The 144,179-nt window shown below is 44.7% G+C and overlaps 3 protein-coding genes across 7 annotated transcripts in view; 2 read left to right on the forward strand and 1 right to left on the reverse strand.

Moving 5' to 3' along the window:
- Positions 1-55,838: 55,838 nt before the first annotated feature.
- On the reverse strand, positions 55,839-68,153 carry LOC142013578 (iron-sulfur cluster assembly 1 homolog, mitochondrial-like). 2 transcript variants are annotated; one of them, XM_074995150.1, is made up of 4 exons: positions 67,987-68,153; positions 63,492-63,545; positions 57,736-57,841; positions 55,839-56,140 (listed from the first exon to the last, which is right to left on the reverse strand). In XM_074995150.1, exons 1-4 carry the CDS (start codon positions 68,065-68,067, stop codon positions 55,992-55,994), a joined length of 390 nt encoding a protein of 129 aa, XP_074851251.1. In that variant the 5' UTR covers positions 68,068-68,153; the 3' UTR covers positions 55,839-55,991. The 2 variants fall into 2 exon arrangements, with proteins under 2 accessions (XP_074851251.1, XP_074851252.1); XM_074995151.1 differs by lacking the exon at positions 63,492-63,545.
- Positions 68,154-68,195: 42 nt separating this feature from the next.
- On the forward strand, positions 68,196-118,224 carry TUT7 (terminal uridylyl transferase 7). 4 transcript variants are annotated; one of them, XM_074995146.1, is made up of 29 exons: positions 68,196-68,308; positions 70,945-71,462; positions 74,313-74,491; positions 74,879-74,995; positions 77,552-77,729; positions 80,200-80,288; positions 83,713-83,764; positions 86,724-86,793; positions 87,702-87,828; positions 88,829-88,948; positions 90,322-90,456; positions 94,300-94,480; positions 95,130-96,274; positions 96,395-96,545; positions 97,214-97,300; positions 99,281-99,381; positions 100,141-100,198; positions 100,960-101,063; positions 102,717-102,806; positions 102,884-102,997; positions 103,830-103,907; positions 106,032-106,209; positions 107,560-107,607; positions 107,699-107,790; positions 108,798-108,913; positions 111,742-112,064; positions 115,081-115,157; positions 115,354-115,417; positions 117,598-118,224. In XM_074995146.1, exons 2-29 carry the CDS (start codon positions 70,976-70,978, stop codon positions 117,663-117,665), a joined length of 4,629 nt encoding a protein of 1,542 aa, XP_074851247.1. In that variant the 5' UTR covers positions 68,196-68,308; positions 70,945-70,975; the 3' UTR covers positions 117,666-118,224. The 4 variants fall into 4 exon arrangements, with proteins under 4 accessions (XP_074851247.1, XP_074851246.1, XP_074851248.1 ...); XM_074995145.1 differs by lacking the exon at positions 115,354-115,417; XM_074995147.1 differs by lacking the exons at positions 74,879-74,995; positions 115,354-115,417.
- Positions 118,225-134,241: 16,017 nt separating this feature from the next.
- The window catches only part of ISCA1 (iron-sulfur cluster assembly 1), a 22,796-nt gene continuing 12,858 nt past the window's right edge, over positions 134,242-144,179 (forward strand). The window contains exons 1-2 of the mRNA XM_074995156.1: positions 134,242-134,411; positions 139,221-139,274. Of these exons, the coding sequence (XP_074851257.1) occupies positions 134,331-134,411; positions 139,221-139,274 (135 nt within the window). The 5' untranslated portion in view covers positions 134,242-134,330. The remainder of the gene's footprint in view (positions 134,412-139,220; positions 139,275-144,179) is intronic.

Raw genomic sequence — 144,179 nt, forward strand, 5'->3', positions numbered from 1 at the left:
AAGTAACTTATGAGGTGATGAGCTTTCGTGGGACAGACCCACTTTTCAATCACAGCCATACCAGAACAGACTCAATATATAAAGCACAGAAGTCCAAAAATGGTTATCAAGGTTGACAAATCAGAAAAATTGTTATCAAGGTTGGCAAATCAGATAGAAGAGCAGAGAGAGGCGGGTGTGGGGTGGGGAAGTTAATTGTTAGATCAAACATCAAAGTATGTGAAAGAGACCTTACAATGGTCCTTATTATAGTGTGAGAGCCTGCTGTGGAAATCTAAAATGAATTTAGCATTGATTATTTTTTGATCAAGTGAGCAACTACAGACGTGATAAAGTTTAATAAATTAAAGGAAAATACTAAAATTGAAATTGCCTCATAAATCTCATTAAATGGGAGTAGTTGTGTAGCATATAGCTTTGCTGCAGTAATTTTTCCATCCATCATCTGCTCCATATGTAAAATGTTGACTCTATGTGGAATCTGAGTTTTAATGTAGTTTTAATGGGAAGTATCTTCAAGGTCAGTTATCCTGCCATGTGGTTCTGATGTCCAGAGATGTGGTTATTCAGTGGATTCATTAAGCAACTTCAGGAAATGCCCGTGGAGCTCCAGGCAGGGATCAGAGATGACCTCTCTCAAATAGTAATGCCATTCCTGTTCCCACTCTCTGGGGTGAATCTCACCGTGTTATTCAGTGGCCTGGCTGTTTTGGGCCTATCCCAATGTCATGGCCTCTGTCCAGTGATGTGAGAGATACACAAAACATGAAAATGGCTAGACTAGGTCAGATCAGTGGTCCATACAGCACAGCATCCTGTGTTTTGACAGTGGCCAGTGCCAGCTGCTTCCCAAGGAATGAATAGAATAGTGTGATTAAGTGATCAATCCCATGTTCTCCAGTCGCAGTTTCTAGTGGTCAGAGGTTTAGGGACACTCTGAGGAGGGGATTCATCATCGTCATCAACAACCATGGGCTCAGCACCTGTTGGTGTCTGATGCCTCCCTCATTATTTCCTTCCATCTTTCCCCGTCCAGTGAGGAGTGGCTTAGCTTCTGTAGACTACCTCCGCACCAGTCTACTAGATCATCTGTTCATTCTCTGTGGAGCCGCCTCTCCTATTTGAACCATCCACTATGCCGAATACCAACGTCTTGATTTTTCATTCATTGTTCATTCTGCAGATATGCCCTCATAGCTGGAACTTCCGTTGTACAACCTTCTGCAGTAAATTCTCTTTCAGCTGTATCTTCCTATATAATTCCTCGTTGGTGACCTTTTGCATCCATTGTATTCTCAGGATCTTTCTATAACAACTCCTCTCGAATGCCAATATTCTTCTCTTCAAATTTTTTGTTATTACCCTTTTCTCACATCCGTACAACATGCTGCTGAATACACACATTTTCAAGATGCTCAGCTTCGTTCCTAAGCTAATTGCTTTGCTTTTCCAGATCTCATCCATCACCTTCAAACTCACTCTTGCTTTTGCTATTCTAGTCGCAATTTGCTTCTTACAGTCTAGGTCATATGTTATATTACTCCCCAGATACGTGAACTTTATGTTCTCTAGTTCGATCCCATCTACACTGATCTTCCTTCCTATTTCCTTATCTCCAAATACCACTGTTTTTGTTTTATCAATGTTCATTATCAGTCCGTACTGCTTCCTTTCCTCGTTTAGCACCTGCACCATTTTTGATAGCTTCTCCTCATCTTCTTTCATGATGCTATATCATCCATGTATCTCAAGTTGTTACTTCTTTTCCCGTGAATATCCTTTCTACCTCTTCCTTGATCTTATCCATCGCTGTCTCTAGATGTGCGATGAAGATACTTGGCAATATTGGATCTCCTTGTCTCGTACCTCTACTTGTTTTAAACCAACTTCCCAACTCCCCATACGTTCTCACCACTGCCTCCACATTGTCATTGATATCCTCCAACAACCGTATCAGTCTGCTATCCACTCCATACAACTCCAACACTGCCCAAGTCACTTTCATATATATACTGTCAAATGCCCTCTGAAAATCAACAAAGCAAGTGTATATGTTCTTGTTCTTTCATCAAGCTTTCTCCACTATCCATCTTAGTGCCAATACTTGCTGTATGGTGCTTCTATCTCTCCTGAACCCCGCTTACTCATCTGCTATATTCTTCTATCTACAATCTTAGTCTCTCCGCAGTATCATCATCAGCACCTTGCCTAGGTGACTGATTAGGGCAATCGTTCTGTAGTTCTTGCACTCCAATGTACTTCCTTTCTTGTGCATTGTCACTAGCACAGATCTAGTCCATTCCTTATGTGGGTCTGTCTCATGAAAGCTCACCTAATAAATTATTTTGTTAGTCTTTAAAGTGCTACTTTACTGCTTTTTTGTTTTGATAGTATATAGACTAGCACAGCTTTCTCTCTGTTACTATATTACATAGTCGGTGTATTTCCTGAATCATACTTTCTCCACTGTATTTGACCATCTCTCCCGTGATCTTATCACTTCCAGGGCTCTTGTTGTTCTTTAGTCATTTCACTGCTTCTTCTACTTCCTCCTTTGAAATATCAGTCTCGCTCTCAATACTCGGCAGAGATTTCTCTTTCAGTTCTTTTATCAGTCTCTCTGATACACTTGGGTCCAACTGTGCTTTGTACAGATTGATGCAATATCTCTTCCATCACTGGACAATCTTCTCCTTGTTCATGAGTACCTTTTCATTCTCATCTTTGATCTCTATCTGCTTCGGTTGTCACTTCCTATTAACATTCCTAGTAATTTCATACACCTCCCTGGTCTTACATTCACCGTAATAGCTCTCTATATCTTCACACTGCTCCTCTAGCCATTTCACTTTATCCTTTCTGACCACTTTCCTTACCTGATTGCATTTCACCCTATATTGTTGTTCTGCCCTCTCGGAAATACTCCTTCTGATCTTCAGCACTCTCTTTTCCTGGACCAATTTCAGTGTCTTCTGCGTAATCCACTTCTTATTGATCTTCTCTTCTTCCATAACAGTCTGCTCAATTGCCTCTTCTATCATCATGGCTATCCCTTTGATTCTTACCTAAGTCTTTCTCTGTGGTCAAATTCCCAATCTTCTCTTCAAGCACGGCTCTGTACACATTCCCTATTTCTTCCTCACCTAGCTTCACCATGTCTCTTCTCTTCTTAAACTGTGTCTTACACTTTCTCTTGAGTTTTATCTTGAAGTTGGCAATCACTAAACTGTAGTCCGAGTCTATACCTGCTCCTTGGAAAGTTCAGCACCGCTTTACTGATATTACCCATCTACTTCTTATCAAAATCACATCTATCATGTCCTTGGACTTCCCATTATTCGATTGCCATGTCCACTTCCTACAGTCCTTTTGTTGGACTCTTGTGTTGCAGATCACCATCTCGTGCTCCTTAGCAAACAATAGTAGTTTCTCACCTCATTCGTTTCTTTCTCTGTATCCAAACCTTTCCATGACTCTCTCCCAACCTTCATTTTCTGTTCCAAGCTTTGCATTCCAATCTCCTCTGATGATCAACACACCTCTCTTCAGTATCTCATCCAGCATCTTTGTCAACTCTTTATAGAATAGCTCAATCTCTTCCTCCATACTGTCCGAGGCAGGTGCATACACCCAAATGACTGAGATGTTGAACGGTTTTGCTTCGAATCTCACTACCATCATTCTTGCACTCACTGGTTTGTATCCTAATAATCCTCCTCTATCTCTCTTGCTAAGAAGGAATCAGACTCCTGCCTCGTGTTTTGTTTCATTCCCTTACCAAATGACTTTGCAAACGCACATCTCTCCCGATGCCATCCAATGCATCTCTGCAAGTCCAAGTACATTGCACTGGTACCTCTCCATCTCCTTCTGAAGCAGCTCTGATTTTCCAGTTGCCCACAGTGTTCAGCCATTCCATGTTCCAAGTGATAGCATGTGTGCTAGTTGTAATTTTTTTTCAGTAGCCAACTTACCAACCCAACCCTGATTGCTTGATTGATGTCATGGTCCTTGTTTATCCAGGCAATGTCCAAGCCAGCATCTTTTATCATTTAGTCATACTGGCATTTTAGCACATCATCACTCATCTGACCAACCCTCCTCCTTTTTCCAGGCTTGGGACTGGCATGGAACCCCTAGAGGCTTCATGGTGGAGTTTGAGGAGGAAATTGTGTGCCTGAAATCTTGGGTAATAGCTGTTGATGGACCTATCCTCCATCAACATATCTAATTCTCTTTAATCCATTTACATACTTTTGGCCTCCATAACCTATCCTGGCAATGAGTTCCTCAGGTTGACTGTGTTGTGCAAAAAAGTTCCTTGTGTTTGTTTTAAACTTGCTACCTCTTAATTTAATCAGACAACCTCTAGTCTTGTGTTACATGAAGGGGTAAACGAGACTTCCTTGTTCACTTTCTCTGTAACTTCCATGGTTTTATAAACCCGTATGATACCTCTCCTTAGCTGTCTCTTTTCTAAGCTGAATAGTCCCATTCTCATATTGAAGCTGTTGCATACCTCCTAATTATTTTTGCTGCCTTTCTCGTCACCTTTTCCAATACTATACAGTTATTTTGAGACTGGGCAACAAGAACTTAATGTAGCTTTCCGGGTGCGGGAATACCATGGATTTATATAGTGGCATTATATTTTGTCTGTATTTGCTCTAATTATGTAATTCCTATTGAGAAAGTGGGGGAAATCTGAAGTGGTATGTTTCTGTTAATGAAATACAAATTCCCATTCTGGCGAAAATTAATTACTTGGCCAAACATGGGATTCAACATGTTGCATTTGGTATTGCACTTTCTGCCTGAGGATCCAAAAAGAGACACTAAAGGAATCATCCTTTTTGCAGTCCCATGTAATGGGAAATGTTATCCACATCCTAGTTTTCACTGTGGCAGAGTGATTAAATGACTTTCCAGAATGAGTTAGTGGCAGTGCTGGGAGTAGGAACCAAAGTTTTTGAATACTCATTCAAAGTCTTGACTTTGGCACACCACCAACTCCTCGTAGAGTTCCCCCGCTTTCGGTTTGCTGCTTTTTTGTTTCATGATTTTCCCATCGCCACGGAATCACAGGTGCTACAAAATTTGAGTCCGCACTTTGCAGAACATGTCCTTATTGCAAGACACCATCACTGGGTTTTCAGTATTCCTGCACATGGCTTGGCTATGATTGTAAGCAGTATATGACTCTGGCCAACAGCAGGAGGCAGTAATATGTATGTGAATGTCTGCACATCTATGATGTACACAGGAAATATACAGTACAGAGCACAGCGAGTGACAGACTGAAGTTAAAGAAGTTTCCTTTCCTTTTTCTGACAATATGCAACAAGAGCACACCTTCCATTAGTGATATTTTGAAACCTAGGGCACCAAGAGTGCCTCAAACCGCAGCCCTATAATGTAATGAAGAATACACAGAGCTGCAGTAACAACCACGTAATTATTTAATTAGCTTTTGACAGCTTCAAACTGCACAGGCAAAGGAATGTATGAACCACATGTGGAAACCTGCCAACAGGTTTTACATGTACACAGATGGTTTTAGGTTTTCTAACTGCAAAGCTTTTGGTGAGGCTAATGGTAAACCATGCTGCAGATTTCTATCAAAAGGTGGGAAACTGCCTATGTAATTATTTGCCTCTTTTTAATATACTAGCATTGCTTTGCTGAGATCCAAGAGAAAAATTAATATCGGGTTAAGAAATCTGCATGGAATGCCTACTTTGGGATTTTAAAACTCCCAGCAAACAACTATAATACCACTAATTAGCACTTATATACCCCTTTATTTCAAATCTCTTTACAGACTTAAACTGATTAATACTGCTTTGAGGTAGGTATTATCTTCATTTGCAGAAGGAAAACTGAGGCACAGAACAATTAGATAAAATTGCCCAAGGCCACAGACTCAGTCAGTGGAAAATCTGGTGTAAAGCTAGGGATTTCCCAAGTTCCTGTGCTCTAGCCACAAATTCTGAGTACAGAACAGTGGGAAGAGGAAAAAGCAGCTTCTGAAGCTAAAAGAGAGGTGCTGAAGATGGAACTGACATTAACCATGATGCACTTCCGGAATACAGATTATTCCAAAAAGAGAATAATTAAGTGAAGCATGATGTGTTGTAAATACCCACTCTTATGCTGCTGCAAAAGCTGATACCCATCTCATAAGTCATAATAAAGCCGCAGTGTCCAATACGCTTGCCACTCGCCACATGGGGTGAACTGGACACTGCGGTGTGGTGAATTGTAGCTCCTCAGACCTGCGTATGTGGAGCGCCCTCTGCCGACTCCATGCACACACCACACCACTTGCTGGGACAAGCACATGGCAGCGGTGGCAGTGGCAGCTGTAGTAATAAGAGGGCCTGCTGTGAATCCTAAAACCACAAGGCCTGAGCAATAGTCAATGCTTTGTTAACACACAGCAACACTGAGAACAACAAAAAGTCTTGTGGCACCTTATAGACTAAGAGATATTTTGGAGCATAAGCTTTCATGGACAAAGACCCACTTCATCAGATGCATCTGTTAGTCTATAAGGTGCCACAAGATTTTTTGTTGTTCTCAAAGCTACAGACTAACATGGCTACCTCTCTGATACAGCAACACTAACAGGCCAAAGCTGAAGCTAAAGCCTGAACAACACAGGGTTAACAAGGCTAATAGAAAAAGGTTGAAGTGTGAGAGAAAGCCAAGTCTTGCTGAGAGGAATTTGGCAGAGACAGGGCTGATCAGCACATTAGCAAGCACTCAGTGATACACAGCAACACATTTCAGTAAGATAACAGGACAGGTTGTATGGTACCAGGACCCTCCCCACAGATAACAGCTTAGTATCAGGTACATTCTGACTCAGGTTCAGTACAGGGTCATTGGCTTCACCATCAAGACACCCACAGCTTGAATCTGAGCCACATGCTATCAGACCTCACCTTATGACCACAAAGTTTAGACTGACACAGGGACAATGCCTTGTATTTGTTAGTGCATATGCACCCACTTTGACTGCTGCAGATCATGACAGGGAGGCTTTTCACGCTAACCTGAATTCAGTGATTTCTTCAGTGCCTTTTAAATCCAAACTATCTATACTCAGTGATAGTAATACTTGAGCTGGTCAGGACTACACCACATGGCCAAAAGTGCTTGGACATCTTGGCACTGGCAGTGAGAGCTCAAATGGCATTCTTCTTCTTCAAGCTTGTGTGAAGCGCAAGTTTGCTATTACAAGCACATTCTTCCAAAAGGCGAACAAATACGAAGCAACTTGGATGCACCCTCAGTGTAAGCATTGGCATATGATTGACTACTTCATCACAAAATAAAGAGATCTTTCTGATGTCAAGTTGACTCATGCAGTGCGTGACACGGGCTCCTGGTCTGACCACTACATGGTACGCAGTGTTGTCTCCTTGAGCCTTTGCCCACCAAATTGTCATCATTCTGCTGTATGCTGAAAAAAAGCTGTGTATCGGTAAACTTGAAATACCTGAGACACACACACTGTTTCAATGCAGACTTGACGCTTCCTTAGTCAACGGCAATGAAGGTCCAGAATGGTCACCCACTATTGAGGATGATTGGATTAATGTCAAAGAAACAACCCACAGAACTGCTCTCAAGATCCTTAGTTTCCAAAAATGTAGGCAGAAGCACTGGTTTGACGACAAAGACAGAGGTGGCCAAGCTCTTCTTGATAAGATGCATGTGACACACCTGTCTTACTGGTATCAGAGAGAAAGCCATGTTAGTCTGTATCTTCGAGAACAACAAGAAGTCCTGTGGCACCTTATAGACTAACAGATATTTTGGAGCATAAGCTTTTGTGGGCAAAGACCTGCTTCATCAGATGCATGAGTGGGGAGCGGGTTCCAGACGGGTATTTAAAGAGTGCGGTCCCAATAAAAGGGAGGGCCAGAGGTGACAAGGTCCATTCAGCAAGGTGGAAATGGCACATTATCAGAAGTATATATCAAAAGAGGAAAATACAAGTCAGATCAGACGGGGATGTGGGACAATTGTCAGAGTCTAATGGGGAGATAGTAACACCCAGGGCAGAGAAGCTGCTTTTGTGAGGGGCGAGCCACTCCCAGTCTCTGTTTAATCCTTGGTTGATGGAGTCAAATTTGCAAATAAATTGCAGTTCAGAGATTTCTCTCTCCATTTGATTTTTGAAATTTCTTTGTTTTAGGACTGCCACTTTGAAATCTGTTACTGAGTGTTCAGGGAGATTGAAGTGCTCTCCCACAGGCTTCTGTAGATTACCATTCCTGATGTCTGATTTACGTCCATTTATTCTTTTATGTAAAGACTGTCCAGTTTGGCCAATGTAAATTGTAGTGGGGCATTGCTGGCACATGATGGCATATATTATATTAGTAGATGTGCAGGTAAAGGAGCCCCGATGGTATGGTTGACGTTAGGTCCTGTGATGATATCACTGGTGTAGATATGTGAGCAGGGTTGGCAGCGAGGTTTGTTGCAGGGATTGGTTACAGGTTTAGAGTTAGTGTGTTGTGAGCTATAGTTGCTGGTGAGAATTTGTCTAAGGTTGGCAGGTTGTCTATAGGTGAGGACAGGCCTGCCTCCCAAGGTCTGTGAGAGTGAAGGATCATTGTCCAGGATGGGTTGCAGATCACTGATGGAGAGGCCTTAGGTAGGGGCTGTAGGTGATGGCCAGTGGTGGTCTCTTGTTTTCCTTGCGAGGCCTGTCTTGTAGCAGGTGGCTTCTGGGTACCCGTCTGGCTCACTTCTTTAGGTGGGTATTGTAGTTAGAGGAAAGCTTGGTAAAGGTCTTGTAGATGTTTGTCTCCATCTGATGGACCAGAGCAAATACAGTTGTACCTTAGTGTCTGGCTGTATACAATGGATCGTGTAGGGTGCCCTGGGTGGAAGCTGGAGGCATGTAGATAAGCATAGCGGCCTGTGGGTTTTCAGTATAGGGTGGTATTTATGTGACCATCGCTTATCTGCACAGTAGTGTCCAGGAAGTGGATCTCTTGTGTAGACTGATCCGGGCTAAGGTTGATGGTGGGGTGGAAACTCTTGAAATCACAGTGGAACTCTTCAAGAGCTTTCTTCCCCTGGGTCTAGATGATGAAGATGTCATCAGTGTAGTGCAGGTGGAGGAGGGGCACTAGGGGACAAGAACTGAGAAAGCGTTGTTCCAGGTCAGCCATAAAAATATTGGCATATTATGGGGCCATATGGGTGACCATAGAAGTGCCACTGATTTGAAGGTATAATTTGTCCCCAGATCTGAAATAGTTGTGGGTGAGGACAAAGTCACAAAGCTCCGCCACCATTTGTGCCTTGATCTCATCAGGGATAAAGTTCCTAATAGCTTGGGGCCCATCTTCATGTGGGATATTCGTGGAAAGGGCCTCTACATCCGTGGTGGCCAGGATGGTGTTTTCAGGAAGGTCACCAATGGATTGTAGTTTCCTGAGGAAGTCGGTGGTATCACGAAGAAAGCTTGAAGTGCTGGTAGCACAGGGGCTGACTAGAGAGTCCACATATGTTGTCCTGTCTTACTGTCAACAGAACGTGCTTTGCAATCTGGCAGCTCCCCAGGTTTTGTTGACAAATGTCCATGTTGTTGACAAAAATCTAGACATAAGAAAGATGCTGTTGGCTATATTTTATTATTTGGTGAGCCAATGATTCATATAGCTCTAAAAACTATTATGGTGACACTACTGGAAGCTGAAGGGCCAAATCCACATATCAGCCACCACCTTGACTAGCTGGACGGGGAGGGAAGTGTTCCCTGAAAGACGAGTGGCTGCTCAGCCACTCAAGAGAGATTCAAATTATGAAGAGTGCTCACAGTGCCTAAAGCCAGCAGCATGTGTCTGTAGTGGTGGTGCACATCTTCGCACGCTTTGGTGCATATAACAAAATTTATATTGCACAGGGATGGAAGAAAACATAAGAGAGGCCATCAGAGGGGAAGATTCTTCCCTATGAGTTATAGAGAGGCAGCAGAGCTGCTTACACCAGAATATCTTCTGACCCAGACGCTTGCATTCTGAACCGTGTTTGGTTGTGCCTCTCTGCCACTCACGAAGCAGCTCCATCAGATGAGGATCTGGCCTATTGTATCCAGGGTTTTTTTACTGGTGGCACTCCGCAGAACAGCTTTCCACCCCTTTTTTGTCTGGCACTAGTGCCGTCATTTTTTAACTGCTCTTTAAGCAGCTGTTACATGGCTCAGGGCTCCTGCTGATGATGCTGTCGCTCTTGCTTCTGGCTCACAGCACACTGGTGTACTTAAGCAAGGGAATTAAACCAGTCAAGTTGAGTCCTCCTTGCTTCAGCATGCCAGGGTGCTGTGAACAGCCCCTGCCATTTTCAACGGGCAAGCCGGCTCAGCTACTATAAAAAGCAGGCGGCTGGCAAAGAACCACATTGAGCTCCTTCCTGTAAATGTGAATCAGTACTGAGGAAGGGCGGTTTGGGTTTGGGGCAGGAGGAGGATGGGGTTAGAGTGAAGGCTGGTAGTGCTTGGCTTTGGGGAAGGGCACAGAAGGGGGCTGGGGTTAGAACAGGGGCCTGGGGGTTGGGGTTAGAGCCACAGTCTCCAATAACTGGACAGCGCAGTGTGGCAAAGTGGCCCAGGGCTCAAGCAGTGGAGCTGACACATGGCTCTGGTGCAGCTTGGGCAGCTTGGGTGGCTGGCGCGGCTGGCATGGCCTTCTGTTGACAAGACCAGGGAGAGTCTACATTGCAAATGCATTCTATTGAAAATCTGTTGACAGAATGCAGCACTTTTCTTGGCACACTTCTGTTGTGACCTTCAAGGCACAGAGCCTCTGTTGACAGATTCTGTTGGCAAAAAAAATAGCGAAGATGCTCCGGTGGGCCCTCTGTCGACAGAGAGGGCTTCTGGTTCACCGGGCTGCCTTGTTTGCAAAGCTTCTGGTTGGCTATTCTGTCAACAGAGGGCTGGGACAACTGGCCACTCTCTGGTGACAGAGGGCATCAACAGGGGAACCTCTAGTAGGTGTGGATGCATTCTGTCGACAGAGGTTCTGTCAGGAAATATCTGTCGACAGTGACTTCTGGCAACAGAATGCTATAGTGTAGACACAGCCCTAGTGTACAAACACTGGGGGTAAAAAGTAAATATAGCTTTTCATTTGGTGAGCTGGAACTATACTAGCAAAAGCATTCTAAGCTGTCTTCACTCTGGGCAAGGGAAAGGTTTGCTGTGATAGCTCTAGCAGTTTAGTGTTGTCAAGGTCTGGAATGGAGGTTGCGGGGGGTGATGCTCCATTGCTTTGCACCTTATATGGTCATTTGCATCTGAGCAAAATGAGTAGCAAGTGGGAGTAAAAACCTGCAGCTCAGAATGGTAGCATTTCACACTCACTTTGCACAAATAGAAATGTGTAACAGAAGGTGCAAGAAAGTATAGAATCAGGTCCCTGGTGTTCTCATGCCTGAGTGGAGGACTTAGAGCCATGGTTTTCAACCAATGTGCACACTGGTGTGCTGTGAGAGCTGTCCAAGTATACCATGAAATTTTGTCTGTTTCCCATCACAGTGGATTCCCTCCATTGCAGTGGCTTTTGCAGAGCCACCGTGATGGGAAATGCCAACCCCACAGGACCCTGTTCATGCCAGGAGGCAGCTGAAATGCTGCTTCCTGGGCTGCACGAGCTGGCAGGGAGCCCACCTTCACTCCCTGCTGTGCCTAATGGGAGGGAGGGAGCCTTTTGGAGCTAGGATGCAGTTTAACTGCCACAGCCTCGCTCCAGCAGGCTGGTGGGCAGGAGAGCCTGCTTTCTGGAGCCTATTCCTCCATCCCCGAGTAATTGAGTAGCTGCTGAAATTTTCAGTGGTTTCTCATTTACTCAAAATCCCTAGTCTGGTGTTGAGAAGATTTTGAAAATAAGTCTGTGCTCAAAGACTTCTTGTTGTTGTCTAAACTGGTGTTTCCTGTGGTTGATTTGAAACATTAATGCATTTGAACCTTGTTTAGCTTGTTGTATTGCACTACTACATTGCAAACCTCTCTCGTAAGACCATAACCCTAGTAAATGTAAGTAAATGTGATGTTTATCAGCAATTGATTCAGCTGGAAACAGTGGGTGTGCCATGGAATTGTTTGTCTCATTGAAGTGTGCCATGTTACTGAAAAGGTTGGGAACCACTGAATTAGAGGGTCGGTTTTCTCCTCTCATTTCAGTTTCACAGCAGTTGTCTGGAACAAGATCCTGCTTCCAGACTGGCTCTGCCTCCGGCCCGGCTCTGCCTCCGGCCCTGCAGCAGAGCCAGTCTCTATGCTATCTAACAAGACTGACTGGCCATATTGCCTGATTGGTTAGCACCAGGGCTTTTTTTGTGACGGTATCTCTGCTGCCCCAGCCATGGAATCCCCAGCCGGGTGGGGACCCGGCCAGGGCCAAGGAAACCCCAGTAGCTCCAGGGCTAGGAGCCAGCAGGGGCACAAAATTCCACTGGTAGCTCCAGCCCTAGGGGCCCGGTTGGGCCTGGGAAGTCCCACCAACTCTGGGGCTGGGAGCTGGCCAAGTGAAGAGCCCCACTGGCAGCTCCAGCCACAGGACCCAGTGGGGCTGGGGAACCCCAGCAGCTCTGGGGCTGGGATCTGGCAGGATGGCAGAGCCCACCAGCAGCTCCAGCCCCAGGGACCCCAGTGGGGCAGGGAGCTGGCTGCATACCAGCTCTTTTCTTACAAAAAAAAAGCACAGGTTAGAACATCATTAAGCAGATCTGCTCTTAAGACCAGTAGCAAGCCAGGACATGTTCCAGTCCCACCCATGTTCTTGTCACAGACAAATGTAACGTCTGACTTTATAGGAATTATCCTTGATTTACACTGATGTAAGTTTTTATCAGCCCATATAACATTTTTTGTCATATTTATGTGTGAAAAATATTCTACCTGCTTCTGAATACAGCTACTCTTGGAGAAAAGAACACGTAAATTTTAGATGTTAACAAGTAAAGATACCTCAAAGCAATTTTGGGACCTGATTCTTATCTCACTTAAATCTGTGTTACACCAGAGTAATTCCAGATTTGGGGGAGTTTGTCCTCATTTACATCTCTGTGAGGTAGAATTATTGTGGGACCACTTATTTCCAAAATGATTTAACTTACGGTTGTGTTGTTCAGGTTGCACCTCCCTCATCTGGCACCACAGGTGGGAAAAGTACCCAAAAAGTTACTTGAGTAAAAGCTCAACTGCTTTTGGTGGGTGGGGAGGTGATATATTTAAGTACACATGTCACTTCTGTATTATACACAAGTATCCAGAAGTGAAAGCACCTGCACTTTTAATCCCTGACAGAGGTGGAAAAAGTACCCCAAAAATTACTTGATTAAAGACCAGTTTTGGGAGATTTACCCAGAATTTCAGGGTCCAACAGTTTCTCATCCTCAGGAAAAGAAAAACCAATGAAGCTTTAGGGTTCTTTAAGGAGTGAAGGTAATCAGCTAATGTACTGGTAATTTCTCTGTCAAGAATATACATAATGGCTTCTGTGACAGCTGTACGAAGAGGAAAAATAGACACTTTGCAAGATATAAGAACTTTTATAAAGAGAAATTCTTATACATTTCTCTCATTGGCCAGTTCTATGGGCATTTTTTTCCAAACGTATCATTTTGAATCTGCTGCCATCTAGTGAAAATGTAATTTCTCAAATTCAGTTATAAATATGAATCAAGATACAGTTCACAAGCGGCAAGGCTTCTACAATGTTTTTGTGAGCCTCTATGAAAAGTCAGAATTGCTGGGTTCTCTCCAGTTATAAGTGGCCTTATTGCTGGTGGGTTAAGTATGGACAACTTTCGTACTTGGTAGACTGCTGGATGTATAGCTAATATCAGCCTAAGACCACCACTCAAAAACAGTTGCATCTTTCTAGTTATCCACAGAAATGCCAATTGCTATTAAATGATTAGGCATTTGTTTCTAACATTTAGATATGTTTAGTTAATTTGGGTTTATGGATAATGATCTACAGGCAGAAACCAAAAGTATTTATGATGAAAACAAGATGGTAGATGTCATTCATCAACTGAAGTTACTCCAGTCAAAGACAATCTTTGTACTCACAGTTTTTCTTGATCTTGGAAAGGTACTCCCAGAGTCACAGTTACATTCAGACTGGAACAAATTGTTTAGCATGAGGAATAAACATGCTGTAAAAAAACATTTGAGGTGAAGTGGGCAGTCAACTGCTCTGCAGCAATAGAACAAAGGAAGGAAAGCAGGTTACAGATTGCTATACTCAATACCAAGTACTTAGGCTTGCAGTTGTAGAGTTCACACTCTAAAGTCAGTCTTTTCTAATACCTGTAAGTCATGTGTGTTAGGTACATCTCATTTGATCTAGGGCTTCAGTATTCATGGATCTTCCATTGGCTCATGCTTTCCTTTATTCTAGATCAAGCCAGTTGAATAATATTATTTTTATTTCCTAATTCCTTTCAAAATATTTGTGATCAGCTGAACAAATTCACAGTTTTTCACAAAATGCTAAGAGAATTTCTTTCCAAGATATTGAACCTCCATTCCATGCATCCACCCATAACAAATCAAAGTTCTTGTTTGCTATATATAACTTGTCAGTTTGACAATTTAATTCTTCTGGTATAAGTCCTCTGAAGCATTTACTTGTCTGACGATCTTAGAAATATTAGTGTTTAAATGGGTAAATAGGCTGCTCTACCACACATTGGTAAATGAATTTATGAAGTTTTGTGAATCAAGGAAATTTATCATAGAAAACTAGGGTTGGAAGAGACTCTGGGAGGTCATCTAGTCCAGCACCCCACTCAAAGCAGGACCAACCCCAACTAAATCATTCCGGACAGGGCTTGTCAAGCCTGGCCTTAAAAACTTTTAAGGATGGAGATTCCACCATCTCCCTTGGTAACCCATTCCAATACATCACCAGCCTCCTGGTGAAGTAGTTTTTCCCTAATATCCAACCTAGACCTCCCTCACCACAACTTCAGACCATTGATTTGTGTTGTCATCTAGCAGTGCTAAGACTAGCCTTGTTCCTTCTTCTTTGGAACGCCTCTTCAGGTAGTTGAAGGCTGATATCAAATTCCCCCTCATTCTTCTCCCCTTCAGACTAAATAAGGCCAGTACCTTAGCCTCTGCTCACAAGTCATGTGCCCCAGGCCCTAACCATTTTCACTGCACTCCACTTTACTCTCTTCAGTTTGTCTACCTCCTTTCTGAAGTGGGGATGCGGGAATAAAATTGGACTCAATACTGTGGATGTCACCTCATCAGTGCTGACCAAAGGGGAATAACCACTTCCATCGATCTGCTGACAATGCTTCTACTCAGTGCTTTTTTTCCGCTGGTACTTACTGGTACCTCAGCAGCCCCAGCCACAAGACTGGCTAGCGGAGCAGTGACAAGGAGCAAGCTGAGTACAGTCTCGTCTTTCTTTTTTTTACAAAAAAATGCACTGCTCCTGCTAATGTAGCCCAATATGCCATTAGCCTGCTTTGCAGCAAGGGTACAGTTGACTCAGATTCAGCCTCTTGTCTACTGGAATGCCCAGGCCCTTTCTGGAGTAGTGCCGCTTAGCCAGCTGGTTCCCAGCCTGCAGGGATGCATAGGATTCTCCCGTCCTAACTGCTAGATTCCGCACTTCTCCTTGTTGAACCTTGGATTTCTTTTGGTCCAATCCACCAACTTGTCTAGGTCATTCTGGACCTTATCCCTACCTTTTTCCCTCTCCCATGAGCTTAGTGTCATCTGCAAACTTGCTGAGGGTGCAAACCAACCCCAGATTATTAATGAAGCTAGTGAACAAAAATCAGCCTCAGGACCAACCCCTTGCTTGATATCAGCTGCCAATTAGCCATTGAGCTTTTGACCACTTTCCATTGATCCAGACAATCTAGCAAGCTTTCAATCTATCATATAATCCATTCATACTGCATTAACTTGCTTGCAAGAATACTGTGGGATGCAGTGTCAAAAGCTTTGCTGAAGGCTAGGGTGACCATATTTCCCTATTCCAAATTCAGGACACCTGATAAAACTGCTCGTATTTAAGCAAGTTCATCAGTAGGCAATCAGAATTATGCAGAACATACGTTCAAAATAACATTGTTGACTGACCACCCATTAAAAAAAGACCTATTGCATCATTATAATAGGCAAAAAATTAAAAATATATGCTTATAATTAAGTGATTACTGCTCTTTAGAAGTTCCTGCCTTGTCCTCACCTTGCTGTCCTTCAGACCATGATGCTTCTTGTAGACTGCATTTGTCACATGAAACATTTTTGGAAGGATACAGTTGTTATTCCAGCAATTTCTCATAAAATGCAGTAGTACAGTCTAGGTCAAAATTCACTCAGACAGATAAAATACCTTTCATGGTAGAAGCACTGAGATGTGATTTTTCCAGTGCCCAAACTGCATTTATTACTGTAAAGACACATTCAACGGGGGCTGTGGCTGCTGGCAAACACAAAACAAACCAACTGCCTTTGCCAAATCTGAGTCTTCTATTGCCTTGCTGCCCATCTCTTGAAAAACATTCCCCACTTTTCAGAAATGGGTGTTTTCTGAGAGTTCCAGTCAGACGTGTGACATGATATTACTGGTTTGGTATTTGTCCATTCCTCAAAAAGGGGATTCTCATCTATCAGGGCAGGAATTCTTGTGTGGCAAATGGCAAGACTACTCTGTATATCATCCCATTCCAGCATGCTTCTCAATAGGGCCCATTCAAGCTATTCTGTGGCCTCAAAGGCAAGTTTTCAGTGCTCCCAGTGCATTAAAGATGTTGAATAAAATTCTCAATGGCATTGTAAAATTCCTGTTCATTAATTTTCCCTTCCTCTACAAAAGATTGTATAAGGATCTTTGTGTGTGATGTGACATATCCTTCTTTGAGTCTGTTAAACTATTTTGAAGGGCACAAATATACAGTGCAACTTCTGTCACCGATGAGTTATTTTTTCCTCAGCTGCCTCTGCTGTCTTCTGAAAGATGACTGCTTCCTCACTAGCAAACGCAAGCCAGAGTTGGGTGTAAGGGACACTCCAGACTTCCTTGGACAATGGTGGGCATTTGTCTAGCGAGAGAAAATATACTTGAGTCCATCGACAAAATTCTGTCTAGCGCTGGTCCAAGAGACAGGAATTGTGTGTTACCATGCTCTAGCAATTTCAAATACTCAGAGTCAACAAATCAACAGAAGTCTTTCAATTCTTTCACATGAATAGTGTAAATGTGGAACTATTTATAAACTTTCACAGGAAAGGACTCCAGATCAACTGGGAGACAGTCAGCTGCTGTCCGCAGACAGTTATGAACAATGTGGGCACCACAGCAAATACCAAAGATCTTTCCCTTATGTGATTTGCAGTTTTTGCCATATGTTGTTTTTCCCAGCACATTTAACACCACAATAATCTGTATAGGCATTGTCTGCACAAAGCACAACAAGCTTTTCATTAGAGTGTTTCTCAATTAATTGATATAGAAATTCATCCTGCACATCAGGAGTTTCACATGTTAGAGAAGAAAACCCTTTTTGTGTGTATCTCACATAAGCAAATAGTGCACAAGAACAGAGAATAGCTTTTGGTCCTTTTTGTTTGATGCATTCACACTAAGGCTGTGTCTACACTTGGCCTCTTCAAAGAAGGCGGCATGGTAATCGGGATTAAAGGCGCTTCGAAGTGCCCGTGGCTATACTTTGAAGTTGCTGTGGGGGAGAATTAGCCTAATGAAGTGCTGCTCATTCATTGCAGCACTTCATTAGTAATCTCCCATCATCCTGATTACCATACCCTCTTTGAGAATGGGGCAAGTGTAGACATAGCCTAAGTGTGATAAATAAGCACTTCTCTACATTACACTGTAATTCTTCTGTTGATAACAGAGCTATAACACTGCAGTGCAGACAAAAATTTGGGTTGGTAAAGTTTTTTTAATCAATTTCAAGGTAAAATCACTTTGTCTCAAACTATGTCCATGGCACATAGAATGGTAAGCAAACAGTTGCTCACTTACGTGCATTCGATCAGCATCTGTGTTTTGCTGAACCAAAAGTTCCAAAATTCATTCAGTGGCCGTGTATTTTTTGCTTGAAGATGTCAAGAAATGTCGTTACAGTCACCATGAACAACTGAAAAAATGTGGTCCACATTTGACATATAACCCGACTGTCCTCCCTTACTGAAGAGTCCTTTTCTAGGAGTGTAAACTGTGACATTTCTAGAATAAAGGTCAAACTTCACGTGTCTGTAGCCTTGCAATGCTTCATACCCAACATTGACTCATGTTCCTCAGAGCAATTGCTGCCACCACTGCCTATCAGAAATCTGACCACAAAAGGTTATTGTGAGCGCAGTAAAATTTGGTTGTGTACTTATGTTACAAAACTTCTACCCACCCCATATTTAGCCTTAGGTCCTTTTTTGTTTGTTTGTTTTTTTGTTTTCCCGGAACAGTAGCCCGTTGGTGAAATCCAAGGCCAAATTAACTTTTGTGGGCCTGGCACCAAATATATTTGCGAGTGCCCAGAAGCAGGGGTTTTTTCTGCCCGAATGTTGCAGAATGGTGTTACAGCACCATTTTCCCAGTGCTGCCATTTTGGAAGGTGGTTGGGCTATGCTCCCCATTAAGGACAGTGGGGGGGTGGCGAAATGTAGTGCAGTACAGCCACCCACATGGAGCGCTCCTCCCCCTGCTCCACGCATGCCCGCACGCTTCCTCCAGTCCCAACGCGGCTCCTGGGAGCTATGCAGCTCCTGCTGCCCAGTGTGGTCCTGGAGGCCGCTGGGGATGCTGGGCAGTTGGGCAGCTGCCCGGAGCAGATCCGAGTGGCCCCCCAGGTGGAGGAGGAGGAGGATGGTGGAGTCCCAGGCCTGGTTGCGCTGTGTGGGGGCAACTGCAGCAAAGACAACTGCAGCCAATAGGGGAAGTCAAGGTATGGTGCTTGGGATATGTGTGGTGCCCAGCCTAGCCATGCTCTGCTCGGGAGCCTGGACAGCAGGGCAGCTAGTGTGTGCCTAGGGAGCCCTGCCTCCTGCCGGCTGCCTGTGGCCCAGGGGCTGCTGCAGGGTGTTGGATGTGGGCCGGGGTACCTGATCCTGCCCCCGCAGGTGAGTGCACAGCAGGCTGGCTGGTGGGCTGCAGCAGGGGCGCTGCAAGTGGGTGGCTGGTGCCTGATGCAACAAGGGCTCAGCCAGAGCCGCTGGTCCAACAGGAAACTTGGTGTAACTCAGCCTGGACATTCCACCAGCAGCGGGGGCCTCTGCCTCTTGAGACACACACGGCTGGAGACATGCCTGGCGTGGCGCTGGTGGGAGGCTGTCCTGGGGGGCTGAGGTGAGGGAGGGAGCCCTGGCTGATCTGGCACTTTGGCAGGGTGGAGGGTGGGTTCACTGGTGCTGGAGACCCCAGACTGAGAGGAGCTGTGGACCATGGCTGGAGGCAGCTATGAGCTCTCTGGTGCAGGGGTTGGGGTCTCCTCTCTGCCTGCTAAAGCCCTCGGGTCTGTTCATGCCAACCTGCAAGATTCCTCTGCAAAGTCATTGTGGAGTGTCTTTAAAGGTGCTCTGAGGCCAGATGGGCTAAATTCTGGATCAAAGAAAGACAGAGCTAGAAGGGGCCTGGAGAGGTCAGTCCAGCCTCCTGCACAGACAGGATCTGCTGAATGTGGCCATCGCAGCCAAACGCTTGTCCAGCCTGTTCTTACAAACCTCCAGTAGTGGGGATTTCTCAGCCTCCCTGGGACCTTAGCTACCCTTACTGAATCATAGAAATGCAGCCCCTCCCCTCCCACCAGCAGCCCCACAAGGAGACAAGATTTGTGCTGTGAGGCACATCAATGACTGAAGTAAGGAATGTGGGAGGAAATCATGAACAAAATAGGAAACTATGGATCCAAATTATCCTTTGCCAGTGCATTGCAGTGCATTAAGAGAGAGGGCAAATACGTTGCCTGGCTGGGGAGGCTAATGGACCTAAGCGGGTGAAACATCCCCGGCCATGACAGCTGTTCCCCATAATTTTTTTTCCATACATGGGCAGAATAAATTTTATGTGGACCAAGACACGTGATGCACACCACCGATAGAAACACATGTTGCTGGCTATGGGCACTCTGCTAAACAGCTGGGCAGCATCTGACATTCTCCTGGGCAGCTGCCCAAGAACTCAGCTTACAGGGAAGACTGGCCGCGACTCTCCAAATTGTCCACTATTCACACAGCAAACTTTTCATGTAAAGCATTGGTTCAGTATTTCCTTCTGAGCTGGGGGCTTTTCTAATCGCACTGGGTGGGCTGTGTTTATGTGGCACAGCTCACCCAAAGTTGGGAGGAGAAGGAGGCATTAACCCCCACCCAGTCCTTAATGCTGCCTCAAGACGCTAGCGCTACATGATGTGCTGCTGTGATTGGAACGTATTTCCAACACTATTTATTAGCGCAATTGGTTTTTCAGTTTCCTTCTGGAGTGTGATGCACTGGCCCCTCACAGCAAGGACTTACCCTAGGAAAAAATACATCAAAGCCCTCAAGACAGCTCAGTCCAATGGCTTTACTGCAGATTAAGGCCATAGGAATGAGCTGTGGCATTCCAGCTAGGGGGAGTGCGGAATGCTCTTAGCAATACTCTCCTGAAAATTAGAAAGGCTTCCGTCTGCCGCTAGCTACTTGTTCTGACACTAAATCCTGTAATCAGGCAGCTGTAGGTAGATATATGGCTTGCAGGCACAGTAATATTCTTATAATGTGTACACCCCAGTGGCAGTAATGACACTTTGAGGATTGCTGATAACATAAAGAGTGCACTCTGCATTTTCGCATACTATTGCGACAATCAATCAAGCTACTTGTATGGCGTGTGCAGATTTTATTACAGATGGAGGCAAAGTTTATGGGGTTAACTGGCCAGTTAGCAAATTCTTAAACATGACTGTCTTGGGATTGTGTGGTGCTTAACAATGTGTTAATTAAATCTTGCACATTTTTATAAGACCTTTTCAAAACACATTCTTGCTTCAGTTAAGGATGTAAGTTTTTTACTGATCAGTACATCCGAGATGTGCAAAAATTTATCCTGGTATAAAAGTGCTTTGTAGCAGTATAAATTATCCTTCCTCCCTAACTGGAATAAGACATACCAGTAAAACCAGGGCTTTTTTTCTGCTGGAAAGCCACGGAACAGTGTTCTGGCACCTTTATTCACGGCGCTGCCATTTTGGAAGGCAGCTGGGCTATGCTCCCCATTCGGGACTGGGGAGATGGTGAAATGTGGCTCAGGAGGAGGGGTCTGGCTGTGAAACCAATTAAACTGAGTCCTGTTCTTTCAGCGTGGCAGGGCACTGGGTGCTGGCTCTGTCGCACTGTATGCGGAGAAGACAGAGGGCTGGGGTCGGGGGGGCGTGCAGCCACGGTGAAGACCAGATGGCAGCATGGAGAAGGAGCAGCAGAGAGTGGCACACAGAGCTCCTGGGTAAGGTAAGTGAATCCTGGGTTTGGTGGTGAGGTTAAGCCTGGTGAGTGTGGTTTGGGACTGTGAGAGGTTAAGCCACCTGGAGGGAGGTGTGGTTTGGGGCCTTGGGTTCTGGCATCTTTTTTTCTAGAAAAAAAGCCCTGCCCAGGAGGAATGAGTGAAAAAAACAGTCACAGAGAGGTAGCTCTGTTTGCCTGTATCGTCACAGAACAGAAGAGCAGTCCTGTAGCACTTTAAAGACTAACAAAACAATGTATTGGGTGATGAGCTTTCATGGGACAGACCCACTTCTTCAGATCTAGAAAATCCTAATAAAACTGCATCTGTCTCCCCAGAGCTGAACTGCCTGAGAGTGGTGCCGAATCCTAGCCGGTCTCAGGCTATGTCTTCATTACCAAATAAATTCAATTTTATAACGCTGGGTTTTATAAATTCAATTTTGAGTATCCTCACTTCTCACAAAGTCCACACAAAGTCACGTTGGAGCTGCCACACTAGAGTGGCCCAACATCGACTGTTGCAGCAGTGCATTGTGGGAACCTATCCCACAGTTCCCTCAGCCCCGCATCCCGGGCCCTGCTGTACCCACCCCTGGCAGCGCTCAACCTGCTGCTTGGGTCCTGGGGCCCCACAGCTTGAGGGAGCCAGAAAACTGACTAGTGCTGCTGCGCTTGGCTGGAAGGAGCTGGGAGCCAGGTGCAGAAGGGAGCCAGGGGCTGCGTTGGTCAGTTTTCTGGCTCTTGTGAGTGGCAGGGAGCAAGGTGCAACAGTGCCAGGCAGCCTCTGGAGGCTAATGAATTTGATTCACAGACATGGCGCCTCCACACTCGCCTTCATTCAAAGTGTTAAATTCAAACTTGACGCTACTCCCACCTGGTTCTGATGATATTATGATTTCGACATTAGTGCTCCCTAAATGGAGCTAATGGTATTTACAATGAAGACAGTCACAGGGTACAATCGAGCCAATGGCCTTAAATTTGAATTTATCTCCTAGTGTAGACGTAGTCTTAGTCAGGTGTGTGTGGGGCGAACAGTTATGTGGGGGCTTAGCTGGATCCCTCTCGGCAAGCATGCCTTGAGGAAGCCTGGCAGAGGTACGCCCTGGCTTGGCTGACGGCTCCACTCCCAAGGAACTGGAGTGATTCCCCACTCCCATACCAGAGCTGGCTGTGCACCTGGCTCAGACTGGCAGACATAGTCACTTCCCAGTAAGGCCAGTGAGTGCAGCCAGGAGGCAGGGTGTAGGGGAGTGGGTGTCCGGGAGGGTCAGGGATGTGTGTATGTCAGGAAAGGAGTGTGTGTTGGGAGACTAGGGAGCAAGGGTTCTTGGCAGGTGTGGTGGGACTCTGGATCTGGGTGGTGTGCAGGGTGCTGTGCTTCTGGCAGGGCCGTGGGCGGTGGGCTCTGGCCGTAGGGAGACAGGGGAGGTATTGAGTGGGGTGGGAGCTGTGGGGCATGGCACGGCCCTGCCCATCAAGAGAAAGGGGCATGCTAGCAGTAAAGGTCCAGGAGGCCCACAGCGTGTCTGAAACTGCTAGTTTGCCAATAATGTCCTTGCACTGGCCTAGGCAAAGCAGGGCTGCCCCTGCCATGCCATGCTCCTTTGCCTCTAGTTAGCACCTTGCGCTGAGGACTGGATTCCCTGTGTCATGCTCCTTTGTCCCCTTGGAGGCCCACTGAAATGCTTCCTCCAGGCCCACAGAAGGTTAATCCAGCCCTGACTCTGCCCCAAAGGCTTTGGAGGTTCTCCTCCACAGGGAGCACACTGGACATGCAGGACTAAGCCCTGCCATTCCCAGCTGCTGCCCCATGGTAGGGCACCAGAAATGGGGGCTGCTGCAGCCTTCTGACCCAGCAGCAGCCGCCAGGGATGGAGGCTGCCACCCCATCTCAGTGCTCACTGACAATGGGGGCTAGCGCCCCACAACACAGGGTGCCAAGGAAAATGGCCACAATGCTAAAGGAAGGGACTTTAGCCCTATGATCACAGCTGGCCCATCCACAGGAAGGGATGGGGCAGCTGCACCAGGCCCTGCGCTTTTGGGGGTCCTGTGGCCATCCAACCTTGTCCTGTGGGGCAGGACTGCCTGGGGCAGAAGCTGTAGCAGATCACCTCCTCCACAACTTCCTTCTCCCTTCCCCACTCACCAAGCGATGCTCAGCCGTGGCCTCCCCACTCATTGAGCCCACCACTCTGCTGCCAGGAGGCCCCCACTCCTTGCCTCCCACTGTGAAGTGGGGCTCATCTGGACAGGAGGCCACAGCTGAGCACTGAATGCTGAGTGCAGTGGGGGTGAGGAGTAGGGAGGAAGTGAGATGCTGTGTTTTCTGCCCCACTGCCTACTCCAGGCAATGCCCATGGGAAGGCCAGGGTGGGGGTGAGACAGGTCTGTGGTGTGATGGAGGGTGCCCACGGCCCTGTGCCTGAGGTCACTGGTGGGGGGTTGCCCTGTCCCTGCCTTGGAATGTCCCCGCCTGTGACTAAGGGTACTGGCGATTGGGGCTTCAACCTCACATCTAGGAGACCTCCCCTCTCCCTCTCGACAAATCCTGAATGTGGGTGCACATTGGGCAGACACACACTACCAGCCTTACCCCTCTGTATTAAGACAGGGCTACCTCTACTGTTGCTGCATGCTTGGACCCTGCTTCAAAAACCTGTTCTGGCTGCCAGCCACAAACATACTGCTGCTGCAGCTGCACTGACCAGCCGTGTGAGGGCAACATGTGGGGCAATCTGTCCATTTGGTGAAAGTCAGGATGCTTGCGAAGGGGCTTAAAACCTAGACTCTCCTGGTAAAAATGGAATGGCTGGTCACCCTCCTAAGGTCAAGGTATTTCACCATGCCTTTCCCCATATCCACAGAGCCACTTACCTCATCTGAAAAGGCAATTAGGTTTGTCAGGCATTACTTGCCCGTGGAACAATGAATTGCTGGGCAACTGTAACTTAAAGGTAGAGGAAAATAGGTCCTTGTGCAGAACAATGCAATAGCTTAGGTTGGGGATGCAACCAGCTGCTCTGGGATGGAGGCCATGGAAGATATGACTTTGGGTCCCCCTCTCCTCTCACTGCTCACCTCTGGAGCATTACTGCTTATCTAACATTAATTGTTTTATCCATCTTCTCCGTGTATGAAAGTGCTATTAAATAATTTTGCACAGTTCTAACTGTGTTTAGTATTTCAACCACCCAAATGACAATCCAGAGTACCCTGGCTTCCAGCGCAGGTTCTCAGGATTGCAATTTGGGTGGTTGAAATATTAGACAGGACACTAGTGGGGCTGGTTTCCAGTGCACCTGAGCGGTATCCCAGGTACAGTAGGAGGACTTGGTCTGAAGTGCAATTCAGTAAGTATCAGCGGCATTAATACAAGCCTGAAGCTAAATATATTGTTCATCTTTACTAATTGCAGATTCTCTCTGTTCCATCACATCTCACTTCAGACAAGAGAGACTATCTCTCATACTATAACCCTGCTCCTGTTTTCTAATGACACAAACATGCATACATACAGAGCTAATGTTAGAAATCAAACCTGTAAGCTAGGTCAGGTATTTCTCATGTCAGTGGAATTCCACAAACTTTACTCTCACTTTACATGGTAGATGACATCTACTTCTCACTGTTCGTTCACTGCTAGCTGCATTCATGAGTTGTATGATACTCTAACAGTCATTTATTTTGTTCTCTATGGTGCTTTGACATCTGGAACTGTAATTTCTATAGGGACTCTTATCATGGATTGTGATAGATTATTCAACTCGTGCAAAACCAGACAATCACCTCCATTGAAACTTACCTTGCCTGCTTATTTTTGTATGCTGGCCAATAATTCCCAATAGTGGGCCTGATTCAGGGCAATCAACCCTCCAACTCCCACAGATTCCAGGAGTTAGAATCCCCTACTGAATCAACAGCTCCACTATATTCCTACTATATATGTGTGCTTCTTATGGATTCAGTAGAATGACCTAGATGCAATGGGTACATGGAAAACTATTCTGAAGTAAGGAGACTGTCACTTTAGCATAGGACTAAGAGGCAGGGTGCTGTTTTCTTGTCTCTGCAGTGCCACTGATGTGCAGTGGAATTCTGGGCAAGTCCCTTCACCTCTTTGCACCGTAGTTTCTCCATTACTGAAAACAGGGAAAACCATTCTCATCTGCTCCTGTAAACTTTTATAGCAATTCATTATTTTTGTATTCAAAACCTGCATCTTTAGTGATACTGTAGTGCCTAGAGTCTCCAACTAAGAGCAGAGGTCAGTGGTGCTAGGTGCTGTATGGACACAGAGAGACAGGTCTGGCTCCAAACAGCCAGCACTGCAAAGAAGGTAAAATGGGCAGAGGCAAGCCACCCTGTGGAAGTCAAGGAATATTGGGAATTTAATGGATTAGGAATAAAGGCACAGTGAGATTAAGTGATATTCCCATAGCCAGGCAGGAAGTCTGTGGCAAAGCCAGGAAGCCAACCAGATCTGATTTACAGTCCTGTGCCTTAGCCACAAAATCATCTCTCTTTTTCATAAAAATGAAATACTGGTAGGACGTCTAAAGCTCCTCTGTGATTTAGGACCACAAACCCTCTTATGGACAGTCAAGAAGACTTGAATGCCAGAGTCATTTAGGTGCCTTTGAAAATCCCACTTGACAATGTTCCAGTGCTTTGTGTGTTAATCATGTTACCCTACACTCAGGTGTGAAACTAACTTAATTTTTTACACTGGAGTAGGGAACCTTTCTTGGGTTAAGGGCCACTGACACATGAAATCAACCAGTGCAGGGCCACATCAGTGAGATGCAAAAAACAAAACAAATAGAACCACACCTCACTGATGTGGGCCCTGACTGAAAAACGAAAAAGGAACTCCCCTCACACACCAGCCCCAGAACCTGAGGATGGGGGGTTGGCAGGGCTAGTAGATTTGTGGGCTCTCTGGGCTCCGGGGTGTAGCCAAAACTGAGGGGTTCATGTGGGAGGGGGCTGCCAGGTGTGGCATCTTGGTGAGAAGGAAGGTGCCCCACCCCCATCTTGCTGGTGCTGTTGTGTCGCACTGCCCTGCGGGGGGGCATTCAGACCAGTGGAGTGCATGGGGTGTGATATACCACAGTAGCTGTAAGAAGTGTAGGAGTGGGGTGGAGTGTGGGTGGATCAGGGAAGGTGGGAAGGGGGGTTCAGGCATAATGGCAAGGGATGGGGACTCCGGGCAGGGAGGTTTGGTGTGCAGGAATAAGGGCCGGGGATAGGGGCTCAGGGCAAGGGTGGGAGTGTAGGGGAGAGTGCAGGGGGTGAAAACAGCGGTGGGAGGCTGGCGGGCGCTGCTGCCACACATAGCTGGTTACTGGTGCTTTGGAACGTCCAGGGAGCGAGGTGAAGTTCACGGCTTCAAGTTTCTGCTGTCCCTCTCTGGGCAGTGGGAGCGAGATGCTGGAGCAGAGGCTGTGCACTTTGCACTCACTCCCTGAGAGCCCGAGCGTTCCAGGGACTTCTGGCTGCAACCCCCAGCCCCAAAGGCACGGGGAGGGAGTCCGACTGTTGGGACAGCCCGGGGGTAGAGGGGGCAACACACCTCCAGAAACCTCCTTTCTCCTGCTTGACTGCCTGTTTCTTAGCAAGGCAGTCTGCAGGGGAGCTCTGGGAGCAGCTGCAGCCCCGCTGTGGATTAGGCTCACATGCAGGGCATGTCCTGCGAGCCCCCTAATTGCACCCCAGACTAAGGCTTTCCTTGAGCAGATACTGGAGGGATATCCAGATTTCTATACTATCTCTTACATTTCAAACTCTGGCAAACTTACAGAAAAATATACATGCAAAAATATAAACAATATTGCATAATATGGTAGCCATCATCACCATCATCCCATAACATAATTAAAATTTAAATACATGGAATGTTCCATAAGCCAGTTTTAAAAACCATGGACTTGAGAAGATGAAGTTCATGAGTGATGAGTTCATGCATCTGATGAAGTGGGTCTTTGCCTATGAAAGCTGATGCTCCGAAATATCTATTAGTCTATAAGATGCCACAGGACTTCTTGTTGTTCTCAAAGCTACACACTAACACCACTACCTCTCTGATACATGTTTTGAAAGATAGGATCTGGGAATTTGCTGCCACCCTGTGGCAAGTGCCTGTACATTTTGATTATTAGAAAGAACTAGAACTTTGAACCAGTGAAGAGGTGAACACAGTAAACCCTCAATTTAATAGGCCTTGATAAAACATAATTTGGAAATAATGGACGCTGTCTGCCAGCCCCTCTGCCCTCACCCAAATAAATGCTGGAGATTCACCAAAGCCGTTGTTGGGGCTGGAGGAGCTGCTGTAGCTTCTGGGACTGCCAGGGCTGGAGAGCCACTGCTGTGGCTGGGGGCTGCAGCAGGGGTGCAGGAGCTCTCCTCCGCCAGCCCCACGTGCATGGATCATGTCGGCGCCCAGCCGCCACTGCCTGCAATGGTAATGAGTAGCAGGAATGGTGTTAGAGGCTGCTGCCCACTGATGGGCTGGGGGTGGCCACATTCTACCTTTGCGTGGGCAGCTCGGAGCCGGGGAATAGAGGGGCCGCACCATTGAGAGCTGCAGGAGGTGGAAGGAGCCAGGCTGCCATTAAGCTCCTCTCCTGGTAATTGGGAGAGGGAGATGGAGGTGTGAGGGGAAGAATGGGGCAGGAGGGGGAAGGGAAATGGGGGACAGGAGTGAGTGATGAGCTGGGAAGGTCATGTGCATAATACTACAGTATAACTATTCGGGTATAACAGACTTTCAGCATTAATGGACACCCCTCCCTCCCATAAGTTCGTTAAACCAAAGGTTTACTGTAGTTCTGTGAGGTAAAGGAAACAGCTTCACAAGTAGTATGATGATACAAGACTTTGTATGCTTGGGACCTAGATTTCAAACACAGGCACTTAAGAGGAAGTCTAAATCTCAAACTATACATTTCAAAGGAGGAATCTGGCAGCCTTATAGATTGCTATATGAACTGGGCACATTTGGCTGGTTAACTATTAACACTCTTCTCGGCTGTCACTCGATAACGAGTAGGATGTCTCCATGTTTCCCTCCTATTTGTGAGTCTGTTGAGGACTGACCCACCCAACTGTGGAGCCTCAGGTCTTATAACAGAAGGAGCAGGTGTTGCTACTTGCTGGAGGGGTGCAGGGCAATCTTTTCTCCTTTTCTGCATCACCTAGTCTGAGGTGTGGTGGTAGCTTTTAATTAGGATGGGGGGTTGTTATTTCAGTGTTACTCCCCAATGGAACATTTTTCATTCCTTTTTTTGTGTAGGGAATGTGGCAGAAGGAATGCAGTGCTGCTGAAGGCTGGGAGGAATGAGTCTCCCAGAGGTCATCTGCATAAGAATGCAAAAGGTGTGCATGTGTGATACCTTTTCAGGCAAAGCCTAATGGGTAGCAAGTAAGCCATGAGATTTGGTCTATTGTAAACATGTAGTTGTAAAATCACAATTTAAGCTGACACTTAATGGGGGAGTTGTGAGATCTCACCAATGCTCTGGGTTGTTGTGGGGGACAGGGCAGTCGCCTTAGCTGTGTAAGAGATTGATTACACAGGGCTCCCTGGTTTAAAGCATTGTGAGAGAGAAAAGGAGAGATACTGGTTGAGTTGGCTTGCTGAGTGCCTTGGTCCTGCCTATGCCTTGGCCATATAGCTCTAAGCCTGGCTTAACTAACCCTCCCCACCTGTTAAAAGATAGAGCTGGATACTAGGGGGTTTGTGAAACCCCACACTAGGGATACCAAGAGCTGAAATCACAGAGTGGTAGCTGAGGCCACACAGAGTTGAAATCAGTGGGTTCTGCCTTAGGGCAGTCCCAAGCAGTGGGGTTAGGACCGGCAGACAACAGCAGGACCAGTGGGTGGCTGGTCGGAGCGGTGGTGGACAATGACGACTGGCAGACGGCTGGTGACAGCAAGGGGAGGCTACAGACAAGTGGACAGCTAGTATTGCCCTGGTGATGTATCTGTGGGCTTTGAGTTTGGGACTGCACCGCAGAGGGTACACCCTGTAACTGCGTGTGTGTGTGTGTGTGGAAAAGGGCCAAGAGCCCCAGCAAGAGACTGGGTTCTACTGCATATGGGGATGGTATCTGGGTAAAAGGGGTTTTGTCTCTTCTGTGCTGAGATATACTGCATCTGTCGCTGTAACCTTGGGGTAGGTTACGGTCATTAAACAAGCCATTTCTATCTCAGACTCTGTGCTTGCGAGCGGGGGGGAGAACCACCTTACAGGCACCCAGCACGGGGGTAAAATTGTCCCAGGCCACTGGGTGGGGGCTCGAGCCGGTTGGTTGTATCCTTGATAGGAAAACCCCACAAAAGTTAAACCTGGCCCTTCTGGCAGGCATCTGGTGTTAACAGAAGGGTTACGTAAGTGGGAGCTCGTCCGGGATCTCTTTTGCTGGGTAGTACCCCTCGCAAGCACACACGTATATATATATAACATTGTAAGAAGCAGTTGTTGTTGCGGGATAAGTTAGAGTTTGTACCATGGCTGGCCATATGCTAGAAGAGTGGTGTGAGGAGTTGGGTATTGACCCTAGAAATTGTCTATTAGTTTTAGGGATATCTAAGGGTATGGAAGATGGCCCAATTAAGGCCCTTCTAACAAAAGCCATTGATTCTCTAACGAGGTGTCGCATACGGGGGCGTAGACCTCAAGTAGACGACAAAGCATTTGTGGTGCTATGTGAATTGCCAGTAGCTGTGGACTCTTTGCAGATCCCAAGTGAGATAAAGATTCCCACTGGCACTTTGAAAGTTGTGATCGCCAAGGCCTTTGCAACAGGCCCCGCTTCACACGCTGTATTTGAGGAGAAGATGACAGCCTTTTTGGCACAGGAAGGAAAGACTATGGCTGACGTGTCACGTCTACTGAGTGCTGAACCATCGGCCCCTGGCCCTTCTATGGATGTATGGGCCAAAGCTTTGGGACAAGCATTGGAGAAGGTCCTGCAACCTCATCATGAATCTAGTTCATACCATAAGTTACGCTTATTTTCGGGTGGTGCGGTCCCAATACCCGGGGAAGAAGCGTTTGAGCCCTGGTTAGAACATACCACTGAAATGCTCCAAGAGTGGGCAGTACCTGAAGCTGAGAAGAGAAGGCGACTAATAGAGAGTCTCCGGCGTCCCGCGCTGGATGTCATTCGTACGTTGAAGCTGGGTAATCCGGAGGCTAGTGCACATGACTGCTTAGAAGTTCTCAATCATGCCTTTGGGAGGACTAAAGATTCGGAGGAAGTTTATTGCAAATTCTTGAGCACCAGACAACAGAGAGGTGAAAAGTTATCAACCTATGTTCAGAGGTTGGAAAAACTACTGCAGAGAGTTGTCTTGCATGGAGCCATCACAGCGGAGCAAACGGATCGAACTCGAGTGTCCCAAATTGTGAGGGGAGCGCAATACCAGCACCCCATCCTATTCCACCTTCGGTTAAGGGAACGACTGGCGGCCCCACCCAGCTATTCGCGATTGATTAAAGAGATCCGAGAAGAGGAAGAAAGGCAGGCCACCAGTGAGAGCGGGGGCACTCAACCATCCAAACATGGCAGCACGGCCCCCTCGCAACTCCCCAAAACATTGATGGTGAACGGTGGAGAGAAGCTTGCCCAAAGAGTGCAAGACCTGATGGTGCAGGTGGACAAACTGAGGGGTGCTGTAGGTTGAGCGCGGGCACCAGGGAGTGGTGAACAGCTAGCAGCAGCGGTCCATAAGACTGGGCTCAGGACAGCTACTTCTGCAGGCCGGCCAAGTATAGGATCCTTCTTCTGCTACAAATGTGGTCAGGAAGGACACACTGCAGCAAGATGTCGAAATAAGAAAAATCCAACACTGGTGTACCAAAAGCTAAGGGCCACCTGGGAAAAGTCGGGAAACGGCTACAGGGTCTGGGAAAGGAGCCGCCCACACCCTCGGGAAGCGAGGGCTCCCCTAGAAGAGACAGACCCACGGCTTTCCCACAAGGACTAATAGGACCTAGAGCAGAAGTCAATGTGAAAATAGAAGGGGTGGAATGTACAGCCGTCCTTGATACAGGGTCTCAAGTGACGATCATATTCCAGTCATTCTATCAACAAAGGCTTGGGCACCTGCCTATCCAGCCATTGACAGGTCTCGGCCTGTGTGGACTCAGCCTGAATGAATACCCCTATGCGGGGTATATCATCGTGCACCTAGAGTTCCCAGAAGATGTGGCGGGGGTAAGAGAGGAGGTGGACACAGTTGCCTTAATATGCCCTGACCCCAAGGGGATCTCTGACGTGTCGGTGCTCATAGGGACCAACTCCAGTCTTTTTAAAGTACTGGCAAAATATTGCAGATGACGGGCCGGGGACCAATACCTGAGCACCCTGATGATTCATGCACTTTGTGCTGAAGCCTACAAAAAATTTGAGGATTCTAAACAGGGGTTGCCTGAACTACCAATGGGTACCCTGAGGTATGTGGGCACAACTCCCATAGTAGTGCCTGCAAGAACAGAGCAAGAGGTGCTCACTAGGAGTACCTGGCTAAAGAGCAGCAGAGGGACTCTCGCTATGGTAGAGCAACCAGCTGATGGAGGCCTTTCTGAAGGAGTGCTGGTTCCCAGTGGAGTTATAGCCCTACCCACTGAAGCCCAGGAAGAAGTAACTATACTAATTGCTAATGAGACGAGTCGTGATATTGTTGTAAAGCGAGGGCAAAAAATAGCAGACCTTTTTGAGCCCGATGCAGTGGTGAAGCCCCAGTGTGGTACTCCAGCCCCAACGATATATCCAGAAAAATTCGACTTTGGAAATTCACCACTGTCTGAGGAATGGAAGACGCGGTTAAGGGAAAAGCTTTGCAAGAGAACAAAGGTATTCTCACTGCATGAGTGGGATGTGGGATGTGCAAAAGGGGTTGAACATAACATCAGGCTGCATGATTCTCGACCCTTCCGGGAGAGATCTAGAAAGATCGCCCTTTCTGAGATGGAAGATGTGCGACAGCATCTTCAAGAGCTGGCAGAGAATGGCATCATTACAGAGTCCCGCAGCCCATATGCTTCACCCATTGTTGTGGTCTGTAAAAAGAATGGAAAAATCCAGATGTGTATTAATTACCGCACCCTAAACAGGCGTACGGTGACTGACCAGTACACTATGCCTCGGATCCAAGATGCCTTAGACTGCCTGCTAGGAAGACAGTGGTTCTCAGTTTTAGACCTTCAAAGTGGATACTATCAGATTCCTTTGGGGGCAGAAGATAAAGAAAAGACAGCCTTCATCTGCCCATTAGGGTTCTACCAGTTCGAATGCATACCGCAAGGGATTTCCGGGGCACCAGCCACATTCCAGCGTCTTATGGAGAAAGTTGTAGGAGACATGAACCTACTGCAAGTCTTGGTTTACTTGGATGACCTGATCGTATTCGGAAGAACATTGGAGGAGCATGAAGAAAGACTTCTTAAGGTCCTCGACCGGTTGGAGGCCTATGGGTTGAAACTTTCTATTGACAAATGCCAGTTTTGTAGAACATCGGTGAAGTATGTGGGTCACATTGTGTCCCAGGAAGGTGTGAGTACTGATCCAGACAAAATAGAGGCACTGGTCACATGGCCACGTCCCAACAATTACTGAGAGCTTAAAACCTTTCTTGAATTTAGTGGATATTACCGTAGATTTGTGGAACATTATGCATCTATTATCAAGCCTTTAAATGATCTCACTCGTGAATACCCGCTCAACAAGAGCAAGGCTAAGACCAAGGGTGAGGGGGGGGCCCTCAAGACTGCCAGGGCAGAAGTCCCGTGGCCCTCTAGAGCCTTTTGGATCACAATGGGATGAAAGGTGTGAGAAAGCTTTCCAAAAGATCATTAACTGCCTAACTCATGCTCCAGTCCTTGTGTTTGCTGACCCAAACAAACCCTTTATCTTGCATACGGATGCCAGTTTGGAAGGGTTAGGGGCGGTGTTATACCAAGACATGGACGGCAAACATAGGCCTGTGGCCTTCGCTAGCCGAGGATTGTCTGACAGTGAGACCCGTTACCCGATCCACAAGCTGGAGTTCTTGGCCTTGAAGTGGGCCATCACTGAGAAGTTTCGTGACTACCTATATGGTGCTAAGTTCCAAGTATGGACAGACAACAATCCATTGACATATGTATTGACAAGTGCTAAGCTGGACGCCACTGGGCAGAGATGGGTGGCTGCCTTGGCCAGCTACGAGTTCAGCCTACAGTACCGATCGGGCAGAAGCAACATTGACGCCGATGCATTGTCACGACGCCCACAGCCACCAGAGATTGCTGAAATTCCTCTAGATGGAGTAAGAGCCATTTGCAATGGAAGTTATCACAAGTCCCAGGCCCCTGAGAGCTGCATTGCTGAAACTCTAGGTTTACCACCCAAGAGTGTGCCGTCGGCCTCTGTGAACTATATTGCGTTGGATCAATCGCCATTGCCTAGGCTCAATGCAGCGGACTGGCAAAAAGCCCAGTTGCAAGATGCCGACATCCGTGACACCCTACTCGCAAAAAGAGAGGGGCAAGACCCTCGAACCATTGTTCCCTCCACTCTGGGAAGTAAAATACTACTAAGGGAGTGGAACAAACTGAGACTGATACAAGGCATGCTGCACGGGGTCACCGTAGATCCATTGCAAAATCGACGAACACAACTGGTACTACCGACCGAGTACAGGGTTCTGGCCATGAGGGCTCTGCATGATGATTTCGGACATTTGGGTATGGAAAGAACACTTAAGCTTCTCCGTAATAGGTTCTATTGGCCCCGGATGGCTGACGATGTACGCAGGAAATGTGAGACGTGTGCTCGATGTGTTCAACGCAAAACTCTGCCCACTAGAGCAGCCTATCTGCAGAGCATCACGACCAGCAAACCCTTGGAACTGGTATGCATTGACTTCTTGTCTCTGGAACTGGATAGGACGAATATTGAAAACATCTTAGTGGTAACTGATCACTTTACCCAATACGCTCTGGCCTACCCCACATGGGACCAGAGAGCCACCACTGTGGCACGGGTATTGTGGGAAAAGTACTTCTCAGTGTTTGGACTCCCAACTCGGATACACCCCACACTAGAGATACCAAGAGCTGAAATCACAGAGTGGCAGCTGAGGCCACGCAGAGCTGAAATCACTGGGTTCTGCCTTAGGGCAGTCCCAAGCAGTGGGGTTAGGACCGGCGGACAACAGCAGGACCAGCGGGTGGCTGGTAGGAGCGGCAGCAGCAGACAGTGACTGGCGGGCGGCTGGTAGGAGAGACGACAGCGACTGGCGGGCGGCCAGTAGGAGCGATGACGGTGACTGGCAGACGGCTGGTGACAGCAAGGGGAGGCTACAGACAAGTGGACAGCTAGTATTGCCCTGGTGATGCATCTGTGGGCTTTGAGTTTGGGACTGCACCGCAGAGGGTACACCCTGTAACTGTGTGTGTGTGGAAAAGGGCCAAGAGCCCCAGCAAGAGACTGGGTTCTACTGCATATGGGGATGGTATCTGGGTAAAAGGGGTTTTGTCTCTTCTGTGCTGAGATATACTGCATCTGTCGCTGTAACCTTGGGGTAGGTTACGGTCATTAAACAAGCCATTTCTATCTCAGACTCTGTGCTTGCGAGGGAGGGCGGAGAACCGCCTTACAGGCACCCAGCACGGGGGTAAAATTGTCCCAGGCCACTGGGTGGGGGCTCGAAACGGTTGGTTGTATCCTTGATAGGAAAACCCCACAAAAGTTAAACCCGGCCCTTCTGGCAGGCATCTGGCCTTAACAGAAGGGTTACATTTGTTTTATCTGAGATAAAACAAAGGGTGAAATTGATCCTGGTGTAGAAGGCAGGCTCAAGAACCTCAAACTCTTAACCTTATGGTACAATTGTGCTGGGGTGTTTGCATAATAGACTATTCTACACAGTGCTCTAGTAGAATGTGGCTTCGTGTCAGCTCACTCAGTCTAGTGAATCTTCTCAAATGCTGTTTGCTTGGCGCTCTTAAGTTCCTAGAATTTGGAGAAATTCCTGTGTTTATAATTTTTATTAGGGAAATTAACCCGAAACAAAAGTACTTTCTAAACAGACTATGTTTGGCACTTGATTTTGGACATTACAAAAAGTAAATTGAAAATATTGCATTCTTAAATAAGGGAGTTTATGTATTTTTGTTTTAGCAAGCTCTCAATACCTCTATACATAAGAGTTTAGTTTGGGTACATTCCATTGCCAGTCCCAAGCCTGGATGAAGGAGGAGGGTTAGTCAGATGTGTGTCGATGCGCTGACTGTCAAACAACAATACGAATGAACTCTGATGCCAGTACAACCAAATGTTAAAATGTTAAAAGATGCGTCGATAAGTTGACCACCGAAAGAAATTACACCGAACACATATGCTATCCATTGGAACATGGAACTTCCAAACACTGTGGGCAACTGGAAAATTAGAGCTGCTTCAAAAGGGAATGGAGAGATATCGATGTGATATACTTGGACTGGCAGAGATGCGTTGGACAGGATCAGGAGAGCTATGCGATTGCGAAGTCATTTGGTCAGGAAACGAAACGAAGCATGAAGCAGGAGTTGGATTCCTTCTTAGCAAAAGAGCTAGAAGAGCATTATTAGGACACAAACTGGAGAGTGCAAGAATGATGGTCGTGCGATTCGAAGCAAAACCGTTCAACATCTCAGTCATTCAGGTGTATGCACCCACGTTGGACAGTATGGAGGAAAAGATTGAGCTATTTTATAAAGACTTGACAAAGACGGTGGAGGAGATACCGAAGAAAGATGTGTTGATCATCAGAGGAGATTGGAATGTGAAGGTTGGAACATAATGAAAGTTGGGAGAGAATCATGGGAAGGTTTGGATATCGAGAAAGAAATGAACGAGGTGAGAAACTGTTAGAGTTTGCTACAGAGCATGAAATGATGATTTGCAACACAAGATTCCAACAAAAGGATGTAGGAAGTGGACATGGCGATCGAATGATGGGAAGTCCAAGAACATGATAGATATGATTTTGATAACAAGAAGATGGATAACATCAGTACAGCAGTGCCGAACTTTCCAAGGAGTGGATATAGACAGACCACAGTCTAGTGATTGCAAACATCAAGCTAAAACTCAAAAGAAAACGTAAGACACAGTTTAAGAAAAGAAGAGATGTGGTGAGGCTATGTGAGGAAGGAACAGGGAATGCATACAGAACAGCGCTCAAAAAGATTAAGATTATCGCCACACAGAAGGACCTAGATAAGAGAGTCGCAGGGATAGCCATCGCTATAGAAGAGGCAATTGAGCAGACTGTTCCAGAAGAAAAGATCAATAAGAAGTGGATTACCCAGAAGACACTGAAGTTGGTTCAAGAGAAAAGAGCACTGAAGATCAGAAGAGATGTTTCTGAGATGGCCGAACAGCAATATAGGATTAAATGCAATGAGGTAAGGAAAGCAGCCAGAAAGGATAAGAAGAAATGGTTAGAGGAGCAATGTGAAGATATTGAGAGGTATTACAGTGAATATAAGACCGGGGGGTGTATAAGACAATTAGGAATATTAAGAGTGTGGAAAACCCGGTGGTAGACCCTTACCTGGAAGCTTCCGGAGCCTTCTAGAAGGACAGTATACTGGGTCTATTTGGAGACCACGGAGTGGGCGGGCACAACCCGCCCACGACTAAAAGGCCCCTCTTAATAGAAGAGGGATCCCATTAAAAAAAACCCTGGCCCCAACAGAGTGCGGGGGACAACTGAAGAAAAAACAGGGACGGGAGTGGAGGTCAAAGGTTTAAAATGAGGGAACCAGAAGGGGACACCAAGCAGAGAACCCCGGACAGCGCCCACTGCCCCTCAAAGGTGTCAAGAGAGCCAGTGGACGCCGCCCAAAGGAACTCTGCCCGGATTCGTGAGTGGAGCGGAAATAGGCCCCACAGTCGCAGGCTTCCCACCCCCGCCAGCCTCCTCTCCCGAGGGTTATAAATGGCTACCTTGGCCATAGCCAGGAGGAGGCTGACAAGGAGGTCCTGTGACTTAGTGGGGCCACAGATGGGGTGTGCTAGAATGAGGAGGTGCGGGGAGAAGTGCAGCCAGAACCTCAGCAGGAGGTTCTGGAGGAGCCGGAAGAGGGGCTGCAACCTGACGCACTCGATGTAAATGTGCGTCAGGGTCTCCCTCGTGGCACAAAAGAAACAGGTATCCAGGAGGGGGGTGAACCACACCAGGTACATGCCCGTGCTCACCGCCCCATGCAGGATTCTCCAGCTGATGTCCCCGGCGGGCCGCGGGACCAGAGAAGAATAAAGGCTGGCCCACCGGGGCTCCCCACCCTCCGAAGATGGTAGAAGGTCCCACCACTTGTGGTCTGGGCGGGACATGAGGATGGGATAGTGGAGCGTGTACAGATGATATCTGGGCGCGGTTCGAAAGGGACCGGCTGCAAGACGTGCAGCTGGCTGGGATGATGCAGGGGAGGGCTGGCAGGAAGGCTCACAGAGCCAGGGGCCCACGGAGAGATCCGGAGGGCCAGGAGTGAGAGGGGTGCGGGGTGCACCCTCTTGCAAGACCCGGCGCAGGTCGACGTGAGCAGTGGGTGGCAAGGTGGCCTTCACCTCCTTGAGTATGTGCTGGGGAGAATGTAGGGTGGAGAGCCCCATGCGCTGGGCAAGCGCCGGGGCCTCCATCCAGTCTCCCCAGCTGTAGTCCAGGAGGTCTCTGACCCTGGTGATTCCACCGAGGACTAGCCTCCAGCACACCACGGAGGACTCTGCCGCCTGCACATGGAGGTACGGGTTGTGTAGCAGGGGCTCCATGAGGAGGTCTTCCCCCGCAGCAGCCCCTAAAGACCTGGAGACTGAGAGCAGCCACCAGGTGCAGAGGAGGTCCTGGTGGAAGGCCGGCAGCTCCGAGATGTCTTGCGGATGGCCTCTCAAAGGCACATAAAGGAGCTGCCAGTCATATCAGAGCCCTCGGAAGCGATGAAGGAAAGCGTGCGCCAGCATGCTCCACGCCGGACTATCTGCACTATTGCTGTTAAGGAGTCCCTGCAGGGCCCGGAGGCGGACGACATGGACCTGAGCACATAGGCAGGTCAGGCCCTGCCCTCCCTCCTCCGGGGGGAGATGAAGAACTCCTGCAGGGACCCAGTGCAGTCCTGGCCAAAAGAACTCCAGAACTACCTTCTGGAGGGCGGCCAGGAAACCCGGGGGTGGGACAAGGGTGTTGAGACGGTGCCACAGCATGGACAGGACTAGCTGGTTAAGCACCAGTGCCCTCCCCCGTAGGGAGAGGCACTGGAGCAGCCCCGACCACATCCGCAACCGCTCAGCCGCCCTGCCGTCTAAACCCTGCCAGTTTTCCGGAGGAGAGGGATGCGTGGCAGATAGAAAGACGCCCAGATAAGATAGCGGACCCACGCTCCACTGAATGGCCTGAAGTGCGGGTGGGAGGTGGCCCACCAACCACCCAGCCCCAACCACCAGGCCAGAGCTCTTGACCCAGTTGACCCGGGCAGAGGAGGCTGCCAAGGAAACAGCTTGGCAGGCCTCCAACCGCACCGGGTCCTGGACCATGAGGAGTACGTCGTTGGCATACGCTGACAGAACCAGCCGCAGCTCTGGCTCATGGAGCACCAACCCCGTCAACCTTCATTGAAGGAGACGGAGGAAGGGCTAGACGGCCAGAGCGTAGAGCTGGCCTGAGAGCGGGCAGCCTTGACGCACCCCTCGCCCGAAGCTGACTGGAGCGGTCAGGATCCAGTTGAGCTTGACCAAACACTCTGAGGCATCGTACAGCACCCGGAGAAACCCGATGAAATGGGGTCCGAAGCCGAAGGCCCGCAGAGTGCCCAGGAGATACCCGTGGTCCACCCTGTCGAACGCCTTTTCCTGATCGATGGATAGGAGGGTGAACGACAGACCATCCCTACACCCAAGCTCCAAGAGATCCCGGACCGGATAGAGGTTGTCGAAGATGGTGCAGCCCGGGACGGTGTAGGTCTGGTCGGGATGGACCACGTCCTGCAGCACAAACCCCAAGTGATGGGAGATGGCTTTAGCAATAATCTTGTAGTCCGTGCTGAGGAGCGAGATGGGACGCCAGTTCCGAAGGTCGCGGGGGTCCCACTTTTTGGGCAGCAGGGTGAGGACGGCCCGCCTGCACGACAGGGGGAGGACCCCACTTTGCAAGGACTCGGCCCAGACGCTGAGCAGGTCTGGACCGAGGACGTCCCAAAACAAGTGGTAGAACTTCACAATCAGACCGTCCATGCCCGGGGACTTGTTGGTTGGCATGAGACAGAGGGCTTCTGAGAGCTCAGCCAGAGTGAGAGGAAGCTCTAGCAGGTCCCGGTCGCCCGTGCTGACCGAAGGGAGTTGGTCCCAAAGCACTCTGCAGGTGTCGGCGTCGGTCGGATCTGGGGAGAAAAGGGTGGCGTAGAAGGTGCAAGGCCTCTCGCGCATTTCCGCCGGATCCATAAGAGGGGTGCCATCCTCCGCAAGGAGGTAGAGGATATGTTTCTTGGCACCCCTCTTTTTCTCCAAGGCATAGAAGAAGCGGGAGCCGCGGTCCATCTCCTGAAGGAGCTGGATCCGTGACCTCACTAAGGTCCCCTGTGCCCGAAGGGCGTCGAGGGCCCTGAGCTCGTCCTGCTTCTCCCGGTACGTGCCGCAGAGGGATGGATCTCCGGGGCTGGTGGCCAGGTGCCTCTCCAGCTCAAGAACCTCCCGCTCCAGCTGTCCTATCAACGCATCCGGCCGCCGGCTGGCCCCCCGGGTATAGTCACGGCAGAAGAGCTGCGCGCGCACCTTTCCCAGATCTCACCACCGCTGCGCCAAGAGAAGGGCACACTGTTGCCCGCACCAGGCCAGCCAGAACTCCTGGAAGGACGCCAGGAAGCCCACATCCTCCAGCAGCTTGTTATTAAAATGACAGTAGGCCGACCCCCACTTCCCCGGCAGGAGGGAAGCCTTCACAGCTACTAAGTGGTGGTCTGAGAAGGGGGCCGGCTGCACGCTGGAGGAGTGGGCCCGCGAGAGATGGTGGCGAGAGATGTAGATGCGGTCCAACCAGGAGTGCATGGATTTGTGGCCCACCACCTGGACGTAAGTAAAGACGGTGTCCTCATCCGGGTGGTGGCTGTGCCAGACGTCCACCAGGGAGCGATGATTAATAAGCTCTCTGAGGATGTCCGCAGTGGCCAGGCACTGCTCCATCCCTGTAGGGTCCTGTTCCTCGAGGGTGCAGTTGAAATCCCTGCTGAGGACCAGGCGCTCGTGAGGATCGATGGAGTCAAGGAAGGCCGCCGCCTGCCGGAAGAAGGATGTTCTCTCCGGGCCGGATGTTGGGGCGTAAACGTTGACGAGGTGGAGGGGCAGCCCCTCCACCTGTACCCGGAGATATAGCAAGCAGCCTTGCATGACCTTGACACTCCCCAGCACCTCGGGCTGCAGGTGTGGGGAGAACAGGGCCGCCACCCCGGCCTGATGGGCTGAGAGGTGACTAAGGTGGACCCCGTCTCCCCACTCCAGCCACCAGCTGGCTTCTGCGGCCGGAGTAGTGTGGGTCTCCTGGAGGAAGGTGACCGAGTACCCTCCCCTCGGAGGAAGGAGAGCACCTGGCACCTGCGGAAACCCCACCTGCAGCCCCTGGTGTTCAAGGTGGCAAAGATGATCGGCAGCATTTAGAGGGCTGGGGAGGATCCTCACCGGAGGGAACGCCAGCGGTCCCCGTGGGGCTGCGCAGCAAGCCGTGGCTGACGCCATAGATGATTAGGGCATCACGGAAGCCGCAGGCCCGTTGGTAGGCCGTGGCGTCCCTCCTCCTGGTCCCCTTGCCCTCCTTCAGAAGGGCCCTCACGGACTCAAAGATGAGATGGAAGTCACCCCAGCACTGGAGGGCAAGAGCTACTTTGTTCTTGGAGCTGCGAACGTTCTCCAAGGACTCGCGCATCTCGTCCGCCAGCACGTGGGGTCCCGAGGCCTTGGGGTCCTGAGTGCCCCTCGGCCTCGTATCCTTTTGGGCTCCGCGGCTGGCAGGGAAGGTCATGCAGTGGCTGGGGCTTGGTTTTGAGAGAACTAGGGGTGGTGGAGGGAGAGCAGCCCCAGAGGTGCTGGGAGAGGGTGAGACAAAGAGGGCCTCCCGAGGGATTGCGGCCTCCGGAGCAGTTATGAGCAGACAAGGATTGAGGGGAGGTGCAGGAAGAATGGGGATGGGGGCAAAGGTGATGAATGTATTGGGGGAAGGGTGAGTGTCGTGGAGAGAAGGGGAAGGCGGAGGGAGAGGGGGTCAGGGAGAGAAAGGAGGAGGAGGAGGGTCTGGAGTGGTTTGGGGCACAGCTTCTGGGACGGGACTTTGACTGGAAGAGGGGGTGGAAGTGGGGGTAAGAGTAAGAGGGGTGTGGGGAGGGGGGCTTTTCCAGGTGGCAAGAGGGGAGGGGGGGATAAGGGTGAGGTGCCATTGCATCTAACAGCAGGCACCCGTGAGGTGGAGGGGTCAGCGCTGGGGTTTTCAATACCGGGGGGGGAGGCAGGGTACAAGGGGAACACAAATCCCTCCAAGATATCCGGAGGCAGGACAGCTAAAGCCGGGAGGTGATCCTCAGCTAGGGGAGCGGTTGCACCCTCGATGTCCCAGAACAAGGGAGGATAATGGTTGGGGGATCGCTGGCAGGTGGGGAGAGAGAAGGTGAGGGGGGTGGCTGGGTGTGGGTGGCTGGCCCACAGGCCTCTAGCAGCAGACCCTCTACGTCCAGAGCAGCCGGCGTAAGGTCTAGGGCCTCGACCTCCTGTGAGAGGAGGGCGAGGCCGAGGCTCATCTCCTCCCGGCACCCCGCGACAGTGGTCTGGCAGCGGCCGGAGGGGTGTCAGAGGAGGGCACGGGCTCAGGACAAGCCCCCTCTGCCCCTTTGGGCTCAGGCTCCGGGACAGGAGGGGCGATATTCTCCATTGCCGCCGCCGTGGCCTCAGTCACCCCCGGCAGATGGTCAGTAGCCAGGTGTTCAGCAGATGGATCAGGGCTGGTAGCTTTCTTTAATGCTTTGCGTGGTACATCCACCCCATCCTCCAACGGGGTGGAGTGCCGGGTGCATGCGCTTCTTTTCTTGTGCTTCCTCCTTACCAATACCCAGTCCTCCAGAGAGTTGGGCTCAGTGGTGGAGGAGGAAGGACCAGGAGATGGAGGCAACGAGGAGGCAGGGAAGGAGAAGGAGGACGGGACAGCGAGGGAAAGGGACGGCCCACCCTGGGGTGGGCCCTGTACAGGTCCTGCCGCCGGCCCTGCCTCCCTCTCCTCCACAGACCTGGCTTGAATGCCCGCTTGGGTGCTGGCACCTGCTTCTTCTTGCCCCTCGCCATGTGCCTGGGCATCCTCCGACACCCTAGCGGCGATGGTTCTGTCCGGGGCAGGAAGAGGAGGGGCAGTCCCAGGGCCTGTCGCGGTCGGGGTGTCGCCGGTTGTGTGGCTGGCACCCCCCAGGTTGCAGGAGGTCCCAGGCTCTTCTCTTTCATGCTGGGCCGGGGGCAATCCCTCCGGACATGCCCCGCCACCCGACACACAAAGCACCAGGCCTCCCCCAAGGAATAAAAGACCCGGTACTGGGCCCCTTGATGAGGCACCAGTATAGTCCCCTGCTGGGCCACCCCGCCCTGTACTGCCGCCGGCAGCAGTTGGATTTGCGCCTGCCGGTGGAAGGAGACCACATGCCATCGGGCGGGGTCTTTGCAGCCAAGAGGGAGGGGACTCAGGACTGACAAGGCTCGGCCCAGGGAGGTGAGGAAAGGCAGAAGGGCGGAATTGGGAAGGAAGGGAGGGACAGAGGAGAAAACCACCCGCATGCCCAGGTCCTCAAGCGGCTCCAGGGGCACATAGATGCCTCCGACCACCAAGCCCTTCTCCACCGCCTCCTGCGCAGCGGCCTCCAACGCCAGGAAGAAGACGATCTTCCCGAACATTCGAGAGGCCGCCACCATGGCCGCGGGCGCCACCACCCATGTCAATGCCCGCATGTAGGTCTCCACGTGGCGCGAGGCTGACACCATGAGGCAGCGGACTCCATGCCTCCTGGTGAGGGTGGGGAAGGGGCCATGACCATCGGGGATGGTATTCCGATTGGAGGCGGAAGGAGCAGGGTGTAAGGCGGCTGCCGCCACCTGGGCATACGACCTGGGGACCGAGGGATCCGAGCCCTCAGGATCAGTGGTGGGAGCGGGGGGGGTGGGGGAAGAGGGGCTGCAGCAGGTGCATCAGCAGCTGGGGTGGAGGGCCCAGCCACGGGAGGTTTGGCCTTCTGGGCAGGGCTCTTGCCCTTTCTGGTCCCCTGGCCCTTCCTGCCCTTTTGGGGGGGATGGATGAGGGGCAGGGTCATCGGAGGAGGATGCCACGGCAGGGGCAGCAGGAGCCCCAGAGCCCATGCCCGCGCCCTCAACCGTCACAGAGTTCCCGGCAGCCCTGGATGAGTCAGCCGCTGCTGCAGAGGTGGAAGGAGTGACAGTGGAGGGGGAGGGGAGCATCTATGGACAACCCCCCAGTGGGTGGTGGGGGCCATTTTATAAGGTATAAGGATTCGTGAAAAAATGGGAGTGGGTCCTTTAACTAGCGGGGGAGGGGAGAGGGGAAAAAGAAAGAGAAATGAAAATGGCTGCCCCTCCCCTACCAGCCAGGCTGAGGACCTGGACAGGCAGGGGTGGGGCAGGAGGGTTAAAAAAAACCAAAGGAAAGGGAACACAAAAAGGCCCCAACTCCCAGCACAAGATGATAAGATGGCTCCTGCTTCTGCACTGGGATGTGGGGGGAATTCAAGATGTGCGTGTGGGAAGGTGAGTGCAAGGAAGGGGAAGGGGCACCTCACAAAAGAAGGGGGGGGGATTCGCGGGCCCAAAGGGGAGGGAGAAGAGGGGGAAGAAAGGCGGTGGCAGAGCCAACCAGAAAGGGGGGGGCAGGGGGTATAAAGGGAGGGATGTGCCCACGGGTACCTGAGGGGTGGGCCCACAGCAGCTGCTGTACAGCCTCACAGAAACAGAGGAAGGGGCAGATGGTTAGGGTGGGGCCCGGATGGAGAGGGCCCCAGCGGCAGCTGGGTGTGGGGGGGTGGCAAAGGAGGCAGTGGCTGCAGGGGTGGGGCAGGGACCACACCCTAACACCCCACCCCCAACTATGCAGCCACCCCTGTGGAGCCCTGGTGGAGAGGGACCCCACCTAAACTCACCCCCCCGCCAGCCACTCCACAGCAAGCTGCAGAGGGAGAGCCCGGCCACCGCCCAAGAAAGCCCCTTACCTCCTCCGAAGCAGCGAGGATGCAGCAGCCAGTAGATGGACAGAGTGGGCCCAAATGGAGGGCCAGAAAATTCCCTCCCAGAAGATGGAAAAAAAGGGGGGAAGGGTATCCCCTTCCCTGCCAAGAGGCAGGGCAGCAACAGTCCCCCCACACTCCACCCACCCAGCAGCTCCAGAGGGAAACTAGCCAGGAAGGGTGGAGTGGGGGGGAGGAAAGGAGCAACCTGCCTAAGGCAGGGAAAGGGGAGCTGGCCCAAGAAAGGGGCCAAAAGACAGTCCCAGAGGGGGTTGAAGCAGCCAAAGGCTGCCTGTCCCCAAGAACTCACCTCCCAACTGTGGGGCTCCCCAGGGCTGTGTCTACATGTGCCCCAAACTTCGAAATGGCCATGCAAATGGCCATTTCGAAGTTTACTAATGAAGCGCTGAAATGCATATTCAGTGTTTCATTAGCATGCGGGCGGCAGCCGCGCTTCGAAATTGACGCTCCTTGCCGCCGCGCAGCGCGTCCAGATGGGGCTCCTTTTCGAAAGGACGCCGCCTACTTCGAAGTCCCCTTATTCCCATGAGCTCATGGGAATAAGGGGACTTTGAAGTAGGCAGCATCCTTTCGAAAAGGAGTCCCGTCTGGACGCGCCGCGCGGCGGCAAGGAGCGTCAATTTCGAAGCGCGGCTGCCGCCCGCATGCTAATGAAGCGCTGAATATGCATTTCAGCGCTTCATTAGTAAACTTCGAAATGGCCATTTGCATGGCCATTTCGAAGTTTGGGGCACATGTAGACACAGCCCAGGTGGGATCCCCGCAGCCTGGAGGACCGAGCATTTCTGTTCCCTGTCAAGGCCCAGACCTTCATTGGTCAGATAGGCCCTGGGCTCCCTATAAAAGGCTCCCCATCTGGTAGCAGGGGGGAAGGTTTTAGGAGGAGCAGGAGCAGGAGCACAGCGAAAAGGTACCACGGGGAAGTGGTGGGCGAAGTGGCCCAGGATGAGGCTACTACTTTGGGGCAGGGTAAAGGTCTTGCTGGTTGCCTCTTGTTCTCATAGGGACCCTGGGCTGGAGTCCAGGGTAGAGGGTGGGTCTGGACTCCCCCCACCCTTCCGCTGAGGGATCACTTTACTGGAGCAGGCGCGGGCCTGCAAGGGGACTGGTATTATTCTCCCTATACTGGTCCTGCCTATGATGAGGATGGCTCGCTAAGCGGAGACCCCTGCCTTTGGAAGGGCCTGGGCAAAAGGGGGGCCTCCGTGAGTCTCTGAGGCAGCACAGATCCACCAGGAAGCGCAGGGACCCACAGAGGCTGACAAGGGACTTTGTCACAATAGGAAATTGCAACCTAAGCAGATGGCGATCAAAGATGAGAACGAAGAAGTGCTCATGAACAGGGAGAAGATTGTGCAGCGATGGACAAGATATTGCACTGATCTATACAAAGCGCAGTTGGACCCGAGTGTCTCAGAGAGACTGACTGAAGAACTGAAAGAGAGATCTCCCCCCAAGCATCAAGAGCAAAACCGATATTTCAAAGGAGGAAGTAGAAAAAGCAGTGAAATGATTGAAGACCAACAAGAGCCCTGGAAATAAGATCACAGGAGAGATGATCAAATATGGTGGAGAAAGCATGATTCAGGAAATACACCGACTATGTAATACAGCATGGAAAGAAGGGAAGGCACCTCAGGAATGGACAAGATCTGTGCTAGTGTCAATACCCAAGAAAGGAAGTAGATTTGAGTGCAAGAACTACAGAACGATTGCCCTAATGAGTCATCTAGGTAAGGTGCTGATGATGATACTGACTGAGAGATTAAGATCGCAGATAGAAGAACATATAGCAGACAAGCAAGCAGGGTTCAGAAATGATAGAACTACCATACAGCAGATATTGGCACTAAGACTGATAGAGGAGAAAGCTCGACGAAAGTACAAAAACGTATACACTCGCTTTGTCAATTTTTCAAAAGACATTTGACAGTATAAATCAGAAAGTGACTTGGGAGGTGTTTGGAGTCATACGGAGTGGATGGCAGAGTAATACGGTTGTTGAAAGATATCAATGATAATGCAGAGGTAGCGGTGAAAACATTTGGGGAGTTGGGAAGTTGGTTTAAAACAAGTAGAGGTACGAGACAAGGAGATCCAATATCGCCAAGTATCTTCATCGCACATCTGGAGAGAGTGATGGACAAGATCAAGGAAGAGATATCAGTGCACAGGAAAAGAACTAACAACTTGCGGTTCACGGATGATATAGCTATCATTGAGGAAGATGAGGAGAAGCTAGCGAAAACGGTGCAGGTGTTAAATGAAGAAGGAAAGCAGTATGGACTGATTATGAACATCGATAAAACAAAAACAATGGTATTTGGAGATAAGGAAATAGGAAGGAAGATCAGTGTGGAAGGTATTGAACTATAAAATGTAGAGAAGTTCACATCTGGGGAACAACATAACATATGATCTAGACTGTAAGAAGGAAACAGTGACTAGAATAGCGAAAGCAAGAGAGAATTTGAAGGTGATGGATAAGATCTGGAAAAGCAAAGCAATTAGCTTAAGAACGAAGCTGGGTGTCTTGAAAAACGTGTATTCAGCAGCATGTTGTACAGCTGTGAGACATGGGTGATAACGAAAGATTTGAAAAGAAGAATATTGGTGTTCAAAAGGAGTTGTTATAGAAAGATTCTGAGAATAGGATGGATGCAGAAGGTCATTGGGAGATCCACTCTAGGGGCCATACTTTGCAGTTAAGGCACCATTGGGCCACAGGCCCTGCACAGGGGGAAGGAAGAAGAGGGGAGGGAAGGGGAGAAAAGAGAGAGGGGGAGGCAGGGATGGGGCTGTGGAGCTCTCCAGAGCCCAGGGATGCTATTTCCCTCAAGTCTCTCTCAGGGGCACATTTGGTCTCCCACCTGCGCAGGTGGTGAAGACCATCAACAAAATCCTAGTCCAGAGGCTTGTCTGCATCAGGTACGTGGATGCCCTCATGGCCCGCTTTGATGCCCTCAGCTTCCCCAATTGTTTTGGGGCACTGGACAGGACCCACATCCCCAACTGGGCCCCTGAACCCAGTGCCACATGCTATATCAACAGGAAGAACTACCACTCCACAGTCATGCACACCCTGGTGGACCACCAAGGACAATTCCTGGACATCCATGTTGAGTGGTTGGGACAGACCTGTGTTGCCAGAGTCGTCCAGAACTTCAGTCTGTGCTGGAAGATGGAGGTGGGCACCTGTGTCCCCTGCCAGTAACTGGCCATTAGGGACAAGCAGATGCCTTTGTGCATGGTGGGGGATGCAGCCTACCCACTCCTGCCATGGCTGAAGCCCTACATTTGGCACCTGGACCCCAAACAGAACCTATTCAATACCCGCCTCACGTGGGTAAGGAACCCAGTGGAGTGTGCCTTCAGGTGCTTGAAGGGGAGGTTCCACTGCCTCCTAACCTGGCTGGATGTGTGGCAGCAGAATGTCCCCTACATGGTGGCCACCTGTTGTGCCCTCCTCAATCTGCTGGAGCAGAAGGGGTAGGACTTCCTCCGGGGTGGGCTGCAGAGGGTGGAGGCTCCTATGAACAGCTGGGTGTGGCCCCCAGCCAACAAGTGCACAGGGACAGGGCATGCATCTGGGAGACCCTGCGGGAGAGCTCTGCCCATGGTCTGCCCGCATCCCCTTCCCACCACCACCCGTCTCCTCAACCTCCCGCAACCAACAGGGAGGGACGCAGAAGTGGTGCATAAAAATAAACCTTTACTTAAAATTAGAACTGTAAAAAAATAAACATTACTGTGACAACTATGCACAAGGGGCAATGTGACTGCTATATAAAGTGGGGGAGGTGGTTGGGACATGGGGCCTCTCAACTGGGAATGGGGGGCATCATTCTACTGCAGGGGTGGAGGATCGTGAGTTGAACCAGCCCCGATATCCACTGCTGCCCTGGGGTTGGGGTGCAACTTGGGGCTAGGTTGGGGCCGGGATCACAGTGAGGTAGGGAGATGGGGGAGCTGCTGCAGGGTCTGGTGTGTCACGGAGAACAGTGGGGGCAAGGAATGCAGGAGGGTCCTGGGAGGGCATGGACCCCAGCCATATCCATGGCCCACTGCAGGATTCAGAGGACATGGGGTCAAGGGGACCAGCAATGGGAGGGACAGGAGGGAGAGCAGTGGCAGGAACGGGAGTGAAGGGGCCTCCACAAGGTCCAGCAGCTGGTTGACCTGGGCCAGCCACTGACTGGAGGTCTGTGCCCACTGCCAGGCCTCTTCCTACTGCAGCCACTGCATAGTGATCTCATTCTGCCGCCAGATGATGGCCATGTAAGCCCAGATGGTGTCATTCTCTGAGTGATGATGTCCCCTCTGACAGTGAGCACACACTGCCAGTGGTGGGCTGCCATCTCACAGGAGCACCACCCTGTGTTTCCCCCCAGCTCCAGCTCCTCCCTTGGGCTGCCTGGCTGCAGTAGTGGGGCTGGTCCCACCCTCAGGTGGTGCAGCTGTAAGCGGAGAAAGAAAGGTGAGTCCTTCAAGCAGCACACCCCGAGGTCCAGCCCCCTCCCCAGGCTGTGAGATGAGGCTGTTCAGGGTGCATACATGCGTGCCCCCTGCATGGCAGGCCCTGCCATACAGGGAGCCTGTGGTGTCACAGGAGCAGCCTGACTGCAGCCCCCACCCCTGAGTTTGACAGGCTAGCAGCTGGAGGGGGCATGCCACAAAGGGGTTCCGGCTTGGGTGGTGGGCAAGCCGGGTGCTGCTGTGCCTTTCCCAGACTACCCACCCCATGCATGCAGCTCACAGTGCTGTCCCCTTGGGTGGGTGCTGCCTCTTGCCCGCAGTTGTGCCTGCAAGCCGAGAGCCACAGTTCCCTCTGGTGTGCCTAGGGTCAGGCTGTCACCCATGCAGCTGTCCCACTCCCAGCCATGGCAGAGGCAGACTGCCCCCCTCCAGGGTCCTGGAGCACATACAATGGGCTGACAGCCATGCCTGGGGGATGCCAGCTGGGTGCAGATGGGACACAATGCTATGAACATGAGCACATCATGGGCCCATGGCATGGGTTTGTGCCCGAGCTGCCCCAGCAAGGCCCATAGCACACCCCTCTTACCACCTCCCCCGGGGTTTGGAACCTATGGGGTACCCACTGGGCAGTCCTGTGTAGAGGTCCAGTGATGCCTGTGTAAAGGTGGCAACGCTGGAGGGACCCAAGTCCAGGACTATGATTAGGATCCACTGGCAGATCCTAGGCAGGCTACAGTGGTGTTCCTGGGTCACTGGCTGCAGCAGGGGTGGGCCTCCCCCACCCCAGTGTCGATGGTCTCCAGGCTGGGTACACCATCATTGCCCCCAAGGTGGTGGTCCAATTCCTCATAATCGGGGCAGGTGGCCATCCCTGCCTGACCTCTACCATGTGCCCCAGGCGCACACAAAGCACTGACAGAGCTCCTTCAGGTGTGGGAGGGGTGGCTGTGCTTGGTCCCAGGGTCAAGCAGGACTGGGTCATCGGCCCACAGTGCCAGCAAGGACCAGACTAGGAAGAGGCCTGCTTCCTGATATCCTGGGGTGACTCCTGAGACCCCTCTCCAGTGTCCTGTGAGGGGTCACAGAGGGTCTTGGGCAGCCTGCAACAAGTTTCTAAAATGCAGGGAGGAGCTGCTGAGGTGTGGTGCTGGACGCATGTTGAAAGCCCGCAGCCACTCCTCCAGCTTCCTGCACAGGGTTTCTGGGACTTCCTGTGCTTTTAAAAGCAGCCAGAGGCACCAACCATAGAGCCATGATTGCGGTGGGAAGGCACCTCCCTGCTCCAGCTGGCTGGCACCATGGAGGACCCCTCTGATGAGAAAATGGACCCCAGAGCATGTACATGGCTGTTTTCTCAACAGAATACTGCTGAGAGAGGCGTTATACCTGAATGGGGAGAGGTATAACACTGCCAGCGGATACGCTGGGTTTTGTCGACAAAAGCACGTTTTGCATGTAGCCACTCCATGGTTTTTCCCAACGAAAGCCCAGTTTTGCCGCAAAAAGCCTCTTGTGTAGACATAGCCCAACAGCATAATAGTTGAAGCATATTAACTATTATGTAACAAATTGAATCAATAAAAGCAAAATAAAATTATTTCAACCTTACTGAACTATATCATTTTGATATTTCTAGAAAGAAACTGTTCTGTGATATTTCAACATTTTGGATTTTCTTCTGATGCAGAATAAAAAAAAATATTTTTGAATGCAACAGGAATTCTCTGAAAAAAGTCTAATTTTAATAGAGAATAGATAAACTAGGAGATAACTCAGAGCACAGAGGAAGGGTTTAGTGTTGATGTTCAGTGTACACAATGAGAAAAGGAACTGCTATTTTATATCCATAGTTCCTAATTTTATTCAACAGTTTATCCTTCCCTATCCCCATATAAATGATGTGTATTCCTCCCTCATGTTCATGCCAGGTGTCCCCTTCCTTCTCTGGATTAGAGCTTGCACCATTCCCTTTCCAGTTCCTAACTGACTAATCCCAACAAGAATGCAAAGCTTTTGGAATAATTTATATAATGGCAGCATGGAAAGCTACTGAACAAAATTTCAAACCCTCTCCATGATGGAAACCACTTCAAGCCAGGGGATGCTGCTGCTGCTGCAGCCCAGTACTCCTAATTTCAGAACCACTGCAAATGCATCTACTCTCACAGAACTTCTATCCTCACCGACCCCACAGCTATCAGTCACCACCTTGCAAAATCAAGATCAGCTGTTGGGTATTAGGATGCCAGAAAGACTTTATGTAGGCTGCATTGCTAACCAAGGAAGTTGGAGAAGGTCTCTAGCAGCTGAAGCAGGTTGAGATTGTGCAAAAAGAGGTGATTCCAGACTGCCATTGGAAGGCTTCCTTGACCCTCTGCACCAGTAGTGCAATCTTTCTGGCATGTGTAGACACAGCCCCCTCCTTTCGGAGCGGGCACGTTAATGAGGCAGTTCAGAAGATGCTAACGAGGCACTGACATGAATATGCAGCATAATAGCGGCCATGCGCGATTCGGAAGTGCCGCTTTCGAACTGAGCACCGCCGATGTAGACGGAGGCTTTTCAAAAAGGACACCCCTGACTTTGAAAGCCCCTTACCCCTAAAACCAAATAGTAAGAAGGAGATTTCAAAGTAAGCAGGGGGACATCCTTTCGAAAAGCTCCCATCTACATGGGTGGTATGCGTTCCAAAAGTAGCACTTTTGAAACGTGCATGGCTGCCATTATGCTAATGAGGTGCTGCATATTCATGTCAGCATCTCATTAGCATCTTCTGAACTGCCTCATTAATGTGCCCCCTAGTCTGCCTCCTTTAAAACCATTATCTTTATTTGATTCTCCCTCCTACAACTCCTTAAAAAAATCACAAAGTCTGTTATTTTATGATCACTCCCACCAAAGCTGCCTTCCACTTCCAAATTCTCAACCAGTTCCTCCCTATTTGTCAAAATCAAATCTAAAACAGCTTCTTCCTGAGCAGCTTGCTCCACCTTCTGAAAAAATAAATTGTTTTCAACACATTTCAAGAACTTATTGGGTAATATGTGCCCTGCTGTGCTATTTTCCCAGCAGATGTCTGGGTAGTAGAAGTACCCTATAACTACCAAGAGCATAATATTGGTCTTATTTGCTGACTTGTCTTAATTTGCTAAAAACTGCTCTCTGGTGTAGGTAATTCTTTCAGAGAGTAGTGTCTTGCACTGTCGAGTTTTTGGCAAAGTAGTACCTATCACTGCTAGAGGGAGCACATTCTAACAGTTCCACACACCCAATTGTAACAAAGAGGAATTGTGTAAGACACTGCTGTCTCAAGGCATATCTTATCTGTAGCAAAGAGAGACAGTGAATTGTTACCATTAGCAAAACAAAAGCAGTCAAGTAGCACTTTGAAGACTAGCAAAATAGTTTTGCTTTTTGTTTTGATAGTGTATAGACTAGCACCGCTTCCTCTCTGTTACTAGTACTATTAGCAGTTACTGATTTCTTCCACTTCTGAGTCACCCCACCACTGCAAATTTATGCCAAGAAAACCTTTGTATGAAACACAAACTATTCTACACAAAATCTTTTTCTCCCTTCAGAGGAATCTGGTAAGTAAATTTGACAGACACTTTTAAAATGAGCACGTGATTGCTTGAATTTCAGCCTTAAGAGGGAAAGCCAAACCGTTAAAAAAAAAAAACCCCACCCACGATTACCCTTTATCACTCTTCTTTTCCAGTTAATGTATAAAAAAGACTAATGAATGCATATTCTGAGACAAACAAAATATTTTCATTCTTATACTTAAAAATGACAGTAACTACAGTATTTTCCCAGTGTTACTTACACATAGAAAACAGTAAGACTGCATCTACACTAGCAAGTTCTTTCGGAAAATGTGACTCTTTTTCAAAAAAAAAAACAAAAAAAAACATGGCGTGCCTACATACAAAATGTGCTCTTTTAAGCCGAAATCAAAAGAACATGGCTCTTCTTCTGAAAGCCCTCTTCTGCTCCAGGATCAGGAAGAGCCTTCTTTTAAAAGCTTCTTTCAAATAAATACATGTGTTCGTGCTCCATGGGTCCTTTTTTCAAAAGGGCAGGGGCTGTGTGGGAGCTCTCTATTGAAAGAGCAGATTGATTTTCAGATCCACTTTTTTGTGTGTGGACATGCACTTCTGAAAGAAGTTTTAGACCCAGCCTAAGTGAATATTCCTTAGTGAACATCAGTTTATGAGCCCCTACAGCAATTATGCTATATTTATGTGACTTTGAAGTGCTAGTTTGTTTCAGCTGTGCAGAACAGGAGTATTTTTATTTACCAACAGGCAGATATTTATTACAACTGAGAATTCAACACACAGTATTATACAAATTATAAATGGGCTGATTAACAAAACTATATTCATAAGTTACTAGCATTCACATAAATGTACTGTAATAGATTGTGCGTTAGGTGCTTTAGTAAACATGACAACTCTTCAGAGATTTTCACAAAACACGCAATGATGAAATTTCACTCAGATCATAATCACGAACCCATGCAGTCTATAAAAATAGAGTGAATACAGGGATAGCACTTTTACCAACAACTTGTTATATTCTTTATCTTCCAGTAAGGAATAGGCTTACAAATGTGGGACACTGCCCATCACAGGGATTCTTGATATTAGCTCTGTAATACCACATAGACTTGATAGGGAGGAATGGGGTAGGAATGAGACTGTGGCATTAGGAATTCAAATCTGCTTAGTTGGTTGTTAGGTATTCCCCATGTTCTTTGTTATGAGTCTATAACCACTACATACAATAAGCAACCATTTGTACATGACAGTTGATACAGAAGAATTCCAGTTTTTGTATCAAAAGTGCATACATTACAAAATAATTAAAATTCAAACATGAATTTCACCCAATACACGTAAAAGCTTTGGCCTGCTGTTGCTGTGCTGAATGTTGGTAGGATGATGTCCTAGTTTTCTTTTCCCCTCAGAACTAGCTGCATTTCTATTCCCTCAGCAGGCAACATTACACAGTTCTCCCTCTCAAGTATCAACAAACAGCTCTCCAGAATGCATTCACCTCTGGATGGTCACTCTCTGTGCTTTACGCCTTAATCAACCTCATCTCTGCCCCCTCCACCGGCCCCCATTTCAACTCCCCCCTCCTTTAAAACCAACTTCCAGGTATTTATTGTGAGCTCCATTCCACCTCACTCCCCTCTTCCTTTATTACAGGCAAACTTTCAGCTCAAATACTCTACCAACAATCACCTCCTGCCCTCTCTAGCCTTCCTGCAAGCTGCACAAGTTAGTGGCTTGGTGCATTAGTGGCCACTTGAATTACCCAGCCTTTCCGAAAAGACTGGAGAGATGTTTACTGATGCCTGAGTGAGGAGGTGCAGAAGAACGATACAAGCTGGGAAGATTGGTATGTAGCCAGACGGATCTTGAGTGAGGAGAGGATCCAACCACTTTCTTGCTATGAAAGAAAATGGCTTTTCCCAAGCAACAGGGTGTCTTTTTAAATGTATGCCAATGCTGGTTTCATAAAAATCTAATTTTGCTTTTTATACAAACCATAAAGAATCTGAAGTGCTTTTCAAACTACACTGAAATGTTCCTTTTTACAAAGTTGCCTTTACCCCAAACAACTGTTGAACAAACTGCAGAGTCAACCTTACACAGGAAAACCTAACACCTACTCAAGTTACCAATAAGTTTTGAACTGTGAAGGAAAGGCCGTCATGGGTATGACCAAAAGAAAGTGACAAAAGTCCCTCCCTCGTTATAACCTCATTTTCTCATTGGGTGACCAGAGAGCATGGGGGAGGGGTGGGGAAAAATGTGCATGACAAACAGGCAGGACCTGTCTTGGTCAAGAAAGGGTGGGGGGCAAAGACAGACAAATGGGATGTGTGAAAAGGAGTCCTGTGTGTATTCTGTCTTAACATTCAAATGGCTGACAATGTGGCATTATTGTTGAACTCCATGCTATTCGTCTTCCTGGCTGTAGCAAGGAGATTGTGCTTGTTACAAGGAAAGGAAAACATTTATATAGGGAATAAGCTAATTCTGAGCTTACTTTGGAGACTTGGATTTGCTCATTCCAAGAAGTAGTCATTGTTGGAGATATAACAAGAAAATTTTAGCACTAGAATGGAGGATTTCCTCCCTCTTAGAGCTTACTAATTTTTCTTTGAGACTAGATCACCAGTAAAGCCATATACAAAGTATGATGTGGTGAAAACATCACAAACCTCTGTCAGAGACCTATTTTTCTGGTGTGTTTTCTTTTTAAATTAGTATAAGTAAATTCTGAAGTCAAGTCATACATGTTTAGTCCTACAGTTTTCTTTCTAGTTAAAGCACAGTATATAAGCAGTGTGCTCTTATACTTTTTGGGGGCCTAGAGGAAGTGAAAGAGGGAAGTGACAAGAAAAGGTAAAATATTTCCATCTAAGTCGGAAAACACAGAAGTGCAACTGCACCTTGCTGTTCTTACTGTCTAGAGCCCAGTTCAACCAAATTACTGCATAATACACCATGCTGAAATTTAACACACAGGTCACATTTTCAAAAGGCATTCACTTTATTTTCCTTGAAAGGCAGCCACATTTGAAACACTTTACATAGCCTAAAACCTGAAAGAAATATGATGTCCTTAGAAAGTCACAATTATGAAGTGTTTCAGTGTTAAAGCTGAGGTACTAGTCCTGAGATTTCAAATGTTAAAGCTTTCTCCACAGCCACATGTTCCTTTGATGTTTGGGTTATTGAAGACAAATTCACTGGACAGTTTGTCTTCTACATAGTTCATTTCAGTTCCTAGGAGTGTCAGCTGTGCTTTCTTTTCAATAAACACTCTGACTCCTTCGAGGAGACAAAAACAAAACAATTGTTATATAATCTGACAAAGGTGCTGCTCATTTTGAACTCTTCTTGTGTTACAGGACAATCCTGTAGATAAGTAGGATATAAAATGAAGCTCAAACCAAAGTCTGTCAGTGTAATTATTGTCTTATTTTCTTGCTTCTTTCAGGATATCACTTTTATCCTTTTCTTCCTTCTGCTGGAGAACTCAGGTTGAGAAAATCATTTATAGAGAGCCGCATACTGCTATGATGATATATTTTTGAGGGATTATGGAAATGTAATTGTGTAACTGTGCAATAAAGTGCAGTTTTGACATACCCACATGCATAAGACTGGAAAAAATACATACATTTTCAACAGAGAGATTAGCCCTTGGAACAACATAAAAAGGCCCATGGCGGAAGCACCACCAGCGGTGACCATCTTTAACTCAAGACTGGACTTTTTTAGGAAAGTTTTATGGCCTGTACTATATATGAAGATCAGATGAGATGATCACTATGAACCTTTCTGACTTTATAGTATAGGTTGAAATTCTCTAGTCTGGTACTCCCTCATCTGGCAACATCTGTAATACAGCATGATTTTAGTTTGCTGGACAACCACTTATGGGTGTGGCTGTTTCCCTTAAGCGCATGAAGTTTGCTTACACCCACCAGTCCTGGGTCTCAGTGTTCTGTGCTGTTATTTAGCTGTAATTTACCCCTAAATTACTTCTAAGAGCCCAGTAAGCAGTGGAACTGTTGCTAATGCTGCTGGACAATACTGACCTTCCATGGTCCGGCAAGCTCTCTCATTTGGCCCCAGTCAGGTCCTGAGGGTGCCGGACTAGAGAGGTTCAACCTACATAAATCAGTCTTAATAGCAAGTTTTACAGGCTGCTGGATGTTGAACATTAAGACTGCAGTTTTGATATATAAAGTATTATATTTTTGTTCATTTTAGTAAGTCAATTTGGTTTTGTATGTGAAGAAATAAAAACAATCAAAAAATGATAAACCCAAGAAGAGTATCCATTAGTTTATATAAAAGCAGTCATTTTTGGAAAGTCTTTTGTTTTCTTTTAGTATATTCAGTCCAAGTGATGCAGCAACCCCCGGGGCCTGGAGCCTCCAAAGTTAGCTGAAAGAAGTAGGTTGTGTTGGCAAGGAAGTGCTTGTGACCAGAGTGGATGTACTTCACCAAGCAGCCTGTAAAAGGAGGATCCTATGAAACCCGAGCCTCAATTCAAAGCTGTCACCCCAACACCAGATGTAAACACAGATTCTCAGCCCTGGAAAACCCCTAACTGACAGCACAGCCCAGGCATATGATGGGAAGGAAAAAGGATGCAGTTAGTGCTCTGTGCCAACAGTATTTAAGTTTTAACAAGTACTTTTATAATGGAATCTAAAAAGAACAACAGCTATTCCCATAACGCATCCAAGGATTTCTTTCAGTAACTTCATGCAGCTAGTGCACTCTAGCCTCTCTCTCTTCTACATTGCAGTTTTGAAATTTTATAATCAAGTTGTTCCATATGTGACCTACCCTCCCCCAGCCCCTTTTATTGCTTCAAGAACAAATAAAAGTTAAGAACAAATAAAACTCACCATCTTGAACTACTTCTTCATCGGAGTCACATTTTGTTTTTGTATATTCTAACGTGTATGAAAGTCCATTACACCCCCTTGTGCGGACTCCAACTTTCACGCCTATCTGAAATTTAAGAGTCTTATCAATTTTTATTTGAGTTTATAGTATCCCAGCAGAAAGTTGGAAAGTCAGTGAACTAACTAGCCTGTTAGCTACCACTTGATGTTTTCCCTTTGGCATCTAGGTTAAAATTAGTATACATTTGTTTCAGGAATGAAAATCCAAACTTTTTGTGGGGAAGTAAAGGGGAGACGTTGGTACTGACTAGAAGAGACAGTCCAAACTTTAACTTATAAAATGTGTAATGCATATTCAAACTGAAGCTTAACTCCTATTCGATACACTATAATAGTGGTGAAAATGTAAACACAGTAGAGGCATTTCTGCCATCATATTGTCAGGGTTAGCTGGAGTCTTGTCTACACTACAACTTCCATTCTATGCACACAAATCAGAAATTAGAAATGGCAATACACAAAAACCTGTAGTAGAGCACTTCAATCTCCCAGGCCACACAGTAGCAGACTTAAAAGTAGCTATCTTACAGCAAAGAAATTTCAGGACCAGACTCCAAAGAGAAATTTCTGAGCTACAATTCATCTGCAAATTCGATGCCCTCAGCTCTGGCTTAAACAAAGACTGCGAATGGCTGGCTAAATACAGAAGCAGCTTCCCCTCCCTTGGTGTTCACACCTCCAGATCAACTGCAGGTAGTAAGCCTCACCCTTGCTGACTGAGCTAACCTTGTTATCCCCACCCTTGCTCTGGCTTATTTATACCTGGCCCTGCAGATTTCCAAGACCAGCATCTGATGAAGTGAGTTTGTGCTCACGAAAGCTCATGCTCAAAACTTTTCTGTTAGTCTATAAGATGCCACAGGACCCTTTGTTGCTGTTACATTCTACTTTTGTTACCACAGGCAGTTCTAAAATAGTGACAAGCTACACATTTTTCTTATTGTAGACAAAGACCTACGGTATGTAAAAAACAGTTTACTAGTGAATTACATTAGAATAATTATTGGCACCATTGTAGAGGTTTGGTTGTATAAGCAGTTTGGATGAGAAAATGTTGCTTCAATGCTACATAATTTTATAACTTTCATATAAGACAATGTGTTTATTTACTACTGTCTATCCACAGCATTTTATAAACTTACACATTCACTCACCACAGAAAGAATTTAAGGGCTTAATATAATTCATGCTAAACAGCTGCCAGTAAGCTGACAGTGGATCTGGACATGTAGCAAAGAATATTTCATCTAAAGAAAAATACGTGGAATTGTAATAGAGAGGTTAACTCCAGTTACCTTAGTTGAAAGTTAACAAAACATCAGTGTTCAGATGTCTACTCTTGCAAGAAGTGCCAGGGACCCATTAGTGCCCCAAGGAAGGGCGGGACCCTTGTCTAAACAAATTCATCCAACTCATTTATCCAAGAAATCTTATGGGGTAGCTGTGTTAGTCTGTAGCTTCAAAAATAAGAAGCCATCCTGTAGCACCCTTACTGACTAGCAAATGTATTAGGTAATGAGCTTTTGTGGGTAAGACCTACTACCTCAGATGACTGGAGTAGACAGAAGCCAGGGTTTATGTAGCAGAGAGGGAAATTACAGCTTGCTCTGAATTCTTCTTTTATTTTAATTAGGTGACTCACTTTGATCTGTTTTTACTAATAACCACTTAAATCCTATTGCTTTTGCTTAATAAAAACTCTCATAATCAAGCCCAGTGTAAGTAATTACCACATGGGGAAGGCTTCCCCTGTTCATATATGCCTTTCATTGATAAAGGGGGCTTACCTGATGAGCATTTTCTGTGCAAATATTTTCCACAGCAAGAGATGGATTTATTTAGGATTTTGATCCTTTTAGGGGTTGGTTTCCTGGCTGCTGTGCCCTAGAACTGCATCCTCCCAGAACTGAAGTAAATCAGAATCTGCATTGTTCTGAAGGAGTGGGGATGGTAACCCCAGTTCTGTGCCTGGTCTGGGGAAGACTAGATGGTCTGGGGAAGACTAGATGATCTGGCCCAGAAGGAGATGGTGATGGGAAAACCCAGAGAGCAAAAAGGCAGGGGTCAGTGAAATGATCAGCGTACTGGGGGACATCCCAAGGGGTCTTCTGGGACTATACCCCATCCCAAGGGCATTGGTCAGTATTGACTCAGAAGACAAACTATTGTTTACTTTAAGAATACTTCGAGGTATATCTAGCCATTGGCCTGATCTTACATAGCTTCCAAGATCTGGGAGGACTGATGTAACACATGTAATGACGTCAATGTTTCAAATTTTCTCATCCGCCCAGTAAAAATTGTACAGGATTTTGCATATGCCTGCACTATGAGTTACAGGGTAACACTTCTCACTGTAGGAATAATAATGCTGGGAAGTTTGAGGCTGAGCCAAATACAGTTACATTTTCACAGTACAGTAGGGTCACAATATTCACGAGGGTTCCAGGTTCAGAACACTCGCGAATGTTGATTTTTGTGAATATGGAGCCCTGGGGAAACACCAGCTGCCAGCACTCCCCACCCAGAGCCCTGGGGAAGAGGCTGGTGCTGGCACTGCCTGCGTGGAGCCCCAGGGAAGAGGGATTTGCAAATTACTGAATTCGCAAATGTTGCACTCACAAATGTCGAGGCCTTACTGTATTGCTAAGATGATTAGTGGAGAAAACCTCTATTTTACAGTATATTAATAAGTTATATGCATTATAATTCTCATTAGCCATGTTATCACTCAGCTCTTACTACTCAGTCCCTCCCGTTTTAAGGTCTGCTCAACCTTAAAAGCCAACCACACTGATTCATGATCCAGTTCACATATTCTAACCACTAACTACACAAAGATCAGACCAAAAGAGCATCCATGTAAACCAAGCATGTCAAACATGTGGCCCAATTGATTTTTTTTTTTTTTTTTTGGTGGCCAACTACTACATTTTTATAAAGTATGTAAGTGCAGCCTGCCTGGTTACATTGTTTATAAAGTAAGTTTAGGGCCACAGGACTGTCTGCAGAACCATTGGTCTAGCAAAGCTGCATTGCGGGATGCTTTTGCAGAGTGAAATGAACGAGGCTCATGCTTTGCATAATGCTGATCCAGCCCCATGTTCCCCACCTGTTTTTTGATTTTCCTTGCTGCTGTGCTAGGAGCACATGGCTCTGCCAACAAGCTCCTTTCCAAGAAGGGAAATATGCCAAGCCACCGTGAATACAGCTGCAGATGAGCTGTGCTCTTTCTTTATACATATACCCTCTGTGGCCACACTCCACTTGCTAGCTTGGTTGTTATTTCCTCTCCCTACTTAGGAAGTTCAGTACTAGAGACCCTTTATGGTATTCCCACCAGCCAGTCAGTGATCACATTAGTGGGTGAATTCCTGAAGCTCACTCAGTTAGGCCCACCCTTGCACTGAAATGCCCTTCTGATTCCACTTGGCTCTGAGTCACTCTGAAACTGGGCCAGATGGCTGCCACTGAGATTCTGAAGCACCAAGAAAACTTCTTGTAGATGACCTGTGCTCCACTTGGAGTATGAGGGTTTAAGTAATAGTTGTCTATTACACACACAGGCACTTGGGCCCAGCTCAGCATGCTGCCTCAGCACCCCATGTTTGCAAAGTGCCCCAGAATTTCTTCAGGGGGGTGGTGGTGAGATGTTGAAAAGCTCTATAAAGCCATTTAAAACATTCCCTGCACAGGTTTCTGACACTTAAATTTGACTGATTAGTGAGGAAGATTGTGTGTGGCTGGGTAGGAGGGAGAGATGGGGTATAAATTAAATAAATGGGAGACTCTCTCCCTCCATCCTCCTGGCTATAAAATTTTATGCTGGGCTTTATAAACTAATTTGGATTATTTGTAGCTGTCCCAAATATTCCCAAAATGCTGTATTTTCAGTTGGAAGACAGGAAAGAATTCCCTTGGATATAGATTAAGACTAGAACCCATGGTACTAATGACCATTAATAGGAATTAAAGATGGTGTGAGAGAGATCTAATGATTGCAGTGCTGCTTGCCTTTTTACTACTTTGTATTCACACCTGAAAGAATATACACAAAGTGGTGTGGGTATGAGAAATCCTACCATAAAACCCACAATCTATGCAAATGGTAGCTAAAAGAGGAGATGTTAAAGCGAAAGTTAGAAGGGAACAAGCAAACTATTTTGAACCTACAAGTGTTATGCTTGCAAGTTAAGTATCATAAACTAATTAAAAATCACCTTAAATGTATATTTAAATTAATATTATGTGTGCATATAACAATTTCACACATCAAAATTTATGAACTATTAACACAATTATAAAACAATAAAATTCACTATTAAATTCTAAATTAAAATTATTGTATTATATTCAAACAAGACCTAAAAAATTTATAAAATATACCTAAAACATGATCTCTAATAAGTAATTACTAATTTCCAATAGAAGTACATTTTCTCTGGTGGCCCTGAAAGCCATAAGTTTTCATTTGTGCCACCCTCACCAGGCTTTGAGTTTGATATGCCTGATATCAACAATAGCCAAAGAGTAAACAGGGACACAAGGACCACAAAATACTTTGAAGAGTAGCACGGTCTATTCCAAAAAGCCATATGGTACCCTACCCATGAAATCTTTACTCCAATTATAGGTAAGGGAGTGAGGGAAATAACCTGTATAATTGTTGTTTTGAACAGTGTTAATGGCTAACATCAAGAGTGTCTTCCTTTAATTTATGAAAAATCAGACCTTGTAAAAACTGATTGGCAGGCAACACTTAAATGTCCCTCTTTGTAGTGATAGCTGCAAAACAAAGCAGCCATCACCCAACGTAATGTCCACATGGCAAAGCTGATCAGAAATTAAACCATGTGGGCTGAGAGGGTTCCTTTAGATTAGTTACAAACACAAGGACAAGGACTTGTAGCTGTGGGTAAGATAAACAGAAAAGCAGCGGAAAGTAAGAGAGGTAGTACTGTGAATGGCCCTGATAATGTAAGATGCACAGTAATCACTGGAGAGGCAGATCTCAATCTGTGAGTAAGGGAAACACCTGCTGTTTGTTTTTACTGCCTTGAGAGAAACATAACTTCTGTATGTTCCTGTAAATAAACAGAATGACACCAAATACCTGACTATAGCATGAATATCTTTTCCTAACAGAAACAATCTGGCAAGACCCCAAATACTACCGGGCCAGAAGAAATAACATTATGAGGACATGTCACAACACAATAATCTGCTTTAAGAAATTCAAAAGTTTTATGAAACTATTTAAAAAATACCATCACACTGGAAATCTCTTGCCATTAGGAAATAATTACCTTACTAGCATCAAGGGATTAGACTAGCTTCATCAAAGTAACAGTATGGGATATACTTGAAAATCTTGTTAAATCTTTAAAGGAATGCATGTTGGAATTTTATCTTTCACATACTTTCATTATGCGTTTCCCCACTTCATTTGAGTTTGGTGCATGAAATAAAGCTTGTTGGATAAATGCATCTATTAAAATATGAAAGATCTCATGTCTATATTGTGTCTGTACTGACTGTTTCAAGTAGCACTGTTTTCCACTGATTACAAGTATTTCACTGGGCATTTGCTAACAATAATAATAATAATAATAATAATCATAATAAAGAGCACTGTTCATAAGGTACACTCATGAACTTTACAAAAATGTACAAAAGTGCCCTCCATTTGTACTTACATGCTCAGGTTTATCTTTAAGAAGCTGTTTAATTTTAAGTACAGCAGATGGAGTCTGAAAATAGAGAGATTTTTATTAATGATTCCCTGCACTAAAAATGTTCTGAAGACTATTCAGTCTTTTACTGCTGCTAGTGCCTATTGCAAATTAAAGCTCAGTCTCAGTCCAGCCTCATAGCTTTCAAGTTTTTCATTCAGCTTATCCTCCCGCATCTTAGAAGTAAACTTCTCCCACGAGTGTTGCCAGCAAGAGTATAAACTAGCCCTTTGACCTGCTGTGCTTAATGGTTACAAACTGCAATCAACAGCCTAAATTGCACAATTTTGAGCTGTTTTTCAGATGTAAACACAAGGACTTAAAAAAGAGGACTATAAAGAGGAACAAATAAGCCCTTGGTCCCCACCAGACTATACATTTATGATAAATGGAAATGTCACAGACGGTTTAGGACTAAAATTTAAATTCACTTTTTTAAAAATACAGAACTGAAAATTAAGAAGCTTGTTGAGATGCTCACCACAAGATTTTTTTTTGTTAAGTTTGTAACCACATACTACAATGTCATGCTAGCGCCCAAAACAGTGGCTCACAGCCAGCAGAGACACCTATGTCCCCAGCATTGCTTCCACAGAGACCAAGTCTACAAACCAGTAGGATGCAGATGTCACCAGCCCCAAGAGAGCAGTTTCAGGCAGAGCAGGAGACAGGTAAGAGCATCAAGGAAGTTTGCATGGCAGCACAGAGCAAACCACTGCATCTCACCTCTTCTGAAAAGTCCCGACTTGTAGAAAGAGAACTTTTAAACAAAAAGAGACTCCTTCTGTTGGGAACAAGGAGGACTAGTATTGTCCTAGACTGCTGGTAGTTCCAACTAAGTACAGGATAACGCTCTTGAGCTTAGTACACAATAATCCTTGGCCATGCTGGGGTGAACAGGACCAAAAACCATTTGGGAAAAGAGGGAATTGTCAAGGACATTTCTACCCGTGTCTGTCAATGTGAGATGTGCCAGCAGATGGGAAACCTGCAAGACCAAGTCAAGGACCCCTCCAGCCACTCTCCATAATAGAGGTTCAATTCCAGAAAAAGACACCCAGAGGAAAACAGTATACAGTAAACCCTTGAGGTACATGCAACAAGTTGTGCATGTCTTGGGTTAATGCAATTACTGCTCCTCACAGGAGTGGGAAACCACTCCTGTGAGGGGCAGCAGCCTGACTCCTGCCGCCCCTCACAGGAGTGGTTTCCTGCTCTTGTCAAGGGCAGCAGCCGTGAGTCAGGCTGCTGTCCCTGACAGGATCAGTTTCCTGCTCTTGCCAGGGGCAGCAGCTGCCAGTCAGGCTGCCACCTGTGATGGCGGGAAACCACTCCTGTCAGAGACAGCAGCCTGACTCTCAGCTGCCACCCCCGACAGGAGTGGTTTCCAGGCCTCCGGAGTGGAGGGGAGCTGGGAGCCAGAGGAAGCCTGGCTCCTGGCTCCCCTCTGCTTGCAGAGCCAGGAAACTGAGCAGGGCATCAGCCTTGGTTAGTTTCCTGGCTCCAAGGAGCAGAGGGGAACTGGGAGCCAGGCTGCCCCTGGTTCCCAGCTCCCCTTCACTGGCTGGAGCCAGGAAACTGACCAAGGCTGCCGCCCCGCTCAGTTTCTCCTCTCTGCAAGCTAAGGGGAACCAGGGTGCTGCCTGATTCCCAGCTCCCTGCCACATCCGAGACCTGGAAAACTGACCAACTGGTCAATTTCCTGGGTCAGGCAAGCAGCAGAGAGATGGGAACCAGGTTGCCCCTGGTTCCTGGCTCTCTGCCACTCTGGGAATCAAGAAACTGACTAGTCATGCTGGGCTGGTCAGCTTCCTGGCTCCTGCAAGCCCAGGGGAGCCAGGAATAGGCAGCAGCCTGGTTCCCCTCTCCCCTTCACTTGCATAAAAATTCAAGTTATGCAGGGGTTGTAGAAATGCAACCCCCATGCAACTCAAGGGTTCACTGTATATTGTCTTTCATGGATGTTACCAAGCAATGGCCTGAAGCAGTAGCTCTACACAACATCAAGGCTAAGTGTTTGTGCCAGGCACTTAGATATTTTTGACAGGGTAGGTCAAAGATGCAATACATTTTTATAAATTCTGGAACTAATTTCCTGGCAGAGAACATGACACTTTGGGAAGCTCATAGGATGAACCTCTTGGTTGCGAACCCTAACAACCACCACCAGATGAATCTTCTGATGGAAAATTTAACAGAACTTTGTGAGACAATCTACAAATTTGTGAATGAGCTCTCCAATTATTGGTATCTAGTGTTGCAGCAGTTACTCTTTGCCTACAGACCCATAATCATATCCCACTATGAAGGTCTCATCCTTTGAATTCACTTATGTCCGTAAGGTTAAGGAGCCTTACAATTGATGAAACAGCAATGTATGCAAGTTACACTTTCTCCAGGGACTAACACTTTGAATTTTGCAGATAAACAGCAGAACACCATCAGAAAACTCTTTAGCCATTGGTTGAGAAAACCTGCAGAATGCTCATCAAGAACGGAAGCCCAGGTAAAATAAACATGCCAGAGAGCATTCCTTCAAGAGGATGATTTTGTCACCTGCCTTGAAGGAGCTCCAGGCCAATAAGATGGAAGTGTAGTGGGAAAGCCATTCACAGTCTGACAGGGCAGAGATTAAAAATAAAATTTAAAAACAATGATTAATTTTTAAATTATACTTTTAAAATATATAAAATACAAAATTTTTCATTTAAAAACAGTTACAATTAAATCTCATCACAAACATCCTATATCTACACTTAGTCTCATAAAAATGAATTAATGGCTCTAGTCCAATGGTGGGCAACCTGCAGCCCTTGGACAGCAGGCAGCTCCTGGACCCCATGGCTGCTCCTCTCCTCATGTCTGTCGCATACCGGGGTGCCAGAGCTCTGCACATTTCCATACCTCCCCCTCCCTCTCAGCACTTTAGGAACACAAAAATCACCTGACTTGTGCTCCATCCACACTCCTTCCCTTCCCTCACAGAGCTGGAACCCTGCAAATCAGCTGTTCTCAGCATTTCTCCCAGACCCCTCACAGAGCTGGAGTGTGGACCGATTTCCTATCATGTGATTCCTGTGCTCCTAAAGTGCTGGAAAGGAGGGGAAGGGGCTGGTAAATGTAAGGCACATGAGGGAGGAGGGTAGAGAGTTAGAGCCATGAAACCTGAGTGGACGGCAGTCTGATTCCACAGAAAGCACTCCTATCAAGGTCTAGGAGTCACAAAATAGCTTCAGCAACAAACAAAGCAAGCTACCTGCTGTTCATTCACCAGAACATAGGAATGCCATACCAGAAACTTAATACATCTAGTTCAACAGCATGTCTCCCGTAATGTAGACTGGCTGCCAGTCCAAAGGAAGATATAAGGCACCCTCATAATGGCATAAAATCTACAACAAAAAAGCCAACATTGACAAATGCACCTGTCACTTGTGAGCAAGACATTTCCATAGTAAAAAAGGGGGCAGTTTCTATAGAAATTTGGTTTTCATTTTTTTAAATCTTGCTTTTGTAGTTAAGATAACCTTCTCCAGGTGAAATAAATGTACACTGCTGCAGTTTTCCTTCTGAATCTCATAAAACCACCAAATAAAACTAATTTCCTAATCTCAGTCCAATCAAGCAGATACTGCATGGAGTTCTGAAGTTTTAATAATTTGGTGTCTCAGTTTGAGAGAAAAACTGTAATTTGTGTAAATGCGATCAGTTCTTTCCAAGCCTGTGCTGCAAATACTATAAGCAATTGGTAGCAGCTATTAAAATAGGGCTTCAGGCTATTTTTTCAAGGTTAACCCATGCACTGAAGGAAAACCTCTTGACAGGCGCTGGAAATCAGGTTATGTCCCAACAGCGGAAAAAAATTCCTAAGGTTATGAGCACCGGATAACTAATGTTATGGCTGAAACCTCAAACAAGGAATGTAAAATCTCTTTAATTAGTTAACTGACGTGGGACGCCCCCCAGCCGCGGCACGGCCCCGGGATCACGGCTGCTCCGGCTGGGCTGCAGCTGCCAGCGGCCACCGTGGACCAGGGCTGCTCCGTAGCGCTGGAGAGCCCCGGATCTGCCGCGTATCAAGGGCCTGGCTGAAACATCTCTGCTGCAGCTCTCCACACGCCGCCCCGCTCCCGCTTTGCTGCACGGTGCCGAGAGATGACCGCCAGAGTCTCGCGCGCTGCCCTCACTCAGCGGTCGGGGCTTTACGTCCCCCACCCCCTCCTCCCCATCAGACCCTGGGCTCGTGCACCGCGCCGCCCCCGCCCTCACCCGCCGGCCTGCGACACACGCGGGGCGCCGGGACGGGCCCAAGGGGAACTCCCCGTCGGGAGGGCGGCCCTGGCCATTTGCTGGCGTCCCGCGGGACCTCTGCGCCCCCGCCCCGGGCTGGCGCTCAGGGAGCAGCGCTGCACCGCGGCCAGGGCCCGGCCAGTCACCGCCCGCCCCCCGCCCGACGCACCAGGGTGAGGGCGGCCCGGGTGGCCTGGATCTTCCTCTTGCTCACGGCCCGGACCGTGGCTCTGACCAGCGAGGAGGCCATTCCGCCCTCAGCCCCGTCCCCGCCCGCCGTCCATGGGCCCAGGCAACGGCGCTCTACTCCGCGTCCCGGCCGCCCGGTGTGACGTCATCGCGGCGCGCCGGGCAGGTGAAGTGCGCGCGGACGGAGCGGGAGCGGTTCCGGCAACGCTGCGCGGCCGGGCTTGTGCGGCGCTCGGGCGCTTCCGCCTCCAGCGGCACAATGAAGAAGGAGCGATAGGCGGCGGGGCCGAGAGGGAGCCGGGGTGAGTGAGGGCTCGGGGCCGCGGCAGCTCTCTCTGCTCCTCCGCCGCGGCTGTTGGCTGAGCCTGTCCCCGTCTCCCGGTGACTAGCTGTCCCTGCCGCGCCCGGCCCTGTGTCCTGGGGCTCCCGCTCCCCCGGGCCCGGCTCGCTTCGTTGACCTGCGGCTCCGGGGAAACCGCGTTGCTGGGCAGGCAGAGCAAGAGGGGTCGGGTCAGGCCCCTGAGCTCCTACCAGCCCCTCAGCCCCAGTAGCCGGCCCGGCCTTTCGGCCGCAGCGGGCGGTAGCGGGGCGCTGGGGGCCCGGCGCGCGGGGTGGCGGCCCCTCTTCGGGCAGCGCTGTCAGCAGTTCGCAGCCGCGTGTGTGGAACAGGCCCGTCCAGTGCGAGAGGGGCTGGGTGTCCCCTGTCCTCGCTGGAGCCCTGCGGGGCGGGGGAGCATACGCCCAAACGCGGGCGCACCCCGCCCGGAAGGCCTGGCACCTTGACAGCTCAGCCGCGTGATTCCTGCCTGAGTGCGGTGCATTTCCTAATCTCCCCGGGCTGTTGAGCGTGTTTGGGTTCGTGTGGGGCAACAGTAAGACGTGTAGCTCGATTACTAGCACATCCACAGCACAACTGGTTTTCGTTCATCTGTGCCCGATGTGGGAAGTTGCTTTGAGGGGGTGCCAAAACTCTCTCTCCTGCGAGTAGTCTGTAGCAGTTGTGGAGCTTCCGGGCACTCTGCAACTGTGGATTTACTGTCAGTCCACCCATCCAAGAAGTCACCTAGTTTATTATGCCTTAATTTTCAGTGTAACATCTTTGTGGTTTAGACCTTTTGAACCACTGGAAAATAAACTCTTCCCTATTTACTGAAAGATGAATAAACTTTGAGGGAGACTGGTAACTTTTGGCCAGATATATAAAGGTATGTAAGCAACTAAAGATGCAGGTGCAGGACATAAAGTAAACTGTCTTTTAACAGGTATTTATTCTACTAAAATTCTCAAACAACTGGCACCAAGTGTCATCCTAGCACCTAGGCCGCCTCCTCATCCAAAGGGCTGCACTGCTCACAGCTGCCTCCTCATCCCACTCCTCTCCCACCCATTGGTCACACAAGGAGCAGAATCCAGCCACTGCCCAGGGAGTGGCACATGCCCTGCCACAACTGGCATTGAGGTGCACCTGAGCTGGCTGCCTAGGAAAAGGCAGCCCCACTGAGGGGAGTCCTTGTGTTGTTCAGGTGGTTTTGGCTGTTCTGGCTGGGTGAGGCCCTGGAGGCCCCCAAGTGCGCAGCTGCACTGAAACTGAAAGCAGCTAGAGAGCAGTGTGCTGACCTCAGGGAACCCCCACCATTTGGGTCAGGCATGATGGGAGCAGCAGCAGCATGGTGAGGCCCAGCTGCTGGCCCCCCTGCCCCCCCCCGGGGAAGAAGGGCAGCCCAGCAGCATAGCTGGCAGTGGGAGGAGGTGCTACACCAGCCGAGCTGAGCAGGAGGAGCTGTTGGCCTGCCATGAGGTGGAGAAGAAGGAGCTGAGTGAGACCACCATGCTGCAGCAGGAGAGCAGGACAAGAGGCCCCTGCAGGCTGGCATGGAGCTGCATCAAGGACCAGGGGAAGACACCTCACCGTCATCCAGCATATTTGAATATCTGGCAACCTCCTGGACCCAGGGGTGCCGGATATAAAAGAGTTTACTGTAGTAGAATTGATTAAAGCATTTCAGCAGGTTAGGCACCTAACTTCCAGTTAGGTGTCTGCATACACTCAGGGTATTTCTATAGTGGGGTAAAATTTCAGAGTAGATGAGAGGGGAGCATCTCAGGTTCCAGCCTGAATGTCCACACTACAGTATTTAGCACTGCAGTCTAACCCCTGCAAGCCCAAGTCTGCTGATTCTCTGACTTGGTGTCACAGGTTTTTGTCACAGTGGAGATGTGATCTTAGGTGCCTCTGGCCTTTTCCTCTACATGTGTTCTGCTGTACCTAAAGCTTTAGTTTTCAGATGGGAGATGTTTTGTTTATTAACCCCTGGGTTGAGCCCTTCAAAATGTTGTCTTAAATTTGAGTTACAGCTTCCTGGAAAAAATTATATATATGATGGCAGGCACAGTCCTGTTTCAAATTAAATTAGTTGTATTGCTTTAATACAAAATAAAAAAATGCAATACAAAATGAAAATGTATGTTATGAGTGATACAGACCTCATTTTTATGATTTTTAAAATACTAGTTGTGATTTGGAATGAATGAACATGTTTTTTCCCCCTTTGGTGATAGAAAAATCATTTCAAACCATTTTTGCACTAAAAGCAAAGAAACAGAAGATATACAGCTAGGTCAAAAGAAATAAGACTGCCAATTTGGGGGGAAAAACACTGTTCAAAAGAAATGTTAAAAGGAAATGTTGAAGTATTTAAAAAAATCTTTTTGATTAAAGCTACCTTCCATATTTGCAAACTATTTTGGTACCTTGGTACATTCATATTTTGGCTAATATACTATTGTTGGGGAAAAGAAGTTGCCCAGCTCTAATCTTGGTGAGATTGCAGTGTGTTGTGGCATATCGGAAATGACTTGTCGCGTAAAAGTTTTTATTTCTCTTTAACCTGTTGTTAAGGAGTTGATTATCGAAAACTATCTCCTGATTTATTTCCAGGTGCAAATTATTGTACTGAATAGCAAATACAATGGGAGAGGCTGGAAAACCTTATTTTGTCAAAAGAAAAAAGGAGTGGGGAGTTTTAGAAGAAGAACAGTGGAAGAGGAATCCTTTACAACAGGACTATCAAGCTATGGATGATTATGGACATGGCAACAAAATAGATACAGGCTTTCAGAAGAAAAAGGGATCACCGGGTCCCTATGGAAACAGTCCCAGAAAAGGACCACATGGTATTTTGAATAGCTCAAGTTCATTTAAAAACATGGGCTATAACCAAGGGGTAAGGACAAATGATACCCAAAAAGATCAGATAAAGAAGTGGATATCTGATGACCATCGTGGCAATTTAGACAGCTGGAGAGAGTACAAATCTGCAGTACGGACTCCTGTATTTAACAGGACAAGAAAAGATTCTTTTCAGGAGAGTGAAGCTGCAGGAAACAGAAATGTAAGAAGACAACTTCAGAAAGACATAAATGAAGAAATGTCAGACACGCTGAAAGGAAACTCTGGTAATGAACACACTTTTTACATAGCTTTTCAAGTAAAATTAATTAAATGCTTATCTCTAAAATACAATTTTAAGGTTCTTTGTTAATGCAAAAAAGAAATAAAACCATTTCTATTCCATTACATTTTGCACAGTATTGACTGTCCTCAAAGGGAGCATTTTAAGCAGTATTGTTATATGACATAAAGATAGTTACATAGCATGATCATTTCATAAAAAAAATCATGTTGGTTTAGTAAGTTAATCACTTTATAAATGTTAGAGAAGTATGTACCAACACGTGTCATGTCACAGTCTACAACTTCAATAGTCTGCATTTTCCAATATAAAACTTCATAGAAGTCTTTCCAGCCTTTAGACACTGTTGAAGAAGTTGCACAGCTGATTGGTAGTACCTATTATATGACCACATACTAAACTTAGACACAACTTGTTCAGTAAACTAGTTAATAAATTGAAAAGGATATAGGAATATGACAAACTGGAAAATAGCTAACTTAACATACTGTTTTCTTATGCAGGTAACTTTTACACATGTTTCAGTCTGTAACTTAAAGATAAAACTATAAGGTCCTGTCTACACTAGCCCAAATCTTCAAAATGGCCATGCAAATTCAGTGCTTGATTAGCATGCTGCTGGCTGCGGCTCTTTGAAATTGCTGCTTTTCACTGCCTCGCGGCTTGTCCAGACAGGGGTCCTTTTCGAAAGGACCCCGCCAACTTCGAAATCCCCTTATTCCTATCAGCAGATTTAAAAACATAGGCAGGTAGGAATAAGGGGATTTCGAAGTTGGCGGAGTCCTTTCAAAAAGGACCACCATCTGGATGAGAAGCACAGCAGCAAAAAGCAGCAATTTCAAAGAGCTGTGGCCAGCAGCATGCTAATGAGGTGCTGAATATGTATTTCAGTGGCCATTTGCATGGCCATTTTGAAGATTTGAGCTAGTGTAGAAGTAGCCTAAAAGACTTATTTTGTAAAATAAGGAAGCTGTCGTGGGAGGTTGGGGGGTATTCTGATTTGAAAAGAAACTTTACCTCCCGTAAGGAGAAAATAAGATTCACACCAGAGAGGCATTCACCAATCTTGCCTTAAAATGTTGTTCTAACACTGTATTGACCTTCAAGTAGAGAACCACTAAATTGGATGGTGATATACAGTGCACTGCATGGTTAGTTAAAAAGGTTTTACTTCTTTAAAAGAAATGTGAATAACTGACTTATCACCATTCTTCCCTGGCTCCTTCCCCTGCCACCCACAGAAGGAGTGTGCTGCCTTTTCCTTCTGCTACACCTTGTGAAATTAAATTGTACTGTTTGATATCTAGACATTCTCTTTCATCAAAGTGTGAAGATTTTTAATGCCATTGCACAGTGTTAGTGGGTGACAACTAGAATAGCTTGATAAAAAAGAATTTGTTAAATTAATACAATAGACCCCCACACAAGTCAAATTTCGCACAACCCTGGGGGAGCCAGGAAATTGACCAGGGCAGCAGCAATGATCAGTTTCCCAGCTCTGCAAGCAGAGTGGAGCTGGGAACCAGGCTGCCCACCTGGTTCCCAACCTTCCTCCACTGGCAGCAGCCCTGGTCAGATTCCCCACTTCTGTCAGTGGCGGCAGCTGAGTGCCTGACTCTCAGTTGCTGCCCCTGACAGAAGTGGGGAAACCACTCCTGTCAGGGGTGGCGAGAGTCAGGCTGCCGCCAAGAAGAGTTGTTTCTCTGCTCCTGTCAGTGGTGGCATCTTGGCCGACAGGAGTGAGGAAACTGAACAGTACAGTAGCGCTGGTAAGTTTCTCCACCACTGAGTCACGTTAACTTGAGGTACGTGCTACTTGAGTGCGCATATCTCGGGGATCCACTGTACATGACATCATTTTGTGTTGGAAGATATGTATGAGGTGACTGACAATATAAGAAGGTAAGAATGCCCAAATTAGGTCAAAACCACGGTCCATGTAGCCAAAGTTCCCGTCTTCTAACTGGTAGCTGGTGCCAGAGGCATCAGTAGGAAGGAACAGAATAGGGCAATTATCAAGTGATCCTGTCCTCTTGTTCAGGCTTCTGGCAGTGAAAAGTTTATAGAATCATAGAATTCTAGGGTGGGAAGAGACCTCAGGAGGTCATCGAGTTCTGCCCCCTGCCTAAAGCAGGATCAGCCCCATCTAAATCATCCTAGCCAGGGCTTTGCCAAGCCAGGACTCAAAAACACCCTAGGGATGGAGATTCCACCCCAAATGGAGTTTAGGATCACCCAGAACTTGGGGTTATTTCCTTATGTCCTGAATCAGCATTTTGGTTAATGGCTGTTGATGGACCTATCCTTCATGAACGTGTCAGGTTCTTTTTTGCACCCAGTTACATTATTGGCTGTTGAAGTACCTTCTGACAATAATGGAACCCATGGGAATTTCATATGGGGGTGGGGGGAAAACCTTTTGGCATGTGTAAGAAAATAAGTATGTACAATGTAAAACCTTTATTAATGGTATATAAAGGTGAATACACATACATAAAAACAGTAACATATTTCAACGTTTCTAATGAGAGGGATGAGCCTGATATGCAGCAGCCAATTGTGCTGTACCCCCTTTATAAAATTTCTACCCTGCCCGCCCCCCACTGCACCAAGAGGGCCTGGCACCACTTTGTGCTCCCTTGCGTTAGGGTATAGCATGAATATGCACAAACCAGGATGGGGAGGAATTGTACTTTTCAGAGAGGATGACTTGCATATGACAGAAAAGGAAACTGTGACAAGTCTGACTTATTTAGTGTGTTAGTTTCATTCTCCATTCTGTTGTGTACTCTGCAGTGATCTTACAGTGTATTTATTCTGATAACTCTTTAAGAAATGAAGAAACATAGGAAACCCAGGAGATCAAGAAGGACAAGAAAAGAGGACTATGATGAAGATGATGATATGGAAGGCCCTGTTATAGATGAGTCAGTGCTGTCAATGAAGGAACTACTAGGGTTGCAGCAGGCTGAAGAGCGATTAAAGAGGGACTGCATTTACAGACTAAAGAAGGTGACAACACTCTCTTTGTATGTACAGTATTCTCATATTTTATCACATACAGATTTTAATCTGTGAACTGAGAGACCAAAGGCTTGTGCCAGCATCTGCTGAATCAGGGCCACCTTCTACATGTAGGCAAGCTCCTTGAGACAATCCAGTGAGAGAGAATGGGAAGTGGGAAGAGGAGTGAGCATTGGTAGTGTGGCGTTGGGGAGACGAGACAGAGGAGGGGCAGACTCTTGGGGTTCTGGTTACCAGCAATTAGAGAGGTGACAAACCAGGGTTAGGAAGAGGGAAGATGCGTTTTTCGGCTTACAATCTGATCGACCTTGGTAGATGTGTTAAATGAAGATAACATCTTTCTGTATCTTAGTCAATGAAAAATCTCAATTTTAGCGTCCTCGAAACTACCCAACAGCCAAATATGCCTGCAAACTATGTGATGCTTTGATGGAGTCAGTGATATTTGCTCATAAGCACATCAAAGAGAAGAAGCATAAGAAAAATATGAAGGTGAGTTAATGACACAAACAGATACAAAGCTATTGTTATCCTCCTACAGGTTGAACCTCTCTAATCTGAGACTCTCTGGTCTAGCAGCCAGGCCGCAGATCTTCTAGTGGGAAGGAATAGCTCGGTGGTTAGAGTGTTGACCTTGTAAACCCAGGGTTGTGAGGCAACCTTTGATGGGGCCTTTCAAGTGTCTGGGAGAGGTTAGCTTTTTTTTTTTTTTTTTGTTTTTTTTAAAATCTGTTAGGGATGGTGATAGGTCCCCCTGTGAGGGCAGAAGACTGGACTCAATGACTCTCCAAGGTCCCTGCCACCTCTGTGGCTGGGGTAGGGAGGCCAGGAGGCTGGGAGCCTGGCTGGGGTCAGTGGCTGGGTGGCAACCTTGGGAGCAGGGGCAACAGAAAGGCTGGCAATGACTTTCCCTGGTCCAGCAAACTCCCAGGTTAGGGACTGGTTGAGTCATGAGGATGTCCACCCAGGGAGGTCCAACCTGTAATGATGACCTGAAATCTTGCCTTGTTCTTACCATGCTTAATATTCTGCTAGTGTGCAGAGTGCACCTCTAAACTGTAACTCCAGTCATATTGATAAAAGTGACATACACATGGCTTTAAGATACTTTTCAGCATAGAGTGAAATCAGGACTGCTGTGAAGATATTACTGATATCTCATAATAACTGTCATTAAAGGGAGCTTTCTTTTAATGTAGAAGTTATGACATAAAAAGCTGTAGCAACTTAATCTTATTTGTTCATGAGTTGTGTAACAGTATAATGTAAAATTGCATGTGCTCTCTTTTTCATGTGTAATTAAATGGCACTCTGAGAGCTATCAGAGAGGTAGCTGTGTTAGTCTGTATCTTCAAAAACAACAAAAAGTCCAGTGTCACCTTATAGACTAACATATTTTGGAGCATAAGCTTTCGTTGGCAAAGACCTGCTTCATCAGATGCATGAGGTGGGAGGAGTGTTCCAGAGAAGGATTTAATTTTTTTTTGTTTGTAGACTGGATAGTCTCTATGTAAAAGAATAAATGGATGTAAATCAGACATCAGGAATGGTAACATACAAAACCTGTAGGAGACCACTTCAGTCTCCCTGGACACTCAGTAACAGGTTTAAAAGTAGCCATCCTGCAACAAAAAAATTCAAAAATAAAATTAAAAGAGAATTTCTGAGCTGCAATTCATTTGCAAATTTGACTCCGTCAACCAAGGAGTGAACAGAGACTGGGAGTGACTGGCCCATTACAAAAGCAGTTTCTTTGCTGACAATGGGCCACATCCCCTGACTGAACTGGCTTCTTTTCTTCTCTCTTGATGTTCACTACTCCACACTAACTGCCTATGATGGGCCATTTCCACCCTGACTGAATAGAAGTTGTCAGCTCTGGCCCTCCCCTTTACTGGGACCCCCTCTTTAAATCCTCCTCTGGAACAACCCCGGCCACAACTCAGGCATCTGATGAAGCGGGTCTTTGCCCGCAAAAGCTTATGCTCCAAAATATGTCAATCTATAAGGTGCCACAGGACTTCTTATTTTTGACAGCTATAATATAGTTGATTTAGAATGGGTTAGTAAGAATGAATTCCGAAGTTTTAATTTTCCCATTTAAGTGAAGATTGCCATTTTGAAAATAGCCTAGATAAAATGAGAAGGTTGTTGAATAATATACTTTGGTGAAATATATATCTGAATAATTAAAATAGTAATTGTATATGTAAGCATAATACAGTAAACCCTCAACATACGCATAGGTTGTGTTCCTGGGCAACCACGTGAAAGTCAAATTTAAGTCTGAACCTGGTTGCGGAGGGGCCCTGCTGCCTTCAGGTACCCTAGTCCTGGCTGCACCTGGCTCCCGTTCCTGTGAGCGGTGTGGCACCCTAGGCCAGGTACAACAGCGAGTGGTGGTGAGCTGGGAAACTGGCCAAGGTGCTGCTGAGCCTGGCTCCCGGCTGCCCACCACGTGTGGGAGCCAGGAAACTGACGGGTGCAGGAGCCTGGTTCCCTGCCACTCACGATTTCGACTCACGTTATTGCAAGAAGCACATAAGTCAAACTTGTGTAAGTCAGGGGACCTACTGTAATCAAATATCTAAAACTTTTGCCACCATCGCTGCATTTTGGCATTTTATTACTGAAATAAAGTGAGCCTGCTCCCCCCCTCAACCTTTGTCCCAGAGATAGAAGAAATTGAAAGGCACGTCTGAGGTTTCCCTTTTGCCTTCAACCTTGGGTATCTCATACTACTCCTTATAGGGAGTAAGAGATATTGTGCCTTTTATATAGGCGTATGGATTTTTTAAATTACTGAAACCTAGTGAAGTGTCTAGTTCTTTATCTAGATAGATGATTGACAAAGATTTTTTTACCTAGATTTTTCTAGACCTTAACTGTGTCCTAACATGTCAACTGTTTGAAACTGGTAACTATCTCTGTGATATAGATGAGCCCACAGAAGTGTTTATTGCAATAATTGATGTGTAACCACCCTTATGTCATTAAAGCCATTCAAGAGAGTCATTTAAATATGTTAAAATATGGTTATCCTTGAAGGAAAAGCAAGAAGAAGAACTGCTGACTACCCTGCCTCCACCAACACCTTCCCAGATACAAGCTATTGGTGTTGCCATTGAAAATGTAGTTGAAGAGTTTGGCTTAAATAATGACGATTTGGAAGAAAGACTCAAAATTAAAACAACAATGGAAGACGTATTGCACCAAAAACTGCCAGGTATAACTTTGCAATTTGGTTTGTCAAATACTGTGGTCCCTCGATTTACTCAGAGGTTGTGTCCTGGATAACCTCCGTGTAAATTGAATTTCATGTAAATTTGCTGGGGGGGATTGAGGGAGTGGGCAGCTGGGGGAAGTGGGGAGGCAGCCATGTGGCACCCAGCTTCTGCCACTGGGGGTCACACAGCTGCTTGCACTGCTATTTCTCCCAGCTGGGGAGCCTGGCGCGCAGACAGAGGCTTATGGCACAGTTCTGGGAGAAACCACGCTGCATGCAGTTGTGTGTCTGCCACGCTCTCTCTGCTGGGGGAGCTAGGAGTTGGAGGAGAGGTGGGGTGTGGTTTTGATTTGCACTTAATTCATGTTAATGTGAGTTAAGCACAAATTTGAAATCACACTTCTCAAGGGTTTACCGCACACGGAAAAGAAAAAGCATCTTTCTGTGCAAGAGTATTAGGGATTATAGTGGATGAGTACGAGTATATGAGTAAAGAGTGTGGCCTTGTAGCCAAGCAGGCCAATGGCATATTGAGTTGCATTAGGAGGAGTATTTCGAGCAGATCTAGAGACGTGGTTGTTCCCCTCAATTTGGCGCTAGTGAGGCCACATCTGAAGTATTGTGTCCAGTTCTGGGACCCCCCAGTATAGAAAAGATGTGGATGTGCTGGAGCAGATTCAGCGGAGGGTATCAAAAATGATTAAGGGGCTGGAGCACATGACACATGAGGAGAGGCTGAGGGATTTGGGCTTATTTAGATTGCAGAAGAGAAGACTGAGGGGTGATTTAATACCTTCAATTTCAGTGGCTCAATATCTGGATGGCGGTCTGTTTCAAGCGGAGTGTGGCAAGGCTCAGTTCTGGGGCTGGTGTTATTCAGCATCTTTATTAATGACCTGGATGAGAGACTGGATTGCACCCTCAGCAAGTTTGCGGAAGACATAAAACTACGGGGAGAGGTAGATTCGTTGGAGGGTAGAGAGAGAATCTAGAGTGGCCTGGATAAATTGGAGGACTGGGCCAAAAGAAATCTGATGCGGTTCAATAAGGAGAGGTGTAGAGTCCTGCACCTGGGGCAGAAGAATCCCAAACATTGTTACAAGCTGGGGACCGACTGGCTCAGCAGCAGTACGATGGAAAGGGACCTAGGGGTTATGGTGGATGAAAGGCTGGATATGAGTAAACACTGTGCCCTTGTAGCCTTGAAGGCTAGCAGCATACTAGGGTGCATTAGGAGGAGCATTTCAAGCAGATCTAAAGAAGTAGTTATTCCTCTTTATTCGGCACTGGTGAGGCCACATCTGGAATATTGTGTCCAGTTTTGGGCCCCCCAGTATAAAAAGGATATGGATTTGCTGGAGCAATTTCAGTGAAGGGCAACAAAAATGATTAAGGGTCTGGAGCAGAAGACCTATGAGGATAGGCTGAGGGATTTGGGCTTGTTTAGTTTACAGAAGAGAAGACTTAGAGGTGATTTAATAGCAGCCTTCAACTTCCTGAAGGGGAGCTCTAAAAAGGAGAGTGAGAATCTGTTCTCAGTGGTGTCAGATGGCAGAACAAGGAGTAATGGTCTGAAGTTGAAGAGGGGATAGGTGTAGGTTAGATATTAAGAAAAACTACTTCACCAGGAGGGTGGTGAAGCATTGGAATGCGTTGCCTAGAGAGGTGGTGGAATCTCCATCCTTAGAGGTTTTTAGGTCCTGGCTTGACATAGTCATGGCTGGGATGACTTAGCTGGTGTTGATCCTGCTTGGAGCAGGGGACTGGACTCGATGACCTCTTGAGGTCCCTTCCAGCTCTGTGATTCTATGATTCTGTGATTAATCTCTAAAATGGTGACAAGCTGAACCAGTGATGTAAATTGTTTTTGTCAGTATTTTCTGCTTGGTCATAGAGCTAATATTTTAACCTGAAGGTTGTTCTAAGCAGCTAATGTATCAACAGGACCAGCAGGGATGAGGTGTACAGACTGTTAGGCTAGACCATTTCTACTGAAAGATACAGTAAACTCTTTCATATCCAGCAGCTCTGGAACTGGGAGGTTGTCAGATATTCAGATATTCTGGATAGTAGAGAGGTATACTTTGCAGTGCATAACACTAAAGAAAACAAAATTAGATATTAAGAAACAAACAAATGCATGCAGAGTACTTTATTTACGAACAACAGTGCTATTGTATACTGTAAATCTATACTGTATATGCTGTACTTATTTGTATTGACTTTTTCCATCCTGTGCGTATGGAAAACATAACTAAAATTTACTTATGGTTAAAATGTGAGTTTCAGATGATAGAATGCTGGATAGTAAAGAGTTTACAGTACTTGGGAACTGGAGTGATACTTTGATAGCTATGTACACTTACTGTAGGACTAGAGTATGCTGGCAAGGCATTGCAGAGTGACTGCATTCCAACCCAGGATTTGAATTTACATGTTGAGTAAACATAAAGAATACCTTTCTTTGCAGATTGCTCGTTAAGGCTGTACGGCTCTTCCTGTAGCAGATTTGGTTTCAAAACTTCTGATATAAACATTGATGTCCAGTTTCCAGCCAGTGTAAGTAAGCAAGGTTCATTTTTTGCCAAAGTGTACTGATCCAAAGGGAGGTATTGTTAACTGTACCTTAACTAAACCATCTTAATCTGTTGTTAATAGTAGTATGTGTAGTGATTCTACTGTGTTAATACATCATCAATCCAATAAACTCAAAGCACTCTGCAAATACTAAGTAATAAAACCTCACGTCCCAGGACACTTATATCCATTTTACAGATGACGTGACTTGTCTTAGATTACACAGTGAACCTGCACCAACCACAATCTCCTCCTTTATCTTTTAAAGACGAAAGTATTAAAAACCCCTCTTTGCACGTATTTGTGTTTTTTAGATACTCCTCTGTTGGATAGAGATGCCCAACTGTCAACACACAAGTTGGAAGATTTTGGTCTTTCATATCTATGTCCTGGGAAGCTGTAAGGAGAGCAGCAACTCCTATTTAAGTAGATTCTGGCTTTCTTTGCAGAACACTTAAAATCAGCAACTCTTCAGGCTTATTGTGCTTGCCAGAGCTTTGGGAGCAGGTGTTACAGGGGTTTGAATAAACTGCTAAATTAAATAAAATAAAGAAACAGTTTTCTTAAAACAGTGGGTAGTCAAAAGCTCCCATTTTACTTTTGCTCCCGAGAGTACCTCCCTCCTAGGAGTGCATCTCTCGGCAGATAAGCTCCAATTGTAAAGGCTCTGCTGAATGTCTGAGATGCTATCAGAGGAATTGACGCTTTCCTTACATCACCATAGAGGCTTTACAATTTTTAAAGTTATAAAATTAAGGAATTTTCAAAAGCAAAATAGCAGCAAAAACATGTTTTGTCCTAGTGAAGTGACAAATCTTGATCCATCCAGACATATAAGTGTGGCTTAAAATCTTCACAAAATAACAAACTTCTTCCTTTTACTGAGTCTATTCTACGGATAAAGAATCTTAAAATCATAGAATCCTATGTCTGCAAGGGACCTCAGAAGGTTATGAAGTCCAGCCCCCTGCCTAAAGCAGGATCAACCCCAACTAAATCATCCCAGACTTTGTCAAACTGTGATGTGAAAACCTCTAGAGATGGAGATTCCACCAACTTTCTAGTTAAGGCATTCCAGTGCTTCACCACTCTCCTGGGTTAGGATTTTCCTAATATCCAACCTACACCTCCCCATCTGTAGCTTCAGAGCATTGCTCCTCGTTCCGCCATTGTCACTACTGAGAACAGTCTCTCTCCATTCCCTTTAGAGCCCCTCTTCAGGAAGTTGAAGGCTGCTGTCAAATCACCCCTCACTCTTCTCTTCTGCAAACTAAATAAGCCCAAATCCTTCAGCCTCTCCCCCTAGGTCATGTACTCCAGCCCCCTAATCATTTTCATTGCCTTCTGCTGGATTCTTTCCAGTGCATCTACATCCTTTATATACTGGGGGGCCCAAAATTGGGCACAATACTCCACATGTGGCCTCCCCAGTGCCAAATAGAGGGGAATAATAACTTCTTTAGATGGGCTGGAAATGCTCCTTCTAATGCACCCTAATATTCCATTAGCCTTCCTGGCAACAAGTGCAACTGTTGACTGATATCCAGCCTCTCATCCGCTTCTCATTCATCTTCTTTTAAAATATCTGTATGCCTGGCAAATCAGTGGGTCTGTAATCAGCTCTGGTGTCCCTTTGAGCAGCTAGTCTCACTGCTTTATTCCATTTCTTCCTAGACTACATTGCAAGCGTTCTCCTTTCTTCTTTTAGGTATTCTTAATCTGAATTGCTGAAAAACTAACAAATCTCAATTGGCATGTAGGAGGTGTTATCCTTGACTAATGCGAAAATGCTTAAGCATGGTTGGAAAACAATATAGATTCAAAAGATGCTTAATAAAGTCTCTAAGATGCCCATGATTTGTAAGCAATTGATATCTTAATGCTTGAGGTAAATACTGAGTTCATCTCTAGATATCCAAAAGTGAGAGCAAAACTGGGGGCATTTTATAAACCACAAGTATGTTGCGTTCTAACAGTGTTATTCTAGTATGAAAAATTATTTTGACCTGAGAGAAAAAACACTTGTGGGCAATGGTCCCTCTATTTTTTCCATCCATTCACAGACTAAATTTTATGTGCACTGAGGCATGTGTAGATGAGCACCACCAACAGAAACACATGCTGCTGGTTGTGGGTGGCTGTAGGCACTCTGCCAATCAACTGGGCAACACCAGAATCTCTCCTTGGCAGCCGCCCAAGCACTGCGCTTATGGAGAACACTGGTTATGGGGTTCCATGTTTGTTTCAGTAATAGCATATTTTATTTTCGCTTGTGAACTGAACACGTCTTTTTCTAACCGCAAGCCCCTCACACCCAACTTGGGATGTAAGAATCACATTCATCTGAATGTTTCTTGCTCCACTTCGTCAGTAATAAAACTTCTGTTCTAAGTGGCTTCTGTGCCATACTGCTATACTTTCAGTGGGCTTGAATAAGTTTAAGTGACGGCATTTGATAACTTTCTGTTGGGTGTGCAAAAACACAATTCAATGCTCCTTCATCTGGGTCAAGAACACTAACGAGTAAAACAGTCATTTGAATAAGTGGACATAGGAAATCAGTCTTTCGTGTGAGAAGGCACTTTTCAGAACAGAACCACATTTTTCAAAGCCTCTCACTACACGTGAATGGTTTTCCTCCCAGGTGACAGAATGATGCCTGGGGGGTGGAGGTAGGGAGAGAGGGGCCAGGGTGGGAGGAGGAGGCCCTGGGAAGACTAGGATGGGTTGCACAGCTCTTTGGCCTGCTGTGGCCACACTCCACACCTCAAGCTCCACACTACCACGTCCCTGCCACTGGACCTGGGACTTGCCAGGTCAGGGAGGAGCTGGGAGGAGCCACTGCCAATAGCCATGGCAGGAAAGGAAGGTGCCTCTCAGAGTCAAGCTCCTGCTGCTGCTATTGACTCCCCTTGCCTCCGGGCTGGGCAGCAGGGCATGGCTCCCACCAGTAGTGGCAGCCCCAGCTCAGCTCTGACTGCGCTCTCCTATTTCCTCTGCTGGGCAGGGAAGGTGCTGTTCACAGCAAAGCTGTGTCTGCTGCTATTGACAGAGGAGCCGCTTCCTGCTTCCTGACTGGCAGTGAGGGGAGTCAGTAGCGGCAGCCAGAACTCGGCTCTGAGATGCACCTTCCCTCCCAGTCATGGCCTGGAGGTAGCCTGCCTCCAGCCCACCTCCATTGCTTCCCTGCTGGAGCCATCCACAGCAACCTCTCCCACACCTTCCCAGGCAGCAGGCAGACCAGGGTGGGGAGAGGGGTTGGGAGGGAAAGCTGGTGCTGGCCACATGGCTCCTCCAACCCTCTGGACAAGAGAGGGGTTGGTGAGTGTAGCAAACAGGGGGCACAGCTCCTTAGTTTATTATTTAAATTTCTATTATTTGACTACATTTGGGTATCATTTCACAGATGACTCAACCGGATGTTCTCTTACTTGTACAAGAAAGTCTGAAGAATGGTGGTAAGAAATACGTGTTCGTGGCTTTCCATTTCATTTCAAAATCATTTTTTGCTATTATCACAATTCACCTTTACTGAATGCAAAACTTCTTAAAATAGATACATCAAATCAAGCGCTCAATTCACATTTATAGCATAACGTTAAATCTGTTTCTGTCTTTCGTTTCATTCTTCTTATACACTAGTAAATTGACAGGCTTGGTGTGGTTATACGGGGGTCCTTCTTGAAAGGACCCGCACCTGTAGAAATCCCCTTATTCCAATCAGTGAGCGGGATAAGGGGATTTTGAAAGGTGCGGGGTCCTTTCAAAAAGGACCCCCGTAGAGCCGCGCCGAGCCGCGTGCTTTTGAAAGCGGCACTTTTGAAGCACCACGGCCGGAAGCATCCTAACGCTAATGAGGCACTGAATAGTCAATTCAGTGCCTCATTAATAATCTTTGAAATGGCCGTTAGCATGGCTATTTCAAAGATCTGTGCCCATGTAGACACACCCAAAGTGTATTGTATTGCCCATCTTGACATTGACTAGCTTGTGAGGATGATTCACGTAGCACCATAGGGGTGCATGGTGCTTCTGACTTGAAATAAGACGGACTAATCTTTGTTACAAAGTACTTAAGATCCTATTTTCAGCTCCAAGCCTTCTTGTGAGTATACATAACTGTGCGCACATCTATGCACACATTTTTGGTGTGCTGATGTTTTGTATCTAAGATCACATGTTTATATGCAAACTAAACACCTGCATGTTGGGGTAGTAAAATAATTCTTCTGGGTCCTAATTATGCATAACAGTGAAGACCAGATTAAGCCCAGCTGGAAATGGGGTCTTGAAAATCTAAATAGAACACATAGAAAGGAGAAAAAAAAAGGAGGGCAACTCCTTTTCTAGGATATCTTGTGTGAGAGAGGTTTTACCTTCCCTCACAACCAAAAAAAAAAAAAGTTGAGGTCAAGGATATTTTTAAGATTGTACTGATAGGCCCTTCTCATATGCTAAGAAGTTTAAAAACAGATTTCACTAATATGTTTATGGAAAGCATGTAATGCTAAAACTGTTTTTAAAAATATTGTTAGTTAATAGCATAGTGCTCTGTTTATTTTGACCATCTTATTTATATTAGCTGAATTATTCTTTAAGAAGCAAACAATTGCAAGCTATTTCCTGAAATAGAATAACTTTCATTTAGGGGACACGTATTACTGTAAAGGGAAGTGTATTAAATATGTGTATATTAATTAGGCAAAATAGCATAAAATCTATCTTAATACCTTCCTCACTAGTCGTTTGCATAATTGGAGGAGAATGAGATTAGCTTTGTCTTTCTACTCAGCTGCAGCTACACTATATTCCCCTAATCAGTTACAGCTGCGTCTATGCTACATTCCCCTTTTGGAGGAGGAATGCAAATGAGGGAGATAGAAAATGCAAATGAAACTCTGATTTACAAATCTCACACTTCATTTGCATAATCTCATGCGATCACATTTCCAGAAGAGACTTTTCTGAAAACAAAGCCATCAGTGTAGATGGGGTTCCATCGGGGCAGGGGGAGGAATGTTTTCAAAAGAACTGTGCACCTCAGTAATAAGGATTCTTTCCAAAACAGGTTTTCTTCCCCCAAAGGAACCCCGTCTACACTGCTGGTTTTAAAGAAAAGTCTCTTTTGGAAACACGATCACACTAGATGTGCAGCACTTCATTTGCATTTTCGCTCTCCCTCATTTGCATTCCTCCTCTGAAAGGGGACTGTAGTATAGACGCAACCTACTTGCATTTGTGTATGTAGATTAGGTTGCCACTTTAAAGGGAGCCTGCAGGGGTCCATCCTGAGGAAAGTAGCTCTCCTAATCTGTCTTTTCAATAGTTGTGGAAAACGTACTTGACAAGGCAATAGTGCAATAGATCTAGATAATTTTGACTGATTTTTGAAGTGGTTTTGAACTGGTCAGCAAGCTTAAAACCCTAAAGTTGCATGAAGAATCCTGTTGTTGGCTGTTTGAATAGTGGCTGACTGCATAAATACAAAACAAAAATAGTAAGTATACTGAGGTGATAACAGAGACTGAGCACTATTTGAAAGGAAAAACGAGAATGAAGAGGAGAAAATGAAGAGAACAGCGATAAGAACTGGATGTGAGCATTGCATTGTATAAAGTTGATAAAGGAAAGGAGAGAAAAAAATGAAATGTGGAATGATCCAAATAAAGGTGACCTATTAAAAGCAGATGTACAGTATATAGTGTCTAGATAAACGGTCTCAGGAGGATGTTGGGGAAAATGGGCTTTAGTGGCTTCATTCTGTTTAACTGAGATTACCCCACACTCCTTCATCTATCCACTTTTGTAATGTCCTCTTTCTTTCTCAAGTACTGTAATTATTCTGAGCCTTCACTTCTCTACAGTAAAATCACCAACGTGGATGAATATCTTGAAAATGATTCCAAGCACAAATGCTCATTGATAGCCATGTGTATACTACTGAGCATTCTTTCATTATCCTGGTAAAAACAAGCAGTCCTGATAAAGTCGGTCTTCCCCACGAAAGCTCATTGAATTACCTAATGAATAAAATGTTTAGTTTTTAAGGTGCTAGAGGCATGCTTGTTTTTTGGGAACCTCCTAACTAACACGGCTACCTTCTGAGACTGTGTTCCTTGTAGTAGCCTTTACCAGCAGTGACGTGATGTAGTTTAGAAACGCTGCAAGTTTACATAGTTGGATCACATTTTCCCTTTCATATTTTTAATGTTTGTCAATGTTTACCCACCAGATTTAAGTTTCTACTCTCATGCCTGAGTTGGTCAAATCTCTAAGCTGAGGTGATCCTTGTATGAGCCAGACTGATTGGCCCAGAATCTAGTTCTACTCCTTACGCTGTATGACTTTCTCCTTAAACACAAAGCTTTTTTTAAATAATGTGCTTAATGTGGCTTTTTCTTTTGTCTTTTCCCCCAGAAACTTTTATTGATGTTGATGCAGATTTCCATGCTAGAGTACCAGTGGTGGTGTGCAAAGAAAAGCAAAGGTCTCAGTTGTCAATTTGTGTGTTCTAATAACATATAGCAATGTAAATTACACGTACCCACACCTGAAAAAATGATGTTTCTGTACTAAATTATTACAGTTCCATGGATCTTGATACACAAAACTTATGGGCAAGTCATTCCTAGCGTAGAATAGGAGGGTAAGAGTTATTTCTTCCTCAACCCCTCTTTCCTAGTCTTCTTAAAAACCAACCACATTTAAAAAAAAACCAAAAAACCTTGCATTTTACTACCATGCGTGTCTCTGCACTGGTGGGAGTGATTGCTATAGAAGAAAATTTCCTTTCTTCCATTTTAGGCAATGCAAATTTAGTATTAAAAAATGCATGGGGGGTTTAAATAGATTTAGTGCTATGAGAAAAGGAGTGAGGCATTTTATTTTGCCCACTTACTACATATGACTTAAGATTGATGAAATATTGTGTAACTAGCTACTGATTCAGAATCTATCACCAGTCATTTGTAGCTACTTGGTCGTTCATTTGTGATCACCCCCCTTTCACTCTGGAAGTAATTTATGAAATATTTTTATTCAGACAATTTGGTACAATGAAATTTATTTTGATTAATGGAAGTAAACGAGATTGTCAAATGTTTTTGTTCATTGACTAAATGTTTGAGTTGCTTTAAAAAACGTCCAGAAGCAGAGTGATGAGTTGATGTAGATTTCAGAACTGTTTTACTCCTTGTAAAATCTTAAAAATTTGACACACTAAACCTAAATATGCAGATCCCACTAGTTGTTTGCTTTCTTTAATTGTAAAGTTTCTGAGGCTGTTAAATCTCTCGTTATAGCCTCAGTTTATAATATGTGGTAAAATTTTCATCTGACATATCAGTTTCCTTAAAATACCTGACATATTTTCAGTTTTTTTCTTTGTCATTGTAGTGGCCTTGTTTGTAAAGTGAGTGCAGGGAATGAAAATGCTTGTCTGACGACAAACCATTTGGCTACTCTGGGAAAACTAGAACCAACTCTTGTACCTTTAGTAATTGCCTTCAGATACTGGGCGAAGGTGAGTTTTGTTTAATTATAAAAGGAAGAACACACACACAAATAGGTGTAAATGTCTGAAACACTTTTTTTGTCCAATTGTTCTCTGATGCACTGCTCAAAACAAGAGCCAAAATAAAAGAAGGTATGCAGTGTACAAAACTGTTTCCAAGATACATCTTGGTTTTCATGGCACTTTAGTTGAATGTCATTCTAGTAAATCTGCAGTTGAAGTTTGGTAATGTGATTGCTCTGAGTCTCTTCTTGGAAAAGGGGTACTCTTTTTGATCTGGTATTTGTCACAAGCAGATTGCTATTGCCATGCCCTTCATATTGCTTTATTAGGTTAGATCAATGTTGTGCCCAGCTGTGGAAAAAATAATAAAAAATATAAATGGAGATATACCTATCTCACAGAACTGTAAGGGACCTTCCAAGGTCATTGAGTCTAGTCCCCTGCTCTCACAGCAGGACCTATCACCATCCCCGACAGACTTTTTGGATCTGTTTGTTGCACATTCCTAGAGGGCTCCCTCCAGGAGCGAACTCTCAAACCTGGGTTTAGCAGGCCAACACTCAAACCAGCTATCCCTCTTCTCCTGGTTCCCCCCAAAAAAAAACAAACAAAAAAAAAGTCTAGTCAAACCAGACTTATGGCTATATGGCCAAGGCTCAGCTTGGTCTAAGGCTCCCAGCCAGCTGGTTCAACCAGTAACCCCTGGCCCCTTACAGGAAAGTAGCAGTACAGTAAACTTTTGAATTAGACTGGGGTTTCTCCAACCCCCTGCAAAACTTGAATTTTCCTGCAAGTCGAGGCGAGGTGGCTGTGACTTTAATTATTACATGAGGTCCTGTGGAACCAAACACACATCCCACAGCAAATCACATATGTGCATCTTCTTTCTTGCAGTATTTAAAACTGACTAACAGTTTTGCAAATAGTAGAATGATAGATACCAAAAGACTATTGTAATAAAATGCCTGATGCAGAAAAAAATTAATATGTTTTAATTTTTTTGTAGCTGTGTTGTGCTGATCGTCCTGAAGAAGGAGGTTTGCCATCTTATGTGTTTGCTTTAATGGTCATTTTCTTTCTACAACAGAGGAAGGAGCCATTTCTGCCTGTTTATTTGGGATTGTGGGTATGTACTACTTTAAGTATTGTTAGTTTGAGGGTGCTATTTTCTAAATCTGTTTGTTATAATTTTCCTTGTCTTTCGTGCAGAAGAGTGAGACACTTAGGCTACATCTACAAGGCACCCTGAATATGAAATAAGATAAGGAATTTGTGCTGTGCAAATTGCATTTTATTTCAAGTTTATTTCAAAATAGGCTATTTCGGCATTTGGTGCTGTCAAATGTCAAAATAATGTGCTGTTTCGAAGCATCCCTTACTCCTCCTGCAATGAGGAGTAGAGGGTTGCCAAAACAGCACACCCGTTATTTAGAAAAATATTCAAAGATGTGGAGTAGCTGTTTGGGGATACCAAGGTATCCAGAAATAGTTCTGCTGTGTAGACATAGCCTCAGTCACCAACAGCAAAATATAAATATCGCTTTTGTCTGCGTAATATTTGTTAAAAAAACATTATAATTGCAGTGTATCAGGCGGTCGGAAATGGCACAGTTTAAAGTTGGTTGAGCAATTTTAATTTATCCCCTTGTGCACATGAATTATGATGCACTCTTTAATTACATGATCACATACTGTTCTCCACAGGAAACTGGCTGCATTTAGTGCATGGTATGGACACTTAATGAGTAGTTTATTCGCTACTTTATTTTCTCATTGTTCAGTGGGTGGCCCCATTTCCTAGTGCAGGTCCATATTGAGCACTGATGGGGCAGGGACACTGTGGGGGAAAAATAATATTTTTACATATTTAAAAACTGTATCATAATGTCTGTGCACAGGGGATTAATTAAGGTGGGTATAAAATGGGTAAAATTTTCACACTCTTGAAACTTCAAATTTTTCAAACTTCAAAATTTCCTATTTTTTCTGTTTATGTGACATTTAAATTTTCTGTAAATTTGGATGGGACTTAGGCATTTTTTCCTAGGCTTAGAACATTCTTCTTCAAACACTGATTTATTTAATCCCTAGTATACTTTAAAACTTTTTACATACTTGTCATTTGCACACAGGACTTGATTTTGGTTAAAGAATCAAAAGCCATCTCTATATAAAATTTTATTTAAAGCCACATAATCGAACTACTAACAAAGTAAAAATTACAAATATAAATCATAACTAGATAGATTTTAGGTGTAATTTCTCATAGTGAAAATCTGCTAATGGAATTATACTACAAATTTGTGATGTAATCAGAAAATGGATTAACTGCAGGGGAAAAGAGCCTGTCTTTACTATGGATATAGTATATGATGATTTTTGTACGTCTTTTAAATATTGAGTTTTTTTCTGGATGGTGAATACTACAGAAAAGGTTAGTTAAAACCCCTTCAGATTAAAACAAAACATGTCTTGTGTTTTTTCCTCTGCTCTCTGCAGATTGGGGGATTCTCATTAAGCAAATTAGTGAACTTCAGCCTTAAAGACGTTGAGAACGATATTGTGGTCTGGGAGTATAATCCTACAGTTCATGATGGTGATTCTCCAAAAGAAGCTTCTCCTAAAAGGGGCAAGGTCTGCACCATTTCGCTTACTTCCTTAGAAATTAGAAATCACTAGTGCTGCTTTCAGCAATGAAAAACCTGTCTTTATTTTGAATAGTAACAGAGAAGGAGCCATGTTAGTCTATATAGTATCAAAACAAAAAAGCAGTCAAGTAGCACTTGACTTGACTTTAAAGTGCTACTTGACTGCCTTTTTTTTTTCTTTTCTATCTTTATTTTAAGTGAAGTAAAGTTGTTTATGTATTGCAAAGGTGAACTGCATAATTCAGTGGCTCGTATGCACTGTTGTGGTCATGTCCGTCCTAAGGTATTAAAGAGACAGATGGCTGGTAATGAAATGCATTATTTCATCCACTCTTTCTCCCTAATTCTGTGGTGATTTTTCTGTTGTGTATGTGACATCCTAATAACTAAAGACAAATATGATTACTAGTAGGAGATCGGAAGAAGTGGGTCTGTCTCACGAAAATTCATAATCTAATAAATAATATTGTTAGTCTTTAAGGTGCTATGAGACTGCTTTTTTGTTTTGAAGAGATCAGAGTGCAATTCTAATTTTTTAGGTATTTTTTCTTCCTGTCGGGTTCCCAGAGTTGTAAAGCACTTCACTACTGTTTGCCCTCAGCATGAGGAAGCCTTTACTATGCTCACTGTGGATCACTCTCTGACTCCCTTCAGCTACTGGTAACGCAAACTTTCTTCTCCAGATTTCCATAGGTCCCGCTCTCTCTTTCCCGGGTAATGATAGGCAAACTCCAACACCTGAGTCCTCCAATCATGCCTGTACTGTTCTGTCGCTGAACCACTAGACATTCACCTAGTTACCAGACCCACTGTTCTCAAAGGACATCGCAGCTACATAGCTTCTCTATATAGTTAAATCGCAAATTTATTTGTGTCTGAACTTGTGAGCAGGATTTCTCTCATCTCCTCCCATTAGTGTGTTTTCCTCCATTCTCTTTTCTTGTTGTTTTTTTGTTCTCTTGATTAGCCTTATGCTCATACATACATAAACAAACAATACATAATACACTTAACCACCAAGTCAGAGATAAGCATCTCTTCCCTCTTGCCTGGCAGGACTACGTTGATTCCCCCTTCTGGTGACCTGCCTTAACTCAGACCTTAAGCACCAGTGTACGTGTACCAGACACCTTTCATGTTATCTGTATGTACATCTCATAATAGTCAGAGGGATATCTGTGTTCGTCTGTATCTGCAAAAACAGGAAATCCTGTGGCACCTTATAGACTTACAGATATTTTGGAGCATGAGCTTTCACGGGCAAAGACCAAAGATGCACTGGATGGAGCGAGTCTTTGCCCACGAGAGTTTATGCTTCAAAATATCTGTTAGTCTATAAGGTACCACAGGACTTCTTGTTGTTTTTACATCTCACAGTGATTATGATGAGCAATGACACACAGGTTTTCATTATATGACACTGTTTGGTAAACCAGTATGCAGAGAGCAGATCCATGGGATCCCTATAATCCTCATGCATCACTGTGCCCTCAACTACTTGGCACTAAGTAGTCCCAGGTCCACAGCATTGGGTTATTAATCTCTGTTAAACTAGGGAACACCTGTAGTTGAAAGAATTCAAAAAAATCCTGTTTCAAACTTAACTACAGCAAATGAGTAGCTCTTAATTTCAAACTACTGGTGCAGGATTCTTATTACTAAATTACCTCTTTATTTTTCTAATCTAACAATATTGCCTCTTTTATTTAAGAAATAGCGTAATTGTATAAATTCAATTCTAATTAGAGGTGTGAGTATGTTGTAATATAGAAATTGTATAGATTTGATCCAATATAATGAACATAAGAACATCCATAGTGGGTCAGACCCAATGTGTGTCTAGCCCAGTATCCTGTATTCCAACAGTGCCCAATGTGAGATGCCCTAGAGTGAACAGAACAGAGAATAATCAAACAATCCCTTCTCAATCACCCATTTTCAGCCTCTGACAAACAGAGGCTAGGGACACCATTCTCACTCATCCTGGCTAGTAAATTTTGATGGACCTATTCTCCATGACTTTTCTAGCTTTTTTTTTTTAACCCCATTTAAAGTCCTGGTCTTCACAACATCCTCTGAGTACTTCCATAGGTTGACTGTGCACTGTATGAAGAAATACCGCTTTTGTTTTAAACTTTGTTTAACCTATTATTTCATTTGGTGATCCCTAGTTCTTATGGAAACAAGTACATAATTTTCCGTGTTCACTTTCTCCATACTTGTCATGATTTTATAGACCTCTGTCATATCTCCCTTAGTCTCCCCTTTTCTAAGATGAAAAGTCCCAGTCTTTCTAATCTCTCTTCATGTAGAGCCCGACCCAAACTCCTCATCGTTTTTGTTGCTCTTTTCAAAACCTTTTTCTAATGGTTAACACTTTTAATTTTTAGTGTAAGATACTCTATTATCTTTCCAAAAAAACATTTTTGGTAAAATACTAAGCAATCTTTATATAGATAATATATGAAATATTAAAATATTTTGTGCTGTGTTTATAAGTTAGAGCCATTATAATTTCACGTAAACTAAATCCTTACAAATTATATTAAGAAAGTGTATAGCCAGAAAAGCTAGGGCTTTCTGAATAGTACTATTCTAATGAAATGCATAATGTACACTAAAACACCTGTCAATAATTTGTCATAATACCAAAATCGACTAACAGTGAATGCCAGTACTTGCAATGTCTTTTGCTTTGTGCAAAAAATTGATTTAGTCCTAAGAAACAACTCCAACCAAAGAGGCCAAACTGTCTTAGTTGTCAGAATAAGTATCCAGAAATATTCTGAACAATGTAATTAATTTGCTATGTCTGTCACTTCCTGTTCTTACTTGTGGGGCATACTTTGTGCCTGTATGTTTCAGAGACCATACAAAATTTGTTTCTGAAAAATTATTTACATTTGATAGGCTATAATCCTTTAGCCTGAGGTTTTTGTGTTCTAAAATGCTCATTTTGAAATGTATTAATTATATCACAGGAGCATTTTTATTTAAATACACAATCATTACTATTAGCCACCATCAGAAATGTAACTGTCCAATCATTACTGAATTTTAGTAAAAGGGTTTGAGATGTTACCATAAATCAGTATAAATTAAGATACCTATCTCTTTAAATAGTCCTCTTTTGTAACTCTAAGTATATATTTAACTCTCATAGGCTGCGTCTACACTAGCTCCCTACTTCAAAGGGAAGATGGTAAGTAGGGTGTTGGGAGTTTATTAATGAAGTGCTGCGGTGCATATGCAGCATGTCATTAAGCAAATTCCTCCCACGGCAACTTCAAAGTGTTAAACTTCAAAGTGCCAGCTCGCGTCTAGCCGCAGCTCAACCAGTTTAACATTTTGAAGTTGCTGTGGGGGGGAATTTGCTTAATAACATGCTGCATATGCACCGCAGCACTTCATTAATAAACTCCCAACACCCTACTTACCATCCTCCCTTCGAAGTAGGGAGCTAGTGTAGACAAGCCCATAATGTTGTAGTTTCCTTGTTTGAGTAGAGTATTAACTTTTATTGTGGAGATCTGAACACTCATTGCAGAGATAATATTTAGCCATTGTATTATTTGTTGTGGCTTCATTATATTATTATCATTGTGAGCTAGCCTCCACATCATTGTAACGTTTAAGTAACAAGTTTATTTAAAAACTTAGTATTGTTCTGCATTTTTCTTTGGCTCTGTGTGTGTGTGGCTATCAGAGACTGTGTGTCAATGAAATGCAAGTTTTAGACTGTCAGAATGATGTTTCTACCAGCAGTGGAGAATTTTTTAATATACTTTAGTATGGAAGAGGGTTTAAGCTTTTGCTTTCTAATTAACAGGTTCCCTTAGTGTTTGATTCAGGACACCAGTGTTTAGCACCAGTTGGACAGCTTTGGGTAGAACTGCTTCGCTTCTATGCCTTGGAGTTTAATTTGGCCGACCTGGTCATTAGTATACGACTCAAAGAAGCAGTGTCTCGTGAATCCAAGGACTGGCCTAAAAAGCGTATTGCGGTGGAAGGTAAGTGAACTTCTCAGTTTAGATTTTCAGCTCTCTGACTTATGAACTATGCTGTTAGACATGTTAGAAAAACAATTTCAGCTGTATCTTCCTCTGTGGTACCATTTAATATATATAGTTTCTTCCACATTGCAATAAACTTAACTCTCTACAGGTTGAACCTCTCCAGTTTGACACTCTCACATCATGCAACATCCGTAACCTGGCATGATTTAGTTAGCCGGACGACCACGTACTGTGGGCGTGGTCAAGTTTCCCATCATCCCATAAAATTTCTTTCCAGCTAACAGTCCTGGCTCCCAGTGTTCTGTGCTGTTGTTTAGCTGTATTTTACCCATAAATGTCTTCCATAGCCTACTGGGCCCTTAGAAGTGTTGGTGATGCTGCTAAATAATATTGACTTCCTGTGGTCTGGCAAATTCTCTTGTTTGGCACTGGTCATGCCCCAAGGGTACCCGACAAGAGAAGGTCAACCTATGCTAATATGTTCCTAGAACAGAATATTAATTTAATCCACAATATAGCTAAGTGTTGTAAGACATAACAGGACAAATCAAATCTGTCTTTGCTTCTCTGAATAACTTTATATCCATCAATGAAGCTATAGAATTCTGCATTTGATGAGTTCATCATTTCCTTTTTCTTTTAGATCCTTACTCAGTGAAGAGGAATGTGGCAAGAACTCTGAACAGTCAGCTAGTATATGAATATATTCTTCATTGCTTACGGGCAACTTACAAATATTTTGCTTTGCCCCACAAAAAACCTTCAAAATCCAGTCTAAAAAAGCCTTTGAATGTCAGTGAGGAGACATCACAAAAATCAGAACCTGAAAAAGACACCATAACCCATGATGCCAGTGGTATACAAAATGTAGGTGACAAAAAGGCAGAAGGGGTAGCTGCTGATTGTATGAATGTTATTGCTATAAATATAGATACACCTGAGGCATGTTCAGTTAATTGTTCAGAGGTGTTTGTCTCTAAAAGCGTGAGCAAAGAAGAATTGACAGAGGATATAGGGCATTTGGGATCTGCTCATGAAGATTCAGACTTTGTAATTGAAGAGATTATTTCTGGTGATAACAAGGACTTTAAACAAAGCTGTGTAGAGACAGAAAGTGGAAATGACGAAGAGGAAGAAGAGGAAGAATTTGAACAAGATAAGAAATGGCAGAAAAATGTGCTAGTTATGGATCAAAGCTTGGATGAAGACAGTGAAAATGGAGAGCTCCCTGTTCCAGCAAGTGAACATGGTATTGAAGCCTACAGCATTTCAGACATGGAAGTTTTTCAGAGCACTGTAGTCACAGAGAGCGATGAGTTTGGTTTGGAGTGCAATGTTACTCTTGATGATAAGGCTGACATGGATGAAGAGAGCACAGAAGAAACTGATGAGCTGGATGATACCCTGAATAAATTTGTGCCTTCATTACAAGACCAGATATCTGAAATCAATAACTCAGATGAAGAGGAGGAGGAGGAGGGAGAACAGAGTCCTAGAAACCAAACAGAACATGGTTGTATTGTGACTGCTGAAGATGAGCTGGAAAATACTTACACTGGATCTGGGGATGAAGATGCACTGTCTGAGGATGAGGCAGAATTGTCCATCCCTCTTAAATATGAAGACTCAGAGGTGGGAAAACATATAGATAAATCTCTGAAGGTAGATTTGAAGGAAGAGGATTTTATGGAGAAAGGAAGCCTTTGTGAAGAGAGCATACTAACAGAACAGTTTATGGACTCTGAGCTCTTTTATGAATTTAATAAATCTGCTTTCACAAAGGGCAAGGTAAGCTCTTAAATGCTAACCAGCAGGAAATATTACTTACAGTCCAAGACTAATCTAAGTATAGTTCTGATTGACTAAAGGTCCATAGATTAAAAAATGTCTTGCTTTCTATTCACACAGTCTCCTATGGTTGTGTGTAGCTTGTGCAAACGAGAAGGTCACCTAAAGAGGGATTGTCCAGAAGACTTCAAAAAAATTGAGCTAGACCCTTTGCCCGCATTGACACCCAAGTTTTCAAATACTTTAGATCAAGTTTGCATCCAGTGTTACAGTAAGTCATCAACTGAACTCTTTCAATATGTTTATGGAAAATATGAAGTAGTTGGATAGATTTTAATAGTTCTTTAGGGAATTCACTTGGATCAACAGCATCTGTTGAGGTGGGTTTTATGAGTAATAAAACTGATACAAAAAGTGAAGTTCTATGGGGTTAGTAATATTAGTTTAATTGCTTAATTGCAGGTGATATTGGTTACATTCACACTGTGAAAACTATACCTCCAAAGAGTAAAAATCTGAAGTGTGTAGGCTGATCTCATGACTCCTTGAACTAAACATGGAGTCAATGAAAGCTGTTGGATATTTGGTATTTTCAAAATTTAGGCATCGACAAACAGACTTCTGAACCTAAATGAGGCATCCTTTTTCTAAAAACATTGACTCTTAGGCAACAAAATCCTTCAAGGAATATGCTGATTTCAGATTTTGTTGAACTGTTTCCTCCTTTTATTTCAGTATGGCAACCTTGACTTCTGACCAGACAAAATGTACTTTTTTTTTTCTGTTTTATTTTCTTTAACTTAGTATTTCTCTTCTTTCACCTACTCTTCCCTCTCGTCCCCTTCCGTATCAATTTCCTCTTTTTTTCCCCTTCCTGTCACTTAATTGAGCCAATGCTTTTACGTACTTTGCCTGATGTGTATTTCTGTTTTTTTAAAGAGGATTTTGCTCCAAATATTATAGAGGATCAGGCACGTGAACATATACGGCAAAATCTGGAAAGCTTCATCAGACAAGAGTTTCCAGGTAATTATGTAAATTTCTATTCATATTCATATTTCATGTTTTACTTTTTTGGTATTTTCAACAATGTCATTGTACCAGTACAAAGAACAAAGCTGGCTCATTTAAACATCTTAAAATATTCTGCTCAGTTGCTCAAGACTATGCTATATGACCTCGAAATCAATTTGGAATATTTTCTGTTGCAATAATTTCAACTCGCTGTTAGTGTAATGTGTCCACCTCATACATTATGTCCAGCTACCTTGAACTTACACAAAAGGTGCCTTTACACTGGGAACTAACTTGGAAGTTAGGGACTACATCGAAGTAGCCAGCAGAGAGTCTATGCACATGTTCCCTTACTTCAAGGTAGGGAGCCTAACTTTGAAGTCTTTTCTCCATTCCCAGGAATGGGGTAGAGCCCTACTTTGAAATTTAACTTCGAAGTAGGGTGTGTAGAAGCTCAACTTTGAAGTTGCTTACTAAATAAAGTAGTGTGAGAAATCGCATTCACACAGGCACAGCATTGTGAAATGCAGCGTTCTCATTTACAGCCGCAGTTCACAGCTACAACATTGCCAAAGGAGCCTCCACGTGAGCAGATAATAGCAGTGGTTTGTGCGCACACATTCCCTTTCAACCTTGAAAGCCAGGGGTGGTCAGCAAAAGTTGTTCACAGAGCTAGAGTAATTATTGCTAGGGAAACGCCTGAATTATCCTGCTGGGCTGTGAGAACAGTTTGGGGTTTTTACGGAAAAAAAAATTTTTTTTTCCTTCAGGGGGAAGAAAAACAGTGTAGCCAAGCCCTTAGTCTGAAGAGAGTTCTTGTATCACATATGCAGATCCTCAAGCAGTTAGCTCAAATCCTTGTGCTAATAATCTAGTGTGTGCTACTTTATTTATTCCTGGGTGTGTCAGACTCCCATTTGATCCTGGGTAAATTTCTTAATCTCTCTGTCTTCATTGTGACTTGTAAAATGAGGCGGATTCTTCCCCTACCTCAGGGGAGTTAAATGAGATTAAATTAATTGTGTCTGAGGTACTTAAACAGTGTGAGTATCAGTTATACAGGAAATCACATTAAATGATCACTGTATTTTCTTCTGGCATTGAAATATATGAAAATTAACTTCTGTATTTAGCCTACGTTTTATATTTAATCTTAATTTTCATTTTATAATTAAGACATGTGGCTTGTCACCAGAGCAGGTTTATGGTGATCATATTAGTCACTTGGATAGTTATTTCCAAGCTCTCTCTTCCAATCCAAAATCCCCCTTATTATTTAGACGTTTACAGGGTGTGAAAATCTGTCGTTACTGTAGGTACCTGCTGTTTACTAAAGTCATTCAAAAATTAACAAAAGCCAGAAAAGAGAAGTTGGGGGGATACTCTTCCCCATCTTGTAAATCAGATTGAAATATGAAAATTTTGAGCACATTTTAGTTATGAATAACACCCAAGATTAGCTAAAAGAAACTGCTGGTAGAGGGGCTGTTTTTCAGCACCTGTTGTATAGAAATTCCTCCTCCATCTTTCTTGCTGAAAAGAACCCTGTAAAGAAGATAGAGAAGCTTTCCTAAAGAAATCAGTGGAAAAAGAAATTTTCAGTATGTATTGTTTAAAAGTGTTTTATCCAAAGGTGTGCTGAATCAATTTCCAAAAATACAAATTGACAGAGACCCTTATAAGTTTACTTTTTGACTGCTCACAAACCTTTTTGGCTTAATGCCAAAAAGAAAATTTTGCTGTATGGATACTGTTTTGTTTTGATTAAAATGCTTTTAATTTATTACTTCTAAAATGTGGTGAATTAGGCCAGTAATGGTACAGTGTTCTCATCCATAGAAAAATCAAGAAATGTGCCCTGTATTTAACAGATATTCCTTGTAAAGTCCATTGTTACAAAAAAGTAGTGTTCAACATTGTCTAACTTAAACTCTACCTATTAAAAATGAACTAATGTTATGTCATGTGGTTATAATATGATATCCTTTATAGGTGCCAGGTTGAACTTGTTTGGCTCGTCAAAAAATGGTTTTGGCTTCAAACAGAGTGACCTGGATATCTGTATGACAGTTGATGGACTGGAAACTGCTGAGGTAAACTTAGCACACTTTTTTGTATAAATGTATAATTTGTACTGGTATGGTACAGATAATATAGCTATTGTTGCTGTGACTACAATCTCTTGACACCCTTTTGAAGGAAGGACTTGCACAAGAGCTGAAAAAGGAAATAGAGCTTCTACCAAAAATGTTAATTGTCCAGTATTCTAGGTGCGTCTTGCAGCTAGGTCAGCTAATCTGATTTAAGAATTTTTTCCTTTACTGCTGAGCGTATTCGTAGATTCTGCAGTGAAGTGTTAATGTACGAGATGGAAATGAATGAAGCATACTGGTTTAGCATCACAGTGCTGATGCGTGGTAAGCTAGGAGGAGGTAGGAAAGAAGCAAGTCTTTCTTTTAAATTGATATAAATTAGTGAGCATTTTAAATCCAATTTTATAAAGTCCGTGGTCTAGACAGAGACTCTAGACAGCGCTTGGTGGTGCCATGAGGGCATGGGAATGAACCTCTCAAGGTCCCTTCCAGTTTGGTGTGCTATGATTCTTTAAAACAAGCTTTGGGGGGCTTTTAGTGTTGTTTGAACATAATTTGAATTTTGAAACTGTTTGGTTTGAATGTCGCTGAGTGTACAGTGTAGTTATCCTTTTAACGATATGGCTTTAAGACTGGCAGGCAATGAAAGACGTCCATTGAAATGACTTGGCCAGAACACTTTCTAATCATAACCGTTCTAGAATTTTGTGATCAGCACAAACCATCAGTGCACTAAAATATTTTTCCTCTCCTTTTCAGGGACTTGATTGCATAAGAATAATTGAAGAATTAGCAAGAGTACTTAAGAAACACTCAGGTACCTTTCTAGAGAATAAGACTCACTAGTTTTGTGTCTATGAATTTCTAAACTATGTATGGAGTCAGAAGATTTGGGTTATAAATACACAAATACCATTAGGATAACTAATGTATTAATAAGTTTAGTGCTAGCAGTGTTGGGGATTTAGATTGTGAACATTTGTACATCTTCGTTTGCATGAGTAGGCCCATTGAAGAGTTCTCAGGTTTGTAGGACCAGATGTAAATTAAACTATGATAGTGTATTATAACATACATGAAAACAAGTCCTAAGTTAAAGTTTGACCTGTCAGGTTTGGTTTTGCGTATCCATCTTTTGCTGATAAATAACATTAATAATTCTGAAGATGGCAGACACTGGACATTCCAGTTTCAGGAATATATTGTTATGTAATCCTATTTTAAAAGTTTTTGTGAGGATTTCATAAATATTTTTAAATTATTAACTCACTCTATACCAATTAAGTATTTTTGCTGTTTAGATATTTAGACAATTATTTTGCTTTCAGGTAATGTTAAATAAAATTTTAATTATTCAATGTTTCTGGCATGTCTGTAATAACTATATTATATAACAGAACAACTATATTATGTAAATTATTTTTGTACCTTTAATATAAGTAGAGTTAAACAATAGCTTTGATATCTGTTCTTGGATCCTAAAGAAATCTGTTTGTAATTTTTCTAAGCCCTTCTTAGTGCTTCTGATACCATTATAATTGTATTTAAGTGAAAGCCAAAATTAATATTCTCTCCTAGGTCTAAGAAATGTCTTGCCAATAACAACTGCTAAAGTGCCAATTGTCAAGTTTTTCCATGTGAGAAGTGGTCTTGAAGTAGACATCAGTTTATATAACACACTGGTAAGATCACGATAAAAATTACCTGTTAGATTTTCTTAGGTTCTGATCCTCCTTTTGACTCTTTCTTGGTGAAGTCAAAGGAGGCGGAGCAGATGTCTTCTGCTTAAGAGGGTGTGCTACAGGTTGGACCTACCTGTTCTGGCACTCTGGTAACCTGACCAGTCCCAAACAAGGGAGTTTGCTGGGTCAGGGTAGCAGATAAATGCTTGCTCCTCGGCTGCTGGCTTCCAGAATCTCCTGGGGGGCCATTAGCCTCCCTCATCACAGGTTTCCCTCTTGGCTACTGGCCCCTCCTTCAGGGCTCCCCTCTGAGCCCCAACTGGGCTCCCAGTTATAGGGCTCCCCGCTGCTGGCCCCCTTGCTGCCATATGTCCAACTGGCCCCTGCTCTTAGTTGCTAAGGCTCTCCGAGGCCATGACTGTTGCCCCACCAGATTCCCAGCTTAGACAGTTTCAACCTGTAGTAGTACATTTAGTGTAATCATAGCAAATGTCAGTGTTTTGGGGTATCTTGATCCTTTGGTAGGACTTGCAGGGAAAGAAGTAACATTCTCCTGAGCAGCAAGAAGACCATCACTGCATGTGTTAAGTGTGGGAATTGTCAAGATATCCAGACAGTCTCATCTCTCCACAATGTGCTTCAGAAAATTAGGCTGGTGAAAGGTGGATAATATTAGCTGGAAAAAGAATTTTCTTTTACCAGATTCAAATATGGCCCCCACTAGCATTTTATAACTCATAGGATTTAAACCCTGGATTACAAAAAGCCTTGGGTGCTACAATCAGAGACTTTCTGAATGTTTCCAAACCCAACTTGCCTGAGTTGTTGCATTCTCCGTGGAAGCAAAATGTAGTTGGCCAAATATTTTAATTTGTTTTTAAATCGGAGATTTTAAAAGCAAATTCTTTGAAACAGCAAGGGAAAGTAAGTTTTAGTGCCAAGCAATAGAAAACCTTCCTCAGTCTCTGTATTAGCAGAGGGAGACTATTTTAAATGCTAGGTATAGTGAAAGCCTGTTCTTCAGGTTACGCAACTGTATGATTCAGCTTGCATTTCTGTGCTGAAGCAAAAAAGAAGCCCTGTACCACTTTACAGACTAACAGTATAATTTCATTAGCTTTTGTGGGACAGACCTGCTTCTTCAGAACAGGAAAACTCTGAAAGTTTGTGGATTTAGGAATTACCCCAGGATTTAGGCTCTATCACATGTGTCGCAAACATAGTAGAAGGATCATGCTTCACTATTCTGAGGTATAATTTGGATGCTTCTGCATATTGTTTGTGAGTCAATGAAAGTTAAGGATCTTGTTAAACACTTTCCACCTGAGCAGGTGATACCTCCACTCTGGTGAACACTTCTTTTCCGAAGTGGAGAACTAGAAAAATGTTTTTCCTGAGTTTTGCCTTTGAATTCAGCGGGTTTAACAGATTAACTTGTAAATACTGTAAGTATTTATGCTCACGTGCACCCACACACACACGCGCATGTGAGCACCTATGTGTACATATGCAAGCCATGCAAATGAAGTAACCATGAATCATTCTAGATCTTTGCTCCTCCTAAGTAAATAGGTCATTTTCAGAGGCTTTAGCTAACTACTGCTTTTCTCCTCTCACTCCAGATCCTATATTTGACCTACTTATTATTTACAGGCCCTGCATAATACAAGACTCTTGTCCTCTTATGCAGCCATAGATCCCAGAGTAAAGTATCTGTGTTATACAATGAAAGTCTTTACAAAGGTGAGTAACACTTCGTGCATTCTGCAAGTGATAACACCCACAGTAAAAAGTTTTATAGTTAGCTTTTCTCTTTCCAGGTGTGCGACATTGGAGATGCATCTAGAGGTAGCCTGTCATCCTATGCATATACTCTTATGGTGCTTTATTTTCTTCAGCAGCGAAAACCACCTGTCATTCCTGTTCTCCAAGAGGTACTGTATATCAAGGAATAAATTGGTACTATTACGATTTTTTTTTTTTTTGGTGGGGGGAAGGGGCCGGACCATAATTTTGAAGTCTGAATAGCCATGCTGTAACTCAGTGGTTCCCAACCTTTTAATAACACAGCACACTTCAGTGAGACAAACAATTCCCTGGTGCACCTACATTTTACCCCTGAATTAGCTGCTCATAAATGCCACACTTAACTTACATTTACTATGGTTACAGTCTTACTAGAGAGGTTTACAACATAGCAGTCTATACAACAAGCTAAGCGAGGATCAAATGCATTAATGTTTCACATCCACCACAGAGTACACTGCCTGAGACAGTGACCACATTTTTAAAATCTGCCCAGTGCTATGCTAGGGATGTGGAGTAAATGAATAACCACTGAATGCAGGCTCCCCTCCCTCCCAGCCCACTGGAGCCAGGTCGCGGCATTTAAACTGTGCCCCAGGTCCAACAGGGTCCCTTTGCCACAGCAGAGAGTGGGGATGGGCTCCCTTCTAGCTCATTCAGGCCAGGAAGCACATTTCAGCTGCCTCCCAACCCAAACAGAGTCCTGCAGGATCGGCATTTCCCCTTATGGTGGCTCTGCAAAGGGGAAATTGATGAACCTCATGCTAGCTGGGACTCAAGCTGTTTTGCTGCTTGAGCTCCAGCTGGTGCAGGGTCATCAATTCTCCCACTCCACACATGCGCGCGATGGTGCTGATGAAATTTCCCAGCACACTTATGCAGTTCTCATGGCACAAACCAGTGTGCTATGGCACATTGATTGAAAACCACAGCTCTAACTAGTTAACATTCTGTTCTTAGATCTACAGGGAGTCAAAGAAACCTGAAATTTTAGTTGATGGTTGGAATATTTATTTCTTCGATAAACTAGATGAGTTGGTGAGTCTTTTCTGTTCACTTTTCTGATAAAACTTTATTGTGCAATACACTCTGAAAAGAGAAATTAACTCCTGGTAAGGCATGTTTTAGAAACATGCAGTAAATCAATGTAAAAGGTAGTTACTAACAAGGACGTTTGCTGATATGTTTTACACATAAGTTGAAAAAGACAGTGTCTGGCTACAGACAGCATATTGTTTCGTTACAGTAAAATCCCTTTTATCTGTTACTTTATCAGTCTTCAAGCTCAGTAAACTGGCATTTCTGATCTATGCAGGAAGTCCATTTCATAGTGTGGTTGGTATGGGGCTGTCTGGGAACTGGGGCATGGGATGGGCTGCCAGGCACCCTCTAGGCGGGAGTTTGGGTCAAGGGAGGGACTTGGGGTAGATATTAGGGCATGGGAAGGGCTCAGGGTGCCGGATGGGAGAGAGAGACTCACTTCTGGCAGCCCCCAAAAGCGGCTTCCTGTCCTTGCTCTTCCAGCGGATGAGTGGCCAGTCAGTTCTACAGGCACATTGCCTCTACCTTCCCTCCCTGAACATTAATTCCATGGCACCCAGCTCATTGGCTGGGATCTGCACCCAATGCAAGCTGTGGGAGACAGTGTCTGCAGACAGAGGCAGCTTGCCTGCTAGAAGCAGGGCCACCTGGCTGCACCTCCTTCAGAAGCAGCGGAGTCAGGGAGCTGCTTGCAGGGGATGCCGGAGGCGAACATCTCTTACTCCGATCCAGCACCTCAGGCTCCTCCCATGCCCCAGACCCCTCTCAGACCGAAACTCCCTCCCAGAAACTGTGCTCTGCAGCCCTCCCTTTACCTGCGCTGCACCCCCATCTCAGTTAGCCAGCATTTCCAGTTTATTGGCACTCCTGTTCCCCAGCATGCTGAATAAAATGTCTTTTGCCATGTATAAATATCATGCATTCTTGGACACAGCTCTGCCAGCTTTTACTACTGGAACTGTGAAGCAGTGCTTCAACACCTTGCGTTAGTAATCGAAACATGTTTAGAAAAATGCTGAAAATAATTGTAAAAGGATCATCTTCTAAAAGTTTTTCAGCTGTTAAATTAAGCCAAATATTGTTATGACAACCTATGTCTATGGACATATTTTGTTTAGAGGAGAAAAGAATAACATTACTAAGATTGAGAGCCAAGCATAAAACTGAAAAGCAGAATTATCTTCTTTGAAAAAGGGCATGGCAGAAAATTTCAGTACATTTGTACATACTCGCATTTATTGGCTTAGCCTAAATAAAATACAATAGATCTTCTAAAATATATCTCTAATTTCATTAAAACACTCAAATCTAAGATTTCCAAAGCAATATAGGAAACAAAGCCATTCACTTAAAATGATTTTTGAAAAGGTCAATAAAGTGCTGTCAAGCTACCATAACGTAATGGGTTGTGTACAGTACAAGAGATCAGTGCACCAGAGGTGTATCAGAGAGGTAGCTGTGTTAGTCTGTATCCTCGAGAACCATGCGAAGTCTTGTGACACCTTATAGACTAACAGATATTTTGGAGCATAAGCTTTCGTGGGCAAAGACCCGCTTCATCTGATGAAGCGGGTCTTTGCCCACGAAAGCTTATGCTCCAAAATATCTGTTAGTCTATAAGGTGCCATAAGACTTCACGTTGTTCTCGAGTGCACCAGAGAGTAATTTTTGTGCAAAATCTGAATGCTTTGCATTTAACAGTAATCATATCTGGCTTGTTAAAAAACAATTCCTGATATGCTATACTGTCAGTTTCTTCCCCACCTGACATTAGGTGACGTAAAGAATCACTGTGTTGAAGGGGTATCCAACCTAAATGTAATTAACAAAACATATATCAATTTTGCCTGCTATAAAAATAAACAGTAAAGTTGATTTTAAAAAAATTGTAAATCTTAATGCTAAAAAGTAACCACCAATCATTAGATAGGAAAATTTGATTATGAATATTAACCTTCAAACTATAAAAGGATGGAATATGATTTAGGGTGATTCTAGACCACATTTGTGTATAACCACAGTTACATATAATTTAATACACCATAATTATGAATGCGTATTTTCTTAAGATGTCAGAATCACTGAATATCAGAACAAAAGATATTTCTCTCTTACTTCCAGCCAGCCTGTTGGCCAGAGTATGGTTCAAACACTGAGTCTGTCGGGGAGCTATGGCTGGGACTTCTCCGCTTCTACACAGAAGAATTTGATTTCAAAGAACATGTTATCTGTATCAGAAGAAAAAATCTGCTTACAACTTTCAAGAAGCAGTGGACTTCCAAATATATTGTTATTGAAGGTATTGCAGGCATTAACGCAGAGCTGATTGCTGTGTGAAATTGCTTTAAAACCCATTTGCTAAATCTTCTCTTCTCACATATATCACTTTCATACTGATGGATTAGGATATCTTCCTCCTAAATACATTGAGTGAAATCCTGGTTCTTCAGGCAGCCCCCCACAATGACTTCAGTAGGGTCAGAATTTAGCCCTTGTTTCTCAACCGAAGTGAAGTTGTAAAGCAATTTTTACAGGTTTTATTTTATTTTGTTGTGAAACAGATCACTATGTAGTGAGTTTTGTTTGAGGACTATCAGAATTGCTAAGAAAACTGAAGTTCAGTCCAGATTCCATCTTGCTCTAATGTTTTCTCTGGTTCCTCAGAATCTGTTTTATTTTTTGACTTCTACTCTTGCTCCGCTTAGGCTGTGCCCACTCTTGCTCCCTTTTTTCGAAGGGGGCATGGTAATCAGCCTGAATACTAATGAATATGCAGTGCTTTATTAGGCCAGTTCTGCCCGCAGCAACTTCAAAGTGTCAAACTTTGAAGTGCCGGCATGCTGTGTAGCCGTGAGCACTTCGAAGTGCCTTTAGTCCCAAAACTTGTGGGAGTAAAGGCACTTTGATGTAAGTGCCCACAGCTACACAGCATGTCGGCACTTAGAAGTTGCCGTGGGCAGAATTGGCCTAATGAAGTGTTGCATATCCATCGCAGCACTTCATAGGTATTCTGTCCAATCAGGTTGATTACCATGCCTCCTTCAAAGAAGTGGGCAAGTGTAGGCGCAGCCTTAGTTCTTAATAATCATATCCCGTATGTGGAAAATATTAACTATCTACTTAGAAGAAGTTTGTTTCTTTATTTAGATTTTGTATGGCATTATGCAGAATGTTGTAGCAATGCAATGCATTTATTTTAATCAGGTTTTTTTTTTTTGTTGGAAGACCCAAACTCTAATCCAACAAAATATGTAAATACATGCTAGCCTATATGTGCATGAGTAATCCCTGTGGTATAAAATTGGTTTAAGTTCACCAAATATTTAAATACTGTGTTGCATCAGAATCTATATGCAGGAAATTTTATCAATACAGACCTTTTTCTAGGTCATCTGACTTTGATAAAAGATTTTTTTCACCTCTCACCTTCAAAAATTGTTCTTTTACAACATTTCAGTTAAGCTGGTTCCCAGCTGGACTGCTGAGATTCTCTTTTGAATATATCCTCTTAATATTTGGAAAAATCAATTTAAGTGGATTGATTCATCAGAAACAGCAACACTGGATTGTTTGTGTTCATATTAATCAGTTTTGTTCATAGTTTGCTTTCACGTGGACTTGAGTAAAACCTATTAATTTTTTCACACAGATCCTTTTGATTTGAACCACAATCTTGGAGCTGGCTTATCAAGGAAAAGTGAGTTACCTGGTCCACAAGTGCTCCACAGAACTGGTGAGGATTGTTCTGTTAAGAGGATTGATTTTTTTTTCCTCTTTTATTTCCTTAGTGACAAACTTTATAATGAAGGCTTTTATCAATGGCAGAAGGGTATTTGGTACCCCAATAAAAGGATTTCCTAAAGAATACCCCTCAAAAATGGTGAGTTTCTTTACAAGATAGCAGTTATCAAGCAAGAGCGTGGTAGGTGTATATCTAAGCCCCTTAACTAGTGTGAAGCTGCATGCATGGTACACATGAAAACAATTGTATTCTGTTAAGAATTTATTGGCAATGTATGCATGGCAAACAGTTTTTTCCTTTCAAATTTGAGTGATTGCTTCCCTAGTGTGTGTGGGTTTTTGTTTTTTTTTTTTTTTTTTTTTTCATTTTTGCTATAAGTTGTTGATGGTGGGTTTGGTTTTTTTTAACATTTATATTGTGGAAGTGCCTAGTAACATCAAACAGGTTAGGGCTCCATTGTACAAGCATTGTAGTCTCAATCCCAAACCGTTTTGATTAAAAAGTGTTGCACTAAATAGGCTGTCCTAGAGCAAAGCAGCAGCCAGGGTGTCAGAGAATCCGTTAAGGACAAGCTTTCACCTTTAAGCCTGCTACACAGTTTTGAATTGTAGTCCCATTACACACAGTGAAATATAGCTGTAACTTCATTCTCATTCAGACTACAGTGTTCGAAGCCACATAGGAGTTCAAGAAGGCCGACTTGAGTTATTTGTAGACCAATGGTCAGTTAACGACCTTCCTGATTCTGCACTACGTACCCCAACAGAGTGACACAAAGCATACCTGCCTTCACTCTTTCGGGGAGCTGCTTGCACTAATTTGGCCTCATGCTTACACTGTGTCTACACTATAGACCTCACAGCATCACCCCTGTCATGCTACAGCTGTACCATTGTAAGGCATCCTGTATAGCTATACTTTGTTGGCAAGCAGCAGCTGTTCCGATGGGAAAATAAGCCACCCTGAACAAATGGCAGTAGCTCTGCCAGGGTTTGTTTATTTTTTTCATCCCCTTGATGGACAGAAGTGTAGTGTAGATATAGCCAGCTAGTGTTGACATGGCCTTTGTCATAGCTGGGCTTACATTTCCAGTTGTTTTTATCTGGAAAAAAAAAGGTGCATAACACTATGCATTTTCCTTGTAGGAATACTTCTTTGACCCAGAAGTACTCACAGAAGGAGAACTGGCTCCGAACGATAGATGCTGCAGAATTTGTGGTAAAATTGGGCACTTTATGAAAGACTGTCCCATGCGGAGAAAGTATGTATATTGTAGGGGTTATGTGGTTTTAATCGGACAAGGTTCTTCACATTTTATTTAAAAGGTAGTCTTTAAGTTGTTCTAGAGCAGAAATAGTAAAATTAAACTGAGAATGTTTTTTGCATAACTTTGATCTTACTTTTTTTGGGTTATCACTAATTACTTATCTCAATTTCTCTTGGTGGTTTTGTATAGCAAAACTATTTTATAGGTTATGAAATATATATTTCACCCATGGTATTTTCAGCTGTTTTAAGGATAGTATTCGTTCTGGTTTAAAAAGAATAGTATTACTTAGAGAAAATTGGAATGCAAAGCTGACTAGTTTTGTGCTGGAGAGAGAACTCACGAAAACTTCCCGTATGTTTTGTTTAATAGTTTATCTTTATAAAATCCAAGGGATCCCCCGCAAAGTACCTTTTGTGATATTTACTGATACCTAAAAGCAAGCAAAAGGCACCACAACATGAATTTAGATATCTGCTCCCTAAAACAGAGCTCAGCTTACATGCAAGAGCACGATGTCCTGGATTTGTTACATATGTTCGTGGTTCAGTCATCACAATAGAAAACAAATGCTAAGCTGACAAGTATCAGAGGGGTGGCTGTGTTAGTCTGTATCCACAAAAGTGCTGAGAAGTCCTGTGGCACCTTATGGATTAACAGAATTTTTGGAGCATAAGCTTTCATGGGCAGAGACCCACTTTGTCAAATACTAAACAGATATTTCAAGGAATCCTGCATTTTAGATGGTAAACTTTCTGATCCTGCAGCTAAAATGGGTAATGTAGAAATCACCACTGAAGCAGTTAAGAATGGCAGATCATAAAATGGTGAAAATCGGTAAATAGATTCAAGAGGAGAAAGCCCTGGCATGTGCATTGAGACCCTGGGAGGAACCCAAACGGATTTGTATAAATTTCTGAACTGTAGGATTTGTGCTACTGAAAAATGACATAATGGAGGACCCAGTGCTTAAGGGACTTGGATTACTGATACTTCTACATTCCTAACAGAAATCAAAGTTCATCCTGCTAGTTGGAAACTTTGAGCAGAACCACTTAATTATATGAGAAAATAGTCCAGTGTCCATTAGATGATATTCAGTCTTGACCAATCTTCAAAGACATGGGCAATTGCATTAATGGCTTTCCTCTTTAAGAGCGCTTTCCTCAAAGAGAAAATGTGACTCTTTCATTCTATTTCTACACAATTCCTAGACTTATGAAACAAACCTATTTTCTGGTGAACCAATTTGACTGAAAACCTTCAACTAACTTTTAAAAAGCAGCAACAAAACACTTTCTTGACAGCTAGTGAATCGGGAACATAAGCAGAGACTGTCTGAAGTATCCTTTTCTGTACTATTAAGTAGTTTTATATTTGATTAGTGGATTGTGAAATGGATATTGCTGAAACATGTAGGTTAAGAATCCACACATCATGTACCTATGCAAATGTACCATAGATGAAATTACAAGGAAAGAATAGTAGGTATATTTTCAAAACCATCTAACTGATTCTGGAACACAGGGATATTTGAAACTGCCACCATATGTTAGAGTTTCAATGTTGCTAAATTTCTTTGTAACCATTTTACTGAATGTCTTCCTTGGAAGTGGAAAGAATGCAGCAGCTATTGCTGCCTTAAGTAGTAGTTTAGATGTTTACAGTTTTGTGATTACATTTGTTTATGCATAGTTAATTGTCTTTGTTAGCTTCCAAGTTATCCTTAAAGTAAACTTTGAATATATTGTGTGTAAGATATGGTGTCTTTAGAAATCTGGTAAGTACACCAGATAAATAAGTCTTTTGAAGAATATACCAGTTTATGAAAAATTCATGTAAGTTATTAGAGGAAATGGCTATTTCATATTTACTCCTTGATTATCATTATGACTTAAGCTTTTGGAGCTGATAAATATGCTATTTTAACTTACAGGTGTGTACAGTAAGACATTAATAAAATCTGAGTGCCCATGAGCACTCAGTTGAGTTCTAAACTAAATGTCATTCTTCCTTCATTTTCAGAAGTGTAGGTAATTGAGAGAATTTGAGCTTTACCTCATAAATATTTTTCCTTAGCTAGTAATATGTGGAGATACACATCTCATAGAGCTGGAAGGGACCTCAGGAGGTCATTGAGTCCAGTCCCCTGCCATCTTGGCAGGACCAAGCACCATCTATCTCTCCCGCCTCTCCCTTTTTTTTTCCTTCATTTGCCCCAGAATCCTAAATGGCCCCCTCAAGGATTGAGCTGACATCCCTGGGTTTAGCAGGCCAATGCTCAAACCACTGAGCTATCCTCCCACCCTGCACTGTCTTTGTATGTAGTATATAATATGAAACCACAGTGTTTAAGATTAAGCATTTCTTATTTGTATTATAGTGTTGTCAGTCCAGATTTGAACAAATTTAAACCAATTAAATTGTGGACTGATTTTTTTATCTTCAGGGATTTGTAAACAGGAAGAAGCTTGTGTAGCTAGAATAGAAATCCATGAAAATTACTACAGCATTAGATACCTTGGTTGAAAAGATGTCTTGCTTTTTAGCCACAGTTGATTATGGGGTGTTTGCTGCATACTGTTCATATTTTCCATTTGAGTTCAGCATAAACATCTCCTTAAGTAAATTTAGAGGTGTTAAATTTATGTATTTAATGTTTTATGTTGTTTTCCCACCATGTAGACTTCTAGAAAAAATATATTTACTTTTATTGCATGTTGCAGAAATTCTCTTAAAGATTATACTGTTTAATTCAGGTTTCTTTTCTCTGCCTACTGAGAGAAACTATTTGCTTTTATGACACTCTTTTGCTTTTGCAGATTGAGACGACGACATGATCACGAAGATATTAAAAACCAAAGGTACATAGAGAACAGTGAGAAAAGAAGCAAAGAGGACAAAGAAACCCAAAGTAAAACGACAGAAAAAGATACCTCAGTCAAGGAAGGAATGACACTATGTACACCTCAGAAAAACAAACTTGGGAGGACAACAGTGGAAACAGGAAGAGACAAGACTTCCAGGCAATCAGCAGAGAAATGGAAGCGTCAGGAGGACAGAGACTTAAGAGAAAAACGATGTTTTATCTGTGGGAGAGAAGGCCACATTAAAAAAGAGTGCCCTCAGTATAAAGGAGCAGCAGGTATGAAACCTAGACACACACATGTCTTAGACAGAGCCCGTAATTTTGGAGGATTTAGTGAGATTGTCTAAATAGGTCTGTATGAGTGTCTTACCAAATATACAGAGCATACATAGTACTGAATATTACTTTTAAAGGAATAGGATGAAGTTGTCCAGTTCAGTTCTTAGTCCTTAAGGTCTTCTCCTGTTGCCTAGGAAGAGTAGACATGATTTTCACTGGAGCCAAAAAATAGGCTGCATGACCCAGATCCTCAAAGGTATTTAGGCTCTTAAGTTAGATCGAAATCCATGCATGTTAGTTGCCTAAGTACCTTTTGAAACTCAATGGATTTTAAGTGATGAAATACCTCTGAGGAGCTGGGCCAGAGTATGGAGAAGAGTTCATTTTCCTATTTGCGAAACTTGTTCCCTCAGAATCCATGTTAGCTCTATATTTAAACTTTAGATTCCATTTCAATCAAGATTGGCTCGAAAGTGGTTCTCAGCACTTTAAATTACCACAATCTAAATACATTTAAGCATTTTACAGCTTTTCCCATAAGTGATTTTAAACAATTCACAGTAAGCACAAAGTGGTAACTACTCAAACAGGATATGGAAATGAAGTTTCTCAAATCAGTAGCCTGTCAGAAGAGATCCACTTCTTGCAGAAACATTTGTCATTATTTTGTGGCAAGGTGTTACTTTTACTCAAAGACCAGTTTGTTAGTGAGGACTTTCAGACTAACATGCAATACCTAGGATGAGGCCAGCTGCTCCTTAAATGAGGCGCCTGTTGCCAAAGATGTTTGTTATGGTGGTATGCTCCCTTTTCCAATTTCCCAAGCAGGCAGATGTTCCCTTACAGGTGAGAAAGGAGAATAATAATCCTGATGAGATGTAGTATCATGGGACTAGAAGGAACCTGAAAAAGTCATCAAGTCCAGTCCCCTGCTGTCATGGCTGGACCAAACACCATCTAGGCCATCCCTGACCAGGTGTATATCTAACCTGCTTTTAAAAATCTCTAATGATGGAGATTCCACAACCTCTCTAAGCAATTTAGTCCCATACTTAACTACCCTGAAATTTAGGAAGCTGTTCCTAATTTCCAACCTATATCACTTAATGCAATTTACGTCCATCGCTTCTTGTCCTATCTTCAAAGGTTAAGGAGAACAATTTTTCTCCCTCCTTCTTGTAACAACCTTTTATGTACTTGAAAATTGTATGGATAAAAAACATTATTTTGTACTTTAAAAAATTGTTTTTTTAAAAAAAAATTAAATCAATACAATAATAAATTTCCTTATTTAAAAAATAACATTTACAATGAAAACTCATCATAAACCTACACTGACACTCTCTCATGAAAATGGATTCATGGTTCTAGTCTGTCCAGCCAAATTACCAGCTTTTGTTTCTTGAAAGGTCTTGGCTTTCAATTTCTGTTTCTCAGCAAACCAAAGTCACACATGCAATGCAAAGAAAGACAGAGGCCGAATAGGATTGTTTTTGTTCTGTGCTTTTGTGGTGGTGGAGCTGGGCCAAGCCCAGCATAGGGGTTATTTCACACATTGTCTTAAAGACTGAGACAATATATAGGAAAGGACAGAGGCAGCTTAGAAAGGAAAAGTGGAGTGAATAGGAAAGAAAAAGGGAAGACATTATTCAGACATTAAATAGCTTCCTGTATTCCCCCACGTTTGTCACAGGAAAACTGTCATGATTTCTGGACATAAGACAAATCATCTCTGGTAATATTTTGAAGAATTTTTTTCCTGGGGTATACAAACAAAATGTCTGAAGTTTAAGCAGTGAATGGCCTAGTTGCAAGACTTGAAATATCATAAGGAAAACTGATTATTGGGAGAAGCTTATGGGGATGTGGATGAAAAACAATGTAGATCAGCTGACTACTAACTTAAATAATTCACTTTCCAGTGCATCATTTGTCAAGATTCTGTCTGTGTCTTTTAATATATGTGTGTGATTTAACAAGTAAAATTACCAAGCTGTTTGCTATGTTGGATGTTGCTAGGAAACAAAAGTTTATCTTAGTTAATCCTTTTGACTTGTTTAATTAGTTATCTAGTTTTAGAATCTATCACTCAAGTACACAGTACAGAAAGCTTCAGTAAGAGCAACCTACAGTTGCCACTGGGTATCATTTTCTTATTTTTATATTACATAATATATGTCCCTTAGTTTGAAACATCATGGCCAAAGACCATACTGTTGATGCAATGAGTCTACTTATTCTGCTAGTTCTAGCAAAGTTCTGTTGATAGCTCTTTTGATAAATTGTTTCCTGTAGGGCCTTATAAGTATTCTGTATCACCGATTCTCAACCAGGGATACACATGCCCTCTGGTGGAACTCAGGTCTGCTCTTCAACTCATCCAGGTGTTTGCCTAGTTTTACAGAAGGCTACATAAAAAGCACTAGTGAAGTCAGAACAAACTAAAATTTCATACAGACAGTAACTTGTTTAGACTGCTTTATATACTGTACACTGATATGTGAATACAATATTTATGCAATGGATTTATAATTATATGGTGGTAATGAGAATGTAATTAACTTTCAGTAACAGCATGCTGTGACACTTCTGTATTTGTATTTCTGATTTTTGTAAGCAGAGGTTTTTTCAGCGAGATGAAACTTGGTGGTATGCAAGACAAATCAGACTCCAGAATCTGGAAAGATTCAAGAACCACTGTTCTATGTGATTTAGGCCTTCAGGTGCTGACCTAAAATATAAGGTTCAATTTCCTGGTCTCCTTCGGATTGCTTGCATTACCTTAGCCAATTCACTTCTCTAACTTTGCCCAAGTTCTGTAAAATGGGGATAATAGGTGTTCCCTGTATGTATTCACCACCCTTGAGACATTAAAGGCCATTATATGCTGCAATACTATGGTGTTAGAAGGATGAGTGTGCGTATAACTGCCGTTAGATAATGATCAATTGTTGGCATTTCTAATCAGATGATATTTTTACCTTTTCAGTAAATTTTTGCTTTAATTTCTAAGGTGGATCAAAGTCAGAAGGTCTGTGTGGATCTCCTTCTTCACCTAGTGCTGTTAAACATGCGGGTAGAGTCAATCAGGTGAGTGCTGCAAAATTTCCTAAGTCATGTTGTTCTTAAGTATACTTAAAGCAATTTACAGTAGTAAAATGCAGTTTTGGTCGAGTTTTCAACCGTGATTTTTTTTTTGTAGGAACAGTACTGTTTATCTGTAATCTAATCCTGTCTAACAGTTGAATTTTGTGTGTGTGTTTATCTCTGTATGCGTCTCTTTTAGGGAATACTTTTATTTGATGAAAAGAAGAAACAAAAAGGAAAAGTGTTCTTGAGTCCCCAAACAGGTCTGTGTAGTTGATTCCACTGAACAGCAACTGTGCTATTAACAACTTCAGATTAACAGCAACATTTTGCCAGGGGCCACTCCTGTCCCACTGACTTTTTAATGTTAGGGGGATTCAGATATTGATAAGGGCATGCCACTTATCAAGAACAGTTTTTTTAAAAAGAAAGACACAAGCTACAGGCCAGATTTCAGGGCTACAGCCAGAGGAGGAGGTACTGGGACATCAGAGTGCAGCCATCATAGGGAGGTTTGCAGAATTATAGTCAGGAGAAGAGAGTGCAAAGACACATCTTCTCTAACTGCAAGCCCATAAACTGGCTTGCACACAGGAACTGTACAAGAGATACGGGGTTGGGAGTTCAGAAGTCTGAATACTGGAGCTACATGGCGGATCTCCCTGTGCTCTTCTAGTTGAAGCCTGCAATGGGGTGCAGTAAGGGAAAGAAGTGGTGGGATGTGCTGAGTCCTTATCTTGGAAAGCACACAAACAAGTGTAAATGCAGTCCTTCAGCATCTGGGCCACAACCTCTTCTCCCTGCTGCTGTCCTGCCTGCAGGCAGGTTGCAGGGCTGCAGACAAGGAATGTAGTTTCCAGCATTTCCTTCCTTATCCACAGCCTCACAAAGCCATATTCCATTTTTTGGCAACTGCTGGCTGCCATGGGGGAACTCGTTGAATGTGTGGGTGCCAGATATCACAAGCTGATCATCAACACCGAGTCCCCGAAATCATTGCAGCAGGGGGTAGACTTACCCCCAGCAACAGGCAGCCCCCTAAAATCTTTCCCGCCTTTGGGCCCTTCACAGTGCACAATCTAGGAAATGGTGCTGTCTGGCAGCATGGTCTGCACTTGCTTACATTGGGTTGGGGGTAGTCACGTGATGTGGTTGGGTGCAGGATAGACCTTGATTATATAGGGGGTAGGGGTTACCCCTGTACAAATATGAACTACAGAAAAGAAGTTTCCCAGCCTTTCATACACGCATGACCCCCCAGCCTAGCTGCCGCACGGTACGGTGGGACAGGGTCTGGCACCAATGCAGAAAAAAAATCTCAGACTCTCCTGTTATATCCTGTGCAGAGAAGGAGCCACCACCCCACATAAGGGCTGTTTTTTTCCATGGGCAGCTGTGATTGCCATGCTGGTAATAAAGAAATTAATTCAAAATAGGCGCAGGTGCCCACTTCAATTTCCTGGGTTTTCTGGTGCTGAATTCAAATTCACGGTCTTCCTGTTACCTACTTTCTGTGCACCTGGAGTGCTGGAGAGCTGGTAGCAGCCAGAGCAGACAACCACAGGACATTGTGAAATACATATGGGACACCTCTGGAGGCCAATAAACTCAATGTAAATAATTGCTGTTTCCACACTAGCATTAACCCGACCTTTTAAATTCAAACTCGGCTCTATGCCAGGTTGCTTTGTGGGTTTAATACTATCAAACTTACTGCTCCCTAAAATCTACCTAATGGCATTCACAGTGAAGATAATGACCTTGTAAAATTGAGCTAACTGCCTTAAAATTGACCTTATGATGTAGCATAGACGCAGCCTTAATTTCGTAAGGGATTGGATATTAAATCAGATACTTGGTACAAACCAGTTACCAGAGTAGGAGACAGAGGTCAAATCATGACAAAAGTTAGGCTCGAGAGAGCTGTCAGAACAATGCAAATCACTGCCTGAGTGAAAAGTAAAAAGATCTAGTAATGGAGCTCTACTTGCACCAGGTGCCCAGTCTGTGAATTGTATTAGAAGCCACATAGGACTGTGATTCCCTTACACACATCTGTTTCACTTACTTTAAAATGAATTTTAATCAATCGTTAGGGCCAAATTTTCTTTAAAAATGACCAATACTTTGTAGGCATTTCAGTCTGAGCACCCACCTTATAGTTGTTAGGAATGGGTGCTTAGTACTGCAGCAGAGAAGGAAGTGGTGTTCCCCAACTCTCAGAAAGTAAGATGTTGAGGTTTCAATCTTCATCATCCCAGGGTTGAATCTAAACTGGCTCAGACAGTGTTTGTCCAATTTCTGTTCTTGCTTTCTAGGGTGGAACACGCAATGTAGAGCACACTTAGAAATAAGATGTTTCCATAATCTTGTGTTCAGATTATTGCTTTTCTGTTTGGTTTTAGTGTCAGTAATGTGACTTTCTTTCTTTGTTTCTGTTTAGGCAGCCTATCCAATAAATACATGTGTCAGGGAAAAGCCTCACAGAAGAGGACCCAACAAGAATCATGAGGGGACTGAAGGAACTGTGAAATTGGAACACAGGCCATCCATTTACTTCAAAAATGAGGTTCATTTTGGCTAAAGTTTCTGGGCTCACAAGGCAGCAGCACAAAACAATCTTCAGTTTAAGTTTAAAGAAAACACGGTATTTTATTTTTAATTAGATTGCTAGAAGTCAAAGGCAATGGATTTTAATGCAGTCCTCCTACCATGGACTTCTGCTCTTAATAGATAATTTGACAATTTTAATAGAAAGCCATGATGTTTGTATTTGTTTACTAGGTAAAACATGTAGATAAGGGCAGGTGCTCATTTTCAAGGTTTTAACATTCAACCTGTCCCTTTCAAAGTGCACCAAAATTGTGTGCAAGCCAAATATAATGTTCTATTTTCTTCAAAAATCGACTTTTTGAAGGAGGAAATGATAATTTATTAATGTTGATTGTTTACTGAATCCTTGTATAAAGTATTTAAAATGTTTGTGGACTACTACTGATGTATTTGCAAACATTTTATCTGTGGAGAATTAAAAACATGGACATTAGTAAACTTTTATGTGAAACCTCTATGGACACACTGCCACTGAGTTGTTTTTTTTCCCTTTGTGATTTTTATGAGAGCTAATATGCTTCTCTGGTTGTGTATATAAAAAGACTGAGGAAACAGGTTAGTCCTGTTTGATGCTGCTAAGAATCTCTCCTGTGGCCTATAAAACACAACAGACAAAATTGCTGTGAGTGGAAGATAAGTAATAATCAGCAGTTTCGAAAGGGGTTAAATACTTTTCTGTTCTCTTAAAAAGTGAAGAGGAGCCAACTGCCAGTCAAGGATTTAATTAGTGTTGTCATCTTAACATTTACTTAAAATCCTTTTGGAGCTGGTTGCTATATCATCACACCCCGTTCTGGGAGGAAGGTGGAGGGGTAATCAATACATAGTAAAAACAAAACCACTGTTCATGAGTTTGAAATTTAAAAAAAAAAAAGTTAAAACGTGGAATTTCTACATTTTTCCTTACAATTCCAAGTATTCTAGCTACAAGTGCAAAATTCATTGGGAACATGATCATCGTCATTACTCCCATAACCACATTGGTTGTTGGGACATCATCATTGATGAGCAGTCAACAAATTGTATCCAATCAGTGATTGTATGCCAGTGCTTGAGTTTCCGCAGACTCCACTCCTGTCCACTCTTAAGTTGTCAGTCCATCTCTTATTCTGTGTACCTCTTCTCTTACCTTATACTGTCCCTTGCAGAATGATCTTGGAAAGACAAGATCATCTTGTTACATGCCTGTACCACTTCTGCTTGTTCTTCTTCAAAGTCATCCAGAGGTCTTCAATGACCCAGCACATTGGGTGATGATGTTGCAGACCCCTCTATGTTAAGTGACTGACATGGTCATAGTAGGAGACACCCAGGAGTTTAGAGGAGTAACTCATCTCTAACAACTGTATTTTCTGTTCAAGCTGTGCTGTAACAGTCTATATCTCACGTACAGTTTCAGTTCAGATTCCAGGAAGATGGTCTTGTTCCTCTAAATTGAGATTAGCTTTGCCACAGCTGCTGTTTGTGCAGTTCTTGTCAGAATTTCTGCCTTTGATCCTTGACCAGTGACAACTGCCCCCCCCCATATGTGAACTGTTTCACTGTCTCCAGCTTTCGTCCACTGACAGTAATATCTGAGCTAACCCCATCATGTTTGTTAGTCATCAGCTTGTTTTTTTCTGCACTGATTTCCAGGGCAGAGAACATAGGATAATGAAATTCTAATCTAAGTACTTCTTTAAAGATGTTATGTTTGAAGATTAATAGTTTCTTTCACCAAATGTCTCTATTAGCAGGCTGGGTTTTTCAAAGGGGTCAAGGGAGTTAGGTCCCCAGTTTTCATAGTGTTTATATGTATATGCTGAAATTAATTCATAAATCTGTTCTGTTCACTTACACATCAATTTTAGCCAAAGACTAATAGAAAAACAATATTCAGGGGACAGAACATTTGTCAAGATCACTTCAGCTTCGTATCTGATGCAACACTTTCATCATAAAATTACAATTCAGCCTTTCCTTCTTGGACCGTTTACAGTTTGTGTTGTACTTTTTATTTTCCCAGCAGCAAAATATAAGAGTTGCTGTGTTCTGTGTATACAATGGTTCATTTAACCCTTTATTTAAAGTTTTCTTTGTGAATGGGAAAGAAAAAAGTTTTTATGGAACTAAATGTTCTGAGAGAGAAGCCCCACACCCCTTCTGTAGGCGATATTAATGAAAATCATTATTTCCTGCCCCCTCCAATACCTTTTGGTATGGAGCATCCAAATATGAAATCTTCCTGTTCAACCTGACTTCAGCTGAAGGCTGGTTCTGTGGATGCCCTCATCTTTCACTCTGAAGCCCTCATGCCCTGTTCTACTCTTATCTGGTTTATTGGTAGGTTTTTCTCACTCCTTTTGGGGAGCTAGTTGGGGAGGGAGGGTAGGTAGGTATATTTCTGAGGTATGAATGCAGGACTCTTCCCATAGCCTTGGAACTAAAAATCCCAAGCCTGAGGCTCATGTCACAGGTACTTTGGAGTTGAGGATTACTTCACAACTCATGACTGTGGTGATAACTATTTTTGCTGACCCATCAAGCCTTCCATCTACTGAATTTAGGAGTTCCTTGCAGGGATCAGTCAAGCTGTCTGTCAAGTAAGCAAGAGATGTGAGTTAACTACAGGAGAAGAATGCAAGGTACATCGTATTAAATAAAAATACACAAATCAACTGCATTTTAAAGATGCAGTCAATATAAAACAAAAATAATCAACTACTCAGTCTGAATATAATTTTCAGACAGGATAGCCAATTCAGGTGAATTAGGGAATGATTTTACATTCCTTGCTCATCCTAAATTCCCTGTAAATGCCCAATTTGTATGTGGTCAGGAAATATAGGGCTAGGCTCTAAATTAGCCTTCGAGCTGAGAAAGATGCAGAAGAATTCAGAGTAATACAGACAAAAACATACACTACATCTTAGTTGCAACAAGTTTGAGATGATTTTTTTTTTTTAAAAAAAAAAGAGACTTCAGATTTCCCTTTCAGGTACATATAAAAGCATCAATTCTCATAGTTAGGGCACAGGCTGAGGTTTTGGTAAAACGAGTTTTATCATCAGCCTCAGTGGGAGACAATTCTTTTACAGAGCTGCTGTGTATTACTTGTCAGGTACTTTGAGACATGTAGATCAACACAAATGCCATTACACCTTTATGACTGGTGAATTTCTTAACGTTTAGTAATCTGAAAATGGGTCAAAGAACCGGTCTCCAAATTATCCATTTGGCTTGTTAAGTGTGTGGCCAAAGAATGAGACACACTAATAGAACATGTTGAATAGTAACAGAGAGGGAGCTGTGCTAGTCTACACACTATCAGAACAAAAAGCAGTCAAGTAGCACTTTAAAGACTAGCAAAATAGTTCATTAGGTGAGCTTTCGTGGGACAGACCCACTTCTTCAGACCATAGCCAGACCAGAACAGACTCAATGTTTAAGGCACTGTTTTTGGTTCTCTGTGCCTTAAACATTGAGTCTGTTCTGGTCTGGCTATGGTCTGAAGAAGTGGGTCTGTCCCACGAAAGCTCACCTAATGAACTATTTTGCTAGTCTTTAAAGTGCTACTTGACTGCTTTTTGTTTTAATAGCACATGGTAAGAATTAAATAATAGGGTGTGCTGTCTTGGGGAATATATTAAACAGAAGAGGCAATTGGTCATCCACCTATTTGCATGTACAAGCACCTGGTACGCACAGCTCAGCTGAAGTCAGTGTTCATGAAAACTCAATTACTGTGTGGGTTTCCTTGTCCTTTTAGAATCCTGTCCCAAAACTTTCAAATTCAGCACAATACTGAATTTTAATGACTGCAGTAGAATTGATTTTAACCTGAGGGTGCTTCACAGCTGGTGGGATTTTTGTACTGCAGTGTAGTTGTTTCACTGAGAAATCACATGCTAGTTCTCTCTTCTGATAGGAGTTTCATGTTTACAAAACTGGGAATATTATATAACCAAATTTCTAACTGAATGGGAAAATCAAAGCAGAATTTTCTTGGGGAAGGGGAGGAGAAACCACAGTAAAAAATTGCTATGCAAAACAGTTAAGAAACAACATACTTTCTCCTTCAAAACATACATCATTGCAATTTGAGGTTACATCATCTTTACATTCTGGTATGTATGCTATCTACCCACAGCAGTCAGCATGTGCTATCTAGCAAGCAGCTGAATAGAGTGATATGTCAAGTTTAAAGGCAAACAAAACATTCAAGTAAAGTAACAGGGGAAAATTAAGATTTCTGTCCTACCATTTCTGTACTTAATTCTAGCAGGCACTTAACATAATACTATTATAATACAGATTGCAAAATGCTGTGTTAGAACTTCCTATTTTAACAAGCTAATGTTTTTCTGAGTACTTATCTCAGGTTGACATTTTTGAGGCATAATCTTTGCTTGTGAGATTATCTAATTTTATGTAAAATTTGGCTTGAGATTTTAGGTTTAAAATGGCTACTTAGATGCCTACAATTATTTGGTGTAATAAAAAACTGCCCATTAAATACCACAGGCAAAGGTCGGCTGGAAGTATTGCCTGTGTATTCCCAGACTTTCTAACAGTTAGGGGTTTATTTAGTTTATGATTTAGAAGATTTCAAAATATATGGATGTTAACTGTAGTATTTATATGCTTCAATTTTCCATTGTCTTTTTTGTTCACAGGGGAACTTGTATTTAAATGACAGTGGAGGATAGCTTCTGTGATGATCCATTTCTCCAGTTGGATTTTAGCAAATTACTTTATTTGTAAATCAGAATAGAATTTAAAATTTCTGAAATGATCTGTTAAAACTCTGCTTTTAGACTGAGGGCCTGAGCCAACTTCTACTGAAGTAAACTGCAGATTAACCACCATTTGCTTATCTATCTTAAGCCAGGTCCCCTCAAAACACTGTTCATTTTCTATATGAAGATGTCCAATTGAACATATTTAGAGCAGCATGTTGCACTTTAATCTTAATATTCATGTGTGGCTGACACTCAAGAGGGCTTATCTGCTTGTTCTCTGAGCCAGTCTTTACACTCAGTTATGGTCTTTGCACACTGAATGTGGTGGCTGGTATTTTCTGGAGGTTGGGTGAGTGTTTGTAGGACAGGAATGGCCTGAGACCCAAGGCCTGTGAGAATGAAGCATCATGTTCCAGTATAGGTTGTAAATTGCTGGTTGTGCTGGTAGGGTTTAAGATGGGGACTATAGCTGATGACAAGTGGTGTTCTAGTAACAGAGAGTTAGCCATGTTAGTCTGTATTCTAACAAAACAAACCAGCAGTCATGTAGCACTTTAAAAACTAACAAAATAATGTATTAGATGATGAGCTTTCGTGGGGCAGACCCACTTCTTCAGATCTGGAGATGTGCCATTTCCAGTACAGTACTGACGGTTTTATAATACAGATCCAAAAAAAAAAAATTGAAATAAAAATTGACAAATCAGATGCAGAGAACTGAAGCGGTGGTGGAGAGGAGTACAAGATACTAAGTGTCCTGCCTGAGATCATTATGAATACCAAAGAAAGGGAAACAGTACCTGTAAGGTGTGAGCTAATTGGTATCTCTATTGAGGTCAAGTGATTATATATTGAATTTGAGTATGAACCCCAGTTCACACATCTCCCTTCATAATGTGCTTTTAAAGTCTCTCTGTTGTGGGGTGCATATTCTCACGTCTTTAACAGATTAATGGCCTACTCCACTGACATGCTCACTGACAGGTTTATGTGTATTCAGATTCCTAATGTCTGTTCTTCTTCGAGTGGTCCCCGTGTGTGCTCCACAGTAGGTGTCGGGCTCACCCCGGCGCCGCAGATCGGAAATTTCCAGCAGTCTCCGTCGGGTTGCACATGCACGGATGCGCGTCGGTCCTTCACGCGCTTACGGTCACATGTGCGATCCGGTCCCCGCCAGTTCCTTCTCAACCGCCAATGGCTGCAGATGGAATCCACTCTGGCTCCAACGCCTGAGACAGATAAACTCTGTTTTACTTATTGTTAATGGTTACAAGTTGTTGCTTAGTTATTATAGTAGTTTATGTTAGAGTGTATATAGTTTAAAAAGGAAAAGAGAGCAAGAAAAAGGACGGAGGCGGCCGCCTCGGGCGGGTCCGCTATCTGAAGGCCTTGAAAGTTATCTGTTAACTGTTATCTGCTACCGGACTGATTAACTGCTAAATGCCCTGTTAGCACTTAGACTTTAAAGCTCAAACAATGTCCTCGCCAGGTTTTAAGAAATGTGAATCATGCCGGGAGGCCATGCCTGCCTCAGATGGACATAGCAAATGTATTCGGTGCCTCGGGGAAGCCCATGTCCCCCAGAAATGCCCTCATTGGTCTAAGCTTACAGCTAGAGCGCAAAAGGACAGGGAAATGAGGCTAAAAATGTTTCTGTTCGACAAGGCCCTCCAGCCTGGGACATGGGAGACGCCTCATAAGGAGGGCTCTTCGGGCTCGCACAAGAGGAAGGCAGCTTCTCTGACTTCCTCTGTGCAGAAGAACAAAAAGCTTTCACCAGCTCGATCCCTGCCAGTTACTTCTACGAGCGGGACGAGCGGAGCACGGGGCCCGGGTCCGCTGGCCTCTCATAGCGGGAAGGCCGCAGCACATGTGCCCGTGCAGGGGCCTCCAGCTGTTAAGGAGTCGGCACCGGCTTCCACGACACCAAGTCTTGTGGCACCGATGGCACCGGAGAGAGGGCACCCGGCACGGGGCCCAACGGTGCCGGAGGAGACTACCCGCGCGGCACCGGGGGCAGTGGAACTGAGCGCGGCACCGACTACGGTGCCAAGCTCCCCGGCGCCGATGGGAATACCTGCGGCGCCCAAATGGGGGAAATCGAAGACCAAGACCCGGCACCACAGTCCTTCCCCGGAGATCATTGCACTGCCATTATCACCTCGCTCTCCCCCAGAGATTCATCGGGCAGCAACTCCAACAGCCTGCTGCAGACTTCCATCTCCATTCCTTCAGCCGCCATCCCCCGGGCTTAGACACTTTTCACCAACCTCCAGCAGGGATCCCTATGAATATTATCACAGAGGATCCCCGCCTTTGTCAGTGTCATCTCGACGGTCACGTCCTTCTACACGCCACGTGTACACTTTCAGGTCGTGGTCCAGGTCCCCATCACCGGGCCCTTGCCCCTGTTGTTATGGCCGCCCTTACCACATGGGACATCGGCACAGGGGATCTGCATCTTGGGGTAGATCCCCGTCAACGCCTCGCCAACATCACAGCACACAGTCTCACCCTGGGGGAACATCATAATTTTCCCGGTCAGAGAGTGGTTCAAAGGATCTGGAACCCCATCTGGAAACCTCAAAAGAACAAACATGTGAACAGAGCCAGGAACCTGAGGACTTAGAGGAAATGTATCATAGCGATGCCTCCTCGTCCTCCCCAGATGAAGTTGTTCCTGGAGAGATCTCTCCCCCAGATGACCTAAAACAGTTTCAAGAGTTGTTCAAAAGGGTGGCTCAATCACAGGACATTCAAGTGGCAGAGGTGCAGGAGAAACACCATAAGCTCCTCAAAAATTTCAGACCCCCGGCTTCATCCAAGATCGCCATCCCATTAGATGAAGTGATTATGGAGTCAGCCACCAACATATGGCAGACTCCGGCCTCCATCCCTCCTACAAACAAGAGGGCGGATAAGAAGTATTTTGTCCCTGCCAAGGGCATGGAATTTCTGTTCAGCCACCCACAGCCGAATTCACTAGTGGTTGAATCCTTGCAGCACAGAGCCAAAACGTCCCAATATAGGTGAGGGGGATCAGACAAGGACACAAAGAAATTAGACCTACTCGGCAGAAAGGTTTACTCATCATCTACCTTACTGCTGTGAATGGCGAATTACACTGCTCACTTGTCGAACCATAATTTCAACAATTATTCGAGACTCACCTCCCTCATGCATTTTCTTCCAGAGGACAAGAAGCCGGTCCTCAAAGCGATTGTCCAGGAGGGCTATGCAGCTTCACGAGCAGGAGTTCAGATTGCCTTAGACGTAGCGGACACTGCGGCTCGTTCCACAGCCACTGCGGTAGTAATGTGTAGGGAATCGTGGCTCCAGACGTCCAGGATTCCCAGGGATCTGCAAGTAAAAATCGCAGATCTTCCTTTTGACAGGCGGAAGTTATTTGCGGACTCAACTGACTCGGTCCTACACTCCAGCAAGGACTCGAGAGCTACACTTAGGACTCTGGGTATATACACCCTGCCGTACAGGAGGAAGAAGTTTTACCCTCAACAAAGGCGCTACACTTATCAACCACAGCGTACTCAATATCAACACGGGTATGACCAGGGGCGCCAACAACAGCCACAGCAATACAGGGCCCCTAGACGTCGGCCCCAGCAGGGCCGCACCCCCTCCGGGAAAACCATGAGACAGCAGGTATGACGGGTACGTCGGGGACTGCAAAACCAAGACAGTCTCTCAGTGCCAATCTCAACATGGTTCACCATCGGCTCAAACCATTCTACTCTCAATGGCAAAGCATCACCACAGACAGATGGGTATTGGAGATTATAGCCACGGGGTACACAATCCCTTTTCAATCGCCACCACCGAACCCTCCCACCAGGCCCCTTTTTCAAGGATCCCTCTCACCACACAAAGTTAAAACAGGAAGTGGACCACCTCATGTTCATAGGGGTGGTGGAGAGAGTACCGGAGCAATTCCAGGGGAAAGGCTTCTACTCTCGGTACTTCCTGACAGAGAAGAAGACAGGAGGTTGGAGGCCAATCCTGGATTTACGGGCCCTCAATCAGTATTTGCACAAGCAGTGTTTCAAAATGACTACAACTGCTTCCATAATCATGGCACTGGACGATGGAGACTGGTTTGCAGCCCTCGACTTACAGGACGCGTATTTTCATATAGCAATTCATCCGGCGCACAGATGTTTTCTCCGATTCACAGTAGGCAGAGAACATTTCCAGTACAGAGTTCTTCCGTTTGGTCTCTCTTCGGCACCCAGAGTTTTTACCAAAACCCTGGTGGTAGTATCAGCATATCTACACTGACAAGGCGTCTTCATTTTTCCATACCTAGACGACTGCCTGCTGAAAGGAACCTCCAAAGCGGAGGTCTTACGAATGATACACATCACCACAAACACATTTGCCTTGCTGGGCCTCATCATCAACCTCTCGAAGTCAAAGACCAAGCCCACGCAAAATATAGAATTTATAGGGGCGCGAATAGGCTCTGCTACATCAAGGGTATACCTGCCCGGTGCCCGTTTTCGCGCCATCAAATCCCTGGTACAAGTAATAACGTACAGCCCCGCTGTCCCAATCCTAACATGTCTACAGCTGTTGGGGCACATGGCGACCACCATGTTTGTGGTACAAAACACCAGACTGCATATGCGAGGCCTGCAGCATTGGTTGGCGAGCGTTTACAAACCAATAGCCCACACCATTCACAGAATAGTATCACCCACAATGGAGGTGTGAAGGTCACTGGCACAGTGGGCGGACCCCAAGAACCTACTAGTAGGGGTGCCTTTCCACCAACCGCAAATTACCGTTTTTCTCACAACAGATGCATCCCATACGGGATGGGGAGTGCACACTGGCAATGAAGTCACTCAAGGATTACAATCCCCCATGGAAAAGACACTGCATATAAACATACTAGAGCTCAGAGCAGTGTTCAATGCGTGCAGGCGTTTTCGAAATTACCTGCACAGAAAAGTACTCGGGGATAAATACCGACAACACCTCCACCATGTTTTATATAAACCGACAAGGAGGGGCCAGATCTCGTACGCTCTGTGCGGAGGCTGTCCGGTTGTGGAACTGGTGCATTGCCAACCATATAACCCTAAAAGCCTCATACTTACCGGGTGTCCACAACGTAAAGGCAGACCAACTCAGCAGATGCTTTGCGCTCACGCATGAGTGGCAGATCCGTTCCGACCTGCTCCGACGAGTGTTTCACAAATGGGGGTTTCCCCAAATCAATTTGTTTGCCACTCACAACAACAAGATGTGCCCAGTATTGCTCCAGAGCGGGCACAGGGCAAGGATCCTTGGGGGACGCCTTCATGATTCCATGGAAGGGCCCTCTACTCTAAGCGTTCCCTCCCATAACACTCAGACACAAGGTTTTGGAGAGAGCCAAAAGGGAGAGAGCACACATGATACTCATAGTCCCAACCTGGGACCGACAGCAATGGTTCCCGCTGCTTCTGCGCATGGCATGCCACCGGCCATTTCCCCTACAGGCAGTACGGGACCTTCTCACGCAGGCTCGGGGGTCAATAGTGCATCCACATCCCCAGGGACTCCGCCTACAGGCGTGGTTAATCCATGGCTCAGCACCTTCGAGAGCTCATGTTTGGAGGGAGTGAAGCAAGTCCTGGAGTGCAGTCGGAGGACCTCCACCAGAAGGACTTACGAGCACAAGTGGACACGATTTACCTCCTGGTGCTCTTCCAAGCAGTTAGCACCTCTGGACGCCCCTATAACTGTAATTCTGGACTACTTGCTGGAGCTCAAACGAGAGGGGCTCTCTCTATCCTCGCTAAAGGTCCATCTCGCAGCTATATCAGCATTTCGACACAAAGAGGAAGGGCCAACCATATTCACCCATCATGTTGTCACGCGGTTCCTAAAGGGGTTAGCAAACCTGTATCCCCCTCGGAAAATGCTACCGCCGTCATGGAGTTTGGACTTGGTCCTCCATGCGCTGTCGGCACTGCCCTTTGAACCACTGGCCACGGTTCCCCTCCAGTTACTTACCATGAAGACAGCCTTCCTTCTTGCGATTACGTCAGCCTGTCGGGTGAGCGAGCTTGCAGCAATAATGGCCACACCGCCCTGCTCAGTGTTCTCAAAGGAAGCGGTGGTCTTACGATTACACCCACCCTTTGTTCCAAAGATCTCTTCAGAGTTCCACATTAACGAACCAATAGTATTGCCCTCGTTTTATCCTAAGCCTCACAACTCCAGCAAGGACGCACGGCTGCACTTATTAGATGTGAGAAGGGCATTGGCCTTTTACATAGGTAGGACTAAGCTTTTCTGGAAAACAGACAGACTCCTGGTGTCCCTCGCACCCAGGTCGAAAGGGGAAGGCCTATCTTCACAAAGGATTTCAAACCACATCGTATCCTGCATAAGACTGTGCTATGAGCTTTGCAAGGCTCCTCTGCCAGTTCCGCCCAGGGCTCACTCCACTAGAGCGATGGTGTCGTCGACGGCCTTCTTCAAGGGAATCGCACTGAGAGACATCTGCAGAGCAGCGACTTGGTCATCCTACGACACCTTTGCCAAGCACTCTGCCATGCACCGAGTGTTTGATGAGGATACAGCAGTCCTTTCAAGGGCAAGCTGCACATAAATTGGGTACCCACCTCCTTTTTTGGGGTCACTGCTGGGTAGTCACCTACTGTGGAGCACCCATGGGGACCACTCGAAGAAGAAAGAGAAGTAACTCACCTGTGTAGTAACGATGTGACCTTTGTTGATTTGTACTTTAGTGTCCTATATAAACCCTAGATTCTAAGGCTGTGTCTGCACTAGAGGGTTGTGTCATCAAAGCCTGGGGAGCATCCAGATTCTCAAGGCGGTCTGTTGACAGTAAATCAACAGAATGCAGCCCTTTTGCTGACAGTCTTATTCCACTCCCCACCAGGCAGAATGCCTCTGTTGACAGAAAGTCGGTCTGGACATGCTGGGGAGCCCTCTGTTGACAGAGCAGGCTACTGGGATAGCGGGCAGCCCTGTCTGCTGTGCTTTTGGTTGGCTGTTTTGTCAAGAGAGCAACTGGGCAGTCCGGTCACTCCCTGTCAGAGTGGATCATTCTTGTGATCTGCTTGGCAGCTTGGCCATGATCTGTCAACATTTTCCAACAAAAACTTCTATCAACAAATCGTTGTAATCTCGACATAGCCTAAGTGTCTACTCCAGTCATCTGAAGAAGTGGGTCGTACCCACAAAAGCTCATGAGCTAATAAATTTGTTAGTCTTTAAGGTGATACAGAACTACTTGTTATTTGGAGAGCTACAGACTAACACTATTCCTAATTAAAAGTCAAGATAACAGTTTTATACACTTACATGATATTTTAGCTATATAGAGGATGTTTCATGTTTCTGCTTGATAATCTTTCAGTGCGCCATTCCCATGTCTTTGCTGCATAGTTGACATGTTTCCTAGGCATATCAGGACAGGATATGAAGTGGAGAGCAAAAGAAAGGAATTAAAAAAAAAAAGTTATATGTTTTCAGTATAATATCGAGAACCATTGTCAACATCCACAATACCTCACACACAAATTGAAAGGTTCGATTGAACACTAAAAATATTATTGACTATGTTATTCTTCTAAGAGACACAACACTTGTCTCTGTGGGCATTTATTACCAGTGACTATGCTGTTGAGAAAAACAAGTAAAGATGATTTCTATTGATCTATGCCATGCAATCTAGCATATATTGCACCCTGTCTGTGTAAAAGTTTTTATTCACAAGAAATAAATTAATAAAACAAAGCTTAAATATTTGATTAAAGTTTAATTGTGAAATCATCATTCCAAGGTAGTCAAACTTTGTTAAACAGGACAATTTCCTGTGCATCAGAGTACATACAAAAAAAATTAAAAAGCCAGTGGTGCTTGCACACAAATTAACTAGCAATATGTAATATTAAGGAGAAAGATGCCACAGCTGAGAAGGATCTTGCTGAATCATGAAGCAACTAAAAAGGAGGCCTCCATCTTTGTTCCAAATATTTGCACTGCCATACTACTGCAATAGAGATGATGGCTGGTGTTGCATCTCTTCCCATTGATCTTTACCCCAGCATAATGTAGGAACAAAATCAAGGGGAGAGTGTATAAGAAGCTGGCAGCTGCACATGGCACAGGACAGACAGCCCTAGAGCCTCCTTCAAATCCCAATAAAGGAAGATCACTGAACAGGAGCAAAGAGGAAAAAATGGCATCAGTGCCCCACATGTGCAAAAGATAAACTCTTTGGTCCTCCGTTTTTCAATACTGGCAACTCCTCACTATGCACAATACATTTAAACTGGAGTGTAGGACAATGGGGAGCAGAAGGACAGCAAGCTCTCTTCAAGACAAATTAACAGTCAGCTAACTCACTGGTCCTTCCATATCACACTGAAGGGACCAAACATGGGATGGGACAAAAGGGACCTTTATATAACACTATCAAAGACTGTGAGGATAATTCACATTTATTTTTTGAGGGTTGTCCTTCGGGGTACTCCACTCCAGGTGTTCGTATGTCCTGGAGCTACTGATTGGAGTCTTTCAGTAGCAGTGTCTCAACAGGGTGTGCATTTGCAGTAGCCGTCCCATAGCACTGCTGATGCCTAATGAAACATGTACCAGCACTGACTCCTTCAGTTCCTTCTCAAAAGTAATCAGCTTAAGATGCTGTCCATTAGCAGGGTCGCTATGAACCTAAAATAGGGTTAGAGTTGTTAGCTTAGTTCAGACTTATTCACAACTTACCCCTTTCTTAGTGTGGTTATAGTTAAATTTAGTTTTAAAAAATTTGTGTCCCGCAGTTTTCAACGAGGACATCTCAAGTATGGTTGGCTCCCCAAGTCTTAAGAGGTTCACTCTTACAAAGACGCAATACCACTCTCTGGTGGATGCTCCCCGTTGTATGTGATACTTAGGTCAGTCACATGTACCGCAAGTGCACTCACTGCAACACTTCTGGACACCACTAATCTAAAGGTGAAGTCATGGAGAGACGGACCTTTGACTCACTAACTCATTTTTAATGGAGAAATCCCCAACTCCTACATTGGACCTTAAGCAGATGATGAAAAGAGACTCTCTGGGTATCATCTCTGCTGGCAAACTGTGCCACCGATTCTGTAAATTGAGCAAAATGGCCACATTTTCACAGAGCCAGAATCGTTAAAAAAAGAAATGGTCTCCATTGAGATTTCTGCCTGTGGCTCTGACCTTATCCAAACTAAGCTCCTTTTGAAGCATGAGGCACATCTAGCACTTTAGTTCCTCTGCTGGCAGGACAAAAGTTGAGTGGCAGGCACAAAATGGCTGCCTCCTCCTCCATGGCACCAACTACCCCTGCAATGGGCTCTTTACCACAACCTCTGCTACACATGATGGTTCCCCCTACAAGCACCAAAACCAGAAATTGCAACAGGTAGGAAGGCAACACTAAAAAGATCCTCATTGACTTCACTTCTACACAAGGGCTATGTCTACACTAGCCCAAAACTTCGAAATGGCCATGCAAAGAATAGAATGCCAGCAGCCAGGCACTTCGAAATTGACGTGGCTTGCAGCTGTGAGGCTCGTCCAGATGGGGGTCCTTTTTGAAAGGAACCTGGCAACTTCGAAATCCCCTTATTCCTAACAGCAGATAGGAATAAGGGGATTTCGAAGTTGCTGCAGTCCTTTTGAAAAGGAGCCCCGTCTGGATGAGCTGTGCGGCTGCAAGCCATGTCAATTTCGAAGTGCCGCAGCTGTCAGCATGCTAATGAGGGGCTGAATATGTATTTCAGTGCTTCATTAGTAAACTTCAAAATGGACATTTGCATGGCCACTTCGAAGATTTGGGCTAGTGTAGATGCAGCCAAGGAGGCAGCACAAAGCAATACAATGGCAATGTTGTCACCAATCCCCCTAATACAGCCAGACATATGGCATTCAAGCATCTTTCTACTCCTGAATCTCCACTGCTACACACATCTTGCTCACCAGTCCCAGTGACAATGGATGAACGTGATTCCCCCATTACTCGAGTGATGGCACTCCTCTTTGGCAGTACTGAACTTCATTACAGACCCAAGGAACATACACCCAGGATCTGCCATCACGGCAGGCTAATCTTAGGGTGTGCTTTCCCATGCCATTTCCTATCCACTGGGTACAGTGGGATCCATGGTCAGAATACTGACCCTCCCCCTGCCACAGGAAGTCCATACACTCTGCATAGATGTCAGTAAAGTAAACCCCTCATGTAACAGACTATGGGGGGGTCCATGAAAAGAGAGAGTCCATTATATCTGAGGGTTTATTCTGAGAGTGGCAGCTCCTCCAGCTCTGAGCCACCTGTGCTCAAGGGAGACTGGGGGGGGCAGCTTCGAGCCATGGGCTGAGTGTGGGGCGCTAGTCCTGGCTCCTTGATCTCTGATCCCAAAGGCGGGGCGGGAGGGGACAGGCAGGAGTGGCAACATTGGCAGCTCTCACTGCTAGGGACCCTGCAGCTGAGGTGATCCTATTTTTTTTGTAGGGAGGATAGCGGATATCCATTATTACCCATGTCTGGTAAAATAACGCCCACTACATTGAGGATTTACTGTACCTGAACCTTCTGAGGTAACAAAGGGAGGGGAGGAAGGGAGTACAATTCCTTTTCTTCCCCGACAAAGCAGTTGTGCTCCTGCATCTCGTAACTACAGAAGAATTTAACCATTTTCAGGCGCTATTCTGACATGTAGCTCAGAGTCAGAACCACCTTCTTGAAAAGGTGCTGTGGACAAAACACCAGCTTCTTAAGATCCCACACATTTCACCAAAGAGACTCAATATTTAAGACACAGAGAACCAAAGGAGGACAAATCAGAAAAAGATAATCAAGGTGAGCAAATCAGAGAGTGGAGGGGTGGGGGGGAAGATCAAGAATTAGATTGAGTCAAGTATGCAGACAAGCCCCTAAAGTGACTCAGAAAGTTCCCATCACGATTTAAACCATATGTTAATGTTCCGAATTTGAATATAAATGTCAGTTCGTCCACTTCTCTTTCTAAAATGGAGCAATAATTTCTCTTCAGTAACACACATACCTTGAGGTCATTGACAGAATGCCCCATTCCATTAAAATGTTGACTAACTGGTTTGTGGATCTGGAGTGTTTTGATGTCTGTTTTGTGCCCGTTGACCCTTTGTCTGAGGGAGTTAGAAGTCTGTCCAATATACAAAGCATCTGGGCATTGTTAGCACATGATGGCATATATGATGTTAGTAGAGGAGCATGAGAAAGTGCCCGTGATTCTGTGAGTAACCTGGTTAGGTCCAGTGATGGTATTCCCAGAGAAGATATGTGGACAAAGCTGGCAGCGGGCTTTGTTGCAGGGAAAGGTTCCAGGACTGGTGTTCCTGGGGTATAGGCTGTGGCTGTTAGTGAGGATCCTCATGAGGTTGGGAGGTTGTCTGTACGAGAGAACAGGCATGTCACCCAGGGCCTTCTGGAGTGTAGCATCCTGATTAAGGATAGGTTGTAGGTCTTTAATAATTCGTTGCAGTGGTCTGAGTTGGGGGCTGTAGGTGATGACCAGCCACGGCGGGGGAGGGGCGGGGAGCGCTGCCACCGGCTCCCTCTCGGCCCCGCCGCTTATCGCTCCCTCTTCATTGTGCCGCTGGAGGCGGAAGCGCCCGAGCCCCGCACAAGCCCGGCCGCGCAGCGTTGCCGGAACCGCTCCCGCTCCGTCCGCGCGCACTTCACCTGCCCGGCGCGCCGCGATGACGTCACACCGGGCGGCCGGGACGCGGAGTAGAGCGCCGTTGCCTGGGCCCATGGACGGCGGGCGGGGACGGGGCTGAGGGCGGAATGGCCTCCTCGCTGGTCAGAGCCACGGTCCGGGCCGTGAGCAAGAGGAAGATCCAGGCCACCCGGGCCGCCCTCACCCTGGTGCGTCGGGCGGGGGGCGGGCGGTGACTGGCCGGGCCCTGGCCGCGGTGCAGCGCTGCTCCCTGAGCGCCAGCCCGGGGCGGGGGCGCAGAGGTCCCGCGGGACGCCAGCAAATGGCCAGGGCCGCCCTCCCGACGGGGAGTTCCCCTTGGGCCCGTCCCGGCGCCCCGCGTGTGTCGCAGGCCGGCGGGTGAGGGCGGGGGCGGCGCGGTGCACGAGCCCAGGGTCTGATGGGGAGTTTGGGGAGGAGGGGGTGGGGGACGTAAAGCCCCGACCGCTGAGTGAGGGCAGCGCGCGAGACTCTGGCGGTCATCTCTCGGCACCGTGCAGCAAAGCGGGAGGGGGAGGAAGGTTCAGGAGCCAGAAGGCACGTTAAAAAGTTCCTGACAAGAAATACGCGCAGGTGCGCGAGCTTGTATTTTTTGTATTTTGCACCTCGGATTTCAAACCACTCTTGTGATATTTTGGAGACTGACTATTGTGAATGTTTGGCGTTGGCAAAATTGTTATCTCCAGAAATAGTTCAGTCCCCTCTAGCTGATGCCACCTGCTCAGACATACAGGGCTCTTACCTGTGTTCTGTGGGTGAGATATTACAGTCTGTTAAGGAGGGCATTTGTGTGTTTTGTATGGGAAAAAGTGATAAGTTAACTGCATAAGTATCGGCACAGATCAGCCCTGTGTTTCTCTCCACCCATCTACACAAAGTTTAGTCGAAATGTTTTTTAATCTAGGTTTTCCCTATATATATGAACCTGTAAAGTGGCCCCTGGTTTACGTGGCACTTTTCTTGGAAGGGTACTTTCCCTCTCCTGTGTGCCACTAATGCCCCCATTGAATTGCCTGTAATGTTTTTGTATATGAACGTGTGCGTATCTTTTTTTTAAAAGGTAAGATGTGGGTGGTCTCCACCAGATGATTTTTTCTTTTGCTATTACGTCACAATAGGTACCTATGGTATGTCATCATCTTAAAATGCAAAACTGAGGCTCAGAGAAGGCACTAAAATGGTCTTTCACATTAGTGAATAAGGGGACTTCTGATTCAGGGAGTGTTGCCTTTAGAAATGAGAAGAATGATAGAAATGAAAGAGAGAACACAGGAAGTCACTTGAAATGGTGTTTTGAGGGTTAGATTGATATGCGTAAGTGGTTTGAAGTAGGCAGTTAAGGCTGAGCAGGCAGTGGGGGAGTGTGTTATGAATTTGTTGTAATAAGTCATAAAACCATGTCCATGTTGAGATCATGGTTTTAGATATCTAGGAGATCTATGAGTATAAATTCCCAGGATTGTCGTTTGAAGATGTTGTGCAGATTTCCTTTATGTACAGATACTGAAAGGGAAAATTGTCCATCCTAGAATCGTAAGGTGTTCTTCTCTTTTACATTTTTTCCTGTCTGAATCCATTCAAGAGCATAGTGATTGTTTGGTATCATCCATGTTGATGGGCTATTTGATACGCCCCAGAAGATAAGCATATGTAGTTCCATGAATCCCAAAAAGTGTGTTTGAGACTGTGGTTGATCCTCACAGCACTGATAGTATGTCTGCAGGTTTTTCTCTGGTGTGGCAAGATTTTTCAGTTGGCGTGTCTTGGTCTATGGGGAGCTTTCTTCTGATGCCCCCAGCTTGGTGGGTCCTGGGAGCTCTTTGAAAGCCAGAAGAGTGTGTGGTGGGGAGAGCTTTCTTTCAGGATGTGAGCTAATATGGGTTATAATTATTTGATACCAACATAGCAGCTCTGTTGTGCCATCAGTGGACTTGTTTGTTTGTTTCTGTATCTAGGCAGGTTTTTTCCAGGTGGCTCTTTCCATGGTGATATCTATTTCTCTAGGAGAGTACCTTTTGATTCAGATGTGTAAAGGTGTGTGCTCTAGACTTGCTCTTTCAGAGTATATGCTCAGGTTTCTTGAGTACCTGACTGTATTTTGGTATGCCTGGGATGGTTGCTGGATCTGTAGAGGTAGTGTGTTGATCAGCTGCTTTCACAGATGCCAATACCATTTTGTATCCACGCAGGACTCTATGTATTGAGATGTTTGAAGTTATGGTGCATATTTGAGGGAGTTTAGGTCTTCTGTCCAGATATGTCATTGGTCTCATGATTTGATTTTCTTAAAATTCTTCCTCAGAGTGGCTCGTACCGATGTTGACTTATTGCAGAGCCATCTTAGTGCCAATTTCTGTTCCCATGGTTGGACAAAGTGTACGTTGTTAAACATGAAGTTGCTGTGAGTGAGGATGAAATAGGTGACTGACAACATATTTAGGGTAGGCTTCTGAGTGTTGTAAGTTATCTTGTAGATATTTTGAGGTAGGTAGCAATGCCATCATGATAAGGGATGGGAGCAGGTGAGGGTCATGGTCACAAGGATGGTGTTCTGAGTCAGGTTGTTAATGTTGTGGTATTTCTCAAGGAAATTGGTATTCTCTTGAAGTAGAAATGTTTACAGGTTAACTGGCTGGGTCTGGAGCAGCCGCCGAGCTTGGGCAGAGGGTTGCTCTAGCCCTGTGGGGTTCCTGAAGGTGGAGAGCACTCCAGCACAGCTGAAACAGTCTCTATCCGCAGTAGCGTAGGGGTGAGGTGCGGAAGTCACTGCTGAGGCAGTTCCAGCCCAGCCAAGACCAGGGCTGGATCTTCCCCACCTGCAGTGTGCCAGAGACTGAGGCCCATCTGGAGTATCCTTGCCCACGGTAAGTCTGGGGCCATCGCTGATGAGGCTGCTGGAGAAGCTGCTCAGTTGCTCCCCACCCTCCCCTTTTAAATTGGTTTACTGGTTAATTGGCTAGCCTACCAGTTAACCAACTAAATGGAGTTTTACATCCTTATCTTGAAGGAAGCGTGCCATTTTTGTGGCAAGTGGTTTGAGGTTTCAACCATAACATTTATCATCTTTTGCTCATAACTTTAAATATCCTTTTTAATTTAAAACAACCCACAAAAGGAAAAAAAATTAATAGTTATGTGTGACAGTTACTGACAAGAATATAATACGAAGCCGAAGGACAATTGGGACATAAACTGATTTTCAGCTCAGGTCAGGACATTTCCCTTCAGTATAGAGATTAATCTTGAAAACTTAGAAGCTGTATCTTTGTGACTGCCATCAATCCAAATGCATACAGAACTTAGGGGACAGGCTTGGAAAGAATTGATTAAAATTTCACAAATTATAGATGTAGTAGCTTTACCTCTCAAAACTAAGGCACAAAATGGTTTAAACTTCAGAAGTCCTCGGTGTGTGATCTGCTTTCTTGGGCTGTGTGCTGAGATCAGGATGTGAGCCTTACTTGGTGGTTTTATCACGCAAACTGCATCCAAGAACAGCCATTTTGACCTTTTTCACGCGAAAACTAAACTTCTACAAAAACTTGCCCCTTTTACTATGGCTGTTTCCTGCTTACCATTGATAAGTGGGAAAATGCATTTTTCAATTTTGGCTTTGTTATTATGGATTTATAACCATTGTGAAGGTTTATAATTTTTCATTAGCTGCTGATTGTCACTATGGGAGACATGCTATTGAACTAAGTGTATTTGGTCTCTGGGATGGCAATTCCTGTCTTCCCCCTGGTGATTGAACTTCAGGAAACTTTCAGGTATAGAAGGTGATCTTCTTTGATGACTTGGGATTTTGTTTTTCCTGAACCCAATTCTGTGGCTTGTCGACCTTGATAGGACTGCTTTCTGCAGAGCCAGAATCTGGATGGCTTCTCATCAAAACATTGTCGCATTAAATATCATAGTTTAATAGCATAAGAACTTATTTTATTATCTTAAACTGAAAGAATTCTAAAATTTTCATAATCTCTGTCTATGCTTAATTACTCAAGTTTGACAGTGAAGGCAAACTAATATTTTTTGGTCTTTGTGCACCAGCAAGATATTGCAGCACATACAGGCCCTTTCCAAGTTAGAAACCTCTGACTTTTGAACATTCATACGTATGAACAAAAGCTGCCCTGCAACCTCTGGAACAGGCAAGAGGAACAGGTGGCAGCAGGTGGCACAAGTGCTGGCCAGAGGACTCTAGAGGAGTAGGGGATGGTCATGTAGCCAGCCGCTGGAGAGAAGCGGCTCTTGGAAGAAGAAACTGCTGTTTTTCTGCAGCCTCCAATTGGACGTCTGCCCCTGCTCCTCTGGAGCCCTCCAGCCCATTCTTGCACTGGTTGCTGACCTTGATGAGGTAGGGGCTTGGTGCAGTCCATTGAAGGGGGATGGCCCAGGAATGGGGGTGCTGGACTTGTTGAAGAGCCCATGAGTGGGGATGGAAGCCAAGGAATGGTGCTGGCTGCAGTTTTTGTTATGTGCAACATGTGGATGTACCCACTCAGCTTACAGGGAACGCTGGTTCTGTGTTTTTAAAAAAAGTAAGAGAATCTACATTTTAGTTCTAAACTTTGTGTTTGTATTCATATACTGTCTCTAAATGGTGGGAGATTTGAGGTTATCTGTTTTCAGGTGGTGGTGAAGTTAATTTATAAAACTTGGTTCTTGTCAGTAAATCCTCATGTGGATTAGCCAGGTTAGTTCTTTGAGACATCTGAAAAACAGCTTAAAATTATGTAGTCTAGGATGTTGGTTGCAGTTTTCAACCACAAAACACAACAGATGAAGGGCTAGTTTATACACTTGCTGCTGCTACCAGTATGAGAGATGAACATCCAAGGTGCAGAAGTTTAATTGAGCTCTTGAAAGCTATGACACGGGCTTTCATTTGCAGTAGATGGCTGAAGCCATAAAAATGAATATTCTTCAGAACTTTTAACAATGTTAATGAAGAGAAACATATTTTCTTTATTTTTCAGACTCCGTCCGCTGTACATAAAATAAAGCAGCTGCTTAAAGATAAACCTGAGCATGTAAGTACAAATAGAAGTATTCTTGTACCCCTACCCTAATGCTTTTAGCGTACCTTAAGAAGAGTGCTCTTTTATTATTATTACACTAGCAGCTGCCCTGTGAAGGACTTGTGATTAGTGGAAAGCAGTGTAGTTTGAAACAAGCACTATGGATACCACATAGACATGACATTGTCCTTTATATATTAATAAATGCATTTATCCCACAAGCTTTATTTTAATCTACAAAAATCAAATGAGAAAGGGAAACATTGGAGTAATGACAATAAGTCAACTATCACATTTTTGAGGTAAATAAAACTCCAGCATGCATTCCTTAAACACTTAGCAAGATTTGTATGTCCACTTTGACTAAGCTGGTCTGATCTGTTGATGCTAGTAAGGTAATGATTTCCTACTGTGGCAAGAGATCACCAGCTACAGAGTTGATGGTGTTCTTCAAATAGTTACATAAAACTTTTGAATATCTTAAAGCAGGCTATTTTGTTGCGAAGAATGTTTTGTCCTCATAAAGTTACCCCTTTTGGCCAGAGGTTTCGCCTTGGAACCTTGCCAGATTTTTTCCATTAGGAGAAGAAATTGATGCTCAAGTATTTTATGTGTGTTCCTGTAAGTAAAAAAATCACCCCAAAGTCCTGTCTCTCTGAACTCAGCAAAAATCAACAGCACATGTTTTCCTTACTCGGAGGTCGAAGTTGGCCTCTCAAGCAAGTACTGTGCTCAAAAGGACAACTTGGTGTTATCTTAGCAAGCCAGTCTTAAAACTGCTTCTGTCATGTTCTGCTTGTTTTCTGTTTATCTCCCACACAGCTACAGTCAGTCAATCCCCTGGTCCCTGTGCTTGTAACTAGTCCCAAGGAACCCTCTCAGCCCATGTCATTTAATTTCTGATTGACTTAGCTGTGTGTAGATACATCTCTGTATTAATCATTTTCATCTGAATATAGATCTTCCTACAACTTCTGTATTAATTCTCTTCATATATAATCTTCATTTTCATATACATTTATATTCGTTGGAGCATGAGCTTTCATGGGCAAAGAGCCACTTCGTCAGATGCTTTGGAGTGGCAATTTCAATATATCAACAGAGAGGTAGCTGTGTTAGTCTGTACTCCAACAAATATATCTCCAATTTAGCTGTTAGTCTGTAATTTGCCACTGGAATTCTCACTGTTCTTGCAGATACCGACTACCCCCCAATACTTTATATTCTTTGTTTTATTAATTCCTTTTACATAAAAACTTTTTATAACTTTGTATTAAGTCCTTTTTATTAAATATGGTAAAGAAAATGTCTTTATACCAGACTGGATCTCCCCGCTTTTACTTAATTGATTGCCCTGTTGATTGAATGAGGTGTGAAGGGATAAGGCATGAAAGGCAAGCACCTCCAGCAAGAGTTGCAATGGGTGAGGAGGAGATGGAAGCCAGATCCAAGAACAGTAAGACCTGTGAAGACAAGTATCAGAGGGGTAGCCGTGTTAGTCTGGATCTGCAAAGCAACAAGGGGTCTGTCCTGTGGCACCTTATAGACTAACAGACTAGCTGTTAGTCTATAAGGCGCCACAAGACCTGTGAAGTGGGCTTATTAAAAGAAGACTGGACATATCCCTGGCCTTGGAGTCAGCAGCAAGTACTTGTTTTGGAAGCCGTTTCTTTGAAGTGTGGCAGCATTAAATCATCACCCAGAAGAAGGCACCACAGATTCTGCGTATACATGAACTAAAGCATGACTAATTACTATAGATCTGCATGACAGGGAAGCTGCTATAAAACTAGGGCAGCGGTTCCCAGCCTTCTCCAGATGGAGACCCATTTTGACAATTCAGGAAGACTTGGCGACCCCAGGCAATTCAAAAACGGCAGGGGCGGGAACACTGCTGTAACTAGCTGAGGCAGGAATACAAAACTGTGCCCCCTCATGTTTGTATATTAATAGTTATTCTGTAAAAAGGGAAAATACATTAATAAAATAACACTATTTATTATAGTTTTTTTTATCTGAGTTGCAGTAGGTGGAAGACTCATTCTCAAAGTGCTCCCCCCTGCCCCTGGCTTAAATCCCACACTCTGAGGCTGTAGGGGCCGGGGGCCAGTCACAAACAAAAAATGAAAACTGAGAAATCAGCTACACAGGAGGAGGGCAAAAAGGGGACAGGGAGGAGGGGGCGAAATTACTGCCAGAGACTATTAAGTGGCTTGGCTGGGATCACTACGAATATGAAAGACGGAAGCTGTCATTGTGAAGTGTGTGGTGGGAGGTGTCCAATTTTTTTTCCACAGGGGGCAACATGGAAATTTTTTAAATGTTCCAGGGGCAGAACACAAAATAGCCCCAAGCCACCAACCCCACCCCTGCCCCCAGCCTTAGACCTCCCTCCCCCCACAGCCCTAAACTGCTCCCAGGCTTAAACTGCCACCAGCCTTAGACCATCTTCCACAGCCCCAAACCACCACCCAGGCTTAGACCACCCAGCCTTAGAGCCCCCTCTGCAGCTGCAAACTTCACCCAGTGTTAGACCCCCCCAGCCCCCACAGCCCTAACCAGCCCCAAGCATTAGATGCCCCAGCACACCCTCCCTCTGACCCCTGCAGCCCTAAAATGCCCCAGCCTTAGACACTCCTCTCCTCCTCCCACGCCACCCCCGCAGCCTCTTCACTGGCGCTGCTAGGCTGGGCAGCGCAGCTCTCCCAGCCCTCCTGCTCCCAGCAGGTTAAGGCCAATGAACTCAAGTGTTAAGCTTTCAACACCTACGAATAAGGTAAATGCTATCTCTAGTGATAGCTGCCATCTCCGGCAGCTGTCTCTATTGACAGATATCTGCTTGAGGCAGCAGTGTTAAGGAACTTCAAATGGCTTCTTTAACAGTCACACACAGCTGGGAACTGTCCCTGGCGACGCTTAACAAATCTAATGGCAACCCATAGGATGGGAATCCCTGATCTAGGGTATGTTGCAGGAGGTCCCCATGTTGTCTCTTGTCAGCACTGGTGAACTGATCCAGATCAGCAGAAGCCCAGCTCTAGCCCTCCCATATGTAACTCACCAGATCAGTGAAGTTAGGGGGAGCAATTAGTTGGTAACAACAGCAAGAGAGAGGGGGCTTGTGTTTGTGAGTGAGTGCATGAATGTAATATATCATATGCATATGGTAAACCAAAAAGCAGTCTTGTAGCACTTTAAAGATTAACAAAATGTTTCATTAGGTGATAAGCTTAAGTGGGACAGACCTGCTTTTTCACATCTGGACATTCTGATGTAGTGGGTCTGTCTCATGGAAGCTCATCCCCTAGTAAATCATTTTGTTAATCTTAAGTGCTACGTGCTTTTTTTGTTTTGTGAAGATACAGACTAACCCAGCTACCTCTCTGTGACTGTGCATGTGGTAGTGATTGAGATATGTATTACCAATAAATATGGATTCTCTCCACTGATCAACTTTTAGCGATGCTGTGAAGATGTTGTATTTGGCTCAGCCCCAAACTTGCCTGTGTTATGTAAATTGTTAAATTACTGTGATTTTTTTTTTTTTTTACTGGGGAGGTATGAGAACCACATGAGAGTATTTAAACCATTGAAGTTATAACATTTGGTACACTTCCAAGATCTTAGAGGATCAGCTTTGCAAGGTCGGGCCAGACACATCTAGGTAGATATCTTAAAGTGGTATTGGTTATTTATTAAGCAGTAGTTTGTTTTCTGAGTCAATACTGACCAATGCTCTAACATGTTGCTAATATATGGAGAGATACATCTCATAGGCTGTAAGGTGCTGGGAGATTATTAATGAAGTGCTGCGCTGAACATGCAGCACTTCATTAAGCTAATTCTCCCTTGCGGCAACATTGAAGCGTAGCCGCGGCTAACTCACCGGTACTGCCAAGTGCCTGGGCAACTTTGAAGTCCCTTTACTCCTCAGAACACGCAAGCTGGCATTTCAAAGTTGCCGTGGGAGAGAATTAGCTTAATGAAGTGCTGCATATGCACTGCAGCACTTCAGTAATAATCTCCCGACACCCTACCTACCATGCTCCCTTCGAAGTAGGGAGCTAGTGTAGAAATAGCCATAGAGTTCCATGAGGAAGGGACCTTGGGAGATCATTGAGTCCAGACCCCTGCCCTCTTGGCAGGACCAGGAACCATCCCTGACAGATATATATAATATATTTAAATCTGTTTGCCCCTAAATGACCTCTTCAAGGATTGAGCTCGCAGCCCTGGGTTTAGAAGGCCAATGCTCAAACCACTGAGTTATCCCTCCCCCACAACGGGAAATGGGCTTTCAAAAATGTCTTTAGGTAGGCGAATTGGTTCAGACCTGTCCTTTCTTTGGATGCTAACAGGTCCCTGGCACTTCTTGCAAGAGTAGATTTATTAATTCTATTGCTTTTGTTAACTTTAATCTGGAGTAACTAAAGTTAACTTCCCTATAACAACCCCATGTAACTTCATTTGGACAAAATATCGTTTCCAGCGTGTCTGGCAGCCCTTTAACATGCATCAGATTGAGCCCTGGAACTGGTTTCTTTTGTGTGGTGAGTGAGTGCTAAAGTTTGTAAAGTGGTGACTGACCATACTTGATAAACTGTTTCATTTGAACTTATAAACCCATTTGGCTTTGAAGCAAGATGTTTTCATCCTATCTGCTTATATGACTAAACTCCTACAAGGGTACCAACAGTTTAATTGATTAAATACACTAGAGTGCTATTTTTTAACTCACCTATGTCTTTGTCCACAATAGAAAAATTTACATGTGTAGCTTGTGTGGCAGACCAGAAGCGGCTGCCAGCAAAGGTCTAATAGAGGCCAAACATTTTGGGAGCTGGAGGAATGCCTTTTTGTTCCCCTCCTAAATCCCCAGATGATGCAGACTGGCAGGCTGGATAGGCAGGTGGCACT

This window comes from Carettochelys insculpta, chromosome 5 (assembly GCF_033958435.1).
Source record: "Carettochelys insculpta isolate YL-2023 chromosome 5, ASM3395843v1, whole genome shotgun sequence".
In the NCBI taxonomy this organism is placed as follows: Eukaryota; Metazoa; Chordata; order Testudines; family Carettochelyidae; genus Carettochelys; species Carettochelys insculpta.

Excerpts from the sequence above, each read along its gene's own strand:
- LOC142013578 (XM_074995150.1), bottom strand. The coding sequence starts at position 68,067 with ATGGCCTCCTCGCTGGTCAGAGCCACGGTCCGGGCCGTGAGCAAGAGG. Across the intron at positions 63,546-67,986 it reads CCCGGGCCGCCCTCACCCTG|ACTCCATCTGCTGTACTTAA; the intron begins GTGCGTCGGGCG and ends CTCTATTTTCAG. Across the intron at positions 56,141-57,735 it reads TGAAGAAGTAGTTCAAGATG|GAGTCAGAGTGTTTATTGAA; the intron begins GTGAGTTTTATT and ends GTCTCCTCGAAG.
- TUT7 (XM_074995145.1), top strand. The coding sequence starts at position 70,976 with ATGGGAGAGGCTGGAAAACCTTATTTTGTCAAAAGAAAAAAGGAGTGG. Across the intron at positions 86,794-87,701 it reads GTGTGCAAAGAAAAGCAAAG|TGGCCTTGTTTGTAAAGTGA; the intron begins GTCTCAGTTGTC and ends TTGTCATTGTAG. Across the intron at positions 112,065-115,080 it reads TCAGTATAAAGGAGCAGCAG|GTGGATCAAAGTCAGAAGGT; the intron begins GTATGAAACCTA and ends TTAATTTCTAAG.